This window comes from Ursus maritimus, unplaced genomic scaffold (assembly GCF_017311325.1).
Source record: "Ursus maritimus isolate PB19 unplaced genomic scaffold, ASM1731132v1 scaffold_15, whole genome shotgun sequence".
Classification (NCBI taxonomy): domain Eukaryota; kingdom Metazoa; phylum Chordata; class Mammalia; order Carnivora; family Ursidae; genus Ursus; species Ursus maritimus.
This window is the reverse complement of record NW_024423897.1, coordinates 61,297,606-61,441,784: the sequence shown is the minus strand read 5'-3', so window position 1 is coordinate 61,441,784 and position 144,179 is coordinate 61,297,606.

The window sequence follows — 144,179 nt, the reverse complement described above, 5'->3', positions numbered from 1 at the left end:
TTATTTTCTCATTTTAGTTCAGGTAAAGACATTTTAGAATAAACTTAAACCTAGGACAGGTTTGTATTCTCATGGACTGTTAGTGGGAGGCTAGTAAAGGTCTTCCTTTAGGGATGGGAATGAAGAAACAATTTAAAAAACATTAATTTTAGTTTCTCATCTGTGTTTCAGAACAGGTTGGATTATTAGCTAAAAAGGACATCCTTTCGATAATTGAGACTATGAATTATAGGTTGATTGTATACTAGTAGAGGTTGATTGAAATTCGAATACCAAAATGCCAGGTGTTTGGAGCTGTTCTTAATGACTGCATGCATTCAAAAGAATTTAATTTTCAGACCATTTTGAAAATGTAATATGTATCAAGATAAAAATAAATTTGTGTATGTGAACACTTCATGACCTTGCTTTAGAAAATTTAAATAAGCAACAAGTTGTTGGTGGACTGGTGAGGAAACTAGTCCTGCACTTTGCCTTCTAAGAAAGAAAAGTGACAAACTCAAGGCTAACCGTGTTTCCCTGCTGATGGTGACATTCTGGACCAACCCCTGGAGGAGAGAGCCCAGGGCCATCAGCAGGTGACTGGAGTCCCTGGGTCCTGGCCATAGTGGTATGCAGGGGGTGAGTCGAAAGCCCTACACCATGTAGCTTTGGGGAGCGACCCCACCATGGCCCAGGGAGAGGACCCTTTACTGGTGATGGAGATCCAAGCCGTTGGGTCTACTCTCCTTGGACTTGGTGGAGGATGCCGTAGGAACCCCCCAAGTAGCAGAAGCACAGCTCTGTTGCTGTTTGTTCTCACGCGTGGGAACGTAACCCCTCTGACTGTTAGACACCCAGCCCTCAGCCACAGAGGGTGCAGCCCCGGGCGAGGGGGCCTTTGCGACCCCATTCTCCAGGGAGCAGACCGACTATTTGCGAGACCTGTAGACTGTGCTGCGGGGCCTCGGGGGAAAGTCTCTGACTCCACGCACCAGAGCTTCCTGCTTCCATATCCTGAGCTTGCCAAGACCACCTCAGCACAGGAGGCCCCGGGAGCGGCGGGACCATGCCCACGCAAGAGTTTCCGTGGCTCCGATGCCCTGCCCTACTGATTCACCTGGTAATGGGCCCAACAGCAAAATGAGGCTGCAGAGACTCAGGGACACAAAGCTTGAGCTGTGCATGCAATTCCTATACACGGCTGCTCTGTCGGTAGGTAATATGAAGTGTGAGGAGAGTCTGCAGTCAGCATACAAATAATCTGCCCAACAGGAAAGTGAGAGAGATGCAAAGGGAANGAGTTTTCCCGATACTCTGGTACCGCGTTTTATTGATCATTTTTCTGAAAGAAAAAACAAAGGTAATTCCCTGTCTAGAGTCCCATCATTACTAGAAGCAACAATGTTTGTCTTCCCATTTATTTTCAAAATTTCATAGTCTGGAGTGGAAAAAGGACCCCAAACTCGATTCCACGTAATGTTTCCCAAAGTGGAATCATGCTCTTCTAGGCCCCCAGGATGGTCCATTTAAGTGTCCGGCTTCTGTCATGTACTTGACACACCCACATGATATATAAATAGTATTTCCATATACTTTACATGTACGCATACTTACAAGTGTAATATATACACAGCTATGTGTGTGGATCTATTTCTGCAGATAGACCTATAGATAGATATACAAATATGCATGCTTTATTTTTAGTTTTTATTTTTTTAAGATTTTATATATTCCCCCCCCCTCGGGTTTCTTTCTTTCCCTTTCTTTCTTTCTTTCTTTCTTTCTTTCTTTCTTTCTTTCTTTCTTTCTTCTTTCTCTTTCTTTCTTTCTTTCTTTCTCTCTTTCTTTCTTCTTTCTTTCTTTCTTTTTCTTTAATTTAAATTCAATTAATTAACATATAATGTAATATTGGTTTCAGAGGTAGAGGTCAGTGATTCATCAGTTGTATATAACACCCAGTGCTCATTACCTCCCATGCCCTCCTTAATGCTCATCACCTAGTTACCTCAGGTCCCACCCCCCTCCCCTCCAGCAACCCTCAGTTTGTTTCCTAGAGTTAAGAGTCTCTTGTGGTTTGTCTCCATCTCTGTTTTTGCCTTCATTAATTTTCCTTCCCTTCCCCTATCATCCACTGTCTTGTTTCTTAAGTTCCACATACAAGTGAAATCGTATGGTAATTGTCTTTCTCTGATTGACTTATTCTGCTTAGTATAATAGTCTTAGTTCCATCCACATTGTTGCAAGTGGTAAGATTTTTTTTGATGGCTGAGTAATATTCCATCATATGTATGAACCACATCTTCTTTATCCAGTCATCTGCTGAAAGACATCTCGGCTCCTTCCATAGTTTGGCTATTGTGGACGTTCCTGCTATGAACATTGAGGTGCAGGTGCCCCTTCAGATCACTACATCTGTATCTTTGGGGTAAATACCCAGTAGCGTAATTTCTGGGTCATAGGGTAGCTCTATTTTTAACTTTTTGAGGACCCTCCACACTGTTTTCCAGAGTGGCTGCACCAGTTTGCATTCCCACCAACAGTGTATGAAGGTTCCCCCTTCTCCACATCCTGGCCAGCCCCTGTCATTTCCTGACTTCTTAATTTTAGCCATTCTGACTGGTGTGACATGATAACTCATTGTGATTTTGATTTGTGTTTCCCTGATGCCGAGTGATGTGGAGCATTTTTTTTCATGTGTCTGTTAGCCATTTGTATGTCTTCTTTGGAGAAATGTCTGTTCATGTCTTCTACCCATTTCTTGATTGGATTATTTGTTTATTTTAGAGAGAGAGAGAGCACGCACGAGCGGGAGGTGGAGGGAGAGGGAGAAGCCGACTCCATGCCGAGCATCAAGCCCAACGCGGGGCTCGATCCCACGACCCTGAGATCATGACCTGAGCTGAAATCAAGAGTCTGATGCTCAATGGACTGAGCCACCCAGGCGTCCCCACATGCTTTATTTTTTAATAGGCAATTTAGCCCAAATAGTAAAAAGTAAAGAAAAGAAGAGGCTGCTGGTGAACAGTCTATCTGTCCACTCTGCTCCATCGACCCAGCAGACTTCTGTCGTTTCCCCGGGGTGTTTTACATACACGCAGGCAGCGCCCCACGTTGATTTCGGCAAGCCGCTCCCTGTGTTACGCACCTTGCTTCCTTCTCATCCCAGGTCTTAGAGCTCTCCTCCTCGCGGCGCACACACTTCCCTGTTCATTTACACAGCTGGGCAGTGTTCCTGCATGTTCACTAATTACATGTGATTCTTTTACTCAGGCATTCTTGATGGATAATCTAATATTTTTAACGTTAAGAATACTTTTTACATGTAGAAGTTTTTCTTTTTTTAACTTTTATGTAATTACCTTTTTCAATATTCCTTTTTTGGCTTTTGGCTGTGAGTGGTAATTAGAAAGGATTGTTCTCTCATGTTTTCTTCTACTACTTTCATACTTAATCATGTATCTCTAATCCACTTGGATTTTGACCTTTTTTTCATTTCAGAAGACTACCCACGAGGCCAGCAGCCTGACTTCTTCATAGATTGTGGTGCCCCCTTTTGCGTGTGCTAACTTCCCAGACCTACTGGATGTTTCTGGGCTTCCCACAGGCTCTGCACGCATCATCTGCGATGCCTTAGGATTTATGTTATGACCTGGTAGATCATTGCTCCCATGTGTCTTAGAATTTTCATAAATACTACTTTTTATTCCATATGCTTCTTGACAGTCTTGCTGTATTTTTTGAGAATTAACAAATTTTTTCTGTGCATTTAGGGAAACTTGCTGTCTTTCCCTCTTCCCATTGTCCCCAGTTATAAACTGTGTCCCCAGAGGGCACACCTCAGTCCTGGGAGCCCCGGGACACTGGTCCCCTGGGCTTTGCAGGTCTGTGAGCAGACCTGGGTCCGAGGCTGGGAGGCACGCGGCTCACAGCATCGAGGACATCCTCCAGGAGCCCAAGGAGCGGCCTTGTGCAGGAGTGATGGCCACCCCACCGCCACTGCCCCAGCGGGGCTGTCTGCTTCGTCTCCAGGCTTCCCGGCGTTGCACAGCCCCTCCTGGTGTGAGGGCACGCGTGTGTGCACATGCACACACACACACAGCAGACACTCCACATGCAATACATACATGACGTACACACCACGCACGCTGCCCACAAGTCTGCAGGAAATACATCATACACACTACACACGCGTGAAAATGAATTTTAAAAATCCAAAGTATATCGTGCTCCTGTTTGCTGGGTTTGATGGCCTCTGATAGTTTCTCTTCTGTTCCAGTCTATTCCTTTCTATTTGTTCTTTTATATCAAAAATGCTGACCCCAGCCCTCTGGATGTCTGAGATGCTCTGTGCCACCGGCTGGCGGGCGCTGTGCCCACTCCGGGATCCCTCCCATCACAGCCACCCAACCCGGGTCCCCACCTATCCCATCCCCTGACCCCCTACTGACCTTAGGCTGTCTTGCTGGGTCAGCTGAATGCTGGCTTGATTTCTAGAGGCTGAGCAGGTCCTCACACACCAGCATGCAGGGGAGGCATAGATGAATTTTTTGTAAAAATGTCATCTTCTGAATCTGGGCCTTTGGAGGCTCGCTGCAAGTACGGGCTGACTCTTGACTCCCTGAGCTGGCGATGCCCCCTTCTCCCCAAATTCCACCAAAGTCACACGGTGCACCCGCCGTGCACACCCAGTGCTGGCGGGGTTTCTCCCCTGGCCGGACTGGAGCGACTGGGAACAGCAGTGAGCCCCCCAGGGAGGATCTCCAGGCCCCGAGTACACTCACAGGTCCCGGCCACAAGGGGCCACATGGGGGACTCAACCAGGCAAAGGCTTCCAGGGACAAATGACAGGAGGGCGGAGTCAGGGCCAGCCACGTGATCTGCAGAAGGTTTACCATTCTAGGACCACCCTCTCTGTTTATTTTTATCTGTTTTATGGGGCTGAGCCTTCCTATCCTTTCAGCAGGAGAAGAACGGGCCTTTCCAAGATCGTTTAAATTTCAGAGCCCGGAACGGTGGCTGCTTGTCAGTGTCTCTGGGAAGGGGAAGCCTCCTTTCCCTCGCCTGGTGTGATCCAGGGTGCGCGGTCCTCAAATGTTTACATTAACAAGGATACAGTAAGCCTTCACTTCAGAGGCAAATTAATAGTCGGGCACCAAGAGAGCCGGACTCTATCTGAATATTGATGATCTCCTTCCCCAGGTCTCCCCGGGCCGGGGTGTGAGGTGTTGATCAGTGCTTCTTACTGATAAGCAAAATATTTCCAGAGCGTGAAGAATTGCGCGGTGTGTGAAGAGGATAACCGTAATCTGCACCAGCAGGCCAGGTCCTCGGCGGCCGGCGCATTGACAAGCCGCCGACGGTGCTAAGCTCTCTATTAGAGTTGCCCGGTGAAAGGTCCCCTCATCTGAATGAGGCCTCTTCTGCATGTGAAAACCGTGGCTGGGAAGGAGCGCGCCTTTAATTAGGGTGGCATTTGGAGGCAGAGGCCTTAAATGTTCACTTTTGTGATGCTAAATTGCTGAGTGTTTTCAAACGCATTGTCACCTTCAGTAAACAGTTTTATTCTCACTTATTTCGTGCAAAGGGAATGAATGGCCTGCCGTGGACAGGATGAGGGTAGAGTGGAAAGGCTGTCTAGGTTACGGGAAATGTAAATCCTACTGTTTGATGAAATGTAGAAATATGTTTAAATGCAGGATTAGACTTCTAATATACGAAGCAGTCAGGAGATCAAAAGGCTCAAAAGTCGTGCTGAAAGGGGGGGAGGGGAAGGCTACTGAGGGGTGGATTTTAGAGCCAAGCGATTAAAGAGTGTTTTCAATGCAGGACATCTAATCTGACTTCAACATAAAAACAAAAACAGCCGAGGAGCAGAGCGGGTGGAGGTCCTCCTGCCGCCCCGGGCCTGGGCCCGGGCACCTGGGCTCTGGTTCCCGCTCCAGCAGTCACAGGGAAACGGGCATTTGGCCTGAGAGTCAATGGCACCCGGACACTGACCCGAAAGCCCCCAGGGGGCTTCCTGGGGACCAGCGGCTGATGAACACCCACAGGAATGTGGTTTCCTAAATCCCTGCTTTCTTCTTCCCGGTGTAAACAACACCAAGGACAAACCAGACTACACCGGCCACCGTCCCAGCGAGCTTCCGAAGGTCAGGTTTGGATTTGTGGAATGGGGCTCAGCAGCATAAAACGGGAGCCCGGATGTCCGCTCTAGGACACCTGGAAGACCTGTGTGGTCCCAGGAGGCCGCCTGGCAGGTCCATCTGTCTTGGAACCTGGACCTGCCCTTCAGTTTTTGGCTTTTAAAAAGATCCTCTTAACATTTCCTGCACGTTGGTGAGCGTGTCCATGTTTGAAAACGTTCGTATGTGCGGTAATTGGGGAACTAACAGATAAGATGATTCAAAGTAAGTCAGCAATCCAGCCAGGATTAAGAAATGTCTCATTTCTATTCCTCTATTAATCTGCCAGACTTCATATTTTATTTGTTCGCTCATAGACGGTTTCTGTCTCTGTTTCTCTCTATACTTAACATTTTATGCAAGCGAAAATTTTAACAATTGGACTTTTAATACCAAGGAGGCCCATTTATCACTGTTCAGAATCTTATTTTTATGACTATTTTCTATAAATATAATCTTACAAGTCACCCTTTACATAAATAAGTATAGCACCAATCATCTATCGTAGACAGTCCCACGTCTCCTGACTTTGTGCAGCTTTGCAAAATATCTGTTATATTATCTGTCTCTGCAACCACCCCCGGTTTAATTAATTTAAATGCTTATAAGTTCTTTCTCCATTTTACAGAGTTTTAAGTACGTTTTGAAAATGCAAACTAGAAACTTGTCAATTTAAGAAGATTGCGTCAGCCGCGAGAAGCGATTCTGTGCACAGGGCGAGAGCTTCGGAAGGCCACAGGATGCACATTCACCAGTGTGCTTCTCACGGCCACAGCCTCACGTGGATTCCACGAAGCCCTCGAGGGCGGAGGCACAGAGTTACCGGCACACACTTCTGAATCAAACAGGCTGTGTTTACATCATGGCCTCTCTATTTCCCAGTCCTACAATATTGGGAAATCTACTCTTCATCTGTGAAATGGGGACAGATGGTGGTGACCCCACGCACCTGCCCCTGCGACAGAGCACGTGACAGGTGTGGCGTGCATCAGGAACACGGCCACACTCAGTCCCTGTGAACCCTCAGGGTCATACTTTTCCCTGGCGAGTGTCCCTGACGGAGACTGGCAGAGAATACATTTCTAAAACCACGGATAATCCGAGATGCTTTTTAAAGCCTTCAGAAAAGGAATTTTTAAATATATTTTGAATATTTTTGAGAGATGTAGATTCACTAAAACTTTTTTTTTTTTTTTTTTTACTTATAGTCATTGAATCGATCTGTAATGGGTCTAACGCTGAAGCCAACGATCTAGATCTGGGCCTGGGGGATCATGGTGGGGCTCCGTGAGTGCTGCCTGGGCGTGACGAGGTGGGAAGGGGCAGCAGGGGTCCCCTGGGACACTTCTGGGCTCCATCACTGTCACCTGGGCTCCGTCACCGTCACCTACAGCAGAAACCAGAGCACAGCGTCTGCTCGGCCTTCTCATGTCCCAGGCTGTGTCCTGGAGAGGCGGACTTGAACATGACCCCAAACCTGATGTGAAATACATGTTGCTGGAGGATTTGGTTTCGACTTTGCATAATTCCCTGGGTGATGCCGTTTTGTGGGTAAGCCAGAGACGCAGCCTGTGGAAAGCAACAAAGTGGAGGGGTTTGTAGGTGCCGTTCTCCTGTTTTCCCAGAAATTCCTGTTGGAATCCAAACTCACCTTTTACGTTTTGTGCCCTTTCTGGCAAAGTTATGGACCCATCCCCGGATGCTGGTTTGTGCCTGTCATTTCACAGGGGACGGACATGAGTAAGTACCGAGCACCTGCAGAAACTGAGTAACTAGCTCACTCCGGCCAGATCGCGGAGGACCTCGGACGCCCTCCTGAGAGACCGCCAAGCAACAAAAGACGCTTTTATTATAGAATCATCGATGTTTGTTTATAAAAATAAAAATCGACAACAGATTTATATTTTCCACATATGCTAGGTTCTAATTACATGTACCCAAATGTTTTGTTTTCTGAGTTACATGTTTCTTTTACTTTCTCCAAGAAATGCGGCCGTGCCCCCTGGTCTTCTCACATCTGTCTGCGTGGAGGTGGTTCTAGTCCATCTTTCCTTCTGGGCTCATACCCTCTCTTCACACTATGAACCGCCTCCCTGTTAGGATGGTGCTCGGACACCGGCTGTGCCGCGCAGTGCAGTGGACTTGCAGGCGAGTGCGGTGCCGCGCCGTGGACGTGGGCGTAAGCTCAGCATTGCGCTGTGGACGATGTCCTGGACGTGTGCGCGACACCGCGCCGTGGAGGTGCATGTGGAGGTGGACGTGAGCGCGACACCGCGCCGTGGCCGTGGAGGTGGAGGTGTGCACGGCCCTGAGCCGTGGACGTGGACGTGGAGGTGAGCATCTTCCCTTGACAGAGACTGTGCGGCTCAAGCTTCAGTCCTCCTTCCCATCTCTCCCATCTTTGCTGAGCAGTCTGACCGCTTACAGGTCTTGTCTGTGTGTTGTCTTCGCTGGTGAAAGAGCACGAGGGAATGGGAAGCCTTTGGCTTCTGGGGGCCCTGGGGCTGTGTCACTAAGATTCCCTCAACAATCATAAAGTGAAACGAGCATGGGGCGGGTGGGGGGCCCAGTGCAGTCTGGTATCTGTGCTGCTGGACGTCATGGCGGTCCCTGTCCCCTGACCTGGCCGGCGGCTGGCCCTAACAGGTGCCACCTGCAGGTCTGGGGGACCCAGGCTTAGATGTGCGAAGAACACCCCAAAAGCCAGTGTGAGCATGAGGGTACCGAGCCGCTGACACCTGGCTGAGCACCGAGCCCACTAGCTCACTTGTACTGACTCCTACCCCTGCTTCCCGGTCGCTGCACCAAGGACACCTGCGCCCTTCCTGGGGTCCATCCCCCGGGATGAGGATGCACCTGGCTCAGCCACAGCCAGCCTCCACCTTGAGAGGGCGCCTCACCAGAGGGAGAAAAAAGAAAACTAATGCTAGAAAGACAGAAGAGCAAGAGGGAGCTTTTCTAACTGGAAATAGAAGACATGTGTCCTGCGGCCAGCGGCTGGCCCCGGCTCCCGTGGGGCAGAGGGTCTGGGGCGGTTTGCTGGCGCTTCTGCCGCACCCGGGGCACAGGACGGGGGGCTCACAGTGCCCGTTTCTCCCTTCCATCTACAACGGTTGAGTTTTAAACACGGACCAATAAATTAATTAACTAATAGGTATGTGAAACCTTGCTGAAAAAGTACAGAAACTCTATAAACAAGATGCTCAGATCGTCTGAAAAACTTTTTTTTTTTTTAAATCTTGAATTGTGTTTCATGGTTCTGGTAGGAGAAATTAAATTATACTACTTTTAATGTAACTTCAACCCAAACTCCAACAGTCTTTTTAACTTCACAAAATGATTCTCAAGTTCACCTACAGGAATATTTTTGAAAACAAGAGTAATGGGGGAAGATTTGCAGTGACGGACGAAAAAATGTAACATAAAGTTAAAATAATCGAAATAGCATCTATTAGCACCAGGACTGACAGATATGTCAATAGAACAGAAGGAAAAATATCAGAAATAGTATAAAGTGTTTAGGATGTGATAAACCTGAAATTACAAACGGATTATTAAAAACATTGTGCTGGGGAGCCTGGATGGCTCAGTCTGTTAAGCATCCAACTCTTGGTTTCAGCTCAGGTCATGATCTCAGGGTCGTGACAGTGAGACCCGTGTGAGGCTCTGCACTGAGCAGGGAGTCTGCTTGGGATTCTCTCCCTCTGCCCCTCCCCACCCCTCTCTAAAATATATAAATAATTTTTTTAAAAAAAGATTGCATTTAAAAGACTGGCTTACTGTTTGGAAAATGAATATTGATGAATGCTACACTATGGATTTTAAAATAAACATTTAAATTAAAATTTTAAATCTAAAAAGAGAAAACAGTGATATTCTGAAAGGAAATATACATGAATATTTATTTCATTTTGGGGTAAATATTTATTATTAAACATGACATCAAAAGCAGAAAGAATTGAGAAATTTAATTGATTTTATTATCTGAAAATTGTCAAAAGTCCATAGGAAAACAACACTATCATCAATGATAAAAGACAGGCAGTAAGCTTGGAAAGTACTAAGTATGGGAGACAAAAGTGCATACTTTAATCTATAAAGTGTTAATATAAATAAAGAGGCCACAGTGATTTTTTTTTGAAACATACTAGGCAAAGGATAGGAGAGTCATGTGCAGAAGAGAAAGAACGGGAGTGCCAGAAATCAGGAAACAACACTGCAGGCTCGCTGGTCATTGAATACATACCGTGGCCGCTGTAATCAGTTCCCACACTCGGCCTAAAACAACACAATCGTGCCATCCTGCGGTAGGGGGACCGGGTGTCTTGCTCTCTGGAGGGGCGGGAGGAGTGTCGTGGCCTCGGCCCACACCCTCCGCTCCTGGCCCAGCCGGCCCTCCTGACCTGCTGGCGCTCTGTCCGTGCTTTCTCCCTCAGCTTTTCAGTCTTGCCCATGTCTCCTCTGACTGCAACCTGGAAAGGCTCTTCCCTTTTAACGGTGACTCTGACCGCGCTGGACCCAGCAGCGGACTCCGCAGAGTCTGGAAACTAGGATGTGGACACCCTGGGGGTGGGGGCATTGTTCTATCTACCACAAGCATATAAGAAATTTAGTATCACTTTATTTGATTTATATATATATATAAAATTTGAATATACCTTTATTATATATAAATACATCTATATTTTAATGTGAATTATAATATACAATGTTATATAGCATGTTTGTATTATTATGTATTAATATTTATTATATAGAATAAAGAGATGTTTAATTAAGAAATTAATGCATTCTTTGACATCCGTTGAGATTGTATGATTTTTTCCATGAATTAAATTAATTGATTTTTCTAATGTTAAACGAACGTTTGATTCCTGGGATAAACAACTTGAAATGATGTATGATTTTTGTATTTCTTGTGTTCGGTTTAATAATGTTCCATGATTCTTGCATCTAGGTATGTAAGTGAGCTGTGCCTGTAGCTCTCCTCCTCTGTATTATCTCCGTTGGGTTTTGTTTCAGGGTTATGCTATCCTCATAAAGGAATAAAAGAGGATTTCTTTGTCTTTTTCTTCTTTATTTTAATTTACTTTCTTTTCTTTTCTTCTCTTTTCTTTATTCTTAACTCTGAGTGTGTTTGTGTAACACTGAAATTATTTTTTTCTTGACTGTATCACAGAACTTGGTGTTCAAACCATCCATGCCTGAATTTTTCTTTAAAGACAATATTTATTTGCTAATTTCTGTTCTTCTATGGTTCTGAGACAAATCAGGTAGTTTATTTTTGTACCTTCTTGAAAGATTTTTAACATCATTCATTCATTTGTATATAGTTTATTATCTCTTCCAGTACATATCTTTCTGATTTCCAAACAAATTCTTTAACCACTCTATGTTTCAGTAAAATGGAGTTAATAGCAGCCCCTACTTCATACAATTATCATTAAAATTAAATACTTTAATATATGCACAAGCCTTAGAACACTGCTTGCACATGGAAAGTGCTATGAAGGGGACTGGTGTCAAAATTCCTCACCCAGCTTTCCATATTTCCATAGCAGTTTCTTCTCTGAGCTAGGAGTTACTTACAAGTGTGTTTGGTTCTGGTCCAAGATGGCAATGAACTCGCCTCACCCAGGACACATGGAGTGTCCACTTATAGAGCACTTCCTGCTGAAGAACGGAGTGTTTTTCTCAGTTTTCCATGTGTATGCTTTCCATACCTGTTTATATATTCACTATTGATTTTTAACTTAACTTCACGATGGTCAGAAAATGGATCCCGAGTAATATGATCCCTTGAAATTTGTCAAGATTTGCACGATGGGCCAGTATATGGTCAAACCACCTTAATGTTGGGTTTTGAGTTACATGTTTGCTTGATATGACCTGTGAGCTTGGAAATAATTAGTATTATTATTCTTGGAGGGAGTATTTTAGGTCAGGCTTTTTAAATACTGTGTTCTAATATTCTAATTTTTGTTGATTTTTAAAACCTACTTATTTGATCAGTTTTAAGTTCTATGTTTAAAGCTTTTATGACTGTGGATTTCTCTTTATAATCAAAAGAATTTTTTAAATATTTATTTAAATTCCAGTTAGTTAACATACAGTATAGTATTGGCTTCAGGTGATAATGTAGTAATTCAATGCTTCCATACAACCCCCAGTGCTCCTCACGACAGGTGTGTTCCTGAATCCCCGTCACCTGTTTGCCCATCCCCACCCCTCCCCTCTGGTGACCAGCAGTGTGTTCTCTGTAGTTGAGTCTCTTTCCTGGTTTGTCTCTCTCTCTCTCTCTCTTTTCCCCTTTGTTCCTTTGTTTTGTTTCTTAAATTCCACATATGAATGAAATCATATGGTACTTGTCTTTCTCTGAGGGACTTATTTCCTTAATACTGTCTAGCTGCATCTACGTCATGGCAAATAGCATGATTTCATGCCTTTTACTGGCTGAGTAATATTCCTTTGTAGATATACACCATATCACCTGTAGCCATTCTTCTGTGATGGACACTTGGGTTGTTTTCATAGCTTGGCTATCATAGATAATGTCCCTATAAACAACGGGGTGCATGTATCCCTCTGAATTAGTATTTTTGTATTATTTGGGTAATGCAAATTATTTGGGTAGTGCAAATCAATTTTTGATTTACACGTCTTAACTCTATTACTGAGTTTGTGCAAATTTACATTTGTCCTACCATTTTTCTGAAGTGACTCCTTTATCAATACACAGTGACCCCCTTCCTGTATATGTACCTTCTACTTTAATGTAACTGGAACAGTTCTTGGTTAATGTTTTACCGCTGTATCTTTTTTCATCTTTCTGTGTTCTGTCTTTTCTTTCTTTTTCTTTTTTTAATTGTCTCTTAGCAAGGCTTATGGGCTTTGTTTTTCCTTAATCCAATTTGATAATATTAGAATTTTAATTAAAGCTCTTAGTCCATTTGTAGTAATTATATTTGATGATTTATTTAGATTTATTTCTATTATCCCATTTTTTTGGTATGTTTCTTCTGTGGTGGGGCCAACATCTTGGGCGCTACACAGAAGGCTGCAGACTGTTCCCACAGGCGACCAGGGAAACACTAAAGTCCCAGCCTTGAAGGGCTGACAGCCTGGCTGCCGTTCCAACCTACTGCCAGATGCCAGATGGCCTGCAGTGCGCCCACATGGGTCTTCCTCACTGCAGGCCCTCGAGCCTGAGCCCACACTTCCCTCCTGCAGACTCTTGCCTGTGCCCCCAGCCTCAACAGGGAGCCCAAAGGATAATCTGCAGACCCCCAGCCTCACCCGGGACCCCAAGGGATAATCTGCAGACCCCCAGCCTCACCTGGTGAGCAAGAACCAGCGAAACCTGTCTCTGCCATCAGATGGCTTCACAAGCACCCTGTTTTCCCACTGCGTCTGGCCTGCTTCTTATCAGACAGATTCCACCTGGAACGTGCATTCCTCTCCTTCAGCTTCGGGGCCCTCAGGCAGGCAGTCCACGTCTCCCTCTTCTTCGTCTCCCTTCCTTCCTGCCCTTGGCCCCACATACCATAACACTGTGCTTACTCCATTTTGGAAAGGACTTTCCTAACTACAATTTTTCTCCCATGCTCACTTTTGTCTGCAGACAGTGGTGGTCAAAGCGGGACTTTTGCTTGGTCACTGCCTCCTCTTGGTCTGTTCTCTGCCCCTCCCTTCATTCTAGAATTTTCAGTATTCACTAGAGTGACTCCTGCAGGCTGTCCTCCAGGCTGTCCAAGGCCTGAGCAGAGTTCTGCCCTTACCCTACTTCGCTGGACCATTTGGCGCCAATACATTGGATGAGCACGTCTTCGGTGCCCGTTATGTGACAGACACTGACAAGGCAGTGGGTGCTTCACTGAAAAAAAATAGATGAAATTCACTCTTTTCATCACTTTTTTTTCCCTTCATTTCAGCGGAGGGAAAGGAGTCAATAGACAATGACCACAGTAGATAAGTGAATTATATGCAGCGTTGTAGAGGTGATAGAGGTCACAGGGATGGACAGTCAGGAGCAAGCTGGGTGGGGGCAGGAGTGGGGTGGGGGCAGTAGACAGGCTAGGTCTCACAAGGAAATGGCTCCTGCACGGAGGAAGGAGGTAAGGACGTGAGCCAGGTGGACACTGAGGGGATGATCGATCCAAGGTTTTTAGCAAGGCCACACCTGGCACATGGGCTCACACATGACGCCAGTGTGGTGGGAGCACCAGCTCTGCAGGGCCTCCTGGGCACTCCTCCCTTGCTTGCTTGCTTTTTTTTTTCTTTTTATGTTATGTTAGTGACCATGCAGTACATCATTAGTTCTTGATGTAGTGTTCCACGATTCATTGTTTGCGTGTAGCACCCAGTGCTCCATGCAATACGTGCCCTATGTAATACCCTTGATTTCTGCCTCTGCTTCCCCACTGCGTGTACTCTCTCCATGACCATCCAGTTCCATCCCTATGACCTTAGCCACTCTCTTCTTTAAAGTTAGAATTTAAAAACGTTAATGTCGTCCCAACCTATCTTTCACGTTCCAGGCTGAACAATCTCTCTGACGCGTAATTCTGATCATAGAACCTTCTCCCCACCTCCTCACCCTTCCCCTCCTGTACAGGTACATGCATGCACACACGTGCACACAACTTCAGTGTTGTCCCATAACTCTCTGGAACAAGGTTGGAGGGCCTTCCTCCTTGCCATGGGGCCATTGTGAGTTACTCGACTTCTGCATCCCTCAGCACCGGCATCCTTCCACCAGCCCCACGGAACCTCCTGTGCTTCCCCAGGCTCAACATGGTCTCCAGCTCCTGGACGTCAGCCCTTTTGAGTTTATCCTTCCCAGTTTCCCTCTCCCATAGACTCCCAAAGTACATCACATGGTGCCCCACGTGCCATGGCAGGTGGTCAGATGCCCCTTCTCAGTCCGTTTACTGGTAGCAAAGAGCCCACACACACTAAAGCATCGGTTAGATGGCTTGGTTCTCTCCCCTACCTACGTTAAATTCCTTGAGGACAGAGATGCACCATTGTATTGCTTGACCTTCCAACAATACCGGGTACCTACAGGTCCTGGCCCACAGCTATTCATGTCCTGTAATGCCTATGGAAAGCTGCCCCTTCCCATGACCTGGAAGGCCCTAACCTATCCTTCAACATCCAAGTCAAGTCTTCTCTTGCTATTTCCAAAATGCACTCAGTGGAAATACCTGCCTTTACTACCAACATCACTTTTTGCCCTAGGTGTTCTCTTGATCTTTCTCTTAATAGTCAGTGAAATCCTTTTATATCTCTGTCTTCATATCTCCAGTACTTAGAACTATGCCTGACGCATAAGAGGTGCTCAACAAACACTTACTGAATGAATGGATAAACCAACCAGTCAAAGTGTGTGGAAGCAGGAGCACGATACCGTACCTCCTCAACAGAGGAGGACTCTGGGGGCGTGTGCTCCACGGCACATCTTCTCAGCCATCCCCACCAAGATGTACACCTATTTCTCCACTCCTCGAATCTGGGTTTGGCTTTATGACAGATGAGGACCACAGGGATTAGCAAATATCACTCAGGCAGAGCCTTTGAACATGCTTGAGCGTTGGGTCTTCCCTCTTCTCACTGCCCTGGGAACTGGCACCCTGAGCCTGGGCTGGAAGGTCCCCTGGGGCAGAACCCAGGAGCCCAGGTGACAGCCATGCAGGGGAGTCCATTCTAGATGTCCAGTCCCAGCTGCACTCACGCCAGGTGAGACAAGTGGGAAAATCACCCACTGGTGCCCAGTTCAAGTTGCCAACCCACAGAATTGTAAACTGGGGACTAGTGATTTTTATGTATTTATTTTTGTTATGTTCAATAAGCCAACATACAGTACATCATTAGTTTTTTGATGAGTGTTCAATGATTCATTAGTTGCATATAACACCCAGTGCTCATCACAACACATTCCCTCCTTAATACCCATCACCCAACTCCCCATTCCGCCAACCCCTCCCCTCTGAAACCCTCAGTTTGTTTCCCAGAGTCATAGTCTCTCATGGTTCATCTCCCTCTCTGATTTCCACCCCCTTCAGTTTTCTCTCCCTTCCCCTGTGGTCTTCCATTCTATTCCTTATGTTCCACGTATGAGTGAAGCCATATGATAATTCTCTTTCTCTGCTTAATTTATTTCACTTAGCATAATCTCTCCCAGTTCCATCCACATTGATGCAAATGGTGGGTATTCATCCTTTCTGATGTCTGACTAATATTCCATTGTATATATGGACCACATATTCTTCATCCATTTGTCTGTTGAAGGGCATCTCGGCTCCTTCCATCATTTGGCTATTGTGGACAATGCTGCTATGAACATTGGGGTGCATGTACTCCTTCTTTTCACTACATCTGTATCTTTGGGGTAAATACCTAGTAGTGCAATTGCTGGGTCATAGTGTATCTCTATTTTTAACTTTCTGAGGAAACTCCATACTGTTTTCCAAAGTGGCTGCACCATCTTGCATTCCCACCAACCGAGTAAGAGGGGTCCCCTTTCCACATCCTCAGCAACATTTGTTGTCTCCTGCCTTGTTAATTTTTGCCATCCTAACTGGTGTAAGGTGGTATCTCATTGTGGTTTTGATTTGTGTTTCCCTGATGGCTTATGATGTTGAACATTTTTTCATGTGTCTGTTAGCTATTTGAATGTCTTCTTTGGAGAAGCATCTGTTCATGTCTTCTGCCCATTTCTTGACTGGATTATTTGTTTTTTGGGTGTTGAGTTTGAGAAGGTCTTTAGAGATATTGGATTTTTTTAAGTTATTACGCTTTGAGGCCACTTGTTACAAAATCAACCGGTATTGATTGTAAATTATGAAGATACTCCTTGCATGATAGACTTATAAGTACAAATTTAATTTTGACAGCAATACAAAATTAGCACACACTGTTCTCAGCAAATTTGTGTTATCCTGTTGACACTTTAATTAGTATTGTTACTTTAATACTCACACCGTCTATAAGTTAATTCTGTCTACCTGAGATTGTGTAACTTCATTTTTTTAAAAAGATTTTATTTATTTATTTGAGACAGAGAGACAGAGTGCACAAGCAGGGGGTGCAGCAGAAGGAGAGGGAGAAGCAGGTTCCCTGCTGGGCAGGGAGCCTGACACAGGGCTCAATCCCAGGTCCCCGGGATCATGACCTGAGTCAAAAGCAGACACTTAACCAACTGAACCACCCAGGCACCTCAACTGTGTAACTTTAAAAGAAATAGACTCATGGAAACAATTAACCAACTCCTCCAACGGACTGTGTAGGACAAGAGGTTTACACTAAATGATGATATTCATGTTTGCCCCTTTATTTCTATTCAAATGAAGAAATTCAGTTTTTGGCAACTGCAGGTTTATTTGTGAAGGCCTTGGAGGGAAAGCACAGTGAACTGAGACCTGAGCCAAGCCCCTTGAGAAATGATGGCTATTTGGACACTCATGTCCTGTCTGACATATGGAGCAAAGGGCAGACAATGCTAGGAGTGACAATAAAGGCTGAGTAATATTCCATTGTGTATATATGGACCACATCTTCTTTATCCATTCATCTGTCGGTGGACATCTGGGCTCTTTCCATAGTTTGGCTATTGTGGACATTGCTGCTATGAACATTGGAATGCAGATGCCCCTTCGGATCACTATGTTTATATCCTTTGGGTGACTACCTAGTAGTGTAATTGCTGGGTCATGGGGTAGCTCTATTTTTAACTTTTTGAGGAACCTCCGTACTGTTTTCCAGAGTGGCTGCACCAGTTTGCATTCTTACCAACAGTGTAAGAGGGTTTCCCTTTCTGCACATCCTCACCAACATCTGTCATTTCCTGACTTGTTAATTTTAGCCATTTTGACCGATGTGAGGAATATTACTCAGCCATCAAAAGAATGAAATCTTACCATTTGCAATGACGTGGATGGAACTAGAGGGTATTATGCTGAGCGAAATAAGTCAATCAGAGAAAGACAATTATATGATTTCACTCATATGTGGAAATTAAGAAACAAAACAGAGAATCATAGGGGAAGGGAGGGAAAATAAAATAAGATGAAATCAGAGAGGGAGACAAACCGTGAAAGACCCTTAACTCTAGGAAACAAACTGAGGGTTGCTGGCAGGGAGGTGGGTGAGCCCTGGGGTAACTAGATGACGGGCGTTAAGGAGGGCACTTGATGTAATGAGTCCTGGGTGTTATATGCAACTGATGAATCACTGACCTCTACCTCTGAAACTAATAATACACTTTATGTTAATTAATTGAATTTAAATTTAAAAAAAGAAGTAACAATGAAAATGTTTACTACACGTGGAGCTTGGTGAGGCACGAAAGGAAGGCTGTTTGGCACAGACAGCAAGCTGAGACCTCAGTCTGAGAGTGGAGGCACATAAGCGTGTATGGGGGGAAGCAGGGCAGCGAGCAGACCCTGTTCTCCCTGTAGAAGGGATCGTGGCCCTGGTGGCATGTGGGTGGGATGGAGAAATTGTTCCTTAGAGTGGAAAAGGGCTCAACTCCTAGGCTGAGAATCATGTTTGACCACTTTTGTGTCAAAGGGAACTTACAGCCACGTACTTACTTAATGAGTGTAAAAAATCACTTCGACCTCTTTATTTTGGTCCTTGGCAAGTACAGAGGTGCTCTGTGTTCCCCATGTTTGAGATTATATCACGGATTGACACAAGCTTGACACAAGATGCCACTGGCAGAGCTGGGGTATTGAGACCAGACAGACCTGGGCTGGAATTAGCAGTTGTGTGACCTAAGTCCAGGCATATAGCTTCCCTGACCCATTGTTTTCTCACCTGCAAGTGGGGACAAGAATACCTACTTAATAGGATGACATGAGGCAACATGGAACACACTGATTCAATTCTTAGTACAGAGTAAATGCCATTGCAAAATGATAATGCATGTCTTTCCTAACAGCTCCTTATCCCATCTTCCACACAGGTCACCTAAAAAAGAAGTGATTCAAACTCCAAGACCATCAGCTGCAAGTTCATGAAGAGTCTTTCATTAATTTACTCTAGACTAGATTTGATGCATCTGGCAGGTTCCATCCTTTGGGAGTGGGGATGGAGGGATGGATGGTGTGTAAGGAGCCTACACACTGTGCTATGGGACTACGCTACTGCTCTTTGAGAATAACCTGCACTGCAGGTTGAAAGCAATTTTTTGTGTAAAAGAAAGGACAAATATATACATAGGTAGAATTTACAAATAAACTAAATTTTCAGTGAAAATAAGGCCAAAGGACAATGTACAATTGAGACACTGCCAAAAGTTTTGGGTTTTTTTCCCCCTAAAATCAAAATTTCACAGTAATTTCCCCTCTCAACCAAACCGGGAACCTGCAATATCTCACAATATAAAAACATATTTTTAACATACTTGGGAAACTAAATTCAAGGGACTAACATATATATATTTTTATATTTATATATTGCATATAATATAAATTTATATTTTAATATTATAAATATAAATTTATATATAAATACACATATTATATATATTATATTATATATATATTGCTCTCTCTCTCTCTCTCTATATATATATATAGCAATCCTCCAACCTTCTAGACCTTATCACAGAAGTTGCAACTGCCTCATTCTTCTGGATTCATGGACAAACAGTGATCAGAAACATTATTTCCCCTCCTCATAGAACTATATCCGGAGGCTTTCTTTTTTTTCACCCAAAACCATATGAAAACCGAAAGCCACCCCAACATGCTGACTGGGGATGCCAGAGCAATGATGAGGACCAGAGTGTCAGAACAGACTAGAGACAAGTGTTTGGTGTGAAATCAAACAGGTTAGTGTGGCTCTGTGTTAGCAGGCCAAAGTGTTTTCTCCTTGTGTCACCACAGGGCCTAGTTCAGGGTTCGGAATATTTAAGAATCTCAATAAAACGTTTTCTTGGTATCTAGGTCATGGAGATGCGAACTATGAATTTGTTATCTTACAGGAACATGGGAGTCCCAGGCCCTTGTGGTAACTAGAATTCCAGCAGCTAATATTGACTGTCACCCAGTATTGATGGGAAGCTCTGATTAAACGAAAATGTGTTACCAGGATGAGAGGTTAATTTTCTACAACCTCTTTGGAAAACTGGAGTATCAAAGTTGAATTTAAAACCTAGCCATTTCCCTCCTAGTCATACAAACTATAAAAATGTGTACAAAGAGAAAATCTGGAAAACAACATGAGAAAAACAATTCGTCACATACAAGGGAACAATAGTATGATTAATGGCTGATTTCCCATCAGAGGCAAAGGAGACCAGAAAGCAGAAGGATTATATGTGCAAAGTGCTTAAAGAAAAATAAATTTTAAAAATATCAAAGAGGAATTAATTATTCAGTAAAGGTATCCATCAAAAATGAAGACAAATATACTCAGATAAACAAAGACTAGATGTTGCTATCAGATTTTTATTACAGGAAATGCTAAAGCAAATTCTGGACTTATTCTCTTCTTTAAAAGACATAGGTTATATAAAAAATTATTACAGCACTGTATTATTGGGTTTATTATATAAATTCACATGCATATAGTTATATATAATATGCTGATATATAGAGAGTGATATATTTATATATAGTGATATATATTTAGTATGTGACATATAGATTTATACTATTATTATGTATGTTGTCATATATATCATATGACATTAATAGCACAAAGGAAAGGAAAATAAATGGAGCTATATTAAGGAAAAGATTCTAAAGTTTACCATAATTAAATTAGTGTTAGTCTTAAGTAGATGTGATAAGTTAATATTATAATCTATATAGCAAACAAAATAATAAATTTTCAAAATAGTTTCACTAAATTCTGCTCCTGATACTAATATATAGTATATGTTAACTAAATTGAATTTTAAAAAATTAAAAAACTGTAAATCTATAGAATTAAAATAGAACACTAAAACATTTATTTTTCACAAAAGAGTAAAGAAAGAACAAAGAAGCCAGAAAAAAAAAATGAGGCACATAGAAGTGAAATAGCAAAATGACTGACATAAATCCAACATTAACCATGAATATACTAAATCCAGATTGCCGCAGTGGGTAAAAACTAAATCCAGCTATATACTTTCTATGAGAGATATTCTTTAGATTCAAAGACACAAATAGGTTTGAAAGTAAAATGGTGGAATAAACATATCATGCAACAGTAACCATAAGACATCTGGAATAGCTGTAGTAATATCAAAAAAATATTACCATAAAGAGAGACATTTCATAATGAAAGCGTCAATTAATCAAAACAGTCTCAGTAACTGAGAAGTCAGTTACATGAACGAAAATGAAAACGGGAGTTAGAAGACTTGAACAACACAACTAGCCAACTTGACCTCACTGACCTCTCTAGAACACTTCAGCAATAGAAGAATACACATTTTTTTAAAATACACATGACACATTCTCCAGGGTAGACCATATGCTGGGCCATAAAACAAGCCTCAATACATTTTAAAGGATTTTGATCATACAAAATATGTTACCTGACCACAGCACGATTAGAGTTCAGCGATGGAGAGAAATTTGAGAAACCACTAAATATGTGGAAATTAAGCAATGTACTTTTAAATAACTTATGGGTTAAAGAAGAAATAAAATAGAAATTAGGAAATATTTTGAAATAAATAAAAACAGAACAACATTGAAACTGATGAAATGCACCTGAAGTAGTATTTAGAGGGAAATCTAGAGAGCTAAGTATCTACATTAGAGGAGCAATGTCTGAAATCAATCACCTAAACTTCTTTATGAAACTTTAACAAATAGAGAAAATTAAATCCAAATCAAATAGAAGGAAGGAAAACAAAAATGTAAATTATAAAAATCAGAGTAAAAGACAATAAAAAAACAGAAAGGAGAAAATCTATGAATCTAAAAGATGGTTCTTTGAAAAGACTGACAAAACTCTTAATTTTCATGTGGGAAACCTATAAAATAAAAAGAGAATGTACAAATTAAGATTAAAGAAGGGTCATCCCTGGTGACTGCACAGAAATTAAAAAGATTATAAAGTAATAATATGGTAACTTTATGTCAAGATATTAGACAATGTAGATAAATACGCAAATTCCTAGAAATACAGATACAAAAACTGACTAAAGAAGAAATAGAAAATCTGAGTAGACTATAATTACTGAAGAAATTAAATCAGTAATTAAAAGCCTTTCCAGAAAGAAAATTCCAGGTCAGATGGCTTCATAGATTAATTCCACACACACACACACACACACACACACACACACACACACACACACATATATATATGAAATAAGAGATGCCATGTTCACATGTTGTAATATCAAACAAGAAGGTGTCAATTCTCTCCAGACTGATCTGAAAATTCAGTACAGTCCCTTTCAAAATCCCAGTAGGTCATTTTTATGTAAAAATTTATAATTTCATAATAAAATTTATGTGGAAACTCAATGACTGACTAAAAAAATAGACAATAAAGAAAAATGTGGAGGATTTAGACTGACTAAAATGCTATAGCAATCAAGGCAACGTGGCATTGGACTAAGGATAGGATATAGAGATGAGCGGAATAGAAACGTTGAAATGAATCCTTTTATTATGGTTAATAGATTTTCAACACAGAAGCCAAGATAACTCAATGAGTAGAGTATAAGCTTGTCAACAAATAGTCCTGGGACAATTGGATATCAATATGCAAAAGTGAGCAAGCAAACAACAACCACATCAACAATAAAGGAAAACAAATGAACTTAAAAACTTAAGTTTTACCTATGTATATAAAATTAAGTCAAAAGTGGATCTTAGGCCTAAATGTAGGAGTTAAAACTATAAAATGCTTAGAAGACAACATAAGAAGTAATCCTTGTGAACTTCATTTAGGGAAAGAGTTTTTATTATGTCAGTAAAACCTAATACATACGAGAAAAAAGTGGATAAGTTGGACTTCAATAAAGTTAAAAAAAACACTTTTTGATTTCAAATGATGACATTAAGTAACTGAAAAGACAAGCCACAGACAGGAAATATTGTGGAAATAATATATCCAATAAAGGACTTTTATTCAGAATATATAAGAAATTTTCGAAACTCAATAATGAGAAAATTTCTCAATAAAAAAAAGACAAAGGATGTGAAAATGAAATTTATATTAAAAAAATTAACAAAAAAGTAATAAACATATGAAATGATGTTCACCATCATGAGTCATTAGGAAAATCCAAATTAAAACCACAATAAGAAACCTCTACTGTCTCACTGAAATGGACACAAAGAAACTAACAGTATCAAATATTGCAAAAGGTGGGGAAACCAGAATCTTCAGGCATTTCCTTTGGAAAAGCAAAATGTACAATTACTTTTTAAAAGCTTGCAAGTTTTTTAAAAGTTAATGCAAACTTAAATTATAATCCATCAATACCAGCTTCCTGATTCAGACGCACAGCCCATTAATTTTTAGTTCTTCTTTTCTTACATGTGCACTTCAGGCCCCAAATTTTTAAATACAGCTTTAGCTGCATTCTTTGTGTTTATGTTTACTTATTGAAATTTAGTTAAAAATATTTCTAAGTTCCATTTTGATGTACTTATTTTTTTGACTCATGGTATATTCAGAAACGTGTTGTTTGACTTCTAAACATTTCAAGACTTTATGTTTATCTTCTTAAATTAATCTATAGCTTAATTTCATCATGGACAGTGTCCATGCTCTTGATGATTTCAGTTCTATGAAATGGTGAAACATTTTGTGTGTATTAGAAAAGAATGTTTATCCTGTTGTCCTTGGGTTTAGTACATGCAGTCAACCAATTCTGTAAATCATCTAAACATTCTAACCTCTAAATCTATACTGATTTTTCAATTTTCTAGTTCTGCTAGTGTATACCTAAGAATATAACCTCACCTTTTCTGAATGGCAAACTACACAAAGAAACAACAAATCGACAATCACAATTGGGTATTTCACATGACTGTCTTAGTAACTACTAGAACAAGTTAGGTAATAGGTCATACTGTTGAAATAACCATTTATCATTACAAAGTATCTTGATTTCTGGTTGTACCTCTAGCCTTACAACTATTTTACATGATGTTAGAATATATATACCAGCTTTCTTTGGCTTAGATGTTGCATGGTTTGTATTTTTCCAACCTTTTGTTTTCAGATATATGTGCTTTTATATTTAGGATGTGTCTTCTGTAACAGCATATAGTTAGCTTCTTTTAAATCTAGTCTGATCATTTTTTTAATTGTAATATTGTAGCTTGTGAGGCCCTGAGCAGAGGATTCAGATAACCTGTGCTGAGAATCTGAGTATAGAAGCTGTGGGATAATAAATGCATGCTGTTTTAGGTGCAAAGTTTGTAGTGATTCATTATGCAGCAATAGAAAACCAACGTTACCACCAATTGGCCGATGTTGAGAGGAATGAAGATACAGGGAATTTAGGACCCACTTCAATGCATTCCTCTTCTTTCCAAGATATTGGTCTCTTTGGTCCTGACTTAAGTTGGGTGTTTACCTATACTTTTAAACATTTTCTTTTCTTTTCTTTAGCTTTGTTTTCTTTTTCCTTCCTTCCTTCCTTCCTTCCTTCCTTCCTTCCTTCCTTCCTTCCTCTTTTCTTTACTTTATTCTTTTATTCCTTTTTCTTACTTATTAAAAAAATATATATATATGTTGCCTTTATACTGAAATTTGAGGGGTAAACTAATATAAGTTACTTTTTATTAGACAAGTGGGTCAGAAAGTTAAGAGAACAACTATCAGGTTAATTAAATAAACTTCACAATGTTGTTAGATATAAGATTAATATACAAAATTTCATTTTTATTTTATAAATATATTAAATTAGGGGCGCCTGGGTAGTGCATTCGTTAAGCGTCTGCCTTCGGCTCAGGTTGTGATCCCGGCATTCCAGGATCGAGTCCCACATCGGGATCCTCCGCTGGGAGTCTGCTTCTTCCTCTCCCACTCCCCTGCTGTGTTCCCTCTCTCGCTGGCTGTCTCTCTGTCACATAAATAAATAAAATCTTTAAAAAAAAGAAATATATTAAATTATATTCATATATATATATATCAGCAAAATACTTTTAAAATTATTAAATACATAAGATTATATCTAACAAAATATATGCACTAAAACTTACAGAACATTAATGAAAACCTACATAAGCAATGAGTGTGTCATGTTTGTGATTAGAAAATTCACTATTATAAAATTCTCATATAAACTCAAAGGGCTTAAAATAAAGACACAAATCTCAAAGAATGACAAGGAGGGAAGAATAATTTGACCAGATATCAAGACTTATTTCAAAGTGACAATAATTAAGGCCATAGGTATTATCAAAACATGGATAAGAGAAACAGAACAGAGACCCAAATGAGGACTGAGCACTTGATTTATGACACAGGAGAAGCTGAAGAGCACTGATGGACAAGAGTGGTCTTTTCATAAATGGTGTCAGAATAAGACATCGGAATTTAACCCATACTTCACAACATAAACGAAATCTATTTCAGATGAATTGTTGAGCTAAAAATAAGAGGCAAAACAATTAAATTTCTAAAAGAAACTATAAGAGAATGTCTTCAAGACCCCAAGGTAAAAAAAGATTTCTTAAGTAGGATGCAAAATACACAAAGCAAAAAAGGGGGAAAAAACTGATCAATTTGCTTTATTAAAATTAAGAATTTCTGTCTACTAGAATCACTCTTAAGGACCTGAAAAAGAAGCTACAGAGTAGGAAGAGATGTTTCTAACATATATGATGGACAAACACATCCAAAATATAGAAAGAACTCTTATAAATTGATTTTTTAAATTAGGCAACTCAATAGGAGAAAGAAAATGACAAGAGACTGTGAACAGGCCATTCACAACAAAGATATCCAAATGCTCGAAAAATTAAAAAAAAGAAAAAGAAAAGTTACGCAGTCTCACGGATCATCAGGAAACAGAAATTAAACCATAATGAAATATGATTGCATAGGTAACATCTAAAGGAAAAAGTCACCAGATGATACTGACTGTTGAGAAGATGTGAAGCCTTCTTTGCTGTGGGGTGTAAATGGATACAGCTGTTTTGTGTATTTGTACAACGGCAGAGTACAAACAGTCATATTGAAACAGCTGTAGCTGGACAAAACAAAATGATTGACTCTCCCTAACATAAGCAGAACAAAAGAAGCTAGAGCCATCCCATTCATACAAGGTTTGGAGAAGTTTCAAACATAAATGTCAGTACCAGAAATGAAGATGGTGTGCATGTCTGTGGGGCAAGGTGGACATCACGATTTGGAGGAGAATGAATGGGCTCCTGGAGTCTGGAAATATTCTATTTCCTAACCTAGAGGGTCATGGGGCTGCATCCTTAGGTTTCGTGCATGTTAGTGTGTGTGTATTCAACTAAGTCAACAAAAAAGGTTTAAAGAAATCGCTGTTTATTTAACTAAACAGAGACCAATTTTTTGCTGAGGGTTACTGTGTAATGCTCAAATGTGCAAATTCAGGGAGATAGAAATAAAAACAAGAACAGATAAATGGACAGAGTCTCCTCACCATTAGAATTGGTTTCTTCTTGAAAACCAGTGGACCATCCCTCTGCGCGGCCAGGGTCCTGCCACTGCTTGGGGCAGTGTGGCAAATGCATAGAGGCCTGGCCATGACCTTGGGGAAAGTTGTTTTGTTTTATGGGAATAGTCAATGCCTAGTTAAAGCTGACCTTAGTTCCAAAGCCCGATGACACTGTCATTATTCACGGTCTGTGGGCAGGAACTGCCTGTCCCCAGTGTGCACCGCCCCTTCCTGCAGGCCAACTTCTTGCCCTCTCATCTCACCCTGTACCCAACATTGAGCAAAGCACTTCACGGGCATTGTTCATTTAATCTGAGCAGAAGCTCTCCACAGGAAGCACCTACCAGGACACACACGTAAATCGTTGGTGGTGGTGGTGGTGGTTCTGCGGCTGTGGGGGTGGTGGGAGGGCCAGCCAAGAGAGGGAGGGTGAGGAACCACACCGAAAGCAAATCCTTACACCATCTTGTCCCCTAAAATACATGTGGATTTGCAGCACAGGCCTGCTCTGAGGGTGAGGAGCCTGGTTTCTTCCCAGGTCTGACACACGCTCAGTGAGCGGGACTGGGGTCTCTCCTGTTAGAAACAACAGACTTCTCCATCACAGAAGCTTTATTAAATCAGATAGTTAAGTAATAAATTAACACCAGATGTCAAACCCTACATACAACAGGGTAGTTACCTCCAGGAGCTTCAATGATTAAAAAAGAGAGAGTGTAAGCCCAGGGGTTTTCTTTGAAGGAGAGAAGTGAATGGCATAAAGGCCCTTCGACTTTCAACTCAACAGCAAAAAAAGAGGCATATGCACCGAAGACCTCAAGCATTTTCCAAAGGATGAGAAAGGAACAGAGAGCTCAATGATCTTTATATGCAGGGCATAATTCCTTACACTCAGGACACAATCATCTTTACACCTGTCTTGAAATTGGCAGGTGTGCAAAACAGGAGATTTTTAAAAATTTGAAATTATTAAATGATTTCATCCCTCGCACTGACCACTATCTCTATGTATTTAAAACATTTTCATCTTAAAGGCTATAGACAGCATTGCCAAGATGACAGATGTCTAGGAGTGGAATGCTGGGGAAAGTCCTGGTAAGGTCATTGTCCAAGGTCACCACTAGGCTTACACCCTGTGGGGTCTCAGGTGTGGAGGTCTCAGGCCCAGGCAGAGTCCTGGAGTGGGGGCTGTCAGCCCTGGACTCCAGGGCGGCTGTGTGGACAAGCTGTGATGAATCAGGGGCGCCAACAGTTTCCTTCCATCATTGCTGTGAAGCTCTGAAGTTGTGTTAGCACCTGGGGATGTATTTTTAAGCGAATGCCCCTCCTGGTGACTCGGGGTGATCCATTACAGCAGCTCGCTGTGACATCTCCAAGGAGCACACAGCATCCTCCATCCAAATCACAGTCACCTTTTGTCTTTGGATACATGTTTTAATTTCAACAGACCTACAGACGTAGACATTTAAAATATTTATCAATTTAGACCATGCCAAGTAATCTGTTATTTATGAAGAAACTGCCCACTTACCTTGTGTCTGTTAAGCTATTTGATATAAAAGGTAGGTCATCTTCTTTCCATTTCTGCAAATAATAACTCTGAGGAAGAGCAGAGCTACGTGGTCAGGAAGTGAATGCCCGTCCTGGTGACTCGGGGTGATTCATTACGGCGGCTCGCTGTGACATCTCCAAGGAGCACACCACCTCCTCCATCCAAATCGCTTTCAAATCAATCACCGTCATCGGGCTGCTCGCTGTGGTGGATGGCTGCAGGACAGATGTTTTGGTGTCTGGGATGAAATGTTAGGTGTTGCAGGAACTTTGCCTAAGAAGGCTTTCTGTGCAAGCCTGACAAATTGTGTCAAGAGCAGGAAACTGAATGTTCTTTGTTGAAATGCTACGTTTTGATCAATTAATGCCCGATTTTTGACGCCAGAGACAATGCTAACCAAACATTTCTGATAGCATCTCTTTTCAAGGCCTCATTTACCCCAACACGTTTCTGCAATATTGCCGACGTGTGTGCATATCTACCCCCCAGAAGTCAGCTGGACGTCTGCGAAAGTGAATCCAACACTGGGAAGCTAGTGTGGTGCAGATGACTTCAGAAAGTTCGATACTTGCCAACACAGAACACCCGCATGTGTCTCGTGTTTGGAATAACGTTCGGCGGGGGCGCCACTTCCTTTCCTTAGCGGCACCCGTCAGGCTCTGTGAAGGCGGCCTGTTTTCCCGTCTGTGGCGGTTGGTACGTGCAGGACGCGCATTATTAACACACACTTTGGGTTTTCGGATCTTTTTACACACACATTATATTATCAATTACTTTTAATATTTCTGCATAATGTTGTATTTCCTTTAATGATTTAACCTGGATGGCATTTGCTCCTAGATGGCAGAGCTCTACAGTGATCCATTTAACTATAAAGTATCGCTTTGTAAACTACGTTTTTGTTACTTGTTTATAATTGAAAGTAACGACACAAAACCTTCGTGCATCGCACAGGGAGAACATGTGATATTGTAGCCAAGTCCTTGAGACCACTAGACAAAACCAGACTGTGGAGCCCTGCCTTTGAAATATGATTTAAAACAGAATTTATAATGTCGCAGAATTACATAAAACTGTGTGAAATTGTGCAGATAATCATTTAAATCTCCCTACATGAAAAGATAATTGCTCCAGAAATTAACTGTACCTGGGGTTCATTCATTTGGTCATGGCTAGTTTCTTGCGTAGCGAAGATTTGATATGAGAGCTAATTAAGATCAGGTCAGAGTTGCTGAAGGTCAGACATTAATGTGTGGGATCATTGAAATGATAATTATAAACAGATTAGGAAGCCACGGTCTCTCATGAGGGGTTATTGGATAATTGCTACGAGGGGAACGGCTTACTGTAATAATGCATTATCGACTACTTACAGCATTTTAAGGGCGAGAGTGTATTACTTCCTCAAGGACTAAAGAATAATGTTGTCGGAACTCAGAGCTCAGTAAATAAAGTAGAAGAATGTTGGCGACGTCCCTCGTTCTCCTGGGAGTGTGTTTATTTCGGGGGGAAGCCTGATACTGCCTTGTTTTGCCCCGAGTGTGAAGATGGCAAGGAAGGACGATAATACGGACATCCCCTACCATCAGACAAGGCGAGCGGTGGAACGTGGAAGGCTGTTCTTTCCTCTTTGGTTCATTTATTCAGGCCTTCCCGAATATTGGAAATCTATAGCAGTGCACGGTGGCGTGGAGCGTGGTTAGGCCCATTTTCATGGACTGCATTTGGCTCAGGCGTTACCTTCTGTGAACATTTCGACAGTTAAACGAGGTGCAAGTTCAGGGGGGCAATGGACACCGGGCCGTACAGAACTTGGGGCTTCCGTGGGTCAAAGGTCCCTAAACTCAAACCCCATGCCAGGCGTTCACCTGCAACGCCTTTGCCTCAGGTCACTTCACGTTAAACTTTCCAGAGACGTAACCTGCTAAGTACGGAGAAATATTCAGGCTGATTTCCACAGGCTCTCAGATCGGAGTGTGCTTGAGTCTGGAAACCTCTTCTCTCTGCGCACTTTTGATAAAACGGCTATAATTCCTCTCAAGCCTTCGTCTCCTGTGAGCACGCGGCACACGGTTTGACAAGCGCCAGTCCTGCTGTGGGTCCGGAAAGCCGGTGGGGAAGGTGCAGTGTGTGTGCTGATTTTGATGCTGCTTTGTTGACGTCCTGAGTCCTGGGATGTCCCGCCGTGGGGCGGGACACTTGTGTTACCGCGGAGGCCGCGGTGTGCACCATGTCACTTGAACGTGGGAAGCAGCTGGTGGGCGACCTGGGTCAGGCCCGCACAGCGGTGACGAGGCCCCAGGAAGGTCGGCAGCCTCGGTGGGAGCTGCGCCCTGGGAGCGCGTCCGGCTGCACAGCCCAGAGTGTGTGCGTGCTCGGCCCAGGCCCGGACCTCCTGGAGCCCCTGGAAAGGTTTGGCTTCAGCCGGGTCTGCAGTGTCACAGACCAAAGCACGGGACGCAGCTCTTCCCCGCCTCCCCACGAAACGGCCAGAATCGAACGGGACAGGAACTCAGGCCCCCGCACTGTCCCTGAGGGGAGGGCTGCACCTGCGAGTGGACAACGAGAGTGAGGGTGGAGGCTGAGAAGGGAGACGTCCACGGCTCCAGCTCGGCCTCCGCATCACCCACGAAGCCTGGTCCCGCGAAGAGACACTGATAAGCACTTCTGGGCCGGCCCGCAGTGTGTCTGGTCCTGGGCGCTTAATGTGTGGCTCCTGGTCACATGCTCACTGATTCCTCCTCACCGAACCACCTCCACGGACGCTTTTCAGCAGAGTCTGACTCTCTCGGATTTCGGACGCAGGCATGCTGGGAGTTTCCAGCAACCGTGGAGAGTCCCCGCCGCACGGGTGGGCGGCCACTTAGCCCTTCTTGAGCAATACCTGGGTTGGCAACAGAGCCGTCCCTGGATGGGCAGGCGGCGTCACCTGCCACTCGCATGCTCCTGGGGCTCCGCGGCAGGCGCAGTCAGCCCTGCACGTCGAGGCAGAATTCCGTCTCTAGAGACGGTCCCGCACACGTGGTTCTAACATACCGGGGTGCTCTCCCAGCAGAAGACACTCATGTCTCTAGGACAGAAGCTTAATCAGAAACACATATCGCTTGAAGCTTTGGTGTTACTGGGAGTCCAAGAAAGGCAGCTGAGAGGACCCTCAAATGCTGGTTTCTCTGAGGGCAGGCCCGCACACGGCACACTTGTCGCTGCTCCTGGCAGGGACGCTGTTCCCTCGGCAGAGTGCACGGAAGATGAGCATGTGATGTCTTCATGTGGTATTTGACGTCTCCTCTCGGAAGAGCAGGGCAGAATCTTACCCTGCTCAGTGGTCCAGGGCGAGAGCAGGGCCGGCCCTCGGGGGGCTCAGGACTCACTTCTTCTGCTGAAGCGCATGAGTCCTGGGGCTCTGAGACAGAGGCTCTTGAGTCCGAGAGAAGCCGCTGTGGTGTGTCCGTTTTGGACAGTCCCCCAGGGGAGAGGGGACTGTGTTCCATGACTGAGAGATGGCAGAATTTAGCGCCAACCTTCCCACCTGCCAAGAGGGAGGAAGCGGAACGGGGAGGCCTCTCGGGAACGATACTTGCAGGGCCACGCGGAGAAAGAAAACGGTCCTGTTTGAAGTGGAGGAGGAAGGCTAAGGAATGGGAGCCGATGATTTCCTGTGACCTGGACCTCTCCAGAGCTCCTGGCTCCCAGCCCCCAGTGCGTGGAGGTGACACGCTGTCCCAGCAGGAGGGCAGGGACGCTGAACGCACCTTGTCGTGGGCACAGGCCATGGAGAGGCGGACGAAGGCCTCTCTTCTGACACTGAACGGCCGAAGGAGAGTCGCAGGGTCTGCGTGGAGAACACAGACCATGAGGCAAAGCGAGAACAGCAGAGGACATGAGCTAATCGCCAGCAGTCCTGGGCCTGGGTCCAGTTCAGACCCTCAGAGCCGTCTGCTGAAGGGGACAGTGAGGCAGGCCTCATGCCGCTGTGGCCGCGCTCCAAGGAAAGCTCTCGTGGTAGGAATTCCTGAATGGCCAAGAAGATTTCCGATTCCTTTTTTAAATGTTTATATTGGATCTCATGTCTTTCTTGCTAGAATCTCATTCACCCAAAACTCAAATGGTTTATTGTGTTACAGATGCACATTGGAATTTGGCAAAACATGGCCAAATATAAAGGAGTGTCTGTCATCCTCCTTAAGTTCACGTAAATCTGATCATCCTACCGGTGACTTCCGATAATCACGTTGCTCCAAAGAGACAGTGCGGCTCCGGAAACGAGCTGAGTCCCTGTATGCGTGAGACATTTGGTAACTGACTTCGGATGTAATCGTGTTTGTGGTTGCCCAGCCAGATGCCAGGCCCTTCTTAACTCGTGACACATTGGTCTGGTTCCTTGAAACCCAGAGTAAAACCAAACCGAGCCTTTTATCGAGGCATGAGCTCTGGCACTCCTCGGATATTCCGGGACACACAGAATCTATGCCCAAGTACGTCTGGGAGGCACAACAGGCCACATTTCTGTCTTAGAGACTCAGAGCACAGACCAGTCTCCAGAGGCTGAAAATTTCTGTAGTAAATAAGTATAAGCCACTGTGTATGGTGCCCATTTCTCGAACTTCTTTAACGAGAGAACGCGCTCTAACGTGAGAGAGTACCACCATTCCACAAAGTGGTGTGTTTCCAGAATGCACCCTGGTAATAGCGTTTATTTTCAGATGCACCGAATGGGAAGAACTGGGTTCATGTCCGTTCCTCATAAGTGGGGCTCATGGCTGAGTGCAGGGATTCTTACAGGCAATGGTCTCTATAATTTTGTAATTCTTCACTCCAAGTTTTCACAGCGGGAGATCGATCACTGTCTTCTGCCAAGGAGCTTCATGAAAGAGTTATTTCTGGTAGTTTTTAGGAATCTACTTTCAGTTTTTGTTTGGAGACGTTTAAACCATGTGACTATAAGCTTCCTGTATCTTTCTACAAGAATCAACTATTAAATATGGTATGAAAAGGCTGAACACAGCCAGGGCTGCATTGGAACGGAGCTTCGATGTGGGCAGGCAGCCGGCTCCGTGGAGGTCAGTCCATTCTGTTGTAGACTGAGAAGCTCCAGGGTCCAGGAGGAGCGTGGTCTAAACCTTGAGGCTCACAACAGATGCAGAAGGACATTCACAGGTGGTGTTATTTGAAAATCAAGGACGGTTTGGATTCAGATCAGAAATGTTCTGCATTTCCAAAGCAGTCCTACCAGACAGAATCAAAATGTTTCATTATGATTTTAAAAATAAAAGTCATAGGTGGTGGCATGCCAGAGACGTCCAAAATTCATTCTGTGCACTGAAGAGCTTACAACTGTCAACCCTAAACAGAAATCTAAGAAATCCACCAATAGGAGTCCAAAAATTTCGTCATGTTGACTTTTCAGAATAAATAGACCCTGTAAAATCCCTTTCTCTCTTCCTTTTTTTGGATGTAGCTGCAGGGTTTTGTAACACAGAGCTGCTTCTGAGTAGTGCGCACTGCACAGTCTGCTAGACACTGTTTGGTATCACCTCCTGGGGCAAAAGACTCGGGTTCGGTGCTCCAGCCCCAGTCCGACGGGGGCCCCTCACCCCGCCCCCACAGAGGTGCCCCGCGTCAGGATGACCCCTCAGTCTCTTCACCCACATTTCATCTACCGAAGGTGAACAGGAGACCTGGAGTTTTCTCCGTTACGTTTACTCGCTACGTACATTTGTGCAGAAACCTCTTTCTGAGCCTTGTTTGCTCATCTCAACTGTCAGGGCAGGACTGGGGGAAACAAGCGATTTCATGAAGCTTCCATCCGACTCAGTGAAGAACATATGACTGAATACATTTGATGAAATAAATTAGACCAAAAATGTAAATATTTGATAACTGGCTCTTGAAGGGTTATTTATCCCTCAAAGAAGAACACACATATTGGAAGGTTTAGCTTTTCCAGCGGAGCGTGCCAGGCCGCTCCAAGACCCGAGGAACTGCTCTCTGCTTCTGCTGAGCTCCTCCCTGTCTCCCTTAGTCAACAGTAACAGAGAAGGAAGAAAATGTGCATCTTCAACAACTGGAAATTCTGGCTTTCTGCTCCTTCTCACAGGTGTGGAGGAAACACGAAGGATGCTTTCCTACTGCAGATTTCAGTCCATAGTTTCTAACCTCTTCATGCTCGACAGATCCATCTGGGGGCAGAATCTTCTGAAAGCTACACATCATCGCTCAGAGGGTCCCTCTTCACTCTCCATGGCTGTCCATCTGCAAACCGCATCTACTTCTGCTGAGTGGTCATCAGAATCAAAGCCATCTCATTTCTTCACAAGAGCTTATTAGCAAACACATTCTATGCAGACAGCTCTCAAGACTCTTTTTTATTAGTTTAATTTTACTTTAAAAAATAAAGGGTCTCTGGAATCAGTTCCCTTTGTGTCTAAGACGTCCCAGAAGAGCAACAGCTCGGTCTTGACAGTGTCCGTGGAGAAAACAGACTCGGCGTGTGAACGGGCCCACGGGCCCCATCCTTCTCTGGAGGTCTGAGCGTGGCCAGGGAGGCCGTGGCTCACACAGGTCTTCAGAAGGTCGGATTGGGGGTTGGCGGAATCCGAGCCACATGCACCAGGCTGCCACCTTCCCTGGAAGGATCCTTTTGCCTGATGCTTTGGAACTCAGGAAAGGAAAGACCCAAAGTGCTTGAAAATTTCCCAGTAGGCAAAGTTGCTGCGCGTAACAGCCAACCTACGCGTGCCAGTGCTTTCTGACTTAGCGGAGAGCGCTGCAATGCCACGTCCTGCCTCAGAGGTGTGCACTCTAGATGTGCTTGCAAAGCTGTTATTCTCCTGTTGGCTGAAAGCCCAAAGCATCTGTGTGTGTTAAGGCGTCTGTACTGTGCACCTGTGTTGAAAGTTCCTCATCTATTTAAATGCGATCGGAGGTTGATTGAAGCGAGACCTTGAGAGGAAGTTTACTAAAATAAATGGGTTCTTTATCTTGTGAAAATATTACCTTTTTGTTTGATTTATTTATTGTTTTTGTTTTGATTTTGTTTTAGGAACTTGGTATTTGGTGATCTTTTCAGACTTTGAATCATTCTACTGTGGTCAAAACTTCGGTACAAGCCCAGACTAGTGCAAGCAACCACACTGGTTTTAAAGACTAACAAAATAATGACGTTTCTTGTTTAAGTTATGAATGATTCTGTAAACTTCCATATGGCATTATTACAGTGTAAACACAGGTCATCAAAGAGATTCACACCTGGGCCAGCAAGAGAACCCTGGTGGCCCACTGTGAGGTGTTCTGGCAGGCCCATCCAGGGTCTACATGAAAGGACAGAGTGCCCGGGGGGGGTGTGTGGGCTCAGGGATGGATGGACAATATATAATTCAGGGCCCAGTGCATAGTAGGTGTTCAATAAATACTTGCTTGAATAATTGGGGGAACTCACCAGGCATTTAGTTATTTCAGTGCATGTGAAACGCTAAGATGTCTTTGCTAAGTCTATTTGACAAAAACATACAAGGAAACCCATTGTGTTCTTCAATGTCCAGGGAGGATTTTCTTTTTACAGAGTGTTTGGTCAGTGATCAATCTGACTGAAATGTGTTGGCCCTGTTCCCTCTCCTTGGATGCTCTTCTGTGACCCTTCCAGTTGTCCACCCACAGGTCCCCTCTTCCCTCCTGGCTCCCTGCTTTCTCTGTCCCCTGCCCCCACTCTGCTTTCATATGCCTGTCTGAATCCCCATCCAACATGGCCCAGGCAGTGTCCACGGTCGGCCAGAGGCATGACTGCGAATCAATGTGGGTGAACGGTAACTCCCTGTCAGACACTGGAACAGCTGGGAGCCATGTCTGCCCCCACCCGTCAACTGAGACGTGAAACCGCATCCAGCCCAGGCCCCACCCAGGGTGGAAATGTGCCTGCCCTCTCTGCTGAGAGGCTCTGGGGACTCCCCCACCCGCCTGTGTCCATCAGATGTGCTGATGGGCATGAATGGGGTGGAGGGGGGAGTCCCTTGCCTGCTTGCACCTGTCAGCAGAGCTGATGGGCAGGGAAAGGTGGGGGAGGCCCACTCCCATGCTGTCAACCAGCTGACAGACAAGTGTAAGTGGGCAAGGCCCCTGGCCTCTCCTAGCCAGATGGGGGAGTTGCTTGATTGGGGAGTGGATGGGGGTTCCGCTTGCCTGGCAGACTGAGGGGCTGTAAGCATTGGAGTCAGAAGGGTCTACATAGACTAGGCTGAAAGGCAGGGCTGGTGCGCGTGTATGCGCGTGTGTGCGCGAACCTTCTTTTTAATGTGAAAATGTGGCCCCACATGCACGCCGTGGTACACTCCCTGAGCCACAGCATTTGTCTTTGAGTGGTTGGGGCAATGGCAACCTTTCATCCACGGAGTACGCTACAGAGGGGACTTGCCCGTAAATATGCTTTCAGAAATGAGGGAAAGATGCAAGGACCATATTTGTTAAGTTTGAGCTTCAAATTTGTAAGAAAAATACTTGAATATATTTTCCGTATTTATAACCCAAACTAATAAGCTTGTCTCTTATCTCTTGGTAGGAAAAGAATGTGGATTCTAAATCCTTCACCTCATGGTTTCAATTTTTTTTCTTTCTAGGTTAGAATCCCTTCACCCCAGTGACATTTAATGCAAAGATCTGGATGCAGATCTCAGGCATGAAAATTTGTTTTTGGTGAGAAATGTTATGTACTGCTCACTTAATTGGCATTTTTACCACGTTGATATGTTGAAACTTCCATGCAACTCAAGTTTTAGCCACAGTTTCATGGAAGTTGAGGCCTTTCCGGAAGTGAGTCCCGTGGAGAAGGCCGGCAATGGAGCCACACCCCTTGGAAAGGAAGTTGCGTAGAGGGTTTTGTGACTGGTATCTGGCCGGCCCCACAGAACCTGTAAAAACATGGAAAATGTTTCAGTGATTCATGAGGTAAACAGAATGCTTTGTTTCATAGAAACTCAAAAAAAATCTGCAATTTGGAGGAAGGAATTTGGGATTTACTCCAATCCCATTTTGTTCCCATGTAATAAACAATGAAACGCCTAGTTTTGCATAGCTGGAGAGTTAGGTGTCAGCAAATCAAGAACAGGCTGTCAACAAAGTCTTACTCAAGGCAGAACTCTGTGTTATTCTGAAGATTAATTTGGGGGAAGGGTGCTTTAAGAAAAAAAGTTGTATCACTTAAAAAATTTCCTGATTATGGTCTCTTGAAATAGTTCAGTAAAAACAATCAACAATCAATGGGATCATATAATCTCAGAAATTTGTGGGGGAACATCTTACAGATAGTCAACCATGTGAAGCCAAAGTCAACCCATTATTCAAGAGTATGTAACTTCTCTCACCAAAGAGTGACACTGGGAAGAGTGGACACAAGCCGTTGAACCTGAGGGATAGTAAATGCATCCCCTACACCTTGAAGTACAGCTGTTATTCCTACATTCCTAAGCCCTAATTTCATCATGTTGACTCACTAATGAATAACGTATCAAACCAGGCTTTCAACAGATAGAGAATTTGTTGTTTTGCAGCTGCTTCTTCTTTTATTTTGAGGCATACAGACACAGTGCTTTTCCTGACTCATCAGTAGAGATTCTGTTGTTTGGGCAAGTGCGCTGGGGTGGCATGGAGCATCGTTTGGGTTCTTCATTATCAACTTGGGCATTAATGGTCGGGTTAAAAAAAAAAAAGTCTCAACCAGACCAGGGAAGAGAGGCTTTTATTTCTGTTTTGTTTCCTTTTATGCCTGGGAAACTTGAACGTGTGATCCATACTAACGTGACAGGTACACGCTGAAAGACAGCACTTGTCTTTTCATTTGGAGCCATGAGTTTATCCTTACTTCTTAGGTTGGTCTTTGCTTCAAGCATAGAATCCAAAAAAAGAGAAGTGAGAATCATTCTGTGAGTTCCTGGACTGGTTTCCTTTTATGCTCTACACTGGTCATTTTATACGTGGAGTAGCACATCTGGTTTGAGAAGCCACATTTAGAAAAGAAGCCCGAAGAGAAGAATATCCAGAGGGGGATCTCGTAAATGGCAAAGGTCTTTGACAACATGGTATGAGGAATAGCTGAAGATACTAGGGAAATTTAAACCGGGCAGGAGAACGCTTAGCTGGGGCCTTAAAGGATTTGTGAAATACATGTGAAAGAGACATTACAGGATAGTTTTGGTCATGTTGGACACCTGAGCTAGGATCCACCAAAGAGTCAAGTTATAGTGCACTAGGCATGGGGCAAATTAAACAATGGTATGCTCAGTAGAGCCTTGAGCCCACAGTATTCATAAGTGGCTGGGAGACATATCTCAGGAATGTTGGAGAGAGGATTCCTTCTTTTGAGTGGGAGTTTGAAGTGAAAGAGTCTAAATGTTTCCTCCAAGGGTGTATGATTCAATCACAAAACTATTTAGAATACTTGGGTCAGGATAGAGCCAGGATTTCCCTCTTCATTATAGATCATTTGAGCTTTTTCAGACTTAACACTATGAAGGTTTGTTTTTAAGCGTAACAGAACAGATTTATCAAGTTTTCTCATATTAAGCCACAAGTTGATTGCATATTCAGTTTGGGTGGTCATATGTCACCTTGCAGACAACCAGCTAATATGAAAGAAAAATGGAATGAGCCTTAAAATGGTAAATTTGGACTGCCTGATAAATAAATACACCCTAAAGACTCAATAATTCAGCACTTTGAGTTATTTATCTCTCTCAAAAGATTTCTGAAATCATTCTTTACTGTTTCGCCTGATTAATTCTTTCATCTCTACGATGAAGATCACTTTACCCATGGCCACTGCACAGACTGAGTTATTAAACAAACGGCAAGGTGATAAACAGGTTGATGTTAATCAATTAAAACTGTAAAGAGCCTGGGTGAGCAGGCTGGGAGGATAGCTTTAATACTAATCATGATTTTGAGAGCTACAGCTGCTATATGTCTGTATATTCATAAAGCATAAGAGGGTAATTTGTAAGCAAACTGGTCATCGGCACAATGCTATCTGCGTGGCAAGGAGCAGGTCCGAATCACTTGTGTGAAGTACCTACTTGAATTTCTTTAGGGCAATTGGTTGCCAGTCTTTTTATTGGGAGATGAAAACAGTAGCGATGGCTGGAGTTTTACTGCGGCACCCAAGTGAAAATCTGGGAATCACATAGACTTCCAAAAAAATCACTGAGTTGAGAAAGTCATCTTCCACTCCAGAGAAACAGTTTGTGCATATTTGCAAGGACTGAATTAAATATTAATGGCTTATTATTATCATTATCATTATTTACATGTTATAGGAAACCTGGACATAAGTTATTGCGTGTTTTTGTTCTTCACATTCCTTAGATGTTCTGAACCAGGACCCAAAACATCATCATGGCTGGTTGGTGAGAGGTGACAAGTTTGGGTTCAAGCAAGGGATTAATCTGCAGAAGCAAAGATCTGAGTCATAAACCAGCCTCCTTGAAGCTGTCTTTCCTCATAAATGGACACGATGAGCTGATGACACATTTCTAGGTAGAAGATCTTTCCTTTGGTAAAAAGATCAGAATGATACGTGGTTAATATTTAAATATCTGAGCAAGCGGTTAATGCCTGATGCTGCTGTCACTGTGTAGACTGGAGTGACAGGGGGCAGGGGGTCTCCAGAGCAGGGCAGCAGTGGAGGGCTGACAGTGCCCACACTGGATTACAAGGAGAAGTTTGTGTCCCCACCACCTCCCCCGAAAGATAAAGCAACACAAGTAGGAGAATAAGGATAAGAAGTCAGATTTCTTGGGGCGCCTGGGTGGCATAGTCGTTAAGCGTCTGCCTTTGGCTCAGGGCATGATCCCAGCGTTATGGGATCGAGCCCCACATCAGGCTCCTCCGCTATGAGCCTGCTTCTTCCTCTCCTCAGGTTTCTCATTTATCTCCCCTCCCTACTTTCACTGTATCCTGTGTTGGCTCTACAAGTTGAACATGATGGCGGTAGAAAGGACACTTAGCTTTATTTATAACAGCACCTCCTAAATTACAGCAGATTGTTTTTCTGGAAAAAAAAAGGAGGAGTACAGGGACATTTCCATTATTAACTGCTCCTGGGCAATTTGGGAATGAACCAAGCCCAGTAAGTTTCCTGGGGTTTTCAGGAGCCTTGGGTGCACCAACGTTGTGCTCCAAGATGGACAGCACGTACGGCTTCCTGAACTTATTTGCCCATAAAATCCTTTTTCATGGAATACCTATTAATATCTCAGAACACAGTATGGAAAACTCTGGTTTACTCTATTAATTTGCGTACTAACCCCTTTCTCCATGGATAAGGCAGCAGCAAACACGGTCCTTGGTCAAGTCTGAATTTGTAACAAATTCTAAATTGGCGAAGACAAATTGGTGACATTTTACCCTTGTGACATTTCTTTTTTAGGACGTGCACTAAGCAGCAGCTACCATGACACCCCAAGTGTGCCCACAGTGTGCCTGTTCTGTGAAATGTCTCAAGAAAAAAGTCTTTAATGAGCCAGTAACTTTAGACACTACTTCAAAATCTATTTGTTCTACCTGACACCAAACACATGTCATGGAGATTACCCCGAATAATAATAATAATAATAATAATAATAATAAATAATAATAATTCTGAAAAGCATTACAGAAATAAATGAAAAAACAAGAACAAAACCGAAACCCAACGAAAATCTGCATACATGTCTTTACCTAGCATTCCGCAGACATAATTGACATTAAATTGTGTTTTGCAATGGACAGAATAACCTCCCCACAAACTAGTCTTCTGATACATTCTTGCTGGCATGCAGATGTCAGTCGAAAACGTCTTCAAGAAGGCACAGTTGTCTTAGCTTCCTGCCCTTGCAATGCTTAGGAGAGCTTTAAGCAGGAACAAGGGAGGGTGCTAATACATAACACGCCTGAAACCCTTAATGAAAGTAAAACAAAGCTGGAGATAGGATTTAACTACCTTTGTTCTAAACTGAGCTGCTATGAAGCTCTGCTCTGTAACCCTTTGTTTTATGCCCCTGCCAGGTTGGGGGGTGGGGGGTGGGAGGTCATGGCTCAGACACACCCGGTTCTAATTGAGCTCATTAACACTCTGTTTAACACTCACCCTCCTCTGTATGTAAGAAGACACTTACATACAGATATGTGTATAGATATTTCTAGGGTGTAGCTGTTCTATTTTACAACATAAATAAATCTGATCTCAGCCTATTGCAGCAAATTGACACTGTCAGATAAGTAACAGCACTACCATGGCTATATTCTGAGTTTATTCACATATTTAGGCTTTTGGAATTATTAGTAAAATAGTAAAAAATTATTTGTAGTTTCACAGCATGTGAAGATTTCCTAAAAATAATCTCATAAATCATTTAACTGGATGGCAATGCACAATGACTCCTTGCTTTAGTATATTGTCTAGGGTTTATAGAGAACACACGAGTCTTCCTTCAACCTGAGATCTTTCTTTATTTAGATCCTTGCCCTGCAAGGTCCATAGCTTTGTTTTTTCCTCTCTTAGAGTCAAACTTCTATCACCTTTTACAAGATGTGATAATTCCAAATATCAATATATTCTCTCCATGGTGTGATTAAGTTTAACAGATAATGACAATATGATATATCTATCTGGCAGCTAGAATTCTTTTATGATATCAAAATTATTGTTGATATTATTACCATCATCATTATTAATATTAAAACAAGTAGTATTTGCAATAATTCGATAATTCCAACTGTATTAATGTAGATATTTTTCAAACTAATCACCTAATTAAAATTAGAAATAAACAGTTTTTTTCTTATTTTATTGAAAGTTAAAGTAATATAAAGTAATTTATAATCCCCATTGATTTAATTGTGTTCCCAGGGGAAAAAAAATACATATATAATTACCAAGAAAATAAGTCTCACAAAAAAGAACATCAAACCGAGTTCCCACCATGTATTAGGCATTTTCCAGCTGTTATTTCGAACACATACAGGGTCTGGAGTTTTTTACATATGAGGAAACTGAGGCTTAGAGTATGAAACAGCTAGTAAGGGTGAAGCCAGGATTGCAGACTCTCCCATTCCTTCCTAAGTACTATTGGGCTCCTTCCCTGGGAGTCTCTCAGGTGACAGAGTGTTATACATGTGCAAGAGCCGCCGTGGCCAACATATGGCTAATATTCCAGACTGTAACTTAATTTCATTCAATTTTGTTCAGTTACATAGAAAGCACTCAGTTATTCCCATTTAGTGTGTGTATGAGGTTGCACAGGGAATGTTCTATGTCATCGCAAGGCTGTCTGCTTTCCTTGGTGAATACATGTTTGATCAGTTTTGCTAAGAAATCATTAGGTAAGACATCTGAGTGCTTAGACCAATGTTACAAACTCTTGCGACCACAGTAATCCAGCCTCCACTTACCAATCGTCAGAGTACCCCAGCCAGTCTAGAAACACGATTTCAGCACCAAGTGGGACAGCAGTGTTGTCAACATGTGCAGCGTCTCCCTAAGTGTGTTTCTTCTGCTCTAACTGAAACACACTTGTGTTTTCAGAGACTGGCCTGTTTATCCCATTAGGTCTCCTCCCTGAGGGTTTCTAAAGATGACAAAGAAGAGGACTATATCCTTTGTCCCCGAGCCCCCAGCCCTGCAAACCTGATGGGCTTTTCATCTCCCCAATGATTTTTCTTATTGAGTCTTATTTATTAATAGGAAAAACTAAATATACTTATTACTACTAGTGAAAAAAAAACACAGATTGGTAATTTTTAAAAGGTAAATATCTTTCCTCATCTTCTACCCAGGAGTTTGTTTTGGAGCTTAGCCTGTTAATCATTGTAATAGCTGTCCTTTCCTTGGTATGGTGTATAAATTCAACAGCACACACTGAGAGAGTTTTTTGGTTACCATTCAACAATCATAGAAAAAAGATCATTACACTATGATTCAGTTTTCTCAATACCGCATCATGGATATTTCTGCCAATCAATAGCTATACAACTCATTCTTATTAATCACTGTATAACACTTCAATATAGGGATAGATACAATTTATTTACTCACTAGTGAATATTCATGGATATCCCTATTGATCTTGTTTTTTTGATACCATACACAGAACAATGTTTAGATACCCTTACATATTACTCATTTTTATATTTCTGTATTTTATGTTCCCAAAAGAAAGACTGCTATCACAAAGACCATGCACTTCTTGATTTAATAAATGACTCTCCAATAGACTGCAAGAATTTAAATTCCTAGCAATAATTTGTGAAAATGAGTATTTCCAAGCACTCTCACTCATACTGACAATTATTGCACTTTTGAAATTTTGCTGAATTGGTGAGGTTAAATAAAGTTTCTTACTGTTGCCTTAATTCACATTAATCTAACAGTGGGGTTCAGCATCTTTTCTTATATATATTGGTCATATGGACTGCCTTTTCTGTAAATTGACTCACCATTAAATCTTGTTTGCCTTTTTCTGATCAATCTGAGGAATCTGATGATAGCCATCCTTTGACATTTGCGTATGTTGCAAGTATATTCCTACTACATTGTTTGTCTTTGACTGTATTACCTTTCACCATTTAAAAAATTGTGATCAGATAGGTCTGTCTTTCTTTTCTGGATCTTTGTTTTTTAATAACACAAATATCTCCCAAAGTGTTCTCAAATGTTCTATGTAGTTTTAAAGTTTTTTTTAAAGATTTTCTTTAATACATGGTATAAGTGGGGATTGAGTTTTGTTTTCCTCGAAATGAATAGTTGTGTTTACACGGTTTATTAAGTACCCTTGTATCACGCTCCTGAATTGAAATGGCACTTTTGTCATACATTGTTTCTGTATGCACTTTCCGTACACACGTCCTAGTATGTTCCCTCATGCCAATGTCATATTCCTTTTCATGAGAATGACCTTATGTAGATTTGAATATAGGTTAAGGCAAGTATCTGCTCATTATTCTGGTATTTAAAATTCTACTGGGATGCCTAGGTGGCTCTGTTGGTTAAGCAGCTGCCTTCAGCTCAGGTCATGATCCCAGGGTTCTGAGATTGAGCCCCGCATCGGGCTCCCTGCTTGGCGGAAAGTCTGCTTCTCCCTCTCCCTCTGTCCCTCCCCCTGCTCATCCTCTCTCTCTCTGTGTCTCAAAAATAAATAAATAATCCTAAAAAATAACAAAATAAGATAAAATTATACCATCCATTCTAAAATATTCACTTTCCTATATTGTTTCAGTCAGATTAGGCTAGGCAAATAGGAAACAAATAATTCTGAAGTTTTAATGCTTAACTCAACACAGGTGTGTCTCATTCAAATCCCAGGTGGGAATGGGTTAATGAAGTTCTTCTCCACTTGATGACCTCAATTGGATCCAAGTCCTCCAACTTGTGGAATCACCATTTCAAAATGAACCTTCTGAATTTGTCTTCACAAAAGAAAAGTTAATAGAAAAACACACTCAGTCTTAAATACTCCATTGGCCAGACTGTTCATGTGGTTTCAAATAAGAATAGAGCAGATCGTGATATGCTGATAAGCATGTGGAATTTTGGTGAGCAGGATTGTCTCTGCCTCATACCTGGGCCTTTTGAGCCATTTTACTCAGTTCAAAATAAACTTTTATTCTGATTAAAATTGCATCACATGTGCATGTTATTTGGGAAAAATTAAATTTGTTTTATTTATTTATTTTTTATTTATTTTATTTTTTTAGTTTTGGTTGTGGTTTTTGCTTTTTTTTTTTCTTATAATAATATTTTTATTATATTATGTTAGTCGCCATACAGTACATCCTTGGTTTTTGATGTAAAGTTCCATGATTCATTAGTTGCGTATAACACCCAGTGCACCATGCAATATGTGCCCTGCTTACTATCCACCACCAGCCTATCCCATTCCCCCACCCCCTCCCCTCTGAAGCCCTCAGTTTGTTTCTCAGAGTCCATAGTTTTAGATTTTAAGATTTCCTACTCAGGAAAATGACACTTGTCGGGAAATGTCTACCTGACCTGTTTTATGTTCTTCAATAAAATTATGGTACACATCTTTTAACTTTCTTATTCATCTTTTTCCTAAGTATTTTATAGCTATTGTTCATTTAGAAAAACGAAATAATTTGTTTCCATTTTTATTTCTAACTAATCATTGAAAGTATAGAGGAGAACTGTGGCTTTGTATATTTAGCTTATATCTAGCCACCTTAGCAAATTTTATGATACATTCTAGTAGTTTTTATTAGTTTCTTTTTCTTTTTTTCTGGAAAGACAACATCATATCTTTATATGATAATATATTATATATACGAATATATATATGAATATATATAATATATGTGAATATATATAATATATATGAATATATATGGATATATATGAATATATATATACGGATATATATATGATAATATATTTCCTGTTCTCCACTATAATAAGCCAGTTATTTAACATTTCTTCTTGTACCAACTAGACTCTCAAAAACAATATTGTGCAATCGTTGAATTCCTTTTCTTTTAGCGATAGCCCCCAGACAACCGCAGTAGAAAACACCATGCTCATCTTTATCTTGCAATCTCCTTCAAAGCCCATATGTGATCCATCATTAAGCTTTGAGGCCTATCTCTTCTTCTATACTCTGACAGCCTCAGGTCATACTTCCACCATGTTAACAAGATTATTAGAATAATTTTCTCTAATAAATTATTAGACTAAACTTAGTCTGCCTCTAGAGTTGCATTTCCATACCAAACTCTAATAGTGATGCTCCTTTTGTTAAAACATCCGATTGCCTACAGTCTTAAGAGCAGGATTCTTAGCATTTACTCTCCACTCATTTCCTTTCACAAGCAGGTACTTATCTAATTTGGGGTCATTATATCTAATTTTTTGGTCATCACCCACTCTGAGCTCTGTCAGTATGTCACTGTGAGCATACTTTCTCCTCAGCATAGAAGCTCCTGACTTTTCCTATAAATATGGTTTATTTTAGGCCGTATGGATAAGTCCTTCCTTGCCATTACAATGACTTCTCTCTTGCAGGGATTATGACTTCTTAACTGAAGTTACTTTCAGAAACCAGTACAAACCCTTCTCCTCAGATTGTTAATGTTCATCTCCTTTCTTATTGTTAGAATGATTCAGAATGCACAGGATGGCAGTGCATCTGACCAACCACTGGACAGAACTTCTATGAAATACTAAGTTACTTGATGCAACAGAGTAATGTTTCTACAGGTATGAAGAGCTTGAAGTAGCTGCTCAATTCAAAAGGGTCAGAAAATGGCCTATTACAACATAAAGGACTGTGAACTTGGAGAAAACGTAGTAAATTGATCTTTTCAAACTACTTGTTGTTGCTATTATTATTTATTATTATCATTATTATTATTATTATTATTATTTCTTAAGGAGATAGAAGTGAAAAAAACAAAATAAAACAAAACCCTCACAGGCCTAACATTGTTAAGACTGGATATACAAACATGCACAGGCTTTGCTTCCACCATTTAAGCATATTCACCCAGAAGCAGTGGAAAATATAACCAGGATGAAATTTCATGAATTCAAATTTCTGTGTCTTTCTCACTCACGTACTGCGGAAAGCTGTTTGCCTGCCCCAGAATATTGAGGCAAAATTCTTTTCCTTTTCAGCACTTTCATTACTGGGAAGAGGAAGAAAAGCTCAGTCTCAAGCCAGTTTCCAAGGCCGTTACCATCCATTCTGTGCTGTGTACCTCATCTAACATCCCCTGGGCTGTGCTTCTCCCAGTCACCTCATGCTCTGCTTTCTCTGTAATTTTCGAGTAAATATTTAGACATTGCCACGATTCTGTGTTTTAACAGGGTTATGAAATCTTGGCTACAGATCCAAGTTTTTCATATGTGAAGCCTCTGTGAGGATTCAAATTCAGGGCTGTTTCTCAGGAATGTACTCAACGGGACCATGAGATTAAAGATACTACAAACAGACCTTACCCTTATTCTTATCTTGAGAAGGAACTACCAAAAATAGGTCTAGTAATTCTCTCCTAGAGTAAAGAAAACAGTGGTAGAGCTTGTCAGTTATCACTTAGTCTTTGTTACTAGGACTTCAAGGTTACAAGAAAACCACTGATCCCTGGAGAGCTGTGCTGTTTATTCCTCGGTAACTTTGCGTTTGGACCCTGTAGTAGCAGCTGGCTTAAAACCAGTTTGCAAGACAGTCCCCTGCCTGACTTTCCTCCCCTTCCTTTCCTTTTCTGTTTTCTTTCTTGATGTTGTTATGTGCAGTTCCCACAAAAGCACAAAACGATGGGCAGCCTTACAAACACGACCAAGAATGGAGAGCATCGTTGTGGAGAGAGCAGGGGAGCCAGGCCCGTGTTCCCCAGGGCAGCACCAGGCTCTGCATGGATGCTGAGCATCGAATCTTCTCCAACAAGGCGTGATCGCCTGCCTACGTTCCGGGATGTCCATCTCGCCAGAAAACCCACTAGCATAAATAAGATATTCGCATTTTACTCATCAGGCTTCAGATTCCTCGCATCTTCCCTTGAAGGGGAAGTCAACCCCAGTGGGAGGCTCTGACTTGGCACATATTCCATCCCTCTCTCTCAGACTTCAGTCAAAGTAGTTAATGTTTCTGATCAATCTCCATAACTCTTCACTGCTGGCTTGATGAACAAGCAGAGACACAACGTGCCTCTACTGATCTTTCCTTTATCTAAAGTGATGCTTTTTTCATTGTGGATTTTTTGTGGTTTTTTTTTTTTTATATATTGCACTGTGATACGATTTATCTTGCTTACACTCTTTGGTCCCTTCTTAAATTTTGTATCCAAGATTAGTGCCTTACTCACCTCGTGCTCATCCCAGTCCTCAGACTAACAAATAAACCTAGGAAACATTAAAACTGCCAACTGAATTGCCTGATTGGTTTGAACATGTTTAAGAGCAGTTAATTTTTACTTCTCATGCTTTGTTTTTATCTGCAAAAAATAAAAAAACCTTTATTTCATGTGAGAGGAAGGAAAAAGGGCTGAAGAGCTACCCCAGATTATCCCATTCCCAGGCCAAAGCATCAAAGTAGATTTTAAAATACACAATAAACTTCCTGAACAAGTATTTTGTCAGATGTGGGTTGAAAACAACTACAAAACTGATTTTGTTTTTTAGGGATCTCATCGAATCTGTGGTCACTCACTGATGAGAAGGTACTTGGAAACCGGCTTCAGTGGTTCATGCTGTGGAGCTCTGCTTTTGTTCTGGAAAACAAGCTATCAGAAGAGCATACCGTGAAATGGTAAAGAACACAGGGCAAATGCACTTCTTTTGTGCAGGGAATATTTTTATGAAAATGTAGAGTGGCTTATATTATATTCTAAAAACCCTATGATAAAGAACATTTTAAAGTTGTTTAATAAAGAAAATGGTTTAATTGTCTTTTGTCTACTAAGAAATATTAAAGTATGGATTTTTTTGTACTGGGCAAGATTTTAGAAAGCATCTAATGCCGATCAATCCATAACTTCATAGGTGAGGAAACTGGGCTAAAAAGAAAGGGACAATTTTTACTTATTGAAATTTTAAATCTCATTAAGCGATTCCAATTTATTCGTGGAGAGCGTGAATGTCCAGTGTTTTGTGGCTTAAACAGTGAAATGCTTTTTCAGTTAGTTGAATGCTGGGAGCCCCCGAATATTTTTCTTCTAATAGTAAATTTTCCCCTTAGAAACCATGATGCTGGTCCTTCTCCATTAATGCGTGCCTCCCCCATGGATGGGAGTGCCCCCGACTTATTTTCCTCCATCGCGCGAGGTCATATTCTCCCCGAGTAATAAAGGCTTCATAACATTATGGAAACAAATGAGGGATCCCGTTATGTTTGTTTGTTTGTTTGTTTGTTTAGCCCCACTGAAGTATTAGATAATCTACCACAGTAATACATTTATAGATGACAAACGGAGTGAATCCAGCCCGTTATCAGTCATTTAAATTTGGTCTCTGCTCTAGCAATGTAATCAAAGAGACAGAAATGAATGAACTAGAAATAGGAAGAAGATTTCATAAGACCAGCCACCCTGAAACCCCATGTTTCTATCACTTACTCTCTTCTTTTCCTAATGTTCTCGTGAGTTGTTTGTTGATAAGTGTCTTTCAAAATTCGTACTTTCTACGTTTCGGCACTTTCTCCCCCCAGTGCAAGCGTGGGTTTGTGTGAATGTGCGTGTGTAACATATTTAATGCCTATTTTGAAAAGACATCTATTAATATAAAATACTTTTGTTCTACACTGTCTGAATAAACATCCTAGCTCCATCACGCAGAATAGTGTATGGCTGCATAGCTCTAAGCCCCATGAAGGTAGAATTTATGTCTTTTTCTGAAGACCTTAGTACAGTTGTTGGCACAGGGTAACCACTCAAGAAACATTTAATAATAAATGCATGAATATAGAGATGAATAAATGAATATTACTAAAATTTCTTATCTATGTCCTTTCAAGGGAAAGCTTCAGTTATTTATAAAATTAACAATTTCTATAGCTCAATGACATATTGTCATTTTATGTACTGTCTTTCACGGACTTTAAAAGGCAGACAATTTTAATTTGCATTTAGATAGATCCATGTCAGTAAAGAACAATAAAAATATAATTAATGTGAGAATTGTTATTGAAACAATGGATTCAATCACACATTTTTCCATACACTGAACTTTGTTATTTCTCTAAGGTTTATATTTGTAAAACTATCTAAATATCACAGATTTGAATAATTCCTCTTTTACTGATTTGTCTTTTAGAAAATTCAGGAAGAATGTTTCAATGATGTTGGACAGAGAGTACAAGTTGGAAGGAAATTAATGCGAAGTATTCTTTCCAACGTCATTGGTCCAAGCTGCCTGGATTCCAGTCTTGAACCCGAGCTCCGCGCCAGCCAAACTAGCGGCCTGACTGGTCCTGAGCTATGCAAACACGCGACTTCCTGCCAACTCTGCACACTTCACTCAGAATTAAGGGGGTACCAACCTACTTGGTCATCAAGATAATTAATATTTCAGTGCAATATTTTTAAAAAACAAAAATCATCACCAGCAAATTCCATGATAAAAAAAACAGCACAGCTTTAATAAAGACAGGATCAGCAGGAGAGTGTTGAGGTCTCTGATTGTCCATCTAGCCAGCAATGAGGATTGTGCAAACTGATTGGAAACGCTAGAAAATTTGACTAAAGAGTCAGACCTCCTGCTGGGTTAGAATTCCTCTCCGGTTCTGAGTCTCCCCACCCCCACCAGGCTATGCTCCCTCTTCTGATCAAAATTTTCCCATTCAGTACCTCCCATCTTTCTTATTTAAAACAATGCATATAATATTTGTAAGCTTAGTATAACAAATTTTAAAAATATCATCTGTGGGAAAGGCTGTGTAAAGTATTTTAATACTTCGGCTTAAAAATGTGGTCTTTATAATATGAAATAAAAATATTAATTTTGTTCTACAGAATAACTCATCATAACACAACCCATTATTATGTGACTTTCGGTTAGCCAGGAGTCTAATTAAGCAACTCAAGCAAAACAGCTGCCTCTTATAAAGCACACAGCAAGCCCAGCTAGCCTATCGGTCATTTCTAATCCCAAGCACAAGCATTGAAGGAACTACCAGTGCAGTGGCATATGCATTGTTTCCAGCAGATAATGAACCCCCGTGGCTGCCCCTACACGGTCCTGGAAGACAGTCTTCTCTCAGCACTGGTGAAAAGATGAAGTAAGTTAAACTAGAGGACGTGTGTTGTGTGTGTAGCCTGGTGGCCAAGGCCAAGAAGGATGCCCGAGGAAGGAGAAGTTGTGTCTTTGTTGCTAAGATTCCGTGCACTTATGTAGTTTAGACACTTGGCTTCTTACAAACACGTCAGACAAAATAAAGCCTCGTTAAAATGCTCATGTGTTTGGCCAGCACATTTCCAGCCTCTTCTGGAACATTCCGCAGTCTCTGCAGAACTTTGGCAGCTCTGCTGCGGACTGCAGGGGGGGCCCTGGCTCCCTGGCCTTCAGGGGCAGTTCCAGGAGGCCTCTGTGTGACTCAGGGCTGCCGTCTGCACGGGCTGTTCTGGAAGAGGTCCATACTCTGAGGCCACAGTGACCCAGCAGGCTTTGCCCAGCCGCCCGGGGACCCTGCTCTTGACGTAAAAAGTTGGGGGCCTAGCCTCCTAAGCCGTTCCCTCCAGCTATTTCAGGTCCGTACTAAGAGCATTAAGCAAATTACAGCCCTGGGGGAAGTGCAGAGAGAAAGAAGGAGCTTCAGCCCTCCCTACGACTTAGGTTAAAAAGAAAATGAAAACAGAAAAAAGACTTGGTCCAACCAACCATGTCTACAGAAACCTTTTTTTTCTTTTTTCCAAGTCCCCAAGCCTGGTAATTGAACTTGCAAATGAATGTGGTGCTGGGCATCAAAGAGCCCCCCAGCCCGTCTGTCCAGCAGGCCTCTGTGCACACAGTGCTGTCCGATCGTGCGGTCGTCACAAACAGACTGGCAACTATGGGTGCCCCACGTGCCCCAAGCCCGTCAGACCCCGGGGTCTGACCTGGTAACTCAGCATAGCAGTGGCGTGCTGGGGAGGGTCTCTGTTGTCCCTCTTCTGGGGGTGGGCAGTAGAGGCCCAGTGGTGGTGGGAAGCTTGCAGCCTGGCCCCACACCCCGGGGCCTCAACTGCCCCCAGCACAGAAAGCCCAAGAGGGCCTGGCCCCGGGCTCATTCCTGGCTGGGCTCTTTTGCTGCCCCGCGGCTGAGCACCCCCAACTCTGGACTGGGTCCACTACCTGGCCCTGAGCTGCCACGTCTATTCTAATGTCTTAAGGAGTATCCTTCTGAAACAATCCGTGTGTCCGCTCTCCTCCCCGGTAGCCCACCTGTTCACAGGGGTCTGCTAAAGAGTTGTGAAATTCAGCAGGTATCTCGCATAATCGTGTGAGCTCTGCTGGGCCCCCCAGAGCTTCCCCACAAAGGAGTCTGCAGCTGACGGCCTGGCCCTGGGTAGGAGCAGCTGGCCGGGTCAGGTCCCTGCGGCCAGGGGAACACATGACCACACACCAGGGTTTCCTCTCTCAGCCTAGAGCCCGAAGTTCAACATCCAGTTGTCCCAGAGCCGAGCTCCTGCTGGAGGCCCTAGGAGAGGGTCCTTCCTCCCTTTTCCAGCTGCTGGTGGGTGCTGGGGTTCCTGACTTGTGCTCACATGGCTTGGTTCTGTGCCTCTGCCTTCATGTGGCTCTCTTCCATGTCTCTACGTCCCCATGTTCTCACATGACCTGCTTACAGGGTCACTAACCACTGGATTTAGGCCTCACCTACTCCAGTATGACTCAACTGACCGGATCTGCAAACACCCCATTTCCAAATAGGATCCCATTCGGATGTTCCACTTGGGCACAAATTTTGGGGGAACACTCTCCCTGGAGATGAGAATGAAAGGTGCAACACACTTTTAACCAGACTGTGGCAATCAAGCAAATGAATTGTATTTTTACTAGAAAATGTGAGACAATACCATTTATTGGAATTGGACACGGTATGGAGTTTTAAATACTTACCTAGTTCTGTTTTTTTTCTCTTTACTGATTAATTAATAAATTATTTCGCAAGTTCATGTTTCCATAATCAAATTAAAGTATTTTGATGTCCAAATATTCACTATATATATAGCACTCTTAAACTTTTAAAAAAAAGAGAGTATTCACTTGAGGTAAACCGATTAGGAGAGGTGGTGGGAACAGGATTTAAGGAACCTTACTTTTCCAGCCCATATGCCTTCATCAAAGATGTGTTTATTCTCGTTAGAGCCTGGAAAACCCAAATAAAGTTCCATTACTTTGAGAAAACAAAGTGGGTTTTCTGCACACACCCATTCTCCCTCTTTGAAGCAAATCAGCAGGAGATCAGGTAGAGAAAGAGCGTGAATCCCACCTGCTTCTGTTGTCCAGACCCCTCCCTCAAGCTCCCTGAGCTTCTGGGTCCTATCAGAGGATTTGCTGAATTGTTTTATTTCAATGATGAGAATTCCCCCACTCGATCCACTCTTGCTTGCGCAAAGACCCAGGAAGAGTGGAGGGACCTGGTCCACAGGGAAGACAAGTAGAGCGGGTGTTGGCCAGTAGACCTGTGACCAGGACACACCTGAGCCAGTGGCTGGAGCTGAGGAATAAGTCAGCTCAATCCATTTCCCAATCCTTGGCAATTTGGGGACCCCCAATAAAAAATAATCCACAGATGTCTGGACACTTAATAAAACATGTGAACGCGAACACATACTGGGGAGGGGGTGAGCCTGGGGGTGCCTGGGGAAGGGCCCACGCTGGTAAAGGGCTTATTCAATTCTCAGAACGTGTGTCTCAGCTCTGGCCTTACATCGTGAACCTTGTTACTCCTCAGTAGACCGTCTTGACTCAGGCATGCCACTGCGTTGGCCTCCCTCCCAATGCCCAGACCGCTGTCCTGACACTTTGAGTGACCACGGGATTGTGCAGTTCAGCAGGTCCCGCTGCCCTGTCCAGACAGCCTCTGGCCCCCAAGGTCTGGGAATGGAAGACCCAGTTGAGGGTCCTCAAAGTGACACATGAGGCTTTGCCTCGTTACCAACCAAAGTAAAAAGAGTTGACAAGTGGGAGAAATTCTCTCCAGAGTAATAAAAAGCCAGAGGACAGTGAGCAAATCTTGAACCAAAATGTGTGGAAGGACAGCTGGAGCCATGGGACATGGGATCAAGTTGGAAACACTGGGAGGGAGACGATGAGAAGGGCCAAGAGCCTGGCCCAGGAGTAGGAACAGGGTCAGGCGGTCGGGGGACCAGGCCCCAGAGCTGTTGTAATAGAGGTCAGGGGCAGTGAGGCAGGCAGGGCTTGGGCTGTCCTCACTGGCCACATCTGAGTGAGGACATGCCGAGGAGGCTTATGGAGCCCCACGGCGCCCCAGGAGCACCCAGACTTTATGCATGTCCTCAGGCATGGGACTCCATCCTCTGAGGGAAGCAGTGTACGTGGCATCACGTTGTGCACAAGACGGGGACGCACCCAATGCCTTCATCTCCCGCAGGGCCTCTTAGAAGTCTGCTATATGCTAACTGATGTCCTCACTCCCAGTCTGTAGCCTATCGTTCGCTTGCAAGAATGAGCATTCTGTTCACTGGATACCTACTGGATAATTCTTTTGAATAATTTTACATTTTCCTGACTTAAGACTCAAAGGTATCCCTCTTACCAGGCAACAAATAAACAAGTTCATCTCATCCATGACCCACCTGCCTCCTCATCTTACTCTCTCCCTCCTGCATCCCTCCCTTCTCCCTGCTTCCTTCCTTCCCTCCTGTCTGCCCACCTCCCGAAATCCCCTCTCCCTCCTTTCCTTCCATTTTGCCTCTCCTTCTTAACAGATATTTATCGAGTACCCATTTGGGACTGGGCTCTATTCTAATAACTATGAATTGGTGTCATTCGGCCACATCCACACTCTTTTATGTCCTCCATGAAGTGAGTTCCATTGCCTTGACCAAATGCCCCTAAACCTTGGTCACCTGTAAGTTGGCAGCTAAGCTATGCATTCCAATGGGGTATGGCTGTAAAGTTAAATTTAAATGAACCTGTCATGTACTGTTGTTTCTAATGCCTGTTCCACACAGCCCCTGTTCTAGTGCACGGGATTGTAGGGGCATAGGGTCCTGAAACCACTGAGCAGGCCCTGGGCTTCCCTTTCCCACATGCCACGGACCCTTACTGAGATCCTCAGCCTTACTTGTCAGTTTGACTGGGTCACGGGGCCACGGGTCGCTCAGACATTTGGTTAAACATTCTTCTGCGTGTGTCTGTGAGGGTTTCTAGATGAGGTGAACATTTAAATCAGTAGATCGCGTAAGTATGGATTGCCCTCCCCTGGGGTGGGCGGGCCTCATTCCAGTTGCTGGAGACCTGAAAAGAGCACCATGCTGAGGGAGGGAGAACGCTCTCTGCGTGTGACTATCTTCCAGCTGGGGCATCAGTCTCCTCCTGCCTTCAGACTCGGGCTCGGGCTGGAACTCACACCATGGGCTCTCGTGCTTCTCAGCCCTTCATGGTTGGGCTGGAGCGAGGCTGCTGGCTCTCCGGGGCCTCCAGCCTTCCCGCTGAAGATCCTGGGACTTCTCCACAATCATGAGCCAATTTATTGTAATAAACCGCTTTCTATAAGGAAAGTAGATAGAATCTATGTCTCCTTGTTTCGCTGGAGAACGCTGAGCACAGTGGCGCCCTTTGTAATCTTGGCGCAATGGACCCTTTCCTTGTTTTATTTCTTCATATTTTAAGTCATTTTGTAAAAAATGCACATTGATAAGAATTTTCAATCACAGGAAAAGATTTCTTTAAGATATACTTTCATATCTCACCCTGGATGTTGGTAACTTCGTCCTTGATATGTCCCAGATCTGTGCCAGCGTTGGGAAGGCACATGGCACTGGAGGTTATTCTACTAGTTAGGGTTCCAACGGCTATTTTCCCAACACAAAAGAACTTTTTTTCTCAATATATATAACAAAAAATGAAAATGCTGTGTGTATTGAATGGTGAATAGACAAATTCTATTTTTTATTTCCACATTCCATTTACAAGTTTACAAAGAGTGGTTTTTATTTTTATTTTTTTCAATATAAAAAATTGCCTTGATGGCATATTCTACTGTGATGCTAATTGCTGGTAGGATTGTTGAATGTCAGTATTGAAGCCTGATCTTTCGCTGCCATCTTGTCAACGCGAACATGTCACCGAGCATGTATTTTGTATGTTTAATGTCGGACGCTGCGGCTACTAAGCCTTCCGTTGCGTGTGCGTATTGTTTCTAAAAACCACACACTAAGAGTGACGAATTATGAGGATACTCTAGTATTTGCTAATTTTGCTGCAGTGTTTTGTCATGTATATGTAGGGAGTCACAGGGATTGTAAGTTCTATCTGAGTCAAATTTAAAAACCGCATGTTTTATGATGAAGGGTCTTTCATGGCCAAAGCACTGATATTATTTATGTGCTGTAAAGAGAATTATAAGAGTTTTATTTTCTGTTTTATTTTTTATTTATTAAAGAAAAGGGAAGAAGGGAAAGTTACTTAATACTTGTTTCCGTTTTAAAAAAAAGAATTTCCACGTAGCAGACACATTTCGATTCCATGTTTTCCAAGCTTCAAGGTCCGTACGAGTGAAATGGGTAAAGTCCTCCGAATACACTATCTGCTCATAAACCTTGTACGAATCTGGAATAAAACTTCCCTGCAAACGCTGACTTCAGCTTGTCAGTTCACACACACTTTAGGTAGTGCTTTGATTGTTTTGAAATTGTCGACAGCTCGTCATTTTCATAGAGTGAGACAGCCCTCTTTCCTCCCTAATGGCAAGTAATTTATATTTTCTGCTTTATGATCATTAATTGATAGAATAAATCCGATGTTTGTTTGTTTGTTTTTCATTTCGACATCCTCTATTTCCTTCCCATCGTTTTGTATGCATGCCTACTTTTGCCTACTTAAGAACGATGTTAAATGAATTTAGGACAAACATCCCAGCACCACTGTGACAGTTGGAAAGACTCTGTCGTGTGTCCATTTTGCAGAACAGGAAGCTGCAGATCCCCGTGGATCTTGGGATGGGGATTCTCTGCTGAACGGCCGACTTGGGGAGAGTGGCCCCTTTCCTCCTCATGTAGGGACACACACTCGTGACCGATTCTCAGCTCGGGAAATGCACGTAGGACAACTGAACAAGCTCTGAGGTCTCAGAAAGCTGCTGTCTGTGCTGTAGACTCACTCTGGTCTGTCTCACGGTTGTGAAACGGGCTCCTGCTTCATTGCTTTTCTGTTTACCACTTGGGGCAGGATGGGAAAAACTCTCAAGTGTCCTGAGTCATTTTTACATCCCCTGGAAAAGTGGTCCAATACTTTGGACGACACAAAAAGCCCAAAAGATGAGGAGGTAAATTAAAAGCAGTTTATTTCGTTGTTTCTCATCCTTCCAGGTGATCCCATCATTCTTGCATTCCAACCGTTTCAGGCTTTCTAAGGAACGCTGGAGATGGTGAGTAAGACGAAGTCATTCCTGGAATGCTCAAATAGTGAGGTGCTTCCAGGTACAGGAGAAGGGTCACTAAGGTCCCGACTTTTATCTCAGACTCGATGAAAGGGACCCAAGGCCCAGACGGTAGCTGGGAGGTAGAGGAATCTCACTCTGTTAAAAATAATAGTAAATAATATGATTACACAACAATGATTACTGTTTTTAATTAAGTGCATTTTTCCTTTGTCCTTTGGGAAATCTCTAATAACTAACAAAAGTCATGGACATGGAACTGCCCACGAAAACCTGAAAATGCAACGTGTGCCCGCTGACCCTGGTGGGACCCTGCGGGCTCCGAGCTCACAGCTCACAGACTGCTTTACTGAGACATACGGTGCTGGTTCCCGCGTGAATTTTAACACGTGGAACTCTGGCAATCGCTTAAAACAAAAAGACGGCTACCCATGGCCCATGGCATGAGACGCTTACCAACAGGCCCTGTGCCGTAAAATAGAAAATCACCGTCACCACTGAAAACGCACAGGCCACACGTGGCAGTTCCTCGGTGCTGCATCCGGGCACTGAGTCCTCCGTGGCCAGTGTTCCTGAGACTTGGCCCTGCTGGTGCTGGACCTCCAGATCTACCCATCCACCCCTGCGGGCAGGGCAGCCACGCCCTTGCAGGGAGCTGGAAATGGAGACCGAAACGTCTAACGCTCTGGGACATATTTGTGTCTGCTTTCCATGTATCTTAAACTGAAATAGACTCTTGGCTTCAATCCCCTCTGTTACTTAGTTGCCTTATCACTGAATCAAATGTGAGCTCTCTGACAAAAACTGAAATCTGAGACAAAAACCAACCACAGCAACCAGGAGCCCTGCATTCAATTCCTACCTCAGTGCGGAAAAGAAAGACAAAGACGTTTTGCTGACGACACTCATGGCCCCGGTGTCCAGCGAGCCCAGCAGGGATGTGCAGGCAAGCGGCTGCCCGGGCTGCCCAAGAAGGGGAGAGCAGATCTGCAGCCCACAGCCTTGCAGGCCTGGCACCGCCCCGTCAGACCGCAGGTGCACACGTCTGCTCTCGTGTGACAAAGGTGTCACAGCCAGTGTACACGTAAGTGGTTTGGGGCAAGAAAATTGAGAGTTCGACCTAGATGTGCCAAAGAAATATTGTGGCTGCGTCTCCCGTTTGCAACCATATAGCTTTGAATTCGGCCTTGCGTTGTGGGAGCGATGCCTCTGGGACAGCCACTCCAAGACATAGTGAATTTTGCATGAATTGCTTTTATGAAACAAGGAGTGAAGACAAAAAAGAGAAAGAGAGAGAGAGCACGCTAACACGTTGCTTTTTAAAATGAGTTTAAATGAGCTTCTTTCAAAGATTCGTGTTAACCCACATAATATCAGGCATTAAGACCATCCTGCCAAACGTACCAGGGTTGGAAATTAGTCTTCCTGGAACAGAGGACTTCAGTATCAGTGCATCAGATTTTCTGGCAGTGCAGTGCTACTGAAAGGTAAGGATCATTATTCTTTAGGGCAAGATGCGGAGAAAAATGAGACGGGATCCATGAGCATCCGTGGCTGGGTTTCAAATACACTTGTACTAATCGTCCTTGAAGCTGCAGTCCTGTGCATTAGACATTACCCCAAACATCTCTGGGTAAGATTCGCACTAGAAGAAATATTGGCTTTATGGAGAATAAAGGTGCGCTAACATTTTGGGCAATTAAAAGATAAAACATGTATGGCTTACTGAAATGGAAAGGAAGATGTTTTTTAAAGAGTATTGGACATAGAAGCCAGTCCCTTCAAAACACAGGAGAAGCATGCGAGGCTGCTCACTAAAAGACCATTGCAGGATGTAGGGTTGTTGCTTTGGAGAGCAACCCCCCCGTCAACCACAAGCTACCCACAACAATGGGCAGCTTGGGTCTGATTCAGCGAACAAACATTTAATTTCAAAGTGATCGGCAATGCGCACGTTTGGTTTACATGGAACTTATCTCTTCTGATAAGCATAGAACCCGTCATGTTACATTTGCGTTCAAATAACATCGTCCTTTATACGTGCCTTCAATTAATATTTCTTCATTGTAAACATCAGCTGAACAGTGGGGACGTTGAACTTCTATAAAAACAAAAGGAATAGCCATTTGCTTCTCTGGGCTTTTGTTGTTTCCTTTTGTGTGTGTGTGTGTGTGTGTGTGTGTGAGCCAGACATTGACCAAAAATGGATAAAACAGACCCACATAATTAAGTAACTTATCATTTTGTATAATAAAAATAATAAACAGGTTTATTTAGCTGTACTAATCTTTCATTTCTTCCTAAATTTGATGTTTGCATTTAATCTCAATAAAATAATATATGAAAAGTTTGAGAATATTCAGAAGAGTAGTGTGTTCAATTTATAGAACAAACTTTGTTGATTTTATGTCTTTCTCCCCCCCATTCTCTGTGTGCATACCTATACCCATGTCATCTCTATACCTATACCTACATCATTTATATGTATATGTATAGTTACAGGTGTACCTGTAGGGGTGTGTGTGTGTGTGTGTGTGTGTGTGTGTGTGTGTTTATGCAGGGATAGATAGACAGGTAGATAGACAGATAGGCAGATTGGTAGATAGAAAAATAGGTAGGTAGGTAGATAGATAGATAGGGTGGTGGATAGGTAGACAGACAGGTAGGTAGATAGGTAGACAGACAGACAGGTAGATAGGCAGACAGATAGATAAACCTACACCTACACCATATCTATATTACTATTCCTCTGAGTACTTGTTAAAAATTTTCAGCAGCTACTCAGAATTACTCAGTTACCGGAGCTCCTGTGTTCTGCTCACAGCCGGCAAAAACATCCAAATAGACTTTGTGTGCCTTTTCCAAGGTTTCAGGAGAGTTGAACTGGGTTCATAATGGAAGCCACTGTTTGCTCAGATAAAGCAAATCACTCTGGGGCTTCCCAATGCCTGGACAGGGCACGGTGCAGACGTCCAAAGATAAAAGAAAACGTGGAGCTGTTGGCCGAGTATCTCAAGCATGATGCTATGCAAATAAGGTACCAGTTTCCTAGCGGGTCTGAAGCGAGCCGCGGACGCGGAACTGCAGCGCGGTTCACGATCACATGCCCCGGGAGCTTCGTCCCTCCCCAGCTTCGCGTGGTTGCCGGACAACGGGCTGTGGTTCTGTAGTACTTGCTGGTTTTCCAGGCACCGCTGTTGAACTTTTACCAATCACACACGCACTCAAAAAGCTCCTTCATTAAATCAACAAAGCCTTCCTGGAGGGCATGGCTTCATTTTATTTACACAGGCTGTCCCTGGGCAGTTCACTGTGGTTTCCTCCCTTCCAAGGTTTAAAGAGTCAGGTTTTGAACGGATTGATCCCGAGTGAGCCAAAAGAAGCGAGCGAGTATTATGTCCAGGTCTGTATGAGTCATTGTCACAGAGGCTACAGTAAAAGGCTCCCCTTCATAAAGTTCATGAGAGTGTGACTCAGGGTAAGGTGGCTCCTGCTTAGCTATTCCTGAGGTTGTCTGGAGAAAAAGGAATTCTGTGTCAGGATAGTAGCATCAGCTCCTGCCCGACCTTTCAGCCTGCTGGCCCGTCTGCCCTGCGTAGTGTTAGCCTTCCAGCAAAACCATAATCACCCAAAGGAGAAAAGCGGTATATATAGAAATTAAATAGCTGCATATCAATTTACAACAGAATAATTTACATATAAGGAAACACAATAAACATACCGACATCCCCTGAGAAGAAAAATATCTATAGGCTTACCCTATGGACTTCAGACTTTCTGGCTCCATAATTGTGAGAGTCAATTTCTAAAAATTAACTTGTTTTTTAATAAAGTAATATATAATATTAGATCTATCTATATATAGAGAATATATAGAGATATCTAATAGAGACATAAATATAGATACAAATGCTCCATTGGTCCTATTTCTCTAGAGAACCTTGACCGATGGTCATCCAAGGCCAAGACTCTGTCCCTGGCAGGAAAGAGGGGTCCCAGGTGAGAAGCAGAAGTTCCTCACTGTTCTCAGGCAGGTTCTTGCCAGTTGCAGTGGGAAGTACCACTGAGAACCCTATGGACTTCACAGTGGTCAGTCGGGACTCGACCAGACACCGGGAGAGAAGTAAAGGGCAAAGATTGCCCATCCTTTGTGTCACCATGGGCGTTGACCACATATTTTGTATCAGACAGAGGCCTGTGAGGACATAGAAAGTGTAAACCAAAGTACCGAGTGTTCGTCCATCCTCGCGGCCAAAGAGGATGCCCGCAGGAGAGCCCGGGAGCCTCCCGACACCCCCCCCCTTTGAGTTGGGATGTGTTAGAGATGCCTTCACATAGGATGAACTTAGACCAAAGGACAGTTTCTCCTTCCACATGTCCTCGATCTGGTGTGCTTGCCTGGGCTCGTCCAACTCAGCCCTCCTGCAAAGGTGAGTCTCGCCGTGAGCACCAGGGTTGACCTCCATATGCACCTGGACCGCCCAAGCCAAACATGTCTGCCATCTCAAGCCTGAGCTGGTTTTACCTCACACGACTGAGAGGAACTGCAGAGATGTGGGCGAGCTGCTTATTAAGATTAAAAAGTCCGAGTGACTATCATTTCTGTGGCTGGTGTAACGAATTAGCCTGGTCTGGGTGGCTTGAAACAACAAGAGTTGATGCACTCGCAGTTCTGGAGCCTCAAAGTTTGAAACGATGGTGTCTGCAGGGCCATGCTCCCTCTGGAGGCTCCAGAGAAGAATTGGTCTTGCCTCCAGCTTCTGATAGCTGCTGCCATCCTTGGCGCTGCTTGGCTTGTGGACGCATCACTGCCATCTCTGCGCCCGTCAGCACATAGCTGTCTTTCCCCTGTGTGTCTGTCTTTTCTCTTCCTGTAAGGACAACAGTCATTGGATGAGGGCCACCTAATGCACTACGACCTCATCGTAACAGGTTGTATCATCAAAAGCTCTATTTCTAAACAATGTCACATCCTAGGTTCCAGGTGGACATGAATTTGGAGGAGGGGGCGCTGTTCACCACGGCCCAGTGAGCCACGTGCAATTTCTGTAGTCACTACAGGGGACAGGTGAACGCAGAGGAAACATGAGCACTGGGGTTCCTGCTCAAGCAGAGTCCTCAGTAAGGGCGGGATGTGCGGCCGGTCGCCCTGCTGCACCAGGAGTGAGGGGTTCCCAGGTCATGGATTTCAGTGCTAACCCTGCAACCCCGCAAATCCAGTCACCTGCAGGGCCCATCTTAAGCACAATGGCCACAGGTGAAGGGTCCATCCAGCCCGGTTCTGTTGTCCTCTTTGGGAGAACCGTGTGCCTCTCGGGTCTGCTCCAGTTCCTGGGTCGCGGCTCAAAACAGTTTTCTCAAAACAGTAGTGATGAGATAGTAGAAAAGACAATGACATGGTGAGGTTCACCCCCATGGTTCACCCCCAAAACACCTACCGACAGAGAGTCAGTGGCTTCCACACTGACCCCTGGGTCTAAAGGTCAGAAGTCTCCTCTGCCCAATCTCAGGAACAGACCCCTTCCCCAGTGCTGGTCTTTCACGATCCTAAGACTGTCAAAATAGTTGGCCAATTGTATAGTTTGTGCCTACTTTTCTGCACATAACTGCATTTTCTAAATTTAGACCAGCCTTCTGAGATTTAAAGACAGCTTTGACATTTTTATCTAACTTTTGTCTTATTTCTACTAAGTTGTGTAAAATATTACAGTGAAACACTGAGTGTCGCAGTTGAAGGGTTGGGTTGAATTGGCAGTTCCAGAAATGAGTTTGTCCTTTTGGGGAAAGTCTAATTATAGAGGATTAAATGCTCTGCTACTTTCTAAAAATACTAAGCAAGAATTCAGAAGGCAGATTCCGGAATATTGTGACAATAGCTGACAGCAAAGTCGAGTTCCCCCTGTTTTCTTCAAGGTGTGTTCTCATTACAGCAGGGACTCGCGGTGAACCAGGGTGCAGACGCCCCGAACAATAATAGATATAACTCAGCAGACCCTAATGAAAACAGAAAATTCTATGGAGTTAAAAATCAATAGATTTTAGCCAGTCTTATGCTAATGAACTACTCAGATTTCTTTATCAGTCTCTTGGGGGTTTGAGAAAATTATAACAGCAAACCCCCACCCAAAGTCGGGGTCAGCACTTTTCCTGGCGGGTTCTTTTTAATGCCCCCTTTCAAACATATGCAACGGTTGGATAAAGCTTGAATGCTCAGTTATGCAGTATTGATTTAAAGACATATTTGTTCTTGTCTGTTCAGAAAGAATACCGAATCCAAACTGCAGGATTCTCATAATTGGATTCAGCATGTTTTGTATTAACTAATTAGGAGTTTTGCCTTTTTGTGCCTGCTCCTTTTTGTCCGCTCAGCTATTTTAATCCTCTTTACTCCGTGAAGCTAGAATGTAAGATTCATTATTTTCTTTTTAAATATTTGACGATGCACTTTCAGCCAGATTGGGGTGACTGGGGATACATTAAAAGAAATACTGATCTAATTCCTCCTACCCTTTTGAATGTTCTTTCTGTAAACTTTCCAACAATGTTCCTGTCCCCTCCCCTGCCTCCAACACACACACAGACACACACACGCATGCACACACACATGCAGCTCCTTCTGACCTCGGGACACACATTTGTGTGTCTAAAGGCTCTGATCAGATCTTGAACAGATAATCTTGTATTCCATTAATACGATGCCCTGGTTTGCAAAAGAGATGGTGGTTGGCGCTTGGTGCAACTTGCCTGCTACACAGTCTCAAATTGAACCCAGTTACTGAATGGCTGTATTTAACTTAGCATTCCAGGGGCATTTGATCTGAGTGAAGCAAATTTTCTGGAACTGAGAAATCTTGAGTCTGACTCTGCATTGCCTTTGTCCTGGCTGAGTTCCCCGAGCCCTGAGCTTCTATTGAAATCCATGGGAGCCCCGAGCCTGGGCCAGCTCTGCAGAGACGGGCAGGGAGGGGCCAGGCAGGGCTTCGTGGGGGTCGTGGAAGAGGAGAAGGACCTCTGCAAGCACGTCATGCAAGCCAGCACAGGGGAGCCGAGTTGAAGCCACGTGGATGCAGCTGGGAGGGACTGAGTAAGGAGGGCGGTGGAGTCAGCAAGCTCTTCCCAGCTACTGAATTTTACTCACATGTAGGAAAATAAGTCTTAAAATATGGAAATTATGAAAGCGTTACTCCATGTAGATTATATTCCTAAATCCTTTCTTATAATTTCAACATAATGTATTCATTTTAATTGAAATCTGATAAAATGGTTTGATACCATGAATATTGAGGTGCCCCATCAGCAAAAAGCCAAGATGTGGCTTCTTGGAGACCCAGTTTCCCTCTAACACCAGGATACGGCGTCTCCCTTGGTGGGCTGTGAGTCTGTTGCAAGCATGGCTGGAAGTTCAAAATTATACACCTTTTTTATTTATTTATTTTGGAAGTTCAAAATTATACACCTTTTAAAATCAGACAACTTCCATCACCGCACCTCTGCAGATAACCGAGAACGTGGGTCTGTGGCCATGTCTGTGGTCCCTGGAGGCCGGGAGCAGGTTAGGGGTAGGTCCTTCGGCCCAGTCACCCAGTGTGTGTGTGTGGGGGGGCACATCGGCCAAAAGGAAGGAGACTGAGGGCTGCCTTCAAAGGAGCGGCACGGAGGTATGGGTGCCTGTGTCGTGGCCAAAGCATCAAACCCACCAGTTTTCTCCTCCGTTCATCCAGACTTGTCTTCCAAGCACTTAGGACCAGACTAGAGCCTCAGCAGCTCAACTCGTTGTGAGACACGACGACATCCTTTGTCATCGGAGGAAGAGCCCCCAAATCAGAAGCCCAGCATGTCTGGGAGCCCCATCAGCTTCCGTGCTGCCTCGTCTTTCCGGGACTTTGGAATAATAGAAGCACTAGGCATTTCTCTCACGCTTCCCAAAATCCATGACCCGAAAACGTGAACACGCTGAGTGGTGTTTTGTTTGTTAAATGCAATAAACTTTCTTAGGTGTGAAGCCCATCCAGTCTGCTGACTGTGCTTGTCCCTGGGCTTGGCTTCCTGGGGTCCATAGATTTTTGCTCTGGGCACAAGGTCAGAAATCAGTTAGCTCCCATCGGGTGTGTCAGCTCCGCTTCCTCCTGGGAGGTGCTGCTTGCTTCTGGCCGGGACTTCTGCTGCTGCTCCGACCCGAAGACAGGGCCCTTCCCAGCCCGCCCGCTCGGAGCCCCGCTTGCCTGGGACCCACGGGGTCCCTGTCGTGAGTGCATCTGTTCTGCTTCACTCCGAGCAGAACAACCCACGACCTTCCGCAATGTCCCTGAAGCGCTGGCTTGCTTGAAATCCCAGTGGTCAGAGGAACCGTGCCGGCCTGGATGCTGGCGACCGGAGCGGTGGGAAGCCTGGTGGCAAGGACGGCTTCGTCAGCGTGCACACGAGAACATCCGTGGGCGCCCGTGCCCCAGCGCCACGCCAGGTCTGGGCACGTGTGTGACCGCGGGTTGTACGAACCAGCACGCATGCCTGCAATATTCCTCAGTTGTGATGTCCTGCGAAGGGGGTGCAGAGAATCGTGCTGGCTGGCTTCCCGTCTCCCTGGACACCCGCTTCGGGGCCAGAGCAGCGGTGAAACGATGCTGTGCAGGCCCCAGGAGAGAACACGCTCTGGACAAATCACTCCAGCTCTTTGTTCCTCCTTGTCCTGAGTCCCTAAATGGGGATCAGAGTAACATCCTTTGACCAGAATTGCTGCGAAGCGTCCACACAGTAATGCATAGAGAGCGCTCCGTACCGTATCTCGCACAGTGCACATGCCCAGGAAATTTCAGCTACTACTGTTACTTCGCCAGAAGCAGCCCTGCTTACCTCTGTTTTACTGGGGACTTTCTGGAATGGGAAGTGGGACAGGTGCCCTATTAGCCTCTTATAGCTGCTTTTAATGATGTTTCTTCCTGTCATCTGGATCTTCCCTACGTGGCCTTCCACTGCCCTGAGCACATAATAACATGAAGTGTATATAAAATACTCAGCCTCATTATTCAGCCTTAAAAGAAAAGGAAATCCTGTCCTTTGAAACAGGATGGATGAACATAGGGGACATTGTGCTAAGTGAAATAAGGCAGACAGACCAAGACAAACACTGCATGATCTTACTTATGTGTGGGATCTAGAGAAGTTGAACTCAGAAGCACAGAGTAGAGGGGGGGACCTGAGGAGGGGTTGGTCAAGGGTACAATCTCCTTGGCGTGAGGTGAATAAGTGATTGGGATTGAATGTGCAGCATGGCAGCTGAACTTAATAAACCTGTTGTATTCTTGAAATTTGCTACGAGAGAGAATCCTAAGTATTCTCACCACACGCACCCCCCCACACACAACCCCCCCCCCCCGTAACAAAGATGATGGATGTGTTCACTCAATTATGGTAATTATCTCATTATATGTGTGCATGCACATATATACAGATATATATATAATCACATTGTACACCTTAAATATATAAAATTAAAAAAAAATAAAAACAAATCTCATTCCTTATCGAACTCCAATGTCTTAGCCTATTTAACAAAATCACAGCCGGGAGGTATGAAAGGAGGAAGAAACCAGAAGGTTTAGGCTGTGATGCATGGGACTCCTACAGGCGGCAACGGTCGTTTGCAATCTTGGGGCCCCATGGTCAAGCACACCCGGCCTCGCCTGCAGAGCAGGATTGCCCAGGCTGGACCTGGAAAGGTTGCCTATCTCCTGTTGTTTAGCTTCCCCTTTGGGCGATAAATGGCACAAGGCAGATCCAGCGTCTTTTTATGTACTTAACATGGAACTGAAAACATGAGAGAATCAAAAAAAAACAATTACAGGGACAAGGTCAGGCTCCCTGCGTAGCTCGTCTGTCTGTCAAGGAGAAAGGCCTTTGCAGAGCCTCCCTGATGGTCATGCTGCTGCCCCTCAGACCCCTTCCTTCCCCCCATCCTTGGAGGTCCTAAGTACCCTCCCTGCATCTGGTGGCCCCGCTAGGGGTCAGATGGTAAGAGCTCGGTGCCTTTGCATTCCTCTGCCGCCTTCCTTCTCCTTCCCCACCAACATTCAGAAGCCAGCTCTGTGAGCATCGTCCGTTTCTGTCCCCGCCTTTGAGGACCCCCGTCTAGTGAAGGATACAGGCAGAGAAATGTGTTCTCAGGACGCCACAGACTCCAGGTAACAATACAGACATAGGACACAAGTGAGGAGGACAGATAACCGGGGTGGAAATTTCCTCAAGTTGTTATAGTGGAGGGGCTTTGACCTGACTGTAAAGAATGAACAATAGTTTGACAGGTAGAGAGCAGGGGAAGGTGTGCGAGATGCCAAGGGATGAGCCAGAATGATGTATTTATAGGCACTGGTACATGTGATGAAGTGTGTGCCTCTGATACGTATGGGAAAGGTGAGCTGTCTCAAGCTTGCAGGGAATACAGAGAAAAATACAATAAGTGTCCACTTTCTTACCAACTATATGTAACATCCTGTGACATCTCTCCAGGGAAAAGAAGGCTGATGATACGTGTGGGCTAGGATGTGCAGAAATGAAAATCTCCATGCATCTCTGCTGAGAGTATACACGCATAAGACCACTCAAGACAACTTGGCCGAGCCTCATGGAGGTCAGGGGCTCACCCAGCAATGTCACTGCAGCTGGTCCATCTCAGACATACTAGTGCAAGGGTCCACCAGGTCATGAAATAAGCTCATAGGACTGTGTAAGGGCCGATCCAGGTAAGTTAAATGTGTATGGTGCCAGGCAGGTCGGGGAGGTCACAGGACTTGACTCGCTGCCTTGTCTGGGATAGCTGGCAGTTTTCAGGTAGGGGGTGACTTGGTCACATTTTGTTTTAGGAAGAGGTACCTGTCAGGTTGTGCTAAGTTCAGGTGTGGTGACAAACATCCCCCAAATCTCAGAGCAGGACAGGATGGTGGGGAGTGTTGGAACATGCGAGTTCTTCGAGTCAAGTGTCAGAACTCTCTTTTTAATCACTCCCAAATTCTGTGTAGCTTTTCCGTCTTCTTTGATATTGATCCCCCACTCCCCTCACTACACATCCTATAGTCCCCAGAGGCAGAAGCCTTCCCTGGGAATGAACAGAATCCCGGGATCTGAGATTGTGAGAGGTACAGGAAAGAGCATGATAAGGATGTTGGGGTCAGGGGTTACTTAAACCTTCCTAATCCTCACAAGTAAGATCCAGATTCTACTCAAGGTCTGGATAAATATATCCATTTATTTTTTAACTATAGCTGAAGGAGTAATTTTACTGTGCCTTAAACCCAACAAATACTTAATGATGTCTTCTTAAAGTGAGTACTGCCTGGGGAGAATCTTTCACGTTTCATACTGATGTGTTTACAGTGTAAATGATGCTGGTGGGACAGTCTCAGTGCAGGTGTTGGAAGTGTGCACTCTGACACCAGGAAGTGACTATAACATACGTATCTGGAAGACGGGGCAATTTTAACGTTGATCCGAGGAGATCTTGCTTTTGTGGGAAAAAAAAAAAGAATTAATGTCAACAGATACTGAATTAACATCAGACAGTGAAACAAGAGTATTAATGTAAAACCAAACTAATCTCTCAAAGGCTCAAGAAAGCACATCTATTTTTAAAAAGATACTATTTATTTATTTGAGAGAGAGAGAGATTGAGAGAACCAGTGGGAGCGGGGCAGAGAAAGAAACAGGCTCCCCTGCTGAGCAGGGAGCCCGGTGTGGGACTCCATCCCAGGACCCTGGGATCATGACCTGAGCCAAAGGCAGGTCCATTCTTCACCCCCATGGGTGTCATCAGCTTCACCCAATGTGTTTATCCACAGGTTTTCATTTCAACACGGAAGAGAGGATGTATGCTGGCTATCTTGGGTGCGCGGGGAAGCACCAGGCCTGGCAGGAGATGAAGCTAATCGCGCTGATTGGCTCAGGTAAAGTCTTGAACAGGTGTGTCTGCTGAAGTAGAGCCAAGGTATTTATGCAAATTATTAAGAGGTGTGAGATGCTTATCACTTCTAACCCACCAAATGAATCATTTAAATAAACTCTTCCGCACATTGAAGAAAGAAATGGCTCAAATGACAGCCAAGATTGAATGAACTCAACAGATTTTCTCAAAGTCAATCAATCAGGAGGAGAAAAATGCATTCACTCTGACCGAGCATCAGGAACGGGTTTATGACGGCGGCTGCTTCCTGCTCAGTGCCTTTTGTGTGACGTTGGCTTAGAGGGCTTGATGCACAAAGAAATCATTTCACACATTTCATCAAAAGTGATTATTTAATAACATCCAATACAATTAATGAATTTAAAGGGGCCATCGTGTAAATGTATTAGCGTATGTGATTTTAAGTTGAAATTCACTTAATATTTATGTGCATATATAAACATGAAGCCTCACTATTTTATAATAAAGCTAACACAATGTGCATCGTCATGAAATCTGAATTAGAGAACATTTGGTGAAAATTTTTGTTGCTTAGTTCATAAAGGAAAGTGTTTCTTGGGGACTTTGTTTTAATAAATATGTAAGAATGGTTAAGAATGTACGAATTAAGGTGAATGAATTAATATTTCTAAATTAAGCTACTCTAAATTATTTATTTTACTAAGTGCTTCATAAACTCCCTCTGATCTTATGTGCTTTAATAATTTGTTGAGTAAATTCCTCCTTTTGTTGTTGTTGAAGATGGAAAACCCACCTCCAGACTGAACTGTTCTTTGGTGGGCTCTCAGGAAGAGGGGAGGCTTGGGGGCCAGACTGCCTGGTGGGCACATCTCTGGTGAGCTCCATGATGGCCAGCCCTAGTCTGGTGGTCAGCTTCTGGTGGCACAAGGACACTTCCTGGTTCACATGGGCTTTAGGTCCCAGGACTGCAAGGCATGGTTGCTGTGGGAATTCCCCTTTGTCTATCTACCACAAAGTCAGATCACTTTCCACCTCGAGGTTCCACTTAAGTTCATAAGGGGAATGGATGACTATTCAACTCAGGGAAGACCTTCAATTCAGTTATGTATTTCCTTCCTGCCCTCTTCGTCTGGGTGAAGGATCACAGTCCTAAGGCCTCCAAGCATCATCGCATCATGGAAGCACCTGGTGGTCACCAGTCCTGAATCCTGGCTCCCTTGCAAGGCATGTTCCTGTGTCCCCCAAGCCTGCCTTCTGCTTTAGGGATAGGGACAACTCTGAACATCTCACCTCCAACTGGCCACCACTCAGTGCTCAGTGTCCCACCTGGGGCTTCCATCCTCCCCCTCTACCCTCTCAATAGGGGGATGTTCAGGGACCCCCACACCCTTCTTGTTCAGGACCTTCTAGTCTAGGGAGGACCAAATTGGCTCATCATCGTTTCCCCTGTGTCTGCTGTCTAGGGCAGGAGGGTGAGCCCAACCCAACTCAATTATTGAGGATTTAGGCTGAAATCCAACAATGTAGAGAGCTTTATCTCTCACAGCTATTATCTCTGGCATGAATCTCAAAAGCTTACATTGAAACTCAAAAGCCACAACTTCATTATCCCTTCTCTCAACTGTAAGCTTGAAATGCCTCACCCTCCATGATTATTTTTAATGGGGAAAAGGGCCAAGAGGTAAAATAAATTAGAAGGTGTGGACCATCTTAATTCATATACTTTATCTCTCACTTAATTTAACAACTTTGGCTTATTTCTGAAAATTCTGCCCTTAAGAGAAGAAGCAATAGATTAAAAAAAAAAGTTTTCATAATTTCAGTGAAATAAATGATGATGTGTCCCAGCTTAACCAAAAGACTCAAAACAACTTTCACAAAGAGGAGAGCAAGCTTACATAAATAGTAAGGAGCAATTTCAAAGTCGGTGCATACAGTTTGGACATAAAATAGAATAAGTGTATACATTATTTCCTCTTCCTGCCCAACATTCTTCACCGATTTAAAAATCTTTGTAGGCTTATGGTTATATTGCATTCAAACTGCAGTAAAAGCAAAGCGATAGTGCAAAAAACCACTTTTAGGGACGTAAAGGCTCAACACAAGACCAGCACTCAGGTACCAGTGGAAATAGGGAGGTGAGCCATGAACCCAAGAGTCTTCCAGGAGGGTCATCTTCATCCCTTGCACCAATAAGCAGAGCAGTAGTCCCCAACATGAGATGGGAGATATCCCAGCACATCTCCATTATGTAGCCACAGCTGGTGAACATGGTGCTCCCCAGAATACTTGCTTCTTCTCTGGAAACTCAATGCCCTTGCATCATCTTCCACAGTGAGAAATTACCCAGCACCAGGATTCACCAGCTTTGGATTTCCTGGGCAAGAACATCCATGCCCACCCCATGAAGACAAGCATTTTCTTCCTGAACAAGACAGGCTTTGATTATCTGGGTGGGGTTCTTTTGTTGCAGTTAGTCCCTAAAACACAGCACGCTTTTGCAGTGAGAGTGCCCTTGTTTCAGGAGAGCTTTCCACAGTTGCGAAAGGTATTCTGATTTTTCTTGGGATGTCAAACAAATTGGTAAGAATTTCTGTCTGAAAAACATGATGTAAGATGTTACTTTTCATAGCACACCTATTTTCTGTGTTTTCTGTTGAAGATGTCACTGCACAAGAGTCATTATCCAGAGCCCCTGTTGTATACCAGGAAGTGTATATTCAGACACGGGGTTGCACTGGCAAAGCTGTCTCTGTCTATAGCGCATTTCTTCTTGCTCTAAAACATGCCCTTGCCATTCTACTTAAATAAAGCAAAGACCTAGTCTGACGGTCTTACCTACTTATACCATGGTATTACGGTACAAAAATTATATTGAGATGCAAGTGAGGATACTTCAAACAAATTACTTGAAGTCATTGCTGTTGCCTGAGTGTAGAAACCAGTATTTCATAAGTTGATCTTCAGACCATATCTTCATGGTCAGGAGATGTCTTCCGAAGGACCACTGCTGTACACGCATCTGCTCACATAGGGAGTGTGTGGCAGCATTAGCCATACCATGTGCTCACAGGCAGGCTCTCTTAGTACATACATGGTCTTCTTGTCCAGGCCAGATTGGACACCTTGGAAGACACACTGTGCTTTATGCTGAGATGAATACATCACGTGGCTACTTAGTCTTAAAAGTAGTCTTAACTGCACATATCTGAGCAATTGAAGTGTCCATAGATACAGGACAAACTCAGTTTGGTAACTCTAGCTGGAAAAGCCTTGACTCCAGGTTGAATTTCGACCGTTCACACCTGATTTCCAAGAAGGGTCCTCCAGGCTCTCCATTGATGCCATGAGGCAGCTCAGCCCAATTTGAATAGCTGTGAATAGTTGATTTTAGCTCAATATAAAGGAAACTGTCCCACATGAGGGACATGAAGCAGACATCTGAGCAGTTGAAGGCAGTCAGCCTCAGCCTTCTTAGATTCCCTTCTCCAGGCTAAACACCCAGGTGCAGCCCCGGTTGTCATGTGGGTGGGATGCAGCACCAGAACCCTGGTCCGTGCCCTCTAAAGAGGCTCTGGATTGCTGGGCCCTCTCCTGAAGCACCTGCCCAATGCTTGGGGTTCGGCCACAGCTCAGCTACCGTCAGCCTCCTTGTCCGGCTGCGGAAGTTCGTCTTGTTCTCGAATGCAAACCTCCCAGAAACGGAGGCAGCAAGCCATGCTGTGAGCAAGCCTCACATTAGAAACTCCTTTACTCACGTCCTGTGAGTCATAGTCTCTCTTCACATGTGAAGAGTCTAACACACAGCGGACAGCAAGCGACTTGCCGTGGAGACAGCGTCTCAGGCAAGGACGGAGCACTGCAGCCCCTTGACGGCGCTCCACCTACATGGCAGCAATTAGAGGGATAAATCCACTTGTGGCAGACCTAGCTAATCTAGGAATAAAGACCTGCCAACACAATGAAGAACTTGGGCATTTCCAAGAAATTGGATTAACTCATCATAATACAGAGCTTGGCATTTATGCAGTGACTGTTCCAAAAACTTGAAAACGAGCCACAGAGACACACGTGGTGTCACTCAGCACAGAGCATCCTGGAGGGGGAGGAGGAGGAGCTGGTATTGTCACCTCCTTGTGTACATGGGGTGGCGTTAGACAACTTCGCGAGGAGCCCACACATTGAATAAATCAAAATTGACTGGATCCTGTGAGCAAAATACATACCCTTTAATGTGCATGGAATATCTGATCATGTCATTGCAAATAAACTATTTTTTTAAAGATTTATTTATTTATTTGAGAGAGAGAGAGAGCAAGCAGAGGGAGGGGCAGAGAGAGAGAGGAAAAGAGAGAGAAGCAGACTCCCTGATGTGTAGGGATCCTGACACGGGGCTGATCCCGGGACCCTGAGATCATGACCTGAGCCGAAACCAAGAATTGGACGGCTTACCCAGCTGACACCCAGGTGCCCCACAAACTATTTTAAATCATAAATGCATTTAAAAAATCAATGTCATATTGTACTGGAAACATGGTTGGTACTGGTACTCAGCTGGGTTTCCAGCGGTGGACCTTGTTGAGGATGGAATGCAGCTAGGTCTTATGTGGTGGTCAGGCTTGAGCATCCTAATCCCAGGGACCTACAATGAGATCTGAAAAGAGATGATAGGCTCATAAATGCTGCTGGTGAAAAGTTCTGGAGGCTTGGAGTAAGCTGGGCTGTTGAGATCTGTTCTAGGAACAGGAGACGTAGGGAAAGGGAAGACTTGATGAAATACTTGCTGGTGACTCATCGAATTGGAAATTTGGATGACACAAGGGGATTGTCCTGGATTTTTCAGGGGCCCAGTGTAGGCCCTAAAGCTGCCATAACAAAGCACAACCATCTGGGTGGCTTTAACGACAGAACTGCATCTTCTCGCAGCTCTGGAGGCTGCGAGTCGGAGATCAAGGGGTCCACGGGCTGGATCCTCTGAGGCTCGAGGGAGCCCCTCTTGCAGGCTTCTATCCAGCTTCTGGCGGCCGCTGGCCATCCTTGGCGTTCTTCGGCTTGTGGAGGCCCTGCCCCGATCTCTGCCTTCACGTCCACATGGCATTCTGCTTGTGTGTGTATGTCCCTCTGTCCCAACGCCCTCTTTTGGTAAGGACTCTGGTCATATTGAATCGGAGACCACCCTATGACCTCATCTTAACTCGATCATCTGCAAAAGCCCTATTTTCACAGAAGGTCCCATCCACAGGTACTGGGTTCAACAACTTTTGCTGAAGATGAGACACAATTCAACCCATTGCAAGCCCCAAAAGGAGAGAACGTTCTCTGGCTGGTGTCACAGAGCTGTGGTGGAGGAGAAGCGAGAGGGCAGAAGCCTGACATGGGCCTGACGCACTGTTTGGCCTAAAGGCAGAGGACATGGACAAGAAATGCCAGTGAGGGGCAGGTGCTGAAGGTGACTCTCCCTGACAACTAGGAGCAACCAGGACTTCAGCTCTAGAAGCATGAGAACTGGTCACTGCCAATGCCCAGAGGGCAGGGGAATGGACTCTTCAGGGCCAGCATTGCCCGCACCCACGTCCCAGCCTGCACAACCTCAAGCAGAGAAACCGCCGAGCCCACGTGGCTCTCTGACCTGCAGACTTGTGGGGAGAGGCAGTGTGTGTTGCTTTAAGGTACGAAGTTTGTGGTAACTTGTTACTAATATAAATGGCATATAAAGGTTATGTATACACCTGGCTCGACAAATGTTGGCCGGTTTATAGAATCTGTCTAAAATACACATGTATTCATACCTGCACAAATTCCCTGGATCTTTTTCAGGATAAAGGCTGCTACGTGGACCCACACACTCACGTGCACTCGGACACACGTACCCACCCACTCACTCACCCCAAATCTAGATTTATATCCTGCTATATGTATTTAACGACCTGGTCTATTGTAACACGTCTTGTCTACCTTTAGAAGACATTGCATAAATCAATTACAAATGTCACTGAGATGATTCTTTGTTGATGAGAGGCCCTAAGTGCATCTCAACTATTATTTTATTAAACATGATCCACATAAAAAGCTGATCTCTGCTCTACGAATGCCATTCCTTTTTGGAGGAGGGCCCGTTGGCCTGAGAGTTCTGTTGGCATGCTTGTGGGATGACATCCATCATTTCCCAGCTGAGAAGCATAGCAGCCGAGGGCCAACGTCCCTGGAGCCAGCTGCAGGCGGCGTGCAAGCTGCAAGGAGGGGAGCTCCCGGAGAGTCGAGAATGGAGCCTTGCCCCCAGTCAGGGAAGGGCTTGGGGTTTGTAAGGGATGATGAACACACAACATGCTAACTCTTATTTCTGGGGTCAGAAGACACAATAATTATGATGAGAACTAAGAAATCTATCCCATTTGCAGAAGTGAAGCCAGAATTCTTTATTTATGGACACGAAGTCCTGATGATGGCGTTTCAGCCCCTCCCGCACTCCCCAGACTCAGCCACAAACCTTCCCCAGTGCAACGAATTAAAAGGTCCACTAGACTTAGGGTCACAATGAGCCACACCCAGTCAGCCTTATTGCTAATGATGTGGACAACTACATTTATTGAGCACCTACTGTGTACAAGGAATTAAGCTCAGAGTTTGTTTCACGTTATTTGATTTAACCCTCTGAGAACATGCTCTTCCCTCCAGGAGCTGCACCATTTCCTTTTTCTGTGCGAATACTGGGACCAGACATAAATCACTCAGCTGTTTAGTCTACAAAATACTTGCTCCTGGAAGATAAGACCATTAACCAATTAAAATAGCTTACTTATCAAGGCTTATCAAGACATTTGCTCTTCAAGATCCTCCCCTTGTTGAACGATCAACCCCAGACTATCACGTTGCTGACTTCCAGGTCTTTCGTGTCTTGAGGGAGGGTGACGGCAAACAGCTCACCTCACTGAGAGGTGATGCCATGGCCCCACTTCACAGAGCTGGAAACTGAGGCAAAGAGAAGAAGGTTGCTCGCAGAGGCAGAGGCTCCATTCTCCCCGAACTTGTACCTCGGTTTCTGTAACTGGGTTCTTGTTAGTCTGAGACCCTCTCCAATGTGCGGGTCTCAGTGTGGATTCTCATGTCAGGCTCTCTGTTGCACACCTCACCGGTTGTCTCCAGGACTTGGGTCTACCTCTGAAGTACAGTGAGACTGGTCCAGGACCGCGTCCTCTGTGCCTGCAGCCTGCCTGCAAAGCGATCGCCCTGACTCCTCACCACGTTTGCTGGGACTGACCCCTTTGCCTTGACCCTGCTGTGGGGCGTCTCTGCACCCAGCTGACAGCCCTTCCCAGTCTGACCCCTCCTGCTCCAGACCAAGCCTTGGTCTTGACGTTCTTAATCTCTAGTGCATCCATGTTTAAAACACTTGAAAAAATTTACTCCCTGGGTTTCTGAATCAGATTACCCCAAGCCATCAATGACAAGAAAGTTCAAATTTTTTAATACCTTTAAACTAAATATTTCAGGATAATTTCTGTCCTGTGGTTATTTTGACCAGTGATTCATTTTTGTGTTGCTGCTAAATGACTCACCACAAACTCAGCAGCTTTAAATAATATGCTGATTATCCCTCAGTTTCTGGGGATCGGGAGTCAGGGCATGACTTAGCGGGGTCTTCTGCTCAGGGTCCCCCACTAATGCATCACCCAAGATGGGTTCCCATCAGAGGATCGACGGGGGAAGATCTGCTCCCAAACTCCCCAACCTGTTGGTATAATTCATTTCCTTGAAGCTATAGGATTGTCCTGTGTTTTCTTGAAATGCATTTGTCCCCTGGGCATCTAGTCAGCACAGGGCCAACAATGTTAATTATATTTTCTTTCTTTCTTTTTTTTTTTTTTGGGATTTATTTATTTTATTTGAGAGCGAGAGAGAGAGCACAAGCAGGTGGGGCAGAGGGAGAGAGAGGGAGAATCTCCAGTGGACTCTGGGCTGAGCACGGAGTGTGACATGGGGCTCAATCCCACAATCAAGCTGAGATCAGGACCTGAGCTGAACCAAGAGTCGGACATTTAACTGACTGAGCCACCCAGGCCCCCCTGTAACAATATTTTCTATATTCTTGATACTCTGGGGCCTTCCAGGCCTAGGCAGGGACTGCCTCTGCCAAGGCTGATACCTGGAGATAATAATTTGTCCAGTAGCACACCTTTCATGTGCAAACCAACCAATCCGAGCCTGTAGCCCCAGCCACATCCTTACCTGACTCTCGTACCACAGGCTAGTGTTTCCCTGTCCTAACTCAACCAGGGGCAGGTACCTGGCAAAGGAAAACACCAGCACCAAGCACACCAAAATTATTCACACTAGCCTAAGCTGCTCATCTCTTGGTTGGGAGACCCAAGAAGGCTCTGGCCTGAACCTGTCTCCATGCCTGAGCTTTCTGCAGCCCCGTGTGGTCTAACACGGCCGGCCCTCTTCCCACTGAGAATCTAAGTAGTGAAAGTTTTCTTTTAATGGCATCAGCCCCTCCACACCATCAGCTGGCCATACCTCCATAAATTAAACCTCAAGCATCATTTAGAGCAAGGATTGGCAGCAGCTTGCTTCTTCTAAGACAGTAACAGGGAGGCAACGGCTCCAGAGAGAGGCTGCTAGCGTGCTGGAGTCTCACACAGAGCGGTGCTGCCGACAGCGACACCCCTCACTGTATTCTGCTGGTTAGAAGTGAGTCACAGGTCCTGCCCACACTCGCGGGGTGCGGCATCCCCACCCGGACCCGGCTCACGGGACAACCTTAATGTTCGCCTGCCCGTATTCAAGTGTTTTTAGAAAGACCATGTGAACTGAGTTAAAGGGAAGTCATAGTTGATGTAGACATTTTACTGGCCAGCAGTGTCACTTCTTAATGACCGTGGCTCAGTAAATATGAGCTCTGCTGTATTGTGTATTCCTAATTTGCTAGAAATTCACATAAGCTGCATGAGTGCGTGCATGGTAATGTGCCCGACTGGGTGACATGCCCGGCTCAGTGGGCGTTCACTCTGATTTAGCAGATTAAGTGTCTGATTCAGCAGAAAATTCATGTTGTGTCAACAGGTTATGATGTATATGGCTCAACTGGTGATCTATTTCTTTTTAGTTGGTGTTTGTTTTTCCTATGAATGATTTATCTGTTCTAGAATGAACTGTGTCAACTACTGCACATGGTATATTAATTTCAGTGTGTTATGCAAACATTTCCTTGGTAATATACCTTATTCCATCTTTATTTGCTCTCACTGGCAACATCATATCCTTTCTTTATTTGAATTAAATAGCTTTTTCTAAGTAGGCTATTGTCCTTGGGGATGGGGAATGCATAGCACATGGAAAGGAAGCTTTCATTAAAAAAACAACAATTTTTTATTAACTCTTGCATGAGAGTGCTTAACACATTAAACATTTTGCTCCAAATATTCCAAAATATGCTGTCATTTAATTACATAAAGCTGGAATGCATCTTTTTCTGTGGTTATAATAAAAGATACCATTATTAGAACAGAAATAGAGTTTTAAAGTATTTAAAAATAACCTCATAACGTAGCATGTGGCTTAATGAAGTCTGGGGAGGGTCAATAAGATTATTCACATTAAATAGAGGCAAATGGGGTTTCCCAGATGAGGTGGCAGCCATGGAGAAAGATGGCAGGTGGGCCTGTCTGAGCCCTGGTTCTCTTCCATTGGAGGGAAACTCTCTGCTTGTTTCCCAGTGCTAGCATGTGTTTTCCTGACCCTTACCCCAAAGTCCACAGTCATACTGGGGCTCAATGCAAAACCATCACTGTGCACCAGGCTAGTCCCTTATCTGGAGCCATCACTGTGCACCAGGCTAGTGTCTGGCCTGGTTGCATTTATGAAACATTAAAGGAGTTTTAAACTGTTTAAAAATACTCTTGACTGTAGACACTTCACTTTACCACTGATAGGCTGACATATATAATGTAACGTAATGTAATGTAATGTACATAACAATAGAATGGTGCCGGACCCAGATCATCGCTCCATACAAGACAATACCTGATCCAGACCATCACTGCATACTAAGGTAATGCCTGGTGTGGAACTGTAACCATGCTAGGCTAGTGTGTGCGCGTGTGTGCGTGTGAGTGTAATTTTGTCATATGATATGTACACAGTGAAATGTTCAACTTTAAATGCATCATTTAGTCGGTTTTTGTAAATGTATTTCAAGACACAGAACCTATCCATCACCCCAGGAAGTCCTTCCCTGCCCCTTCCTGGTCACTGTCCTTTCCCCTGGAAACAATCACTAACTTCTACCACCATATGTTAATTTTGCTTATTCTAGAGAATTTCATGTAGGTGGAGTCACGGAGTACTGACCTTTCTAAGTTCAGTTTCTTTCCTTGGACTGGTGGTTTGATGTTCCTCTGTGCTGTTGCATGGATCAGTATTGTGTTCCTTCTGACTCTGAACTATCTTCTGTTGTACGCACATGCCACAGGTGATGTGACCATCCTCCAGGAAGTGTTCATCCTGACTTTGATTGTTATAGATAACATAGCCATGGACACTCTTGCACAAGACTTTTTGTAGGTATAATTTCATTCAACCGAGATTAGTCCTTGGAAGTAGAACTGCTGGAGGGGGGCCTGGGCGGCTCAACCGGTTGAGTGTCAGACACTTGGTTTTGGCTTAGGTCATGATTTCAGTGTCGTGAGTTCGAGCCCCACATTAGGCTCCCTGCTCAGGGAGTCTGCTTAAGATTCTCTCTCTCTCCCTTTCCCTCTGAGCCTCCCCCCACCCCACGCTCACGTGTGCTTTCTCTCTAAAATAAATAAACAAACAAACAAATAAATAAATAAATCTTAAAAACAAAACAAAACAAAAAAGAAATAGCACTGCTGGATCATAGGACAGATACATGATTAAAATTTAAGAAACTACCACAAAGTTTCTAAAAGACGTTTTAACATTTCATAGTCCGAACACCAATAAATAAGAGTTCTGCTTGTTCCATACATTCTTCAACATTTGGTGTTTGAAAGTTTTTAAATTTTAGCCTTTCTAGTGTATGTATAGTTGTATCTCATGATGGTTTCAGTTTGCATTTCCTTGAGGGTGATGTTAAGCCCTTTTTCATTTGCTATATTTATGTGTTCTTTTCGACCCTCCTGTTCCGGGCGTCTCTGTATTTCTATTGGGTTGTTGGTCTTCTCTTTCTATTGAGCTGCAGGAGTTCCTTATATAACTAGATACAGGTCTTTTCTGATTCTATTATTTCCTTTTTAAAAAAAGATTTAATGAATTTATTTGAGAGAGGGAGTGAGCACAAGCCGAGGGAGAGGGAGAAGCAGACTCCCCACTGAGTGGAAGCCCTATGAGGGGCTCAATACCAGGACCCTGAGATCATAACCTCAGCCAAAGGCAGACGCTTAACCAACTGAGCCATCTTTATTGTAGAAGCTTTGCATTTTGGCAAATATTTTTCTACAGGTTTTCACATGATTATATAACATTTTTCTCCTTTAGACTGTTAATGTGGTAGATTAAATTGATTAATTTTGGTATAATAAACCAATCTTGCATCTTGAAGATGAACCCAGTTTGACCAAGATATATTGTTCTTTGCATATATTGCTGAATTCAGTTTTGGGTATTTTTTTTTTTTTTGATAATTTATGTGTCTGTGTTTAAGAGAAACATCGAAACTTAATTTTCTGGTTTTGTTATCAGGATACTAGTGGCCTTGTAAAATGAGTTAGAAAGTATCCCCTCCTCCTCTATGTTCTGAAAGAGTTTGTTTAGGAGTGGAGTGATTTCTCCCTTAAATGTTTGATGGAATCAGAACCAACAAAGCTTTCTGGGCCTGAAGTTTTCTCCACGGCAAGTTTTCAATTATGAATGTGGTTTATTGAATGAGTATAAAGCTATTTAGATTTCCAATTGCTTCTTGAGTGTTTTTTTTAAATCAATTTCATTTAATTGTTTATTGCATAAAGCTGTTGTTATATACCCCTCATGATCATTTTATCTGTACAATTTCCATGAAGTCACCTCTCTCATTTCTGTTGTTAGTAATTTGTGTTTTCTCTCTTTTTTCCTTTGGCCAGTCTTGCTAGAAGCTTGTTAGTGTTATTTATATTTCTGAAGAAATAACTTCTGGCTTTGTTGAGTTTCTCCATTGTGTTACTGCTTGTCTGTTTCTTTATTTTTATTTCATTGATTTCCACTTTTATTTGTAATATTACCTCTCTTTCTTTTCTTTTTTAAGATTTTATTTATTTATTTGACAGAGAGAGAGAGAGACAGAGAGAGAGGGAACACAGGCAGAGGGAGTGGGAGAGGGAGAAGCAGACTTCCCGCTGAGCAGGGAGCCGGGTGCGGGGCTGGATCCCAGGACCCTGGGATCACGCCCTGAGCCAAAGGCAGACGCTTAATGACTGAGACACCCAGGTGCCCCTACCTCTCTTTCTATTTAAGGTTTAAGGTGTTCTTTTTTCCTTTTCCTTACCTATCTAAGATGGAAGTAGAAGACATTGATTCCACAGCTTCTTCCATTCAAATACAGGCTATCAATGTTCCTGTCATGACTGACTTAGCTGCATTCCCCCAAATTTGAATATGTTAATATTTCATTATTAATCAATCAAAGTATTTTCAATTCCTCTTGTAATTTCTTCTTTGATTCAAGGGTCGTTTAAGCTTTTCTTTTTTCAATTTAATTTTCAAATACTCAGGCATTTTCTAGAAATCTTATTGGTATTGATTTCTATGCCAGTGCCACTCTTGTCAAAAAACATATTTTGTATCATCTCTACTTTACGTAGACTCTATCCAGCCAAATGCTTCATGTGGCTTGAGAAGAAAGTGTAGTCTCAGTGAGTAGAAGAATGGGTGCAGTGCTCTGTAAATGATAGATCACATTGGTTGATACTTTACCTGTTTAAAACTTACGGGAAGTTTTGGGACATGAGCCCTTTCATATTCTTTTATTGAGTGTCACACAAACAGCTATAGACAAGTTTCATAAAAGAGAAGACATCCTAGTACGATGAAGACATCACGAATGAAAGGAAGTATGTAGTGAAAGATGAATCCTGGTGGGAGAGATTGAGTCATGGAGTGACATCCTGTCCTTCGGAGAGAGAGGCCCTCTCTGTGCGACACAGGTGACCTTGTCTTCCTCCTCAGCCTAATCTAGAGGTTAGTGATCCTTTATCTTAAAGGGCCAAATAGTAAGTGTTTTAGTCTTTGTGGACCAAGAGGAAAAATCGAGTCTATTATGCAGGTGCTAACATGACATATAAAAATGTAAAAGCCATTCTTAAATTGCAGGCTGTAACAAGTCAGGCAACTGGCTGGGGTTGGCTCACAGGCCATAGTTTGCACACTCCGGTCTCATGTCCTGAGTGTTCTCCACTGAGCACCGCGTACAGTGGCTTGGCATTTGGCACTGAAATGAGGTCCTTGGTCAACCTTGGGGGGGGGTGTCTCTGGATGAAACACACTTGAACAAATAGTTGTACTGCTGGAATTCACAGACGCCTCAGCGTGCAACATGCATTGAGAACTTCCGTACACGTCCTATAAAAGGAGATCCTTCCTGGAGAGGTTTCACAATAGAATGGTTTTGTTTTGCTGTCTCCTGAGGGTCTGGAGTCCCTTCGAACACTCCAGCAAACACTGGTCCAAACTATTTTTCAAAAGCCAGCTCTCCTTTTCACTCCTGGTATTTTTTTTTTTTAAAGATTTTATTTATTTATTTGACAGAGATAGAGACAGCCAGCGAGAGAGGGAACACAAGCAGGGGGAGTGGGAGAGGAAGAAGCAGGCTCATAGCAGAGGAGCCTGATGTGGGGCTCGATCCCACAATGCCGGGATCACGCCCTGAGCCGAAGGCAGACGCTTAACCGCTGTGCCACCCAGACGCCCCCACTCCTGGTATTTTTAAAATGGAAATTGCTCTGACCCATTGTGTTTCACAAATGTTAGAAATTCTTTCCTTTCTAATAATGAAGGATAGAGGCGAAGGTGCCGGAGGGGATGCTGAATTCACATTGCCTTTTTGTCTGGGCAGGTTCGGAACACTGGGCGGAGCTAATTCATTTGTGACGGGTCTGTCTCCTCACACCAGAATGTAGACTTCTTGAGGGCAGCACTTTGTATCTGCTCCCATCACGGTGGTGCCCTTGAAACCCCGAACAGTTTCTAACAGAGAGAATGTGCTCAATGAACATGTGCTCAGTGAACAAATGAGGTGTTGCAACCTTCAAGAAACTCCAGTAGAACACAGCATCAAGTTCTTGGTGGACTAGGTATCCCTGGTATTCCCACAAACTAGGGGGCTTCAAACAACATAAATGGATTCTTTCTCAATTCTGGAGTTTGGATGTCGGGAATCCAGGTGCATGCAGGTGTGCTCTCCCTCTGGAGGCTGGGGGAGGACCCATTCCTGCTTCCTCCAGCTTCTGCTGGCTACAGGTGTTCCTGGGCTTGTCGCCGTGTTCTTCTCTGCTCCATCTTCATAGGGGCTTCCTCCTGGTTGTGTCTGTCTTGTCTGCCTTTCTCTTATCAAAACACTTGAGACCAGATTGAGAGCCCAACCAGATAATCCAGGACAAGCTCCTCATCTCAAAATCCTTACCTTAATCACACCTTTAGCCATAGGAGGTGATACTCACAGGTTTGGGGATTCAGATGTGGGATCTCTGGGATCCCCATCATTCAGCCCACTACACTTGGCTCTATGGAAAGGTTGGAACCTTAATTTCCATCTTGGCTTCCAATAGGAACTGACGTTGATGTAGAGACAGTCAGCTCTAAGAAAATCTTTCTTCATGTGGCTTGTCACATAGCCATGTGTAACAAAGAAGTCTGGCTTTTCGAAATTACCAGTCGGTGATGAAAGACCAGCACGCTTCCATGTTATCAGCTCCAAATTTGTTTTACATTCTTTTAGATGGAGTATCTTATACAGCAAAATGTAAGTTATTACTGAATACATTAGTAACAGAAATAAACAAAGCTGCTTCTGAATCATTTAAGTTGGTGATGAAAAACACAGAGAAAATGATAAATCCTTGCAAAGTGGGTTCTATAAAGGTAATGCCAGCGGTCTCAAATGTTTCTATCGGTTCTCATTGTCTGTACATCATTTGGGGTTTTAAGTTTTGGAGCAGGTTTTAAGGTAAACAGAGACTGAATTCCAAATGGCTTCTGTACTCATCATGACCCTGACTTTATTAGTAATCAGATCTAATGACATCATCTTTTGACAGTCATGATCTTTAACCTGGTTTGATCTAAACCAGACTCCTCAGGAATGATATCATTAAGGTAAATCCCTGAAAAAAGACCCAGCCACTTCAGTATAAACCATTGAGAGGGATTGAGTTACTGAGAATGACTTCACCCACCACTCTGTTCTTCCTTGGGCAATACAGAGTATATCGAAACTGCAGAGGAGGGCAGTGGATTAGGCATGTTGTTTTTAGTAATAACATTCAAAATCATACCAGAATTCTAATTATGCATATGGGCAGGCTTATTTAAATATGGTTTAAATCCCTTTCTGTTAGACAGATTTTAACTCCGAGAGTCTGTACTTCTCTCCACGTTTGAAAAGAATAGCTGGCATTTATGCAACGGTAATTTTAAATAAACCTCGTGTCTGGAGTACAGGATAAGGCAGACACGTCTATGTGAATATGCCACCTAGCTGTAGGAATAAGTTGTGAAAATAATCTTCAAATAACATTTGCATGATCTAAGAGCTGTGCCTGCAAATAAAGCGTGTCTGTGGGTCCGTGTCTTTCCGTCTCCAGCAACGCTGCCCCAAATTCTGGCTGTGACACCTGTCTCCTGCTCTGTGACGGCCTCCTTCCTCGTCTCCTGGCCTCTATGGGCACCCTCGTAAAAGCATTTCTCTGTGGAGCCACAAAGTACTGACCTTGATGTGTCTAGGCAGAAATAAAACTGTATCCACAGCCAACCATGCCAGCCAGTCTTACGATTTTCATCCATGTTTCTTTGATGAAATAATCACAATGCTTACCATCAGTGTCGATAACTACCTTAATAAACTATTTCCAGAAAGAACTAACATTATTTTCTTGATCTGACCCAGTTCATACATGTGATTCAACAAAAAAATATCAGTGAACTCCTCAGAGGCAACACACAATAGATCTCAAGTCACTAGAAAAAATACTTAATACTCAGGATAAACGTGGGCTCAGTCATATGATAAAGATAAGTTTGAACCCAAGGTAGATTTTCATGTCTGTCTTTGTGAAGCTACTGAGCGAATTAACATGCCAACTGGACAAAACCCTAAACCATTTGGCTTAGGCAGAAATGAGCTGACGAGCTCACGGTAGGCCTGGCTTCCAGCCCACGTGGTTATTCTCCCAGCAGCGCTGTCAAGATGTGGGGCTCAGCTTTCCTACCTCAGTGCGTGCTGTGTCTCCCTTACCTCAGCTCCAGGGTTTTGGAAGATGGCGCAAAATCACCGACCCTGGTTCAAAGTCTGAGAAGCAGTGGGAGCCCCCACCCCAGGAACCTGGGTGAATTTTCCTTCCACCCACACGTTCTGATTGGTTCCTGGTCCATTTCTAAGCCATCAGTCAGTTGGTGCAGCTGGGAGCTACCCTGTGGTTGTTCTCTGCAGGGACCCTGCTGGGCAGTGGACCATCCCCAGGGACCAGGATTCAAGCAGGCTGGATCCCAAGGGCATGGGGGTTGCTGTCCACTGTAATGAGCAGCTGTATCAGGCGTGCCACTGAGGAAAGCCTCGCTTGTCCCTGAACTGGAGAGAGGCAGTAAGCAGTCATTCACTGGCTGCAGGGTAGAGGATTGGGGTCCACGGCCATGTCTACCAGTTCCTGGGAAGGGGCGGTGGTGGCAAAGCACCCAGCTTCTCCTGACTCAGTTTCCTCCTCTGTGAAATAGGAGTCATGACAAGGATGCTTCCTCTAGGAGATATTGTGCAGCTCGGGGGTGCTCACATCCATGACTCACACCCATACCCCTAAATTCATCACTGCTGTAGCCCTCCCTTTGATGACTGAAGCAGAGCCAGCGGCCGGAGGGAGGTGTGAGGAGGAGGGGGTGAGGTTTTGTGTGCGGCCGTCTGGCTGTGGCTCCTGGACCCCAAGCTTGCCTGAGTCACTATGAACCCACCCCCTCCCCCGATTAAAACCAGGAGTTCCCAACACTTTAAAACAGTGTAATGGGAGGTTACTTAATAACGTGTGATTTATGGGCCATCAGAAGGAGTATCAACATCTCCATCCTGGAAACAAATCAAAGTTCAGACATGGGTGCAAACACTAATTACTTTTAACAAGTGCAAGAGAAAGGTGAGGGAGGTCAGGGCGGTGTTTGGCCCCTCCAGACAGCCCGCTCGATAAGCAGGAGCACAACCCCAGGGAGGAGAGGCGGCCTGAGCACCGGAGGCCAGCAGCCACGGCGCCCTTTGAAGTCCCCTGCGTGAGAAGTAAGGACATCCATCTTTAAAGTGTGCTGTGCCTGAGGGCTGCTTTGGGTTAGGGAAGGAATGTGCACTTGTTTGAAACCTGACCCCAGGGCCCCTAAAAAGTTGGGCTTAGGCGGGGCCAGGAATGACCTTGTGAATTTAGACAGCTGCTGGGCCACCGCTAGGAGCAAATGACCAGGGGTGCGGTGATTTTCCACACTCGAGAAAGCAAAGGGCACGTCTTTAAGCCCAGCTCAGTGAGCTCCCACCTGAGCGGCGGGTGTGAGAGCCGGAGCCTCTGGAGGGCCCCGCTGATCGGGCGAGGGGAGCGCCAGCCCTACACCTGAGCCCCCGCCCGCACGCGCTGGCCACCCCCTCCCAGGACAGCCTCCGCTGGCCGACGCCCGTGCGCCAGGGTAACACAGAGCGCTGAGTTCCAGGGACTGCACCGGACAGCTGGGGCCTTCCCTTCCAAAAACGATGCCTGGCCTCCCCGTGCCCTCGAAGAAGCCGCGCTGGTGCGGTGAACCCACCGCTGATTTTGCTCGTGACTCAGTGGCCTTCCTCACACTAGTGCCAGGCGCACCCACGCCTTCCTAAGCGAGCAGCCTCCAAGGGCTTGTGAGTAAAATGGTTCCTTATTTAGGGTTAGAGAGCGAGGAACAAGGGAGATTCTACGGAGATACTTTGAAGATGGAACAGTGTAGACGTGGAAGAAGTCAGGCTTCCCAAGGGAGCCCCCGGTGAAGTGAATGCACACAGGGAATCTGGATTTATCTCGGAGGGCTGAACACCTGCAGCTGTGGAGCCAGGTCAGAGCTCCCGGTGCCGGGGGAGCCGCGGTCCCTCCGGAGGGTCCTCGCTGACCTCCCTTATTCGGCCGTCCCACCCTGCACCCTGATGGCCGAGGGCTGTGCTCACAGACTGAGGCATGCAAGTTCCCAGCTCCCCGCTGCAGGTCACGTCCGCACCACCAGAGCCTCAGTGTCTGCTCCCTGCATTCTTCAGTTTGAGTCATATGACAGTAAGAAGCCCCTAAATACTGCATAAAGTGGGGGGTGTAGCAAATCACTATGGAAACAGATCCTTGCCAACTTGTGCCCAATGTCTTACCGGGGGATTCTGTGGTCTCTTAGCCTGGGGCTCCTGGGTGAGCAGGCCGGGGCTGGGACGACAGCCATGCCAGGGTTGAGATAATCTTTACTGGGGCCTTCCATTCACTATTTCCACTCCCAGATAGCTTGGGGGGTAGATAGGGACGGGGCTGGGGCAGGCGATGTTTCCTTTGGGATGTTGAGCCCACATCTCCGTGTGGGACCCCAGTGCCACCCAGGAGACACCCGTGGGGGGAGAGAGTGAGGGGCCCTTGCTCCGCCTGGGCATTTTGCCACCTCAGAGGCACGCACGCCCTGACTTCCATCACTGGAACCCACTGGCACCTGCTCCAAAGCTCCAAGCAGGGGGCCGATGGAGTGTGCCCCACTGCGTCTGACTGCCCCCCCCCGAAGCAGAGTGTCTGTTCTTTCTTTGCAAACTTGGGATTCATGGTGTGTGGATGGCCAGGCTGTCCGTTCTCCTGTGGGTGGATATTTGGTTCAGTTCTTCTCCCAGAGATTTTGTCATTGTGTTTGCTGTCAGATCTACCTCTGTCATTTCAGATACACAGGCGACGTGGTGACAGAGACCTCTTGGGGACACTGAAAAATACAAGTGGCATGCTTGGTCCACAGGCGAGTCAAAGAGAATGACCCAAACGCCCCACGTTGTGTTGCGTTGCTGGAGGATGTCAGGGCCTGTGGCCCGAGTCGCCAGCTCTCTGCTGATCGATGCCAGCGGAGCCGCCAGCCCTTCGTGGAGATGGTGCGGAATGATGGGCGCTGTGATCCTCGGTGCAGACGCAAGCACCGTCCAGAGCTGGGAGCTCTGAGCGCGTTCCTGACTACCTCGTCATCTGGGTCTTCCTTCAATCAGTCCATGTTTTCAGGTCTTCCACGAGAAATGGAAATCTGGGGTAAAACTCGCTTCATCGAATCAAACTCCTCCTTGGCCCAGGGCTTCCCGCGTGCAGGCACAGTGGGCATCATGGGTTTCTGGGACGGACGTGTAGCATGCCCCATGTCCCAGGTCATCTGAGGGGAGAGCTCCATTCACAGAGCACCTGGTGTCTGTGGGACCAGCATCGGGGAACAAAGTTTGGGAGGTGTGGGCCAGATGCGCCTGCCGGGATCACCGTGTGAAGGACTCGCTCTGGTTGTTCTTGAGAAGAGCCATTTTCTCAACTACAAAGTATAGTTTTAATCATGAAAGCTGATCTTCCTTTCCTTGGTCTCTTAGCTGATTCTGCAGGAAATGCATTTAACCTTCTTGAAGAAAACTCTGTAAGTGCCAGTTTGTTCTGGAGGACGTGACAGAGACGCGTGATACCCCCAACTGTGGGGGTCTGCAAGACAGGCGCAGTCCCTCTGTGTCCCCACCCCAAGTCACTCAGGCCCTCCCTGTGGCACAGTACTCCTGCCGGGGGTGGGGGGCGCTGGATAGGCCAGCAGGGTCACCAATCCTAAGGACTTCAAGTGAAAATTTCCAGAGGTTGTTTGATAGAGCCTTCAAATCCAGCCTGAGCTGTCCCTTGTCCCTACTGGACAAATGGCTGGAAAAGCCACTTAAATGTCGACAGACTGGTGTCTCTGTCCACATACACCAGGCAGACCTCCCATGTCACATTAACCCTCAGCCCATCCGGGACCCAGCGAGGGGAGGCAACTCCAGCCTTTCATGCTGGACAGTGTGTGTGTGTGACGGTCGCGTGTGCCGGGTTCTGCTGGTAGACCCAGTGTGCGCGCTCCGAACCCGGGCCTGGTTAGCAGGGTCCCACCGCCCACCCTGCCCCACATACCTGCCCTCCTTGGAAGACATGTCCAGTCCAGATTTGGGAGGTGGTGAGCGATGTGCATCCCCATCTCCAGCCCCGCCGGGCACCTCCTGTGGGGCCTCTTCTCTGAAGTGTGAGGCAGGGCTCCCTTCACAGGGCTCCAAGTGGAGATAAGCACCAGCCCTGGAAAAAGGTCCCTGAAGTGGCAGTCAGCGAATAACTGACATCAGACATGAGTCCTTATCTGCTGGGACTGGTGTAAGGCAGGGAATTGGAAAACAGATTCTCCCGAATGTCACCCACACCCGTTCCCCCGCACAGCATTAGCCCCCTGAGAGCGGGGGGTGACATGGCCCCTGGGCCAGGCTTGGCACCATCGAGTGGGTGTCCTGAGCATGACACAAGCCTTTCGGTTGGGGACAACTCCACATGTGTAATTTTGGGGGAAAGGAAAAGGATTTCGTATTTCTCCGGCAGGCACATGCCCACGTTTCTCTCTCCAGAAGAAGGAAAACGCTGTGACACAGAACCTTGTCTTACCAGAGTCCCTGGTGTCCGATGCCCAAGTGGCCTCTAAGCTGCGTCCTCGGCCAGCCCGGCCACCACCTGTTGGGTCCTGTCACTTGCTAATGAGCAGGGTTTCCTTCCCTTCACTGCAGTGAGACTCTCGGCCCCCTGGGCACCCTTTCTGTTGGGTCCTACTGAGCGGCTGGAGGAGGGGACAGGGTGGACACCCCGGGTCACAGCCTGGGGGCGAGTGCCTTGTTCCCGGGGAGAGCTTCAATCCTAGACGAGGCACAGGTTCGCTGTGGTTCCAGGCAGACCCAGACCGATGGCCTGAGTCCACATCCCGGCCCTGTCCCTCACCGGGACACATTCTGAGCCCCTCTGTGCCTCAGCCTCTTCACCTGTCACATGAGACACGATGGTGCCCGTCACGTCCGATGGCTGCAGCGATGGTTAATGGCGACACTCCTCCGAGCCGGACGCAGACAGAGCTGTGCAGACAGGAGAGGAGGAAGAGAGAGGGCGCTGGGGAGAGGTGAACACGGGATGGGACAGACGCAGGGACCAAGACGCATCTGGGGAGCTGGGGGTCTTGCTGGGAAGGAGACATTCATGCCGTGTGGTCAGGACCACTCAGGAAAAGACCTCAGGGCTCTGGATTCTGGTCCACACTCTGAGTTTTATTTTCTGGTGGGAGTTTATGGAATTCATCACCTCCCGTTTTCTCAGTTACTTGCGACGAATAAGAGCTGCCAGACTGAGATAAGGAACTGATAAAATGGATGAGAAATCAAAAGGACTTCAAAATGGCATATAGGCTTTTGCTTCGAATGCCATAAATCTATAAGCATAAATCAAAACTTTAAACAAAAACATAAAGTCATCGCGGGGGTAGGCCCCGGCACTCCCAGCGGGGGTGAGGGGTCTTCCTTCTTCTGGAGAAGTCCTGTCTCCCAGGCACCGGAGGGGACACCGACTTGGTCACGTCCTCCAGCTTCTGTGCCCCTGACGGCTCCTTACGGGGAGGTGACATGTTTAGCAATGGCCCCGTCCCCAGAGCCATGCGGGCACAGGACCACATAGGCGTGGGCATGGGGGGCGGAGATTCCCTTGCCTTCGGAGGACCTCCCTGGCAGGTGGTCGGCTCCCTCCCACACTTAGTACCCAAGGGTGCAGGCAGACATTTCTCTGGGGACACTGGGGCTCAGGGCAGCGGAGGGCGACAGGAGCGAGGGCTGTGACTGTCAGGGGGCTTGGGGGAACTGGGCTCTCCCTGTGCAAAGTGTGGGTGAGAGTCTCAGGCCTGGAAGTCTGGGAGCCCAGAAGCATCTATGGTGAGTCCGCTGCTGGATGACAGTCACCCACCGATGCTGCAGGGACTTGTAAGTTGTGCAGCACCCACGAGGAGGCCGGACGCTGGCTGGGTGGGGCTGGGGAGGGAACTGTATGGTCTCTTCTTTTTGGAGGGACAGAGCTGTAGAGGAGAAGCTGGAAAGGAATCCAAGTCCGGAACTCCAAGGAAGGATGCCGCCAGGCCCCTGAGAAGTTGTCTTCTGAGACAGGACCAGCCGCTGGAGGGAACACAGCCCTGCGCACTGTGCAGAAGAGGGCGGGTGGTTCCCGACAAAGCTAAACACGGTCCTGCCCCACGAGCCGGCCGTCGTACCCCTCGGTGTGGACCCGAGTTAGCTGACGGGGGTGATGGGTGAATATGCTGTGGACCACCCAGACAATGGAATCCTCTTCAGCACGAAAAAGAAACGAGCTTTCCAGCCATGGAAAGACGTAGGGTAAACTGAATGCACATTAGAAGTCAAAGAAGCCAGTCTGAAGTCTGTGTCCCCTATGGTCCCAACTCTGATGACACGTGTCAGCTTGGCTGAAACACCAGTCACCGGACGTATGGCTGGATATGTCCACAAGGGTGTTTCTGGATGAGTTTAACATTTGAATCCATGAACTAAAGAAAGCAAATTGGCCTCCCCAGTGCAGAGGGGCCCCATCTAATCAGTTGAAGGCCTGAATGGAACAGAAAGAGCCAGTAAGAGGGAGCTCCTCCCACCTGACCACCTTGACCTGGGGCATTGGTGTTTTTCAGGTCCTTGGACCCAAACTGAAACATCTCCTGCACCCGGGGCTTGGGCCTGCTGTCATCTGGACACAACTATACCATTGGCACTCCTGGGTTTCCTGCAGCTAATGGCAGGACTTAGGACTTGACAGTCCCCATAATGACATGAGCCAGTTCTTACAATAAACCTCTTGCTACATGTATATATCCTGTTGGTCCTGCCTCTCTGGAGAGTCCTGACTCACGCAGCCACTGTATGACATTCTGAGAGGCACAGCTCCAGGGACAGTAGGAGTGCGGTGGTCATAGAGCTGGGGGTGGGGGGAGGGTGCATAGCACATCACAGCGGACCAGTGGGGCAGCCATCACATGCACAACCCCAAGAGGGACCTGATGAAGGCTGCGGGCTCTGGGTGACAGTGATAAATCTCTGTAGCTTCCTTGATTTTAACAAAGACTTTACTACAGACGCGGTATTGATAATGCAAGAATGTACATTTGCAGGGGTGGGGTGTGTGGAAATCCGTACCTTCCGCTCAATTTTACCGCAAACCTAAAACTGCTCTGAATATCGGTTTTTTGGTGGGTTTTTGGGTTTTTGTTTGTTTGTTTGTTTTGTCTTGTTTTGTTTTGTTTTTAATGCTGCCGCCTCCAGCATTGTCATCACGGACAGTCCGGTGGAGCCTGTCCCATGGCGCCCGTGAGGAAGGGAACAGCCCAGCCACTGTTTCAAGGCTAATTCCTCTGATGTTTTTCACATAAAGGTGGAGACAATGCAATGTCTTAACATTTCTTACAAGAAAGTGGAATGCCTCGGACCTCCCCCTAGATCTTTGAAATTTGGAGAAAGTCTGGAATTCATTTTTCCGTTTATCTAGATTCAGTGAGTCATGTCATCTGGGAAGCACAGTTCTCTTTCTGTTTGTCACCTTCCTGTTTCCTCATGTCTGCGAGCGGTCAGAGAGAGAGTGCAGCTAGGATTTCAGAAACGTGTCTGAATGATTTCATCAGGATGGACTTGGCGTATTTTCTTTCTAGGAAGTTGGGGCCTCAAAGTTTGCATTTGCATTCGCCTTGGCCTCCGAAATTCCCAGGCTGTCCGCCGTCCCCTGTCCAGTTGCAGGAGCGTGCTTGTGCCCTGGGGTGTGACTGGGGAACCTCACGCCCTTCCGCTGGGCACACGTGGCGGCCCGACGCCGTGAGCAGGTGGTGCTCACAGATGTGTTTCGCTCTAACTTACATGCAAACAGCGGAGCTCGGGCTGAATCCGACCACGTATTGCATGTGTGTTTCCTGGCCCCCCGCTTTGGTGCAAATGGTGCCAGGAAAAACATTGATTTTTAGCTTCTCATGGTCAGGGTGAAATAACTATGCACCTCTATTAATTAGTGGTTCTTCTAAACTGGGCTGAGGAGATGCCTGGACGCTGAGGCCGGACAGAAGCGAGGGGGGTCTTTGCGTTCTCCACCGCACACTCACCCGACAGGTACCGCTGAGCTCTTCCCTCATTGACAGCACTCTGGTTCAATCAGTACACTGTGTATTGAAATGAATGTTCTCATTGCCATTTTCAGATTACTTTTGCACAGTAAATGTTAACAACAGACCATGCAGTGTCGCTTCTACCCCCACGAGGCTGTGGTGGCAGGGCACCTAGGTTGGAGCAGGGTCCGTGGGGTCGTTGTAACTGGAGCTGACCCCGCGACTTCTCACCACGTGCCCAGACCCCAGCGCTGGCCTTGTGGGGTGCCTTCCGGCTTCTTGGGGGTGGCCCTGAATTTGTCCAATTGCAGAGTCGGGGGCTGGTTGCATTTCTTCAAGGGCTGAAATGTTTCTTGCACCCTATTAAGTACTTCCGTGGTTTGACTGGTGGGTCACGTCAGACCCTCTGGTACTTTGCACGTTGGAAGAAAAAAACCTACTTCCTAGTTCCACTGTTCACCCAGGCCTCTGAGGCCGCTCACCCTGTCTTATCTCAAGAGGAAGGGGGGGCTTCAGAGCCTCCTCCTAAGGCCACAGCCCTGCCCTCTGACCTTTAAGCCAGGAGGACATCTGTATGTCCCTGTGGTCCCTTGTGACGAACCAGTGCACATTTGCTAAAGGGTCAGAACAACTTCTGGGGAGTATGCCCGAGCATTCAGCATCAAGAATGAGGGATGACATGGGCGCTGCCCACAGCAGCGTGGGTGTGCTCGCGGGGACCCGCAGCGTGGGGCTGCTGTCACCTTGGACGCCAGGGGACAAGGCTCTGCGAGGCTATGGCTGGGCCAGGCTCACAGCTCAAGGAGAGGCACTGGATGGAGGACCCACGCCCTGGCCACAGTGGGGACGCTAGGGGGGGACGGGAGGGGCTGACGTCACATTTAACAGGTAAATATGGCCTTCCTTAAGGTTGGGGCTCCAAACCAACCCCTCTGGCTCAGTAACCCTGAATCACTTTACAAACTCAGAGTTCGTTCTGTGTGTAGGTCAGACTCTCCAAAGTGCAGCTTGCAGGGCTGGTGACAGCACTCACCGGTGTGAAATCCACAACTTTGTTTTGGAATAAACCTGCCCAGCCACATTCCACAGCTCAGGATTCTTCCTGCAACCAGAAATGCCAGATTCCAGACTGGGCCTCTGTAGATCTTCACAAAAGTTCTGGATCATTTCAGCCTTTGCACTTTTGACATCAAATCTTAATTCAAAATGACCATTGAAAGTGCTTATGATATTATTTGGGATTCCCCATAGATCCCAGGGGGAGTAAGAAACCCTCACTGGGCTGGGTTCCCGCCCCCCTTGCGGCCCCCCAGGCACGGTGCACACCCCTTAGGCACGTCCCTGTCCTCACGCGATGCTGCCGCTGACCACAGCACACGTTTGTCTCAATGGTTCACTCTGCAGCCTGAGGTCCTGGCTCAGCCCCATCCACGGGAGAGGATGGGCTCCGCCCTCCACTGCCCTGCACCCTTACTGCGGAGACAGCCTGGGTGTATGGAGGTGTGGTCTGGCCAAGCGCATGGGGTGCTGGTGAGACCGGATTGAATCTCTGGTTCGCTGGTTTCTCCTCGAGCAGGTTTGTGTTGGAGAAGAGTCTGCGGCCGTTCTTGGCATCCGAGGCTGTTGTGTGCCCTGCAAAAATGTTTTTGGCAGCTTATTGTTTTGCTAACAAAGAGTCCTATAATAAAACAAAGCTTTAGGAAATAATGAAAGCTTTAGTAGAGTTCAAACAGTTTTATAACTAAGCTCAAGCTGTTTGTAACAGCAGCAGCGGGGAAACTTGTCGGACAGCTTTGATACCGTTTCCTGACATGGGGAAATCTGTCCATAGGATGTGTTTTGAAACGTGGAGGAAAAAATGATGGAGCGGCGTGTGCAACTGAGGGGGGCCGTTTTATGACTGTTCCATTACCCACCCTTTCATCCGCACTGAGCTTCCACAGTTCTGAGTTTATCGCTCATATACGGCCAAGCTCCTGTTCCTCCGTGGGGAACCCCGACATTTAAAAATAGGAAATGGGGTGCCACTAGGCCGGACCCGGGTTCTAGCTCAAGGGCTACGCAAACACTGGTAGGCCTGGGAGCGAGGGACTTTAGAACAGTAGGATTTCAAATACGGTGAAGAGTTAGCAGGCCGGCTGCGTTCTGCAGAGAGCCGCGTCGCGGGTCGGACCTGCTCCCGTGGCCGCGGCTGGAATGCCTCACAGTACGGAGAACCATCGGACGGTCGGAGGTGTCGGATGCCTGCATTTTGACTTGTTAATTTAAAAACGAGAAAGCACCCAAAGCATCCTGTGTGTAGCCCGACAAGCTGGGGAGAGCTCATCCACAGCTGGCGTTCTTGCTTTCTGACCTGACGTTGGCTGCGGTTTCCACTTACTGTGCCTCAGCTGGGATACACGGCTGTCGCGGTCCTGAGCGGCTCTTGCACTCCCGTGTCCCCAGGGGCACTCTGACTTGAGGAATGTCGTGCTGGGTTGGCTCTTAGAAGCTGGAGGGGGCACATTCCAAGAGATTTGCCGATTCCCAGGATGCTGGGTCACCTCTCGGGACCTTGGAGGACAATACAGCTTTCAGGAGCTGGGGAGTTAGGTCAAACTTCAATTGCGTCTTTTCGGTTATATTCCAGCAATGTCAGTTGTTCAACACACTCGTACTGGGCAACGCCCACATGTTGGCCATTTGTCATAAAGTTGGGCCCACAGGACCAGGCAGATAAGACAGGAGTCATTCAATGCAAGGTGCCCAGTGCTGTGGGCATGAAGGAAGGGCCACCTCACTGTGCTCGGAGAAGCTTAGTAATATTTGAGGCCACAGCTGGAGCACAGAGAGACCGATGGGGAACATTCTAGGCCAAGAGAAGGCTGTATGTTCATCTGAAGTGGGTAACTCCCTGAAAACTAATCAGAAATAACATCATCAATTATATTTCTGTCCAGAAAAAGTCCAGGGAGTAGGTGCTGTGCACCTGACCTACAGTTCTTGACCTGGGGAGCAGGGGCTAGAAGATGTGCTCTGGAGGGACAGTGGCCTTGAGCGTTGGGGGTCTCTGGGAGGGGAGCTGGTGGCTCGGAGTTCGGAGAGTGAGCACAGAGAACATAAGACTATGTTCCGAGGAGTGTCAAGATGGAGAGTTACAGCCAAGACCAGCAGCTTGGTCAGACGCGTAGGAGAGGGTCCTGGGAGAATTGTGACGCCCAAGGCCCCAGAAATTAGCCCAATGGGAAAACAAGGCCAATAAAGACAGCAAAATAATGGTGAAATGACTCAGTGTATGTCTAAAAATATAATGGTTTCTGCTTCCTAGTGTGTTTATTAGGATTCTTTAGCATTAGTTTAGTACTTTCACGTTCATAAAATGCTTTCATGTAAATTGCCTCATTTAAATAGTTAAATATTTCAACAACCCTATGAGATGCATTGAGAAAGCATGTTTTCCAGGATTTAGCAATGAGCAAACTGAGTCACAGGGAGTTGAATGAGAGAAAGGGACTTCACTTTGACATTCTGGCTACAAGAGCAGTAGTGTTCCCGTTTCTGAGCTCTGAGGGGGGTGGGCAAGAGAGGGCAGAGAGGGGTCCCAGCCTGGGCACACTCAAGGCCAGGGGCAGGAGAGCCAACACACACAGCGACACGTGTGCCCCGAGAGTCCGTACAAGGAGTTGTGCAAGCAGAGGGCAGGAAGTCCAACCACATGCCAGCAAGTGGGAAATACTGCTGCAAAAGCCCGTGTGTAAGTGGATTTAACAGAGGAAAACGCATGAACACCTGCCAGCAACAGCCAGCGGGAGAGGCGTTCTAACAGGGGGAAGTCGGACGATGTGGTTGTGGGCTGGCCACGTCCTTGGGAGGGCAGAGACAGGTGCCCACAGTCAGTGGTTGGCACAATCCATGGTCGGTTAGACTGATGGCTCCCCAGGGCCTGCCTCAGGGTACTGCTTAGACTTCTCCCCTGGTCCCCTGTCCGTCTGTCCATCTGTCTGTCCATCCATCCATCTATTATCTATCTATCTATCTATCTATCTATCTATCTATCTATCTATCTATCCATCCATCAACATCTATCATGTATCTATCTATTCGACCACCTATCAACTATGTACCATTTATCTATCATCTATCTATCTATCTATCATCTATCTATCTATCATCTATCTATCATCTATCTATCATCTATCTATCTATCTATCTATCTATCTATCTATCTATCTATCTATCATCTATCATCTATCTATCTATCATCTATCTATCATCTATCTATCTATCTATCTATCATCTATCTATCATCTATCTATCATCTATCTATCATCTATCTATCTATCTATCATCTATCTATCATCTATCTATCATCTATCTATCTATCTATCTATCTATCTATCTATCTATCTATCTATCATCTATCTATCTATCTATCATTATCTATCTATCTATCATCTATCTATCATCTATCATCTATCTATCTATCATCTATCTATCATCTATCATCTATCTATCTATAATCTATCTATCTATATATCTATCTATCTATCATCTATCTATCTATCTATCATCTATCATCTATCATCTATCTATCATCTATCTATCTATCTATCTATCTATCTATCTATCTATCTATCTATCTATCTATCTATCATCTATCTATCATCTATCTATCTATCTATCTATCTATCTATCTATCATCTATCATCTATCTATCGATCATCTATCTATCTATCTATCTATCTATCTATCTATCTATCTATCATCTATCTATCATCTATCATCTATCTATCTATCATATATCTATCTATCATCTATCTATCTATCTATCTATCTATCTATCTATCTATCTATCTATCTATCTATCTATCTATCATCTATCTATCATCTATCTATCTATCTATCTATCTATCTATCTATCTATCATCTATCTATCATCTATCATCTATCTATCTATCTATCTATCTATCTATCTATCATATCTATCTATCTATCTATCTATCTATCTATCTATCTATCTATCTATCTATCTATCTATCTATCTATCTATCTATCTATCTATCTATCTATCTATCTATCTATCTATCTATCTATCATCTATCTATCTATCTATCTATCATCTATCTATCTATCTATCTATCTATCTATCTATCTATCTATCATCTATCTATCTATCTATCTATCATCTATCTATCATCTATCTATCTATCATCTATGTATTCATCTCAATCCCTTTTCTATCTATGTCACCTACCTACTTCAATTTTTAAAACTTAAACTTATGGGCTGTGTGGAACAATAGGACTATCAAGCATCATCAAGAGTATAAAATGGTTCAACCATTTTGGAATATTCTTTTTTTTTTCAAAATTATACCCATATCATGTAATGACCCCAAAAATTCCACTCCAAGGCATTTAACATGGAGACATGAAAACATTAGTGTGCACAGTAACGTGCATAAGACTGTTTGTGGAAGCCTTATCATGGTGCCGAGTGAGAAGGTAAGACCACCGGGGCACGTCACGGGGGAAGGTTGGATGCTGGTAGTTTGTGCATACAAGGGACAGTGAGTGACAGCAGCCACAGAGTGTGGAGACATCCAAAGCCTTGCCCGGAGGAACAGAAGCAGGTGTCCTGCAGTGTGGATGGTGGGCTCACGCTGGCAGAGAGCCGGAGGTGGGGCAGGAGAGGTGCTGGCAGGAGGGCTGTGAAGGGAGTCCCTGGGCTGTGGTGATGGGGCAGCAACACCGTCCACACTGCTCCAGCGGGACACCTGGGACTTGGTTCATTAGCAGGTACACTACACCTCGGTGCACGAGAAAGAAGCTGGACAGGAGGATGGCTCTGACTTGTTCTCTCCACGGAGTCTCCCCAGGGGCTGTGTCATTTCACACAGACGAATTTAAGTGTTCAGGATTAAGCCAGACTCCCCTGCTTCCCACTTTCCCTTTTCAGACCCCCTGCCTCTAGGCACCAAGGTCCCCTCTTGCTGGCCTTTCTTTCTGGGGGCTTTTCCACTGGGCTCCAGCTTTGTCCTGCACTTGCTTGAAGGACGGCTTCCACACCAGCAGTGGGTTCCAGCTGTGAGCTCCCCAGAAACCGCCAGCCCCGAGACAGGTAGGAAGCAGGGACAGACTGGGCAGATAAGGTTTTCAGCAACCCATGATTATTCTTTCTGCATTTTATGCAAAAGTCCAGTTTCTCCTTTTTTTATGTTTTTTCAGTATCAGAAAGGTAGACCAGGGGCACCTGGGTGGCACAGCGGTGAAGCGTCTGCCTTCAGCTCAAGGTGTGATCCCGGCGTTATGGGATCGAGCCCCACATCAGGCTCCTCCGCTGGGAGCCTGCTTCTTCCTCTCCCACTCCCCCTGCTTGTGTTCCCTCTCTCACTGGCTGTCTCTATCCTGTCAAATAAATAAATAAAATCTTAAAAAAAAAAAAAAAAGAAAGGTAGCCCAAAGCAGCATTTGCAGGAATGAGGTGACATCAGTATTACGGTTTTCCTCTAGACTTTGATTTTGTTTTTTTCCAACCGATAGAGTTCAATATGCTTTTGCTGCTGACTAGGCAGGAGTTTCGGGCCCGTTGTTGGGCAGGATGCGTGAGGGAAGAGCGAGGGGCATGGGTGGCCTGACCTTGCACTCGTGGCCCTGCCACAGGAAGCAGAGCCCCGGCTCCGCGCGGCCACAGCTGCAGAAGCCCGGCGAGGGAGGAGTCCGCCAGTGCGGGGGAGACCCCGGGCTCTGATCGTGCTGGCGCGTCGATCTTGGACGTGTCGGCGTCCAGAACCTGAGCAATCAACGTCTGCTGCCTGAGCCCCGTCTGTGATGTTCCAAACGGCAGCCCGAGCTGATGAGTCCCGTGGGTTTAAATGATGGTGCGGCTGGAGCATCAGAATCAGGGAGGCTCACACAGCATTTGCAACCAGGATTCTGGGGATCAGAATAGTCCTGGGGTGTGTGTGCGAGTGCGTGAGTCATGTGCGTGAGGGATCTGCACACCTCCTTGTGTCTGTAAATGCCACCGATCTGCCTTTTCCAATCAAGGAATCACTACATCACGATCTCTTTTATCCCCTTGCCTTATGAATGTGGCAAATGCTACCTGTTTTGAATGATGAGGCCGAAACTTTGACCACGTTTCAGTTCATCGGGGCACTCGCTGCTGCTTCTTGAAGGGCCCCGCCAGGGAGCAGCCCCTAAGCACCTCGACCTGCCTAGCTGGGTCCCAGCCAGACACTCAGAAGTGCTGCCTGGACGTCTGAGTAAGGCTGGGGGCGGAGGAGGGACAATGTGGCTCTTGTGTGCATGTGGTCTCACACTTGGAGAGTTTCTGGCCTCTTAGAGACTGGGATAAGAAATCAAAATGAGCCTGTCACACTGTAAAAACAGCCTGAAATAACACAGCGAGGAAGAGTATGGGAGATACAGCCATCCCTGCCCAAGGAGACATCTGCAAGCCATAAATCCGTACGCAACACACAGGAGATGTGTGTTTAACACGTGATGCGATGTTTTATTGAAAGGTCAGATGATACAAGGAAAGTTTAAAAAGACACCTCGGGTTCAGCAGTCCCTTTGCCCTCTGTTAGCTACCAAATCAAAGATATTTGACCTCAATGATCATGTTAATCACAGATGCACGCTGGAAAGGAATCCCGGCGTTCAAAGAGATCCTATCTTATAAGGTGAGCCAGGTCAAGTATGCTGTTCAAGGTAAGGGGCCCGTCAAAGGCCGTGTTGACTGATTGACAGTAAATGGGCCGGGGCCACAGAGTCTCGGGGCAGCAAAGGACACAGTGGGCCTTGCAGGTGGAGGGGTAGGTGAGGTGTCGAAGACCGAAGCATCACAGAGTGTGTGTGTGTGTGTGTGTGAGCGTGCGAGTGTGCGTGTGCACTGGGGACAGCGGTGGTACACACTCACGGCTCTTCAGGACCATCCACAAGGACGGCAGCAGACGGCTCTGGGAGTAGAGAGGCAGTGGATGACGGACCCGTCTTGCAGGTCACCCCTTTTTGGAGCACCTGGGGTATAATGAACGCCTGGTGTGTGGCGGGTTCCCTGGGTTGAGCCATGTCCTGAGTATGGAGGGGAGAGGGACGTGGAGCTTCTGGGAATGGTGGAGACGCTGGGCCTGGCCCGCGCAGAGGCTTGGACAATGGGGATCCTTACCAGACCCTTCCCTCCTCCTCAGGGGCTGTTTTAGGAGGAGGGCAGGTGGTGACACTATCTGCAGCTTCTTCTATGGAAGAGAGTCTGTGGAGGGTGGAGACAAAGACTACAGTGTAGACGCCAGAATAGGAAATGGGATTTTCCCCTGGGTGAAAGATTTGGGATCAGGTTCCTTTCACCTTTTCTTATCTGTTCTTATCCCTCTCTCTTTTTTCTGGTCCGTGTTATCTGAATTTTCTGCAACAACCAGTACTGCTTTTCTAATAAATGCATTAATTTCTTACAATTTTGGGAAGGGTATTTTCTACACTCTGATCAGTTCTTCATAATTAAAGAATAAAACTTGGACAGATTTTGAAAGTTTTATTCACGAGGGGCCGAACGAACCAGGAAGGATGGCCCATTGGTAACGACGGTGGGACCTCGGGAGTTCTCAGGACAGACTTCAGGGCCACTAGTGGTCTCTGCTCCGGAACCTGGAGGCAGCCTCTTCCCATCCATCCTGCCACATTCATGGCGGCAGCATCTAAATGCCTCCATACAGTGGGGAGCTCGGAGTGACCAAGAACCAGGCAGGTCATAGAGCAGATCAGGGGCAAAAGAAAGAGAACCAGGCTTTGTTTGTGCCTGACCAAAATCTGGTGGAGGATTATAAAAGGAAAGAGAGAGAGTGGAAGAGAATGGATCACGCTGCATCCTAAGGAGAGTTGCGTCTTCTCTGGACGACCCGTGGCTGACAGATCTGTCTCAGCATCTTGTAAAATGCTGAGGCATCAAGAAACACCCAATCACATCTGTAGGAATATTGCACGCTGGAAATGACTAAAATGTGTCTGGTAATGTTAATTAAAGATGGAGCCAGTTGGAAGAAGTCACTCACTGAAGCAAAAGTGTGTGTTCCCACGCGAGGTAATTTCCCCGTAACGCTCTTTATTTCGTATTTGCTGATAGGAAGAGACTCCTGATAAATACTTATGGGCACTTCAGGCTTGAGCAGGGTTAATCTCTTTAGTTCAGGTGAGTTCATTTTAGCCGTGATTCACTTCATTGGCTATCTGTAATGATTATTAACAAGCTTAAAGACCTCTGGGAGATTGTGGATAAAACTGCAGTGCCAGGGAAGCAGGCTATCATTATGCTAATAGGGTTGGAATAATAATTACCAGGCACGCACAGTTTCCGCAGGAATCCTTGGGACTGGAGTGGGTCACCGGGTTAGACAATCTCTCCCCTCGGTGGAGACGGCCCTCCCCGCGCACACACGCGCGACTGCACTTATATGGAGGGATGTGAAATATGTATTTACGTGCATTGCCTGTCATTGCGCTTAAACGAATTCACGGTGAGATGAAGGATGATGTCAAGACGTAACATTTATGTTTTTCATGCATCAGTGACACGTTTTAATAGCCTTAAGTGTGGATTCTGTTAAAATATTTTAAACCTTTTTTTTCAGATCTATCACTTGTATTCCAGTTGCTTATTTTGTTGAAGTGCTTTAATGCATTCTTACAAAAGTGGAAATTGAATGCACTGCCACCTTTGTTTTGCTCGTAGGCGAGGCTTGCGCGTGCTTCCATTTCTCTCCACTCGCACAAACATCTCCATGCCTTCCTCTGAGACACCCTAGTGCTGGGCCCACCTCCATCACAAAGCTGTGTCCCCGACGGCCTTTGCCTCTGGGCTCGTGAGGGCAGACATTGTCTCTCGGTCATCGTGGTGCCTTTGTGTCCCGGTGTAGCGCGTTACACAGATGTTCACTGTGAAAGCGTGTTTTAAGTGCATGGATACGTGGTGGTGGACGTTGGGTGAGTTAATGTTCACGTTTCCCACACCGGATCCGTGATCCTTCTCAGGACATGCCGATCCCTGTGCCATCCTCAGAGTGGGCAAGGAGTGCGGCCCCCGTGGGGAGGACTCTGGCTACTTGCACATGTCATCTCAGTTAACTTGGTCTCTGTCCCCAGCGTGGTGAGGCCTCCCGGGACCTGCTGGGAGGCAGAGGCGGGCACCCAACGCCAGGCTTTCGTGAGCAGCAGCACAGATGGGACAGCTTTTGGGAAGCAGTCTCCCACCTCACAGATGCAGCTGGATGGTCCTCACTTCAGGATGGAAGGAGGAGGCAGGTGCCTCCAGCCCCAAGGGGCTCCTTGCGTGGACAAGCAGTTTGCTCAACTGAGCTGGGGATGCAAGGGCTGTCCTCACCTGGAAGGGGGTCGTGACCCCGATGCTGGGGCGGCAGCCCTGGAAGCAGCCTCCCTCAGGCAGAGGCTGTACCAGCAAGGTGCCCGGGCTATCCAGATGCTCCGGTCTTCAAGCCCACTTACTTTAGGTTACAGTTAAAAAACAAGTGAACAAACACTGTCGTCTTCGGTGATGCCCCCTCTGATGTTCACCCACCTAGGTTGTTGGTAGGTCTGAGAGGGGCAGCTGGGGAGCGCCTGCACCCCTGGACTCTGGATTCTCTGCAGGGGGTGCTGTTCAGAGAAGCAGAGGTGCCGTCGGCAGAGGGTCCACGCCCAGGGCCAGGTGAGATGCCCTCAGGCCAGGCCCGTGCCAACCCGAGGCCGGGGCTACCTCAGGAGAGTGACCATGAGCGATGCCCTGGCCTCCTCCTGAGCCGTCCTTTGGCTCCCTGTGCACCCCTCCCTCTCTTCGACAGAGTCCGCAAAGGATGCTCGAGGCGCTTCTTATCAGCTACTCCCTGTAGACGGAAGGCAGGAGGGACAAGCCCGGGAGCCACGGCTCAGGTGCTCGGGTGTGGGTGCTTGGTGCTGAAGCACTTCGCCTGTACGAGGTCAGCAAGGACGGCAGTGACCTGGGAGGGAGCTCCTGCAGTGCTGGGACGCACCGTCACCAAGAGGACGACGCTGTGCCAGGGCCAGGGTGGGTCCTCCGGCAGCCGCGGTGGGATGAGGCAAGGAGACGGGGGNGGGGGCAGGGGCGAGGGCGGGGGGGGGGGGGGGAGTCTGGGGCACAGCCTGCGGTGCCTTTGCCTACCTGGTAAGGGGACAGCGTCCAAAGACAGCCAGCTGCAGGTGACCACTGTGTGGCTAAGCCAGTTCTGTGGCTATTGTGGTAGCCATTTGTGGTGTCATTCATGGAGCACGACTCTGGTCCTAACACCTGGGAAGAGGTGAGAGAAAAAGGGACTGCCTCCGGAGGCCCGACTTTACACTTGAGTAATTAACACTTTCAAGTCTCGGTTTTGATGATATTAGCAATCAGTTTCATGGCTGCCCCCAGAAATGCCCAGGGAAGGTAACAAATCCAGATTATTGGCCAGCTGGGTTTTTTTGTTGTTGTTGTTGTTCATTCCTAATGCAAGATTTTATTGTATTGTATTTTATCTTATCTTATCTTATTTTATTTTATTTATGATTTTATTTATTTATTTGAGAGAGTGAGCAGGAGAGAGAACACAGCAGGGAGAGCAGCAGAGGCAGAGGGAGAAGCAGACTCCCCGCTGAGCAGGCAGCCCAATGCGGACTTGATCCCAGGACCCTGGGATCATGACCCGAGCCAAAGGCAGGCGCTTCACCGGCTGAGTCACCCAGGTGCCCCCAATGCAATATTTTAATACGTAACCAGCTCCCTTGATGGGTAAGTCATGTACGTCAACCTATTAAGGACGATTGTGGCCGACGTTTTACCTGCGATCTTCACTTGGGCTGCTACTTAAAAAGGCAGTTTGTTCCACATTCCCAAATCTGAGGGTTTAAAAAACAAAAACAAAAAAAAAAACACCTGGAAGGATAGTGAAATGGAATTAACGTCTTGCCTAATTTTGATTAAAATCCTCTAAATTAGCATTCTCGGTGAATTATTCTTACTTCTCTTATGATACCAAACAGAGAGAATTACTGATTTCTGACTCAGGAGTTGAAAGCCATTGATGAGTCGACAGTAGGAATGAGGTGGCCTCCGGGTGGTGGACAATGGACTGTCCCCGGAAACGGCCGGCCTGAGTATCTGCCCAGCACCTGTGCGTCTACACCAGCAGACCCGGCTCTATTTTTAGCGCATTCTAAAATGCAGAATTTTCACGAAGTCCAAAGCACGAGCATTGATCCTATCAGGAGCATTTCGCAGAATTGGGGAATGTGCACGTCAGCACTGTGCACCATGCCAGAAAAATGCACACAACTGGCAAATTGCTGGTGCCCCTCCCAGTGCAGCGGGGACGTGTAAACAGGAATTTGTCAGTATAGCAGATGCGTCGGATGCCAGTGCTGTGGACCCACCGTTTGTCCCCCAGAACAAATCTTAAATTTACTGCTTGTTAATGTTGAGATAAATTCTTTGCGAGGGACTTTTCAATACAAACTTGGAAGTTTTACCTAAAAGCTTTCATTGAAAAATTCATATGTTGGATTAAAAGGTCATGAAGTTTCTCTTTGAGTAAGTTTACATGTGACCAGTTAGGGCACGTGGAAATATGGACTGTTTCAACTTGCCTACACTGTACGAGTGCATCCATAGGGAACTTCATCCTGGTCACTACACATAAGTAATTCCAGTGTGGGGTGGAAAGTTTAAAAACTTTTTTTCAAATGTGTTTTCCTTATCCTCGGGGACATCTCAGAGACTCCAGGTAGACTCGGTGGGAAGAGGGAGAGAAGCAAGGTTTGTGTATGGGGCCGGGATGGCCACGCTGAAAAAATGTGGGAAGAAGATTTTTGAAACGTGTTTCTCTCCTTTCTCCATATCTGAGTAATAAACAGATCAATCGGTGAATATTTTCCATAAATTTGTTCCTTATGTGTTTTATTACTCCCTGGTAGAAGCGAGTCCTTTTGACTGAGTGACAAGAGTCTTAAATTGCGCGTCTGCCTACCTGACATCTAGAAGGCCTGCCTCTTCCTTTAAAAACTCCCCCCCCCCCACATCACAGCTATGATAAATTTCTCCTCTAATATAGAGTTGCAGGGAAAAGTTGAACAAGATGAAGACGGTTTTAAGTGGATATTTGTTATATTTGAACGGTGCTGTTTCCCCATCTGGCAACCATCTTTCGTGAAGATCAAAAGGCTTTCAACACGGGCCTGTTCATCCTCGTGGTTCGTTCCTGTGAGATGGGCTTGCTCGTGGGCTGGGCAGGGCTGCCACAATCCCCATCTCAGCCCAGTCCGACATTGGGTCCCACCGACCCTGGTGGCCCCACTGTACGTGTCACCCTACAGAGTTTCCCACGTCAGAACACGTGCTGGCTGTGGGTGAGCCTTTCCCTGAGAGTTTCCCCTGGTGTACTTGTCCAGGGCTGAGCGAGGAGACTAGAAATTCAGGCCACGAAGACCTACAGTTACATCGTGTTCCGGAGACGGATGGCCTGGCCTCACACTGGCGGGCTTCCGCCACGGCCCAGCTCCCCAAGGCCTGGCCTCTGTCCACCGCCCCTCCCTGAGGTCTGAAACGGAAGGATGACAAGTCCATGATCGGTGCTAAGCTACTGGAGCTTGGTTTGATACTAAACATTTTGACAACGTTACAAGCAAAAACGCGTGTTAATAGCACTGGTTATGATGAACAGTCTCCACTTCTAGAAAGTGTTGTATTGGTTTTTAGGTGCTTTCCCACCTGCTACATTGTCTTATCTAAAGCATATGTCCATCAGATCGGTAAAGCATAAGCACACGCAAACACACGCAAACACACGCATGCGCATGCACGCAGGCTGGTTTTGGAAGCTTGGTGGACTCAAGTCGTGTCCTCATTGCCCATCGCTGGGATCGGGAGGAGGGGGCAGGTGCTCGGGGACGGAGCTCAGGAAGAGCGGGCCTTGTCCAGAGGCCTCGGGGCCTCCGGAAGCATAAAGGCAGAGGCACCTGCCCGCTGTCTCCGTGGCCCCACAGACGACAGGACCAAGCGGTCAGCATTGCAGCAGGAGCACCCCCGACCACTGTGCCAGGAGCCCCAGGTACCGCACGCATCATCCACGTGAGGAGACAGACGGGCCCTCCTCCTGTGACATCTGGGAAATGGGCCTACAGGGAGCCGTGACCTGCACACATGCAGGGAGGGGTCCACGCTGTAAGTGCCCCCTCGGCTAGTCGCAAGTTTGCACCGTGTCCATCCCCCTCCATTGGCAGACCGTCCAAAAGGGAACATTCCGTGACTGTTGACTCATGATATTCTTTTATTGACACGTAGGGACCCACTGCTCATATTTTGAAAAGAGAAAGATTCCTTGTCAATTCACTAAGTTTAAAAAATACATGTAAAATTAAATCATATCCTCAGTCTGGCCGTGTTTAAGAGTGCATGCTTTCATCTGCTGTGGGAATCCTCAGCGCGCCTGGGAACACGCTCGATCCGGACGCTCGGTGGTGAGCAGGCTTGCGGGCACGGGCCCCGCGATCACTGTGTTTGTCCGTGATTGCACGCACGATGCCTGTCCAAGAGGCCTCGTCCGCCGAGCAACTCTGTGAAGTGCAGCTGGGAACCTCGGCAGTCCTTGGTGCCGGGATAAAAGCCCCAAAATTATAATATCACGTTCAATTATTCCAGGGCCTTTCTCACCAGATGGTGTTCATGTGTCAGACTCAGAAAACTTGCTTTGTTCTGGCTTTGCGGGTGGATTCTGGGTTTGCAGGAGAGTGGGGGAGGCCTGGGCCTTGCCACGGGGCGGCTAACACCCTGCACGGGGTGCTGGGGTGCTGGGGTGCTGCGGCACGCTCCGGCCTGGCCCTCTGAGTGACCGCAGCGAGCCCGGGGCCCTCGCTCCAGGCAGGGGTCAAGCTGGGTGCTGGTGTCTCGGAGACGCCCACCGTCGTCCCCAGGACTGGGATTTGCCTGCGGGGCTGTGCGTTCGTTCCTCAGCCCCTTTCAGGCACCCGCCTGGCTTTTCCCTCCAGCCTCAAATGTTTTCCTGAATGCAGCTGCTAGGGGCCCCCGGACCTTCCCCCCACCCAGAGTCCATTCATGAGCTTCTGACACAGCGGTCCTGCAGAGGGGCTGCTCTGTTTACAGAGATAAACTATCAGAACCGTCAAAGCCTTTCTCCCAAGGGCACCAGCAGTAGGAGACCGGCCATGTGGAGACTCCTGTGACCGCTCTGACTCCGGACCCCAGGACTCGGGGTCAGGACAAGGACGGGGCCAGCCCGAGGCGGCTCCAGATCACAAACAGGGTTTCCGGGCAGCGATGTGGGGCCTCCAGTCCCTCAGGCCCAGGTGCGAGCACGGTGCTCAGGCCCCTCGCCCTCGTCTGTTGGGCGGGACTCACGGGGTGCACAGGGCGCCCCAAGTCCCAACATACGCCTCTGCCCCTGGACGTGAGAACAAGACACCCCAGCTCTTGACTTCTAGTCTCGCCTCCCTCCAGCATACTAGACCCTTGTCCAGCAGCCAGACAATTGTAATGTTATTAATAACAATGACAATGAAATAGAAGCTTGTCTTGATAAAAAAGGGAAGGGGAGAAATGTTGGGAATGAGGAGAAAACTGTCCTCCACGTACTTTACATAAAAGTTGGGGGAAGTTGACGGCACTGGGTGGCAGAGAAACACGGAAGCAAACTAGCAGCGAACCGCATCTCCGACGGTTTCTGGAACATGTAGGCCGCTCATGGGATTGGAAGAGGAAGCCGTAGGACAGCAGGTGTGGTGACTGAAAGCCAGGGTTTTAGGCGCTCTCGGTGAGGGTGGAGAGCTGCGGGGTGGGGGGGTCCACGCAGCTCCTGCAATACCGTTCTTAGTGTCTGCGCCTTGGGGTCTCTACCACGGGCCAGGAGAGAGCCGGCCCCGCCTGCCCCAGCGGACTCAGAGCCTCGGGGCTGCTGACTCAGGGGCCCCGCCTCTTCCCCGGAGCCCCCTCCCCAGAACCCGGAGAGGGGGGATGCCCACAGGCCCCAGGGAGACCCCGTCCGCTCCCCCACCAGCTGTGGCGCCTGCAGGAGCAGGGTCCCCGAATATTCCTCCACATCCAGCCCCCAAAACCACCCCCTCACCGCTGGGTGCTATCTCCACGTCTTTATGCCGACATTTAAAGCTTCCCATCCTCTTGAAGTAGTTATGGAATACGTCATTTTTGGTGAATTACAAATGTTAATGTCATAAAATAAAACTGTCACATCACCATCTTCAGTGATTGAATGCCCATCAGCGCTGACTTCAAGACGCCATGCAATCTTGAGACTTCTCTGTGAAGCTGAGCAGACACTCATCTTCATGTCTTCTGTGCACACGGTCTCAGACTTAAACACGTCCCTGTCCAGACACGCACCCTCTTCTATTAACACGCGAATCGTCTCCTCTTGAACACTTGGCAAAGCCTGCTTCCCTTCCCTTTCTTTAACTGTTTTCATTATATTTACAACCCTAATTTTATCTACGACTGTATTACCATTAAGTCTCTTCCTTGCAATGAAATTTTCTATAAAATTGAAATTGGATTTTTTTATAGAAGTTTTAGGTTATCTTTCTTTTTGTATTAAGTTATCATTAGAAATATTTGTTAAAACTGAGCAAAACAGTAAGAATGTAATTGTATATTTCGAAGTTGTTAAGCACAAAAATAATCATTGGGAATGAATCTTTAAAGAATAGGGATGTACACTGATAACATTACTTATTTCCAAAGTTAAATATGGTTCAGATCCATTCATTTTGTTGTGGTCATTGAAGACACATGCAGATAGATGGGAATAGAAGAAATCTGGGTACAAAAATAGCCCTCAGTTCTCTAAAACCCCGAGTTATAGATCAAAGATCACAGTGATCTATCGTCAGAGATTATTCTTGATGGTCACCTGAAAACACGATTAATTCCTCCTTTAGATTCGATGAGTACAAAGCTGTGGATTCCACCAGGCTTGTGGGAGGCTTTTTGCCCATTCTCCTTCCCAACCCTGACCTCTTGCTTGGGAATCTTGAGGAGGAAGCAAGGGTAAGCTTCAGACGGCAGGCGGGCACCTCCTTGTGAGAAGCAGGGAATGGGCGGTGAGGAAGGGAGAAAAAGGCACGCGGCGGGCAGGTCTGAGCCAGACCGATTCCAAGAAAAGTGCACTAGACACTGACCCTGTCTTCACGCTCATCCGAGCTGCGTTCCCCTAGAATCTATCGTTCTTGGGGGGGGGGGGCTTTCACTCCAGGTGACCAGGAATGACTTCAAGGCATTTAGCCTTTCCATATTAATTTTGGCAGGAGGGAAAGTGAGCTCCTGAAGAAGGTCCAGCCACGTCAGCATGCTGGGACAGAAGCTCTCAGCACTGCACACGCTTCTGGACGCGGTGGAGAAGTCAAGCGACCACAGGCACACCAGCCACTGACGTGTGACCACAGTGGTGCTTTGTAGGAAGCCTCCTCATCCGTGTGCCGTGAAGGCAGCAGCGCCAGGGGGCTCCCCCGAGGACCCCAGCTCCTCTTCCATGGGCATGAAGGAAATCCAGGTGAAAAAGCCGTTTACCCAAACATTTCCAGCAGGTTCATAAACACGTGTGCCGTGGCCGTTGGGCCTAAGGACAGGTCTGCCTCAAGATCTCTCCTCCCCACTTACATGCATTGCAGACGTAGCAGGGATGTTAAACGCTCGTGGAGCTTTCCAACGGGAAGATACGCTCAGTGAGGTCTTCCACCGTCCATTTCCTTCAGACTTTCAGAAGCAGGTGCACGTTTCCATAGATGATTACCAGTAGCTAATGACACGGAATCCGGAATATTCTCCAGAAAAGAAAGCAACTGTAGCGTCTGAAAATATCTCAGCGAGCTGAAATGTCCCGTTTCCGTCAGAGAAGCAGCCTCCCCTCCAGGAGCGCAGTGGTCATGCCGTCACCAGCAGCAAGAGGAGGAAGTGGGGAAGCCGCCACGAGCTGGTTGAGTGATGCTGACTGAACGCTGGACAAGACACTTCGAAGCTGGCTCTTTAAACTTACTCATTTTGGGGTAATTTAAGAAAAGTTGCAAAGAAAGCTCAGGGAGTTCCCATATACCCTTTCCCAGCTTCCCCTGCTGGTAACGTGTTAAATCACTAGGATACATTTGCAGAAAGTCAGAAATCACTGCCTCGGACACCCTGTTAGCTAAGGGCAGACTTCGTGCGGATGTCAGACGTTTTCCGCTGAGGTCCTTTCTCGGATCTAGAACACCTGTTGCCTTCAGCCGCTGAGGCTCCGGAGGCTCTGCTAACCTAGGACAGAGCCTCAGACTTTGCTTCTCACGACTTCGGCAGTTTGAGGAATATTGGTCAGGTACTTTGTAGAATGTCTCTGAACTGACTTTGACTGAGGCTTTGCCACAATTCGCCTGCAGTGGCAGGTTCGAGGGGACAGATCATGGAGGCGAGACGCGTGCACAGCCCAGGCCCGGGCCTCCCTGACGTCCACGAGACCCAGCAGGTAGGTCAGCCTCGCTTCCCTGGCTCAGGCGGCGTCTCCAGGTGTCTCCACCGTAGAGATGCCTTCCTGGACTTGCTGTCTGGAGGAGAGAGGAGACTCACAAAGCCCTGTGCGCTCTCGAGGGAGAGCATTGTGGGAGGGAAGGTATTTACAGACATTATTTGGAATTTCTCTATAAAGACTCGCCCCCCCCCTTTTCTCTAAGTATGAAATATTTTTTAGCTGAGAAAGTCTCTATATCTCTTGGTCCATAAAGTCAATGAAACCTCCTCTACTTAGAAAACGTCAGAAAAGCGTCACTCTGCCACGTGCTGAACACACTTTTTTTCACATGGGGGGCGCGTGCACACACTTCCTTCTCCGCGTCCTCCGCCGAGGGCACAGACACACGCGGCATTCAAACACCGTCTTTCTGATAGAAAAGACACATCGGCATCGCTTGGAGTGAACGTGACTGATTATAGTATTTTCAGTATTTGTTTGTTTGTATTTTCTCTTTTTTTTTTAAGCTCAGGAGAGTCTTTTCTGTCCAGCAATGCTTGCTCTAGCTTGCTATCCTGGCCCTGAAATGCGGCCGCTGCCCTCACTTCCAGTTTGCTCCTGACCAGAGCTGAGTTCTGTTGCTGGAGTGTCAGCCTCAGATGAAAGGAAGGTTATTGGGATTTTACTTCTCAGCTCAAGGGTTTTCCTAAACGTTCACATTTTGTTTGGAGGTTGACACAGCCGCACAGCCTCCCGGCCAAGCGGGGCATCTTACAGAGTTCTCTGGGAGGTGTGAATGAAGCAGAAGTGTTAAAAACGTGGATCCTGGTACGGGTGATATTTTAAACAATTACAGATGGTGTGGGGCTGGCTGTAACTGACAGCAGTATCAGCCCTAGAAAGGCCCTTGACAGGCTTCCTCGTACAATGATTAATTACCACGAGCTGTCTCTGGGCATCCAATTTCCTCCGCCCGGCTCGTAGCTTGAGTCAGGTCTGCAGCTCTTATTACACACGGCCACACAGGAAATGTCTTTTCATTGCCCTGCCCACGGACCACTCACGGCCCGGAGCGTGGCTCAAGCAGGCCTCCCTCTGACAGGTTGGATCTGGACAGGACTAGGCATGGGGAACCCCGAGGGGCTGTGAACAACGGGGGCGCCCCTCTTCTGGTTACTTAAGTTCAGAGTGACTTAGCAATCCAGCCGCCAGTGGCCGTCAAACAGATGGGCCTACCTCTGAGACGAGGAGCAGCCCACAACAGCGCTGGCTTTGAGAACACGGGGTCACCTCTCCTCTCGCGGCTTCCACGTGGCCATGCGGCACTGGCGTGGAGCCGGGAATCACACGGCGGCACGCGGACTCCTACCACGAGGCTGCGGAGATGCTGCTTTCCCTCCTACACCAATTGGCATTTTCTCCCCTTTGCCACAAGAGCTCGGCACCTCTCCAGGCTGTTCCCGCGTGCAGCATGGCGTCAGGGGCCCCAGCGGGTTCTCCACGAGTCGCGGTTGGATGTCAAGTGCAAGCGGGCGATCAGAGGTGCCAGCAGGCTTGTGCAAATTAATGTGATGCTCTTTATAACTCCGTGAACGTATGACAAATGTGGCTTCCCAGGCAAGTGGCTTTACTACCATTATTGTTTACAGTGTTACAAAGTATCCCGATCCCCCATACCAGTGGGGTAGTTGTGTTCCCAAGAGGACTGTGCTGCTGTCAGCAAGCGGGCCAGACCAGACACCACCTGAGTGATGGGGAAGCTGGGAATGGCAGCGGGGCTGGGTGGGAGTGATGGAAACACAGCCCTTGCAAGGGCACAGCCGGCTCGCAGAACGTGGGGAATGGGAACGGCCAACAAACCCACTTTGCTGCCAGCGCTGAACACGGATGACCACCAAGCCAGTGGAAGCAAAGTGGGAGAGAGACAAAGCTCGTCTCTGGACCTGGAGTAGAGCCTGGGATACCACGTATTGGGGTCTCTCTCCTCCCTCCCTCCTTCGGTACCAGGCAGAGTCCTGGGTTCCGTGCCCTCCCTCCTCTCCTCTTGTTCAAGGTGCACCTGCCGCGTTCCCCACATTGTCCTGCCACACTGCACTGGCTTCTTTCGTGCAACGGAGCGCAAGAGAAATACCAGACTCTGGATGGTCAGACTCCCAGGGACACCCGCTCCGGTGCACTGTCCGGCCCGGCAGTAGAAAGCGCTAGCTCTGCCTGGGGTCCTGGGCCGAGCTGTGCACATTCTATTCTAACCACCACATCTGTGAAACAGAGCACCTCGCGCAGGTGCCCTGATGGTGGGATCTGGCCAGCTGCCAACCTGGAGAGTATCGGGGAGCTTTCTCACCCGGGGGCAAGCACAGAAGACGAGCAAGGAGGCCGATTTGGGTGGCTCTGCGCTGACCGGCCGAGCGCAGCAGCCTGTCTCCATCTGGCCTCTCCCGGTGCTGCTGACCCCTGCCAAAGTGAAGGAAGACTCAGTCCCAGAACCATTGATCCAGGGCCATCTCTGGAGGATGGTCAGTAGGACAGCTGACGAGGTATCCAGGACACGAGGCTCAGTGCCCGGACTGATGGGGAAGCCGTGCAATCCTATCAGATCGGTGCCCTCACCAATCAATAAGGGTGATCAATCAGAGAAATGTGGGCATCCAAACAGCCAAAACTGTGAGAATAAAGATACTCAACTTCACTTACCAGGAAAATACAAGTCACAATCTCATAGATTTACAAATATGCAAAACCCTGAGCCATGTGGATGTTGGGGAACTGTAGGAAAAGTATGGGGTCGGGGGGTCGGGGTCTGGGCGGTCATGTGGTCGGTTCCCCCAGGGAAGGTGAGAGGGCCCAAGGGCATGGAGGCCCTGCCAGAGCCAGCCCGGGACAGCCAGGGGCTCCTGTGCCTGCTCCGTCTCCGAGCAAGGACTTGGGCTCATCCACAGAGTTTGAATCGTAATGAAAGGTGACACGTCCACACAGGCCGCGGTGAGATCCAGCGGACACAGCCCCCTCAGTCTAGACTGCGTGAGACACTGGGGAGTCTACACTTTTATTATTTTGAGGAAACACACTCCGTCGTGAAGAAAGTCTTTTTTTGATCAAATTCTAACGTCAAAATCTCCATGGCTCTTTGGTTTTGAACAGCGAGAGTCCTGTTTCCTTTCCCTGACAATTAGCATGCAGACTTTCACATCAGGGTCCCAAGCGTCCCCAGGCAGCGGCCGGACGCCACCGCGGGCGGAAACGTAAGGCTGTGGGCCTGTCGGAGCCCTGGGCCCGGCCCTGCACACGACCGCGCGGCCGCGACTCCTCCTGGGCACCTCCCGTCTCAGAGACACGCCTCTGTCCCCGACACTCTCTCCGTGGGATGAAGGTCATGTCAGGCCCGCTGGGCCACCCCGTCAGGAAGCTGACATGAACGCCGGCCCCCGGGCCTCTGGCAAGAGGCATTCCACAGCACTGAAAAGAAAACAGGCATTTTCTTGGCCTGCCTCCTGCTACCACACCGTGCAGGATGACCGGATTTGACCGAATCTTGTGATTTTCATCTGGTTTTTGCAGCTTAGTTTTATTGTCCTTAAGTGAGGTGGGGAAAGGAAACTCGCGTTAATGGGTTGCAGATTGCAGACCCTGGTCCCATTCATCGCCCCCGCGTGCAGGAGGAGACAGCACGGGTGCTACCGTGTGTGCGTGAGGGAACTACAGACTCCGGGCCCTTACCTGCACCCCCACATGTGAGACATGACCATCCCGAGACAGCTTGGAAACCTGGGCCGTGAGCTCTTTCGACCACACGTGTCCCTTCTGTTCCGGAGGCTCCATGGTGTTGGGACAACTGCCTTGCTGACCAAATGCTCTCAACAAGTTTTTCTAGAACTAAAGATAACTCATACTTGCATGAGCTGGAAATGCTCGGCTGACTCAGGGCAGTCAGCAGAGCTGGGGAGAAATGAACGTGTAGGCCACCTGACACCCCCAGAGCAACACCCTCGATATGCAGCAAACGTTCTAACAGGAAAACGGACAAAGCACATATGCAGACAGTCTATGAGAAGAAAATAAACTCCAGTGAAACATCTAAAGGAAATCTTATCCACTAGCAACAACATTTAATTTTTTTGTACATTTAAAGAGTGATCAGGGGCGCCTGGGTGGCTCAGTCGTTAAGCATCTGCCTTTGGCTCAGGGCGTGATCCCGGCGGTCTGGGATCGAGCCCCACATCAGGCTCCTCCGCTGGAAGCCTGCTTCTTCCTCTCCCACTCCCCCTGCTTGTGTTCCCTCTCTCGCTGGCTGTCTGTCTCTGTCAAATAAATAAATAAAATCTTTAAAAAAAAATAAAGAGTGATCACATTTTCTGCCTATTGGTTTAGCCAAGATTCAAGAAACGATCTGACCTGTTCTGGTAAAGCGCATGCTCACCCTTGGGGAGGACATGCACTGGTACCAGCTCTCTGGAGAGAAATTGGCAACATTGTCCCAAAGCCTTAAAACGTGCATCCCCACCAATGACTCCATTTCTAGGCATTTACCCCCCAAAATCACTGGACAAATGTGCAAAGGTTCTTACTTTAGGAGAGTGAACTGAGCAATGTGTGTAATAGCGACAAGTTAGAAATAACTTGGACATCCAGAAGTAGGTGTTTGGGTAAATAAAGTGTGCTGTTGCATTCTAGCGGAATGAGATGTCTTCGAAAATAAAGACAAAGATCTTTATTTATAGACATGGAGGTATGTTCATAATTTATTGCTATATCAAAAGCTACGGAGTAGTACAATCTCATTTTAATAAAACGTGGAAGGATAGGCAGAAGCAAAACAAACAGTCGGAAGGCAGTGTGGTGTATTCAGGGCTTCCCGTAGATTATCCGTGGGGTGTTTCCTCTTTTATATGCTTCTGTGTTTGCTGGCGTTTTTCATGTATAATGGATATCATGTACTTTCATAATTAGGAAAAATAATTACAATTTTACAAAACATGGTCTGCCTCTCCGTTGCTTATGAGCAGTTGACAATGACCAGGAACTCTATCTCCTGGTTACCACAGCTCCTTTCTACTTTTCCAGAGAGCTGTTTGCAGTAATGCTCTGGTGTCTGTTCCTTTCATTCTGAAGCATTTTGAAGCACCCGGGCTCTTTGCATTCCCATAACGTTATGCAACATCTAGCTTTGAGCAGCTAGTTATGGATACAAACCCCTTTTCCTCTGGCTTTCTTCATTGTTTGCAGTTTTTCTTAAAAAGCCACAAAATGTTTCTATAACTATCTGAAATTCTTGTTTTCCCTTTTGAAAATTTTCTTTATAAATGTTTTCAATCACTAGTCTCTTTAAGCTTTATAAAGTTGGCATGTATAAAATGTTACCTGACTCTGACACATTAGCCTCCCTTATCCTTGTGAATATGTTTTTCTAAGAAACACACAGGGGACAATGTCTAAGGGTTACTGACTTTAACAAATAACAGTTTGCATTTGGCCAGTGTTTCAGCTGATGTCCTTCCTGTACTTCAGGGTGCAGGCTGGGACCCCGTGCTGCTTTCAGTGCTCACACCTGCTATGGGTTGAACTGTGTCCCTTCAAATTTGACGTGCTGAAACCCTAACTCCCAGCCCTCGGAATGTGACCTTGTTTGGAGATGAAGTCTTTACGAAGGTCATCCTGTTGGGGTGAGGCCATCAGGAGAAACCTGGGCCCATAGGATGAGGTGTATCAGAATAGGGACGGAGAGCACATGAAGAGACCCCAGGGATAAGTGTGCAGGGAGGGAAGACCACGCGGGGTCACAGCAGGAAGGCGGCCGTCTGCGTGCCCCGAGACAGACCCCAAGAAACCCAGCCTGCCCACACCTGGATCGGGGACTTCTGGGAGAAAACAAATGTGTATTGTCCAAGTCCCCGGCTTGCAGGACTTTGTCCCGGCGGCCCAAGCAGAAAATACATCTGCCTTTCACGATCTTGATGTATCTAAAGCACCCCAGTTAATTATTTGTAGAATAATTTGGGTCTGTCTCCTATTTCCCCAGGGTTAGAAGGATGTCGTGAAATTTTGGCAAGAGGCCCCTAGAAATGAGATCGTGTCCTCTACAGGATGTCACGGCAACAGCCTCGTGGTCCTGCCACCTCACCGCTGACGTGTCTGCCGGGCCTCTCGGCTTCCAGGCTTCCGCAGGTAGTGGGGCTCCCCTGTACCGTCAGGTTTGACACCTGTGCGACGGTCCTGGCAGCTGCTCAGGGCAGCGGAAGCCAGGCACGAGGTGAGCAGGACTCTGAACTCTCTCTATGACTTCTCTGTTTGTCTAGTAGTAGTTCAAAACAGCAAATGAAAAGCAAAACAAAATAGTAGAACTCTATTTATCAGAGAGCTCATGGACGTTTTCTGAAAAAAAAAATAGATGATTCTCTCAAAAAAGCTTGTCAAAACAGACATCTCCAAATCCAGGCACTAAGATGGATGGAGGGACAGCGAGAGAGGGTATTCTCAAACAGAGACGGGGCCGGCAAGCCAGCCGTCGAGGACCATGACGCTGATGGAAGGGCCCAACAGGCTTGGGAAGATTGGTCTTCGTTCCTCTGGGCTTAGGGACCTGAGTCTGAACAGCCACAAGCTGGGTGAAGACGCCATCGCGTTAAAGACTCGGCGACAGTGAGGCCGTGCGGTGTTGTGTCAGGTGCAGGCGTTGAGCATGGCCCCGTGTGCGAGACCCGTGTGCGAGACCTCTGAGTAAATCCAGCGCCTGGCGTGGAGTCAGTTCCCTTCTGCTGTTTAAACATCTCAAACAGAAGGCAAAACAAAGCCAGATTCAAAACAAAATGAAGAAAAGCAGCGGCCGCCAGATTCCTGAGCTGTGGCTTCAGGACTCGTGAGCACTCGTGGGGTCCCTCGAAGACAGACGGAGTGGCGCTGCCCGGGTCGACGGTCCTGGCGGTCCTGCGTCATTCGTCACTGTTATCACTTGAGCACTGCCTTCAGTAGTGGGGGCGGGGCGGTCGGAGACACTGCGTGTGCCAGGATGCTGGGACCCGGTCCTGTTAGAGCGTCGGATCGGGACCGTAGTAAGGCACACAACTTCCCTCCAGGAGCCATGCGATAGGGCAGAAGAGAACCCAGCATGGAACTGGGCTCCCTTCTGAGTGCAGCGAGGACAGTGGGATTTAAAGGTGAGGAGCATGGTGGGGGCAGCGGATAGAAGATGCCCCCGGCAGATATCAGGTGGAGGGTGTCTCACTAAGCAGACTGGGCAGGATTTCCGCTAGCTGGAGCTCTGTGGAGCCTGAAGTTTGCGGCAAGAGAAAGAGGTCTCCATCGGGGCTGAGACACAGAGTGGGAACAAAAAGGGTTTTCACCTCCCAAAATCTCACATCCCTCGGGGCTCTGGCTTTGAGGGAGGCTGGGAGGGGCTGATAGTGCCCGAAGGACCCATGACTCTGGGATGGCCTTGCAGATGATAGGTTCCAACCCCGACAAAGGTGACTCTTTGGTCTCCATCCCACTCGCCCCCTGGATTTAGCATTTGGGAAGATTGCCCTTGAGAGTCAGAGACCCTGAGGCTCCAAGAAGAGGTCCAGTTTCAACTGCATCTGTGCCTGGAGGCTGAGCTTTCAACAGTAGTGAACGCATTATCCCCGCGATGGCAATCAGCCAATTTAAAGTTTTGTTTAACTACTTTGTTATTCAATTATTTTCTTTGCTTTTCTAATGAAGGATAAGAGAAGTTCATATCTCCCCAACAATCTTGGCCATAGAAAGGCATTAAATATATATGGGGAGCTGGGGTCAGAAGAAAAGGACAAAGACAGCAGTGGTCCATGGCCAGCCAGTGCAGGGCACACTGTTGACTCAGGAGAAGGAGGGAAAGCAGCAGGCCTTCTTCTCTCCGAGCTCCCCACATCGTCATCTTTTACTTAGAGATTTTTATATTTAATTATTTATGATACTACCCATGACTTAGCCACTGCCAAAGTTGTTCTCATAATTTAGGGACCATGAGAAGAATATGCATAAGGCTGATGTCAGAGGCCTCACCCATCTGGGGGCAGAGTGCAAAGTACTTTCCAAGAGGCTTCCTTTAGCTCCGTCCAGAACACCTTTGACATCGCCCCTTTGAGTACACCACTTTTCCCGATCCCCAAATACCCTAAATCTCAACTGGACAATAGCTACACTTTGGCTAGAGTTAAGAATAGGACTGATCTTATCTTTCTCATTTATAATAACCAGAAAGATAAAAAAATTATCAACAAGCAATTAAAAATGTGTCATAGTGTCAGTTCTGGAAGGGAGAAAAAACACAACATATGCAGGTTATAAAAGGTATTATTTGATTTGAAGTTTTCCTGACAAAACTCAACCCACAGGGTTTCTGGCTATCAGCTACCCACCCGGGGAAATTTGATTTCCTGGAGATTATGCAGAAAGTGAGACCAGGTTCTAAATATGTACTCAAAAAATGACATCATATGTTGTCTTAAATTTTCAGCCCTCTTTCAAATCACATTTTAAAATATTACAATGCAATACTAATTAATTTGCACAAATTCCAGGCCTAGGAACGATAGACAAATAGACAATATGGTTGGTCTTTAGAATTATTGGCAGCATGTTGAAAGCAACGGAACAGGAGAAGTGCAGTGAGATCAGGACCTTCTAAATCCCCACAATGACATCGTGACAGCTAAGGCTTTTCAGCACTACCTCTCTAGCAGGCCCTTCGCTAGGTGATGCTTATATACTAGATCTTCCTTCAAATCTTTACGAGGGCACTGAAACGTATTGCTTCCGTCTGCAGAGCGCATCCTTTCAAAAGCAGGTAAAGTGGGACTTCCCCCTCCGTCCTCGTGGTTTCCCCAAGGCTGTGAGCCTCCTACTCCTTCTCCCCAGCCTGGACTTTCTCATCCTGGAGGGAGGGAAGAGGCAACCAACGGATGGATCTGGGAGGGGCCCAACCTCACTCTGCCAAGCGCTCTCCTTCCTCCTCCGTTCTGAGCTGCAGAGCAACTGGATGCTCTGTCTCTTTGCCACTTGCTCTGGAGTCTGACCACACACGAGGTGCATGGTGAGTTTGTCTATTTTTAGGAAGAAGTCTTGGTAAACCCCTTTGGTTGCTGATCCAATGCCCCTTGCCTAATCACCTTCATCAGAAATAGAAGTAATATTTTGCTTGCATTTCCTTTCTTATTTCTTAACTGCTTTTGAGAATGGGAGAGAAAATACGGGTGTCTATGCATTGACCTGTTGGAACTCCAACCGACGGCTGTCCTACATGAGAGGGGACTGTTGGGGTGGGAGCAGCCCACAGAGGACAGTACCCTCGGCTCCCAGAAAGGCCAGAGGATTGAGGGTGCAGAGCTGATGTCCTCTATCCCTGGTTCCCTGATTATATCCCTCAGGAAGCCTCCAGGAATCTGATTCAATTATCACAACTGACTTTAGTTATTCCTGAATGTTTTGTTCTTTTCCATAAATTCCAAAGTCTGCATGAGTTTAGGGTAACCTGTTAGATTGTCTTCCTTCAGTCGGACCACTCCCAAATCAGACCAGCAGATACATTTGTGGAGACCTCAGACAAAGAGTGCCCCAGCTCTCCCCATAATCTATCCCAGGGTTTCTCCCTGAGTCCACAGAATAGGAAAACTCCCTGGCCTTGTACTCTCCCCAGTGCGTCCGTGTATCTGTCTCCAGACCCCATCCTCCAACCTTCTTTTTGTCACAGCACTGCCGTAAGCATTAAGAAACCTAACGCTATGTCTTGGTCACCAACCAATTCAATGCCTAACCAGGTTTGCCATTCCAAGGAAAAACCTGTATTCCAGGCCTATCGTGTCCCATCCAGCCCCCATCAAACTAGCTTCTGGTGTGTCCCATTCTGATCAATGTGCTTATACGTCCCCCATCAATTGTTAAACTTTAGCCTATGACCGAGGAGCCTCGGTGAGCACACTCTTTGCCCCTTGCCCTAATCTCCATAATCATGCACGCGTCTGAAGTGATTGCATGTTCACCCATCCTTCTTAAAGTAGGCCCTCAGCAATCTTGACGTTGTCTCCATGCACAAAACCTAAAAGATTACATTATTCTAAGAAAGCAATTCTGTTTTTTCCCCCAAATTGAGGAGCTTCAATGTTACTTCCATATCGTAGTGCAGCAAGTGAACATATGTGTCCCCCCTGTTTCCAGGCCAGGCTGCTCCTCTGCGTGCAGCCCCCAGAACACAGCTGGGTCTGTGTTACGGAAGGAGGCCTTGAACCCCTGCTCATGCCCCTGTCTCCAATCCCCAAAGAGTTCTGCTCCCTGCCCCCTGCAACTTGCATTTCTGTGCCCTGTTTGATTTGTGGGTTTGTGTGGGGCACACGCGTTGCATAAAGACACGATTGTTAAGCCTGGGCCAATGGGGGGTTATCTTGTATATGAAATCCTTTACTTGGCTGGTATCACTGTAAGATCTAGATTTCCTTCTACAGCTATCCCCTCAAGCCCACATCATGTTCTTTCCCAGCTTTAACACCCTGTTGGAGATTCAACTACCTTCCAGTTTCCAATCTGTGTTCAGCTTGCTTGCCAAGGAGAGGCATCTGGTAGACAACGCACCTCCTGGGGTTGTAACCGAACACCATCACAGTCACTGAACATCTGAATTACAGCATACATAAAATGTACATAGTACAGTTTCCTGTGAAAACGTAGTCCTTCTCAGCCGATCCTACTTAGTAAAGGATTTTCAAAATCATCTGTAATGAAAATCTTCCAAGGAACATTTGTCTTTTCCTGTTTCCTGTCATCCATGGAACAAATTTCTTTCTCTTTGCGTGGAATTCCCCCGTGTGTGTAGTGTTAAGGGACACAACACCCCATGACTTCCATAATGGGAGCCAACAGGGATGTCTTTCTTTCCCTGCTTCCTGGAAGCCAGAGGTTTTTCCTGTGACCTTCCCACCCAAGAGCTTGCATTTTTAAGGAAAACCTCAAAATCTGCTTGGCACTTTGGGGCTTCTCCACTGGGATTAAGGGAAGACCAGCCTCCAGGTTTCGTGTCTAAAACTCCTGCTCCTCACTCCCTCGGCCCTGCTCATGTTTCTCTCTGGTCTGCCACTGACTCTGAGCCACCCATGTCCTTCTGCATCCCTTCCTTGCCTAAGCTGGGAGAGTTGACCACAAACCCAGGGTGAGAGTCACATGACACGTTGCAGTAAATGGAATCCCAATCTGGCTCTATTTCCCTATCATTCTATACTTCACCTTATAGCATGGGATTACCCAGTGTGGGAAAGCCCATTAGTTAAAATAGACCATACCTCTGCATATCTTACTGCAAATATTATATAAGACCAAAATGATAGACTTTATAGGACTATGTCACATTTCTCATGTTTATTATTGTTTATGAAGGTCTATGTTAACAAACGAAAAATTCTATTGGAAATTTTTACATTACTTTTCATAAATGTCTACTTGAATGTTGCTTCTTGTATCTTAATCTAGGATGGAAATTTTCATTTTTAAACAAAGGCATCCTGTTGAACAACATTGTCATCATTTTCCAATGACAGTTTATTAGATCGCACGTTTTCTCCTTCGGCGGCTTCAGATCACCAAATTCACTATATATACCTCAGATGTTTCTACTTGGAAACTTGAGAGTTTTTTCCTTGTATTTTGTATGAATGTTGTGCTAACATTTGTCTTAAAATTGTTTTAAAGCTTTCCTAATTCACAATGATACTGGACACAGGTTAATATTAGTTGGGGAGTTGTTAACCCCCTGCTATTTATCTAGCTTATCCAATGAGACGCTGATGCTTGATGCCCACTGCCTCGGGCCTTACAACTTCCTTTCTCTCTTCGGGTCAGGACCAGTAGCCACTTGTCTGTAGGAGACGGGGCATTTCAAGTCCTGGGCTCTGAGCCCACAGTTGGAGACAGGATGACTGCTGCATTCCGGAGTCCGACCCCCAGGCCCGCTGCCAAGCATTCAGACACCATGACAGGAGCTCAGTTTCAAGCAATCTGCCCACAGGAACTTGGAATAGGTTTCCTGGTTGTGTGTTTCTTCATGGAGGGCCCCTGCGGGAGCCTGCTGCAAAAGATCCCATCAAACTAATAGGTGCTAGGATTTTTAGTTTGAAGACTCCCTGGTTGTGAGGAAAATATGCGTGATTAACCTCAAGCACTCGCGCTGTTGAGCAAATGTTCAGAGAGGCTGAGAGGCAGCCTGACGATGGCAAAAAGCAGCCAAGGATCAGGGAAATACAAATCAAAACCACAATGAGATGCCACCTCACACTGGTCAGAGTGGCTAAAATGAACAACTCAGGAAACAACAGATGTTTGTGAGGATGTGGAAAGGGGAACCCCTTATACTGTTGGTGGGAATGCAAGCTGGTGCAGCCACTCTGGAAAACAGTGTGGAGGTTCCTCAAAAAGTTGAAAATAGAGCTACCTTATGACCCAGCAATTTCACTACTATTTATCCCCAAGGATACAAACATAGTGATCCGAAGAGGCACCTGCACCCCAATGTTTACAGCAGCAATGTCCACAATAACCAAACAATGGAAAGAGCCCAGACATCCATCAATAGCTGAATGGATAAAGAAGATGTGGTGTAATTATATACAATGTAATATTACTCAGCCATCAAAAGAATGAAATCTTGCCATTTGCAACAAGGTGGATGGAACTAAAGGGTATTATGCTAAGCAAAATAAGTCAATCAGAGAAAGACAAATACCATATGATTTCACTCATGTGAAATTTAAGAAACAAAACATAAACATAAGGGAAGGGAAGGGAAGGAAAAATAAAAGAAGATAAAAACAGAGAGGAGGAAAACCATAAGAGACTCTTAACTCTAGGAAACAAACTGAGGGTTGCTGGAGGGGAGGTGGGTGGGGGGATGGGATGATTGGGTGACGGGCATTAAGGAGGGCACGTGATGGAATGAGCACTGGGTGTTGTATACAGGTGATGAATCACTAAATTCTACCCCTACAACCAATAGTACTGTATGTTAACTAAATTGAATTTAAATTAAGAAAGTAGAAAGAAAGCAGCCAAGGGTCCTTCTAGTCCATGATTTCATTTCATGATCACATGGTGCATTTCAAGCAGGCTGTCTGATTTTTAAGTCTCAAAGAAATGAACATGATCAAAGGGCATATGCTTTTAACTTTCTACCAATTTATATGGAAAATTAATTGCTAAATTTACTTGGAAGCCAAATCTTTGGCAAGTGGGTGAATGTGGGAGACATTTTCCTAGTATGTCTACCCTTGAGTCCCAGGTCAGAGGTTATCACTGACTCTCACCTCTGTCCCACCAGGATAATGCCCCCAAAACAGGTCTACCAGAATCTCAAAGAGAGGAAACCCTCCTGCAGAGGCTGACAATAACTCCATGTTCACCCTCCCAATGGGAATCACTGAATTATAATTACTCCCCCCTTCTTTATATTGGGTTATCACATCAAACCTTGGAATGTCTATCTGAGGTCCCAAATATACCCATGATCAAATAATTCTGAAAGGCTTGAAATGAAATGGGGCATGAAATTTCTAATACAGTTGTTTATCATTGATTACCAATGACTTTCAGGAAAAACTGTATTCTAGGCTTCTGAAAGGAAAAGTTTCACTCTAACCAATGTGTTGCTAGCCAGACAATACAGATGTACGTGCTCAGTGTTCCAGCCAATATGAGGCCCTCTGCCCATCAGTGATGCCAACCAACTGTTCACGGGAAGACCACGACCCTAGTGCGGGCAGTTCAGGTAACCGCAAATCTCTGACTCTCAAATTGCACACCCAAGTCACCGACTGCATCTCAAAGGGGGATGCATCCACGTTGTGCTGTTATTCTCTGCCTTTAACTATGTGTAAGTTCATGAATTCCACCTCCACTAAATTCCGCACCTGCTATACTCTGGCTCCCCACTCACTCCTGTGCCTGTTAGGCACCTTAGAGCTCTTTCCCTCCCATCTTAATTGACAGGGAAAAGAGCAGTGGAGCGGTCTAGGAGTAGGATCTCCTGTGTGGGTGGGTGCCCTTCCTTACAAGTGTTGTAAGGGTTGGATGAGAAAATACATCTAGTGAGCTTAGACTGGACCCCATCTCAGCAGAAAGACATGGAGAGAGACAAAGAAATGGACACCCAACAGACAGGGGATGCTGAGCAGCAGAGGAATAATAACGGTCCAACAAGGCAGGGAGCTAACCCAGATTCTGTGGGTCATGGCTTCTCAGAGCTGGAGGACTTGGAAACCATCTAGCCCAAACTTCTTTTTAGTCCAGTTGAGGAAGGAGCTTTCCACAAGATGAGGGAACTCTGCAGAGCCGCCTAAGACCTGCAGAAAGTTGGCTTGGAGCTGGGGTCCTCTTAACACTTCCCGTCTCAAGCGCTCAGCTCCATGGTGACCTGGGTCATGTACTGTCTGGAGCAAGGGAAGAACAGAGTCTAGACACAGTGCACTGTGTCCCGGGCAGGGGGGCATCGTAAATCCTGAGCACAACTTCTGCTGACAGTGCACTGCCCGCAGTGCTCAGACACATCACGTCCCTCTCTCCAGCAGCCCTCCCCCATCCCCGCATTCTCAGAATTATGTAGAGAAAACACATTAAGGCGCACGGTGATTTACCTGAGCATTTTGTGTGACTGTGTTTAAGGAGCGATCATGCTTGGTGTCTCTGCTGCTCTGAGCTCCTGCCATCACCAAGGGCCCCTTTCCCAGTAACCAGCTCCCACACAGCCTCTCCCTGACCTTCCCCAAATTGGCAGTTACAGACGATATCCATCTAGATTTAGTGCACATGGAATCAGAAAGGTGGTGATGGTTATGACCAAGGGGCTGTCATTGCTCACGTGAGTCCTGCGGTTAGAAGAGAACGCTGTACACATTTCTCTGAATCATTTGGAGTAGTCCTGTGTGCACCAAGATTCCTGAATTCTGATGAGTTTGATGGGGTTCAGAATCTGCTGGCCCAAAATATGGTGGCTTCACATATTGAAAGTTTTGAGCAGAAGGATTCTGAGAACACGGAAGTGCAGGAAGGACCATCTACCCTTTCCCTGCCCTTCTGCCTTGAAGTAGGGGGCATGGCCCTTGTGGGAAGTGCCTTCCATTCCGGGAGGAAGAGAAGTCCTTCCCTCCAGGATGGAGGGACCCTGAGAGAGGAATCTGATCACACAGACCTTGCTAAATTTCCCCCAATTTGTTTCTCTTAGTTCATACCCTCCTTGTCCCATCACATTTTCCTATGGCTGTCCTTCTTCATCAAACTTAGTGTGAAAAAGTTCAGATTTGACTGTGTCTCAGGTCTTCCTGTTCTTATGAAGGCTCTCATGTCATGTGAAATAATTTATATTAGATAAATCTGTATGCTTCTCTTTTGTTCATCTGCCTTTGTTGGTTTAATTTTCAGACCCATCCAGGGACCCTAAGAGATCAAGGAAAACTTCTTCCTCCCCTTCAGGGTCAATAACAGCAATTTGTCTTGACTTGGGGCAACCATGTTCTCAGTCTGCTGGAATTTCTTAAAAATAAAGAAATATATATTCATAAAAGTCTTGTTAATTAACATTTTATCACCAACAATCTAAGTAATAAGTAAGACAAAATTCAGAGTTACAGAAATCTGTCCACTGCAGCCTGTGTTCCAAACTCCTCCTTGGCGAGGCTGTCCCATGGCCGGTCTTCCTCTGTGGGAGGGCTGGTGGGAGCCCTGGGAGTGAGTGCAGGGGACAGGCTGAGGAGTCCAACGGAAACATAAGGGGGCAGCAGGGGCTGTGCGAAAGAGCAGAGAACCGCCCCATAGAAACCGCATGCTGGTTACCCCCTGCCATTCTTGCTGCTCAGAGAGAGGGTCCCTTGGCAACACTGGCTCTTTCCAAGGAAGCCTGGAATCCATATTTTTTATTTTAAAACTTGTCATTAAAAAAAAAAGTATATATAGTAGCCACTCAATTTTTGAAACACTATGCAGACTCCCAGCTGCCAATCTGAGACTTCCGCTTTATTTTAGCCTGAAATGACCTAAAATGGCTGTTCTTTTGAAGATTTTGAGTCCCTGTGAAGAAAATCCTGATAAACTAATAAATTGCTAAAGGGGAATCCGTCCCCATGTTTGAAAGGAGCTGTGGCCTCCTTGTTTTGTGATGAATGACAAGCCTGCGCCTCAGTCACTGTCCGGTGACTGTCCCTGATGAGGCTCCATTGCCGGGACTCCACGGCCCTCCAGCTTCTTTCATCAAAGTTGGAGCTACACTTGACTGCAAACCAGTCCTGCCAACAGGGCTGGAGAGAAGGTCTGTGCTTCAGGACAAGGGGAATGAAAGGGACTTTAGCAATAAAGGTCTAGGAAGAAACAAAGTTGTGCCTATTTTATGAGGACATCAAGGCTTTCGGATAGCGATGTGCTGAGAGGGCTGTTCTCCAGGGGCTCCTTCCTTGATGAAAACCTGTCCTGGGGCTTCTGTGCCCCTACTTCTTAGAGGTCACCTGCCCTTGGGTGCCTGCCTCCCTCCCCACCCTCCTTAAGGCCCCTCAAACAGCATGAGGACTGTCCCCAACAAAAGCTGTTGCGGAGATATCCAGCCCAGGTGGGGTGGGGGCCTTTCCATGCAGACACATCATGCAACTTCAGTTACCCAGCACCGTCAGCCTCTGCTTAAACAGCCACGGAGAGGCTCGGAACATTCCAGAACAGGAGGTGGAGAAGGGCACAGGAAGTCCGCATGGCTGCCTTGTGCTGACAGGCTGTGAGCTCGGGGGACAGGCTGCAGAGGAGAACTGGTGATGATGGGGGGCCTTGGAGAGGAGCCGGGTGGGGAAGGCTGGGTTGAGCAGCGTGCCGGCAGAGTCCGGGGAGGGACATTGTCCTGGTGGTCACGTGGGAGAGCACAATGAGGACCCCCTGTGCAGAAACATGCGCCAATCAGGGGACCTGAGGCTGCACAGAGAGGGTCTGAGCCCCCGTTGGAGGGGGTTGTCTGGACACTTGCTCACGCAACCTTCCGTAGTCAGTCAGGGATGCATTTCTCAGTGTCTCCCTGGCCACAGGTCACCGTAGGTTTGAGGACACAGCCACGGAAGTATGTGGCTGCCACAGGAAAGGATTGTAAATGCATAATTAATTTCAGCTTCTTCCTAAAACGTGTTACAACTCTTGCAATAGGTCTCCAAGGATAAAGGGTATCAAGATCGTTTGAGTTTCCATGCCTGTGGTTTTCTTAGCCCAGACACCCCAGAATACAGGGCTGGGGCTGAAGGTTAAACCTCAGGCAAACAGCTTGGGGAGTGTGGACAGCGGGCTGTACCCGGAAAGGGGAGCGAGTGCAGAGGCCCAGAGGGAGGGACGTTCTCTGAGTTGGCCCCAGCCTCACAAGGAAAAGCCCATTGCCCCATCCTGAGGAGCATCTCGGGGCAGGTGGGGTGAAACCATTATGCAGAGAGTAGTCTGTGCTGAGGGCAAGGGAGAGGAATCGCGCTGCTGGGATCCCCGGCACCAGCTCTCACTGGCCAGCACTGCATGGCCTTCCTCCGTCGGGACCGCTGGGCCAGAAAAGAGCCAGGCCCTGTCTCCGCTGCTTTACAGGGCAGTGGAGGATCTATCCCTATCTGTCTCATACCCACATGTATCACTATCATCTATCTGCTTGCTGTCGAGCCCCGTCTACCCTCCTATCATCTGTTTGCCTCTCTCTTCATCTGCCTACCATCCACGTACTCGTGTTTTACAGATAAGAAGCTTGCTGCTTGGGAGGGCGAGCAAACTGCTGAGACCCTCCTCCGGGGCAGGACAGAGCCCGGCTTGCAGCCGCTGAGTCTGTTTGCTACACCCGCTGCAGCCTCAGGGAAGACGGGCCTGGCCTGAGCTTGTCAGGCGATAGGTAATTCAAGTGAAACAGATTGACTCCGTTGGCAGCATGGGCCTCAGTGTGTCTTTTCAGGCTCCAGGCTGGGCACACTTGGGGAAACGAGAACTTGCAGACTTGGCTACCCATGTAAAGAACGGGGGCCTCTTTCTCTGGCAGGGGTTTGGCAGGTGTTGATTTTTATCACATGCCATTAACGTATGGCTCTGCACCTCTGGGCCCCTGTTATGAATCATCCCTGCCCACGTCTCCTGCACCTGGAAAGATGGTTTACTACGTAGAATGAAATAATAATTCAGCTGTGTATTGACAACCCAAGCAATATATACTTACTCCTTGTGAAGGGATATGAATACTGCTCAGCATGATTTAAATAATAGGTATCTCAACAGACGTGCAAATCTAAGTGGACTGAACCCATGTCTCTGTGAGTGACAAGCACGTAATCCAAGCGGTGTGGCCTCCATTGACCATAGAACGACTGATTCAGTGCTTTCGAATGGCAGATCAATGACAGCCATCGATGAAGTCAGCCGAGCAGGGACCGCCCCCGCCACCAGAACTGGTGCCCACGCAGCTAGGCTTCAACTAACCAGAGTGACCGCTCTGTCTCGGCTCTGGGAAGCCTTCTTTATGAATGTACCGTTAGTCCTATAGCCCTGTCTGGCCTGCGGGTTTAGTGATAATTCAGAAATCAGAAATGAATCCATCGGATTTGAAATTCTGGACCATTTAGGGAAAGCATATAGTACACAAGGAGAGTCTGGAGATAGATTTGTCAGCACGTGTGAGGTGGAGCAATGGAGACCTTCAGGGTTTATTGTTTCTAGCATTTTCTGTTTCACCTTTTGAAATAACGTCCAGGAACCATGCAGTCAACTTTCCACAAAATGGAATTCTCTGACTTAAAGACCGGCTGGAGAGGCCTTCACTCTGAGAAAGCAGATCAGATCGCAGGAGAATTTGATGCTGGCACTGCTGCTGGTTGGCCAGTGATAGTGTTGTCGGGTGGACGTTTCTCCAGCAAACGTCCTCTAAGCTTGCAGACCTCCACAGGCCGCGCGGGCAGGACAGGCGCTTGGGGCGCTACAGAAGGGGGACTGCGAGCCTGACCCACTGTCGCACACACAGTTCTATCCACACGACGACTGTTTTCAAATTCAACATATGACAAAGGGGATAGCATGGCACAGACTGGAAAAAATAGGGATTAAATTATTTTTTTAAAAAAGCTTTAATGTATATACATACAACATTGCAAAACGAATCAATATGATAATTTGTGTACTTGTTTCCTTTTCTTTTGTGTTTGTCCCCATTACCCACTCATTTCCCTCCTCACCTTCATCCCAAATCAGCCAAGGTTCACTCTCACGGGCTGGTGCTGTGTCCCCCTGACGTTCAGCCTCTCTGCTCGCACACACACGTATGCGCACACATGCACTCAGGACCCTTTGTTTTACAGACACAAGTTCACATATCACAGACACTTGTCTCCATTGCACTTTCATATTTCAGCATCTCTGGTGCATGTCGTCACCTGGCATAATTCAAATTCAGTTCTTAGAAGCAACCACTAATGCTCCGAGGCAAGGACACCGATCACAGCCGAGCGTTCCTCGCTGGGGGCGGGCATGCACTTTGTCTCTGAAGCTGGACACTCCAAGCAACTCTGTAGCAAGCACTTGTGTACTTACATCTTTACATATGTGCTTTCTCTGTTTCTCCCGCGACTGCAGGGCCGGGTGCTGGATTGGAGCACGTGTTTCTAAAGCTAGCCGTGTGGCAGAGAGCTTCCCAAAGGCAGTGAAAACCGACATCCCTGGCCTCCTGTCCTGCCAGCACTGGGTGTTTCCTGGTTGATTTTCTCTGTTTTGTCACTCAAATAGTTGTAGAGTGATGCTTAACTGTTGCTTTAATTCAGGGAGTGTGAGCACCTTTGCACAGGCGTGCAGGCCGCGTGGATTGCTTCTTTGTGAATCAGATTTTATTTTCTTTGCCAGTTTTGTTATTGGTCATTCCCTTTTTATTTCTAAGAGTGTGTTTTTCACGCTTTAAAACCGTGGATAATACTCTTTCTGTCTCCTGTTTGTAGACACTTCCCCCTACTCTGTAGGCTAACATTTGTGGCCATTGTTAGGCTGTTCCATATTCTAGCTCTTTCCCTTTGGGCACATATGCTCAGATAGTATCTCCCTCCCACTTGAAGTTGGCCGTGTCTTTGTGACTTTGGCCAATAAACTTTGAGGGACCTGAGAAATTTTCCTTAAGCCTGAAGGCTTGAAGAATGCGGATGTTATTTGCCATATTCTCTTCCCTTTTCCAGAGAAATCACAAACATTCTAGATGGTGACGCACATGGCAGCTGCAGGCCCCGAGTGGCGATCACATGCAGGAGAGGCCCACCCGCCCCTCTACCAACCATAACCTGAGACAGACATGAAACCTGAGCTACTTATATATTTGTTGTTTTCAAGCACAGAGATTTGGGTGCTGTCAACTTAGTGCATTATCCTAGTTTAGCCTGATGGTTAACTCAAGAGAGAAGGAAAGAGAGAGAAAGAAAGAAAGAAAGAAAGAAGGGGAAGGAAGGAAGGAAGGAAGGAAGGAAGGAAGGAAGGAAGGAAGGAAAAGGGAAGAGGGGGAGAAAGAAAGAAAGAAAGAAAGAAAGAAAGAAAGAAAGAAAGAAAGAAAGAAAGAAAGAAAGAAAGAAAGAAAGAAAGAAAGAAGAAAAAGGGAGGCAGGGAGGAGGAAACAAAGGAAGAAAGAATGCAGATATTGAACTAGACATCTCATTGCCTTGGAGACTGATTATCATGTAATGCCCATGCAATTATCCATGCCAGGAGAAAGATGATCATATTTTGGTGGTAAAATGTTTGGAAAACTGTTATCTATGAGAAAGTATAAAATAATAACAATTGTGTAGCTCCAGGAGAACCAGACCAAAAAATGGAAATATTTTCATGTATACTGGTGCTATTATCGGTATTTGGGAATTATTTAAAAAAGAGATGACCTCTGAGAATGGGCCCATTTGCAAGCAGGAGTAAAAGGAAATTGAGTTAGTAGAGATTAGAACACAGATTAACAAATAGAGAAGAGAAAAACAATAGATAAAGTCATCAAAAGTAAGAGTTGGTTCTTTGAAAGGTCAACAAAGTTGGCAAACCTTTAATTATATTCACTAAGAAAAGAAAGAAGGTTCAAATAACTAAAAACAGGAATTGAAGAGGGGACATTTCAACTGATTTTATAGAAACAAAAAGGATTGTGAGAGATTACTATGAACAATTGTACCCAAACAAATTAGCCTAGATGAAATGAGTCAAATTCTAGAAATGCCCAACCTACAAAAACTGAATCATGAAGATGTAGAAAATCTGAACAGACTAATAATTAACAAGGTGATTGAATTATGTAAACGTCTCAATAAAGAAAAGCCCAGGACCAGCTGGTTTCACTGGTGAATTCACCATTTAAAGAAGAACTAAGACCAATTCTCTACAAACTTTTCCAAAAAACTTGAAGAAGAGGGAACACTTCCAAGTACATTCTGTGAGGCCAACGTTACACTAATGGCAAAGCCAGACACAGACACATCAGGGAAAGAAAACTACAGACCAGTATCTCTGATGCACACTGATGCAAAACTCCCCAATAAAAAACTAGAAAACGGAATTCAACAACATATTAAAGAGATTACATACCATAGAGATAAAATGAAGAAAGTCCTAGAGACATCAAGGTCAAGTGGAGCTTAGCTTTGAGGCAAGGATGAAATCAAGAATATGGTCATTATGCACATTCTGGAAAGTTCTGAATGAATTAAAGGACTTCAGAATCATGGAATGGCTGAGGGTGTGGCAGCCAGTAAATTTAACTGGAAGAACTTAGCAAGAGTAGAGATTAAAGGCGTGGCTCTTTCACCAAGCCCAGCAGGTATTAGGCACCCAAAATCTCCTTAGGGATGAAGCAGAGAAAGAGCATGAGAGCATTGTGTCTAGACAGGAACGCTGAGTGTGGCTCTTCGCACACAGAACTGACTGGAATTTGAACTAGCTAGATGGGGCACCAACCAAGTGTGTCAGACACTTCAATTGTGAGAAGAGCCACGAGTCTGGGCTGAGATTTATAACAACTCTTAGACCTCCGACTGTCTACGGGCAACAAGTGGGATGAGAAGACACTCAGCTTCCAAGAAAGTAAAGTCCCTAATACCGTCAAGGATGATAATGGAGAGGAAAACATCTTCCTAAGAATGGAGCCAAGGATCACCAGAAAAAAAAAAAGTGTACAGGAAACTACTACTAAGGAACAGAATCAGGAGGTTATGGAGGAAAATCCTGCATTTCCAGGATAGAAAGCTCTCAAAATACCTCTTTTCACAATTCCTTATGTCCATTATTGATTATGTATCTGCCATTCTTCCCCTTTCACCATGGAGGGGCTTATTGTCACTGTCCTCTCCCCATAATATCCTTGTGTGCTGTGTGTGTGCATGTGGGGAGTGGGGACTGATGAGGGCTGTGGGGAGTCACCATCACTTTCTCTTTGCTGCCATTTATCCACAGGGGTCCTCGATGTGTAGCGTGATGTCATGACTAGATTTGAGGATGAGAATATTTTGTGTACGAGGAAAAATAAATTAAATATTTGGTGATCAGAGGGGCAGAGTATGTGGTCTGTATTGCTATTTGCCAATATTTTTCTTTCTTCTGTTGAGCTCATGGTAGTTTGTACATTCTTTTTTTTTTTTTTAAGATTTTATTTCTTTATTTGACAGAGAGAGACAGCCAGTGAGAGAGGGAACACAAGCAGGGGGAGTGGGAGAGGAAGAAGCAGGCTCCCAGCGGAGGAGCCTGATGTGGGGCTCGATCCCAGGACTCTGGGATCATGCCCTGAGCCAAAGGCAGACGCTTAATGACTGAGCCACCCAGGCGCCCCCGTAGTTTGTACATTCTTATCCTAAATCTGGCATAGGCATGGTTCGTTTGGCCAAAGAAATTTGAGCAGAAGTCATCTATGTCACTCTGACATCATCTTTAAGAAGCCTTCAAGGACCAATGAACGGTTTGCTGTGTTTGCTTCCCTTGCTTAATGACCAGTGCTGTCCTTGGTAGGGAATACCTCCAGCAACCTCAAATGAACCTGTACTGAAAGTGAGAAATAAACTTTTGTTACTTAAAACCACTGAGAATTTTTTTTTAAGATTTTATTTATTTATTTGACAGAGAGAGAGCACAAGCAGGGGGAGCAGCAGGCTGATGGAGAGGCAGACGCCCCGCTGACCCAGGAGCCTGAGGCAAGACTCTATCCGAGGACCCTGGGATCATGACCTGAATTGAAGGCAGACGCTTAACGGACTGAGCCCCCCAGGTGCCCCTAAAGGCACTGAGATTTGGATGTTGTTTGCCACTGCCGTGTGGTCTAGCTCAACCTGGTTGAAACCACTGTTGAATTTGTTTAAGGTGACTTTTGCTATACATATGCTTTTCATTACTTTCTCATAGTTAAGTATGCCCACCTTTTCATTTATAACTTCTGGGCCTCCAATCTCGTCTGGAAAGATCTCTCGCATGCCAAATTAGACATGTTTATAGCCCTCATCCTTAGATCTAACCCAGATTTTAATTAATTAATCCAGTGCTACACCTGGACTTCTCCATGCCTGTATCCTACTGTTCCCCCACTACCCTGTTCAGAAGATCACTAGGATTGGTCTTTTTTAGTGGAAGACAGAGTTGATTAGATGTAATAAGCTTTTCACTTAGTAAAAGGGTCTAAAAGAATATGTCTAAGAAAAATACAGGGTCCCCAGTGACTCCACGATGGCCCAGCTCATGTCCGGTCTGCCTACTCCAAGTGCTAGATGTCCGTAATTGTGTTTTCTTATCTTCACCTCCTAAAATTCACCGTTTATTGTTCGCTTCTCAGAAAGGGCTTTCTAGCCACACAGCTTCATTAAGAAAGGTCATTCTTAGCAGGAAAGAAGCACTTTAGGAAATGTTTGTTACGCTACCTTGCTGTCAGGGGTATTGATAGGACATCAGGGTGCTTATCACTTCTGTGCCTGCCTCTCTCCCCAAGTCTGTCAAAAGGGTCAAGTGTATATTTAAAAATATATGTCACAATTATACAGCAGATCTTTCAAAGCTATAAAATAATCATAGTCTAGAGGTTAGCCTTTCCTATTCACCTTGTTATAAATGGCAGTGAGAGTGCGATCTCAGAGTCACTGGAGGACGGGAAACCTGATGTATGCTGGAAGAGTGAAAAGCAGTAGTCCATCCCGTGTTCATAAGTAAAAAACAACATTCCGTTCATAGAACTTGTGAGGATAAAAATGTGCTGAAGTGTGTTCTGATGGGACCAAAGTGGCTCATACTGTGGGACCTGTCACTGTTCTTATTTACACCCCAGTTTATAAAGGAGACTCTTCAACAGGATAAGAAACTAGGCTTGTCTGGATTCTGTTTGGCAAGAAGGAAGCTACGTGAAGGGGGTTTCTTAGTGGCTTTTAGAAACAGCATTTGATAACAAAGGGAATTTTGCGTTTAATTCTTACAAATATGCCTTCTTTAATTCGTCCTCTCGCCCCAGAAGCGAGGGTGTGTAGTGGCGTTTCCACTGAGAAGGAGACACTTTGGGGTGAAGTCGAATTATTCAGTTTATAGGGCTGTTTGCAAATGTTGTGAAAACCTGTTCTCTTTGCTTCGCAGATAAGATGCAAAGCAACCCGCTTCAGGCCTCCAGAATTTGCACACATCGTTGAGGGAAGAAGGAACTTCCAAAAGACAGGAATAGTCAAGATTTGCTTTGTGCCTTTGGTCTCTGATGAGTTGTCTACGGCCTTGCAGGTCAATGAGGTCTGGAAGTGAAATTTCAGAACCAGAGTCTGTGAGAAAAGCCAAGTGGGGTCAGACCCTCCACCCCATCCAAGCTCCTCTTCCCACGGGCAGGACTTCCGTGGGGCCAGAGGTGACCACCGACTTCCCAAATCAAACAACACAAGCGAGCCTTTCAAGGCTGGTTTTGTGGAAATCTAACCTCAACGTCCCTTGGTGTTCTGACTCTAAGCGACGGATTGCTCTGTGGACGTCTTTAGCTGAGCGGTATTTCTGGAGCAAGTGGGGTCAGCTTTCACAATCGTCTTTGACAGGTTAGGTGGCAGGAGAGATTACCCACTTTCGCGTTGGGTTTTGCCAGAAGTGAAGCTACGGCTGAGGGCTCAGGAGTCTGTCCTATTTTAGGAAACTCATGGCTTCCTCTGGTTATCAGTGCTCACGACATCACACTCGGGTTATCTGGGAGAAGCCAGCTGGGGGCAGAGTGTGAAGTGAGGAAGTGCTGTCCCCAGATGTAGACAGCCCCGCGGGGCAGCAGCTAGTCACTTCCCGGGGTGGGTTTCCCGTCAGAGCAGGAAGAGGTAATTATGATAGCCTCGAGTGGGCAGGGACACAGTTTCCATCTGGTAAGAGCTGCCCAGGACGTGCGAATCCTTTGAAAGGCTATGAATTTCACAACACCTTCAAGGACACGCTTGCCACTGGGAGAGCCAATGTTGAGGGTTGACATCTTTGGAAGACTTTGGATTCTTAAAAATTGGATAAGTCTGTTGAAATAAAATACTCTGTTTCCAAAAATACTGTGGAAGAGAACTTTTGCCCCAATTTGTAAAATCGTAGTTTATTGCTAAAACAGCCCAAGGGCACAAGTACAAATGAAATGACATTAATTAAAATACAGAAAAACAGCAGAAGGGATCGTTTTATAATGTAAGTTCAAAAGAACAGGAAAAAAAGTGGAAATAGGTGTCTTTCTAGCACTGGGGAGAACAAGTTTGGAAAGGTTGGGCTGTCATGCCCCCCGGCTCATTAGAATGAAGCCAGCACAGCACACGGGCCGTGGCCTCCCCTGAAAGCTATCCTGCCTCACTTTGTCAAAATGTCATTTAGGAGTTGAAAGCAGGTTTCGCTCACTGATCTCAAACATCATAAGGAAGCAGACGGAACAGGTTTCCCTCTTGTCTCTGTGGCACCCACGTCAGAGTGGCTCCTGTCCTGTCGGTCAGCTCCGGAAGCCGCATCAGACGACAACGTTGGCCACGTGGACACGATTCCAGTCTCTTTCCACCCCAGGTGTGCAGGACAGCGAGGAGTCCCCAGGACCATGCTCTGTCCCGTGGCCTCTGGTTCCGCATCAGTGCGAGGTTCCAGGTGATCTCCTGATTGAGGGGAGTATCAGTGAGTGCCGGGCAGTGACGATGCCCTTGAGAGGAGCACCTCAATGGCCTTTGCCTGGGGGGGGAAGGGTGGCCTCATGGGGAGGCTGGCAGAGGGGAAGAAGAAGGCTAAGCAAAACCTGTCCATGGAGGAAATCCCTACATGGCAGAGCTATTGGAGAGGACAGCAGACCACAGAAAGAGACGCAGAGCACTGTGTGGTAGGATGGTGACCCCCTGGGGTCATGAGACATGGACAGAGCAGGGTTCTGGCAGCCCCCAACCCACCCTGCAGCCCTGCCCAGCTCCTGTGGGGGAGGACACCCTGGTCTGTGCTTCTATCGGAAATGCCTGGTGCTCCAGTGCTGGTGAACAGCATCAAGAGGGGCATGCGGTCTGCTTAGAAGGCATTTCTGGAGCCGTTTCGGGCTCCTGTTTCCCTGCATGGGTCTCCAGGGAGAGAGCAGAGAAGGGGAACCCCTCCCGCCTCGTGCTTGGCTCAGAGACACCAACACCTTCACTCCTGCATTCTTCTCCTGCTCCCACTGTGGCCCTAGTCGGCATCCAAAGACAGGAGTCTTTCCCGCCAGGATTGACTCTAAGCATGGTCTCACCCACCGCCCCGGGTGAGGGGGCTCGGGGGGCAGAGAGAGAAGTCACATAGAGAAACAGTCTTCTGTTGACAAGCTCCTTATTCCTCCCCCTGAAATCACTCTTCTCTGCAGCCACATCCCAGTGTATCTGAGACCCCCATGGTGGGTCCCCTCTGAGGGCTGTGGAAGCCAGCTGTGTGTGTGTGTGTGTGTGTGTGAGAGAGAGAGAGAGAGAGAGAGAGAGAGAGAGGTAGCAGGCACACATGCATGGAGGGAGGTGGTAAGTAGGAAAGCAAAAGTTAGAACTAGCTGCCAGGACGGAGATTCAGTACAATGCTCAGGACTCAGTTTGAGGACTTTCATAACAAATCAAGAAGAAAATGAGAGAGCAGTAAAGGAAAGATGATGTCTATCTGGAGACACTGTCAGCGAAGTCTAACTGCAAGTTATACACACAGATATAGGGTATTGCAATCACTGCTTTTGTTTGTGTTTGTTTAATCTCTTGACAATTCCCACTTGTTACGCTCATACAAAAGAAACGGGCCACCCCAAACTGAGGGAGCTGCTCCCCCTCTCAAGTAACCAGGGGGTCCAGGGCTGGGCTGCAAGGGCACAGCCGGCGTGTCTCCCCCTTGAGAGGTCGCTGTTGAAAGCTGACCAGTGGGAGGGTGACCCCTGCCCGGAGAAAGGCTTCCTCCAAGGCTGGGCCCAGCCTCCTCCCCGGAGACCCCTCCCCAGCGAGGCACTACGGCTGGCCTTCAGCCTCAGGTATGAGCACGTCCATCACGTCACGGGACCGACCACCAGTGTGCATCTCACTTGTGAACTCACGTGGAGTTGGGGACACTGAGGAGAACAGATGTCTCAGAGCAGAGAGGGGAGCCCCGCACAGAACCCCGGGGCCAGCTCTCCTCGGTCCAGCTCCACGGTTGGTGGGGACTTGTCTTCCCCACGCTCCTCCCCGTCCCTGTCCCCATCCCCGTCCCTGTCTCTGTTTTACTTACTGTTCCAGATTGCGTCCGTATCTGTGACCCTACTCGCCATACCCACACCCATGGCCCTGCGTCCGTCTCCAGACCCGCACCTGCTCCACACGCGGACCTCCGTCTACAGCCGTCACTGTCATTTGGGGAAAAGAGCAGAGTAAACACAGCCTGCTCCTCTCACATCCGGGTTAGCACTGACTGGTTCCGTGCTTCGCATAATGGGAATAATATTGCCTTATACTTTCAACCTTTGTTTTTTTTTTTTTTTCATTTGAGTTTATACCATACAAGGATTTTCCAACATCATGAAATATCACTGCTTGCAAAGCCTTGTTCACATAACTCTACCAAAACACGCGAAAGCACTCTGCCGTGGTGGGACATCGCAGACGGGCCGTGAGACGGAGCACTGTACGAACACCTTTGCGCAAGAAGGCTTTCTGGACTTAGAGTCCGGGGTTCCAGCCTACGCTTGACGTATTCAGTTGAGACACACAAATGGCCTAAGCCTCTAGGACAAATTTCTCCCGGGAGGTTCTCCCGTGTGCGTGCCGCCGGCCTCTGCTGCCGGGCGCTGTGTCTATCCTGGACGTGCTCCATTATTTCACTCGAATTTGATGCCCCTGGGGAAGTCACAGAAGTCATAAAGATTTTCACAGAAACTGTTGACTTCAGGTGTGTCCAATAGCCCACGAACAACAGAAAATCCCTATAACAATGTCCTTCAGTACAGGTTTCTCTTTAGGCTCAACTGGGAACTACCCTATTCCTCCCAAGTGATTGATACTTTAATAACAATGCTGCTGTCGCATTGAATTAACCTTGGGTGACCTAGCTCTAAATGGATCATTCTGCATTTTCGGCTGTTTTTCTTCTGTTCAATCCTTAAAATAACTCATTCAAATTTTGAGGGCTGTTGATTGCATAAAATCGGCAAAGCCCAGGTACGAAGAGCCTCTGGTTAAAGACACAGTATTAAACTGGTTGCCCCAATGGGCGATGCTGAGCTCCACGTCAGAGGTGGGACAGGTCCCTCCAGAGCCCACAGGGCTGATTGCTGGCACGCAGGCCCCCACGGGCAGTCCACAGACAGTTTACCAGAACTTTCCAGAGACAGGAAAACTGCCCCACGGCCCCTGCCCAGGAGACCAGGTGCCAGATCTTGTAACAAATTCTCGTGGAGAAGCCCAGTATGGAGGAAGGCAGTGGAAGGCCATGAAGACAGGTTTCCATCATTCCGCTCTCTGGGCCTAACTAATGCAGGAACCTGGGGAAGCCACAGGTGGACCACCCGAGAGCCAGGCCCTCACTCTTGAGTGTGGTGCCGCGACAACCCAGCAACCTACCCGGTGCCTGTGGCCCGCAAGCCCAGAGCGCCCCGGTGCGTGGCGGGACAGCCTCCCGGCTGCCTGCGGGCCGGCAGCACCCAAGGACAGGGCACCATCCCCAGTGCCCACTCCCTGCTGGCCCTTCTGTCCTCCCACGGATGAGGTCAGCTTATCCGCCGCTCCGCAGGCCCCATCCTGCTGCCACACAGTCTCCAGCACGTCTGTGAGCCTTTCTCTTTTCCTTGGGAAGCAGGGACCTGGGGCATCTCAAACGCCCTCCCTCCAGTGCTGGAGTAAGGCACTCACTGGAGAAGCAGTCGGCGGCCAGGCTCCCGCGGGCCTGGCGGTCCCCCAAGAGCAAACTGCTGGTCCCAGGGCTTCTCTGTTTCCCGTACACGCGTGTGCTCCCTGCCTGACCTTTAGCCTTGAGTGAGACTACTTCCTCTCCATTTAGGAGCACGTGGGGAGACGGCCAATTACAGGGAGCGTTTGGGATTGATAAAATGCGACGGAGTGAACAAAATGAGAAATAAGGTCCATGTGGGCCACGAGGCCAGTGGCCGTGGAAGGAGGAGCCCAGAGCCCTGCACAGCCTGTGCCTTTAGACCCAGCTGCTCACAGCTGTTACCCCCCAGTGAGATGTGACTCCTGCCTGGAGGGGGTGAGTCCCCACGCCCCCACCCAGCGTGATGGGAGAGAGTGGCCTCACGTTGGGTGCCGCGTCTCTGGGGGGCCCTTCCTCTGCCCCATGCAGGAGGTCAGTCCCGCTGGGACCTCCTTCTTTTTCCATGGCGAAGCCCCGAGAAGGGTGGACCGCCCCTGGGGCTGGGGGGACGCAGGGGACCTGCACGGGAACTTGGTGCCGCTGGCCCTCTGCTCTCACCTGCCCTCCCTGCCCCTCCCACCTGCCCTCCCTGCATCACTGAGAACTCCATGCTCTCTTATAACGGAGCTCCAATAGGGTTTGTTTTGCATAACTGTATCTTTTTTAAATTTTTGGACTAATACTCAAGCATTTTCATGAGGGGAATGCATAAAAATCAGGCACCGTGTTTCTGAAACCTTGGAAGACAAAGACACACTTAGCAGCTGATGTAAGGGAACATTTGCCAGAAACCCGAGAGCTGAATATTGTGTTTAGTTAGTGGACCCTGGTTTGATTTTACTCGTAACGCTTCTTATGAGAGCAGAAACCATACAAACCGGGCTTCCATCTCAGCATGCTGATTTTTGTTGTTTTGTAGGTGAGCTGAATGCAAGTTGGCCATGCTGCACGCCCGCGGACTCCTGGCTTCCTTCCCTCCCAGCTCCCAGAGGCCAGCGGGTCCTCCCGCTCCCGGCTCACGGTCTCCCTGGTGCCTGCTCTGGGGCTCTACACCATGGCCTCCTGGATTCCGCTGCAGCCCCTGCTTCCCCCTCTCCCCGAGCCCAGGCCGAGCCCCCTCCTTGGGATCCCGATTCCCCTGCCGCACCTGCCCGGCTCCTGGAACAGGCAGCTTGCATAGCCATGGGCTGCGGTGCCCCTGCAGCGGGGGGCCAGGCCTCACCTGCAAGAAACACGATAAACCTCAGAGGAACAGCTAACGTGTGCTTGTCAAAGGAGACCTTTATCATTGACCATCTTAACTTATTTTCTCTGGAATCACTCAGTTTAATACTTGCGGTATTTATGTGGGGATCCTCCAAATATATTCACCTATCCTGATGTGACTTGCCTGGAATTTCTTTCAAATTAAGTATTTATGAAGCATAAAGACCATATATTACACGTTGTCAAGGTCTTTATTCCTGCTACACTCACAGGTGATAGGCTCCAGGGCTGTTTTATTTTCAGACGAAACCAAGTCAGATTTGCTGGACTAGGTGCCAGTTGCATTGGCCTCGTGGAAAAGGTACATCCTGTTCTGACAAGTCTACCGTGATAGCACATTAAGAGGTGTGTGTTCAAATATTCATTTCTATACATTCAGAATAAACATATTCCATAAAATAAAAAACATACTTAAGAAGGTGTGGAAGGAAAATGCAGGTGAATTACCACGTATATGGTTAGTAGGCAATTCTCATTCATCTTCAGATTATGTTAACAATGAATCAAAGTCACTGTAAGGCACGGTCACCAGTCTTATAGTAAATCTAATAAAAATTATTAAACACACAAAGTCAAAATATATACTTCTCGTCTCGAGCAGTCTGATCGACGAGCGCGCACGCCGAGCTCCGTGGGGCACTGCGGACTGGTGCTCGCGGTGCCGGGCTCCCTGGCATCTGGTCGAGGGCAGCAGTTCCTGCGTCGGATCTGAGTGTGAAGGGTGGAAATCCTCCCAGACGGAGCCTGACTAGTACCGTTTCTCTCACAATTCGCGCTGTCATTATCGAGCCGCACCTCCAGGCTCACGTTTGGGGACGGCTCCACGGTCACCTGCCTGCTTGCAGGATCTGGAACTGGGTGTCTGACCAGGGCGGGTCCTGCTTTGCGTTGCCCCCACCCCCCAGCATGAGCACAAAGGTGCAGCTGTGGAAGTTGTCTCCGTGGGTAGTCGGCGGTGAAACGGGGTAAGGACCCCACCGCTGTCCACCCAAAGGCAGGAAGGAAAGATAGACGGAAAGTTGAGCTTTGAAATTGGGAACTTGGGTGATTGCCCAGCGCTGAAAGCTAACTTCACTTTCTTAAGGTCCATTTGGTGATGTTGAGTGATGTGCAGGGGAGGGCACATCTGTCTGCCTCCCTCTGTCTCTGGCTCTTCCCCCAACCCCACCGTCTCTCCTACAATAGATAGAGATGAGGGGGTGACCTGCCTATACCCACAGACAGCCTGGGCCCTCTCTCTGGGGCTTTGAGGGGTGCAGAGTGGTTCAGTACCTGCTCTGGACCTACTTCGCTTGCGTCAAATCACGGTTTCAGAATTCTGGAGGAAACTGATAAAATATTATGAAATGCATAATACCTTATTTTATATCATATAAAGTGAATTTGTAAGTTTTGTTTTGTTTTTGCTTTTTTAAGTCAAATAGGCTCTTCTCCTTTTTACTATCT